General features: G+C 46.3%; 4 protein-coding genes across 6 annotated transcripts; all 4 read right to left on the bottom strand.

Annotated features, from left to right (window-relative positions):
* Positions 1–19,247: 19,247 nt before the first annotated feature.
* Positions 19,248–26,600, bottom strand: LOC119401654 (mucin-5AC-like). Its single transcript, XM_037668566.2, has 3 exons — positions 26,445–26,600; positions 24,983–25,307; positions 19,248–22,833 (listed from the first exon to the last, which is right to left on the bottom strand). The coding sequence occupies exons 1-3, from the start codon at positions 26,590–26,592 to the stop codon at positions 19,659–19,661; spliced, it is 3,648 nt and encodes a 1,215-aa protein (XP_037524494.1). The 5' UTR covers positions 26,593–26,600; the 3' UTR covers positions 19,248–19,658.
* A 509-nt stretch (positions 26,601–27,109) lies between these two features.
* On the bottom strand, positions 27,110–35,455 carry LOC119401655 (apomucin-like). The gene is made up of 3 exons (XM_037668567.2): positions 35,338–35,455; positions 32,015–32,339; positions 27,110–29,452 (listed from the first exon to the last, which is right to left on the bottom strand). The coding sequence occupies exons 1-3, from the start codon at positions 35,405–35,407 to the stop codon at positions 28,285–28,287; spliced, it is 1,563 nt and encodes a 520-aa protein (XP_037524495.1). The 5' UTR covers positions 35,408–35,455; the 3' UTR covers positions 27,110–28,284.
* Positions 35,456–43,978: 8,523 nt separating this feature from the next.
* On the bottom strand, positions 43,979–52,117 carry LOC119401651 (mucin-19-like). Its single transcript, XM_037668562.1, has 3 exons — positions 52,017–52,117; positions 48,492–48,808; positions 43,979–46,461 (listed from the first exon to the last, which is right to left on the bottom strand). The coding sequence occupies exons 2-3, from the start codon at positions 48,785–48,787 to the stop codon at positions 43,995–43,997; spliced, it is 2,763 nt and encodes a 920-aa protein (XP_037524490.1). The 5' UTR covers positions 48,788–48,808; positions 52,017–52,117; the 3' UTR covers positions 43,979–43,994.
* Positions 52,118–59,754: 7,637 nt separating this feature from the next.
* LOC119401652 (zonadhesin-like) lies at positions 59,755–143,120 on the bottom strand. 3 transcript variants are annotated; one of them, XM_037668565.1, is made up of 4 exons: positions 83,035–83,182; positions 63,562–63,685; positions 63,135–63,444; positions 59,755–61,223 (listed from the first exon to the last, which is right to left on the bottom strand). In XM_037668565.1, the coding sequence occupies exons 3-4, from the start codon at positions 63,332–63,334 to the stop codon at positions 60,449–60,451; spliced, it is 975 nt and encodes a 324-aa protein (XP_037524493.1). In that variant the 5' UTR covers positions 63,335–63,444; positions 63,562–63,685; positions 83,035–83,182; the 3' UTR covers positions 59,755–60,448. The 3 variants fall into 3 exon arrangements, with proteins under 3 accessions (XP_037524493.1, XP_049274771.1, XP_037524491.1); XM_049418814.1 differs by lacking the exons at positions 63,562–63,685; positions 83,035–83,182 and adding an exon at positions 142,985–143,120; XM_037668563.1 differs by lacking the exon at positions 63,562–63,685.
* Between the last annotated feature and the right edge of the window lie 1,059 nt (positions 143,121–144,179).

Genomic DNA, 144,179 nt, shown 5'->3' with positions numbered 1-144,179 from the left:
GCGCATCGTCGCGAAGCACCTGTTCAGGTTCCTGCACCACTTCAGGCGTTCGCACCTTCAAGTGAACCTCGACGTGTGAGTTACGCCGACGCTTTGAGACGCACCGTCCCGTCGTCGGTGACACCACCTCCGGTGAGCGGCTTCCAGCACGCCAGTTATGCCGACACATTCGGACACATCTCACCCGCAACAGTGCCGCTATCGGCAGCAACCCCGTATGCCACACTTCAGTCTGCACAGGCGGTTCCTTATTTTGAGGACACTCGGCCCGCAGCGCGTAAATCCGACATTTGGCGCATGCCGGACCGACGACCGCTCTGCTACCACTGTGGTGAGGCGGGTCACGTGTACCGAGAGTGCCAGTACCGGCGACTTGGCCTTCAGGGTTTTCCTGCCAATTCACCCCGTCCCCGGTTCGGACAGCGACCACCCGAAATTGAAGATTTTATCGCTCGGCAGCGTCTACCACTCAGGCGTCAGTCGCGTTCACCATCACCACGGTCGCCATCCTATTCGGGCAACAGGAGTCGGATGCCGCAAGGACGATCTCCGAGCCCTCACCTGGAAAACTGACGCCAGCGACCTTTCGAGGCGAGGCCGCTGATTATCGACGTGATGAAGACCTCGACCTCCAATCGACGAGACATCGGACCGATGGAAATTCGACGACGCATGTATCCCAGCCTGGCGACATTTCAGTGGACATACCTGTGCTTATCGACGGTCGGAATGTAACTGCTCTAGTAGATACTGGCGCTGACTACTCGATTATTAGCGGAAAATTGGCCAGCCTACTGAAGAAAGTTATCATGCCTTAGACAGGGTCCCACGTACGCACTGCTGGAGGACATGTTGTCACGCCGCTTGGTGTGTGCACTGCGAGGCTACAAATACGAAGTTCCACGTTTTTGGTCAGCTCCCTCGTGCTACGCGAATGCTCCCGCGAATTAATTCTCGGAATGGACTTTCTTCGGGAATACGGTGCCATAATCGACCTACGCAGACGCTGCATTTCCTTTTCTACAGTCAACGCTACGTCAAAGGACACCTGCCGCCGTACAGCCGCCCTTCGTGTTTCCGACGACAGTGTGACAATACCACCTCGTGCAAGTATCATGATTCAGGTGTCTTCCGAAGGAACAAGTGATGGTGAAACACTGGCAGAGTGCAACGTCTCCCTGTTGCTGGCGCTTGGAATTTCTGTGGCACGAGGCATCGTTGACATTAGGAACGGTCAAGCCGAGGTCATGATCACGAATTTCACAAATGAGCATCGTCACCTGTTCCGTGGCACTGCCGTCGCCTACGCTGAAGCCTTGAAGGACGTCATTGAGTGTTTTACGTGTGAAGACAGTAGCCGCGATGGACAAGCCGTAACAGATGTTGACATCAACAACGCACTGTCAGAAGAGCACAAGAAGGCCTTGCGAGAGCTGTTACTTGAATTCAGGACGTGCTTTGCTCAATCGTCTAAAGTGAGTCAGACGCCAATCACGCAGCACAGGATAATCACTTACGATGACGCAAGACCTATCCACCAACAGCCATACCGTGTCTCGCAGAAAGAACGCGCAGCCATTAAGGAGCAAGTCAAGGAAATGATCGAAGATGGCGTTATCCAGCCTTCGAACAGTCCGTGGTCATCACCCGTCGTCCTGGTCAAGAAGAAGGATGGTACGCTTCGCTTCTGTGTCGATTACAGAAAGCTCAACAACGTCACAAAAAAAGACGTTTATCCGCTGCCGCGTATTGATGACTCTCTTGACCGGCTACGGCGAGCGAAGTATTTTTCTTCCCTTGATTTGAAGAGTGGCTATTGGCAAATCGAGGTTGATGAACGCGACCGTGAAAAAACAGCCTTTGTCACGCCGGATGGCCTCTATGAATTTCGAGTGCTCCCGTTTGGTCTCTGCTCTGCGCCAGCTACCTTCCAAAGCATTATGGACACTGTGTTAGCCGACTTAAAGTGGCAAAGCTGCCTTGTCTACTTAGATGACGTGGTCGTATTTTCAGCCAGCTTCTCCGAACATCTGAAGCGACTACGACAAGTACTCGAGGCAATCCGGTCGGCTAACCTTACGTTAAAGCCACAGAAATGCCACTTTGGCTACGAAGAACTGAAGTTCCTTGGGCATCTTGTGAGCGCGGAAGGCGTTCGTCCTGACCCCGAGAAAACCACCGCTGTAGCAGCCTTCCCGACTCCTGCCGATAAGAAAAGTGTTCGGCGGTTCCTTGGGCTATGTGCATACTACCGGCGCTTTATAGGCAATTTTTCGAAAATTGCCGAACCACTTACTCGACTCACTAGAGCCGACACACCATTCGTTTGGAGCTCTGAACAAGAAACTGCATTCACCGAGCTTCGCCATCGCCTGGCATCACCTCCTGTTCTTGGGCACTTCGACGAGGAAGCCGAAACAGAAATTCACACCGACGCCAGTAACATCGGTCTGGGCGCGGTACTCGTGCAGCGGCAGGAGGGAGTTGAAAGAGTCATCGCTTACGCAAGTCGCACCCTATCACGCCCGGAGTCCAACTACAGTACCACGGAGAAGGAGTGCCTTGCCGTCGTATGGGCACTTGCTAAATTTCGACCGTACCTCAATGGCCGCCCATTCAAGATAGTGACGGATCATCACTCGCTGTGCTGGCTCGCGAACTTACGAGACCCTTCCGGACGACTAGCACGGTGGAGCTTACGTCTGCAGGAGTACGACGTCACTATCGTGTATAAGTCAGGTCACGCACACGAAGATGCAGACACGTTATCACGCGCGCCAGTTGAACCTCCCGCTCAACACCTCGAAGATGACTGCCCTTTTCTTGGAGCCGTAAGCATAACAGACTTAGCTACACGGCAGCGAGCAGACGCTGGATTGCGACCTATAATGGAACATCTAGAAGGCCGCAACGTATCTCTGCCCCCGAATATCGCCCTCGGATTGTCATCCTTTTGTTTGCGACAGGGCGTGTTGTACAAGAAGAACGCTGCTGCCAGCAACAAAACTTATCTATTGGTCGTTCCAGCAGGGCTTCGTGACGAAATTCTATTTGCCTGTCACGACGAACCTTCATCTGGCCACCTGGGCATCACCCGAACCCTCGCTAGGGTACGCAAGTCATACTACTGGCCGAAACTTGCCGCTTGCGTTAAACAATACGTTCAAGCCTGCCGCGAATGCCAGCGCCGAAAGTCCCCATCTGTTAAGCCTGCGGGGTTACTTAACCCTATCCAGCCACCCAGAACACCCTTCGATCAAGTCGGCATGGACCTCCTGGGCCCGTTTCCCTTGTCGTCTTCGGGAAACAAGTGGATAATCGTCGCTACAGATTATTTAACCCGCTACGCTGAAACGAAGGCTCTTCCCAAAGGCACAGCTTCCGAAATCGCTCAGTTTTTCACAGAGAGCTTTGTACTACGCCACGGCGCTCCATCCTGCGTTATCACAGACCGAGGAACGGCGTTTACGGCAAGGCTCCTTGAGCAGGTTTTTCAGCTAAGTTGCACCACGCATCGCAAGACAACAGCCTATCACCCACAGACAAACGAATTGACCGAAAGGCTGAACAAAACGATAACTGATATGCTGTCTATGTACACAGACGTACAGCACAAGACGTGGGATGAGGTGCTGCCTTACGTAACATTCGCGTACAATACCGCTACGCAAGAGACCACACGCTTCACGCCGTTTCGTCTGCTATACGGTCGTGATGTTCAGACGATGTTGGATGCAATGCTCCCCTGCGACATTGACAACATCGACAATCTTGACGAAGATGCTGAGTGTTTTGTGCAACGAGCCGAGGAAGCACGCCAACTGGCCCGCGTGAACATCAAGAAACAACAGGACGTCGACACACGGCGCTACAACCTCCGCCACAGACAAGTCGATTACCAACCGGGTGACCAAGTGTTGGTATGGACCCCCGTGCGCCGCAAAGGTCTTTCTGAAAAGCTTCTCAGTCGGTATTTCGGCCCTTACAAAGTGCTACGACGAGTGAGCGACGTCAACTACGAAGTCCTTCCGGACGGAAGCCAATCACCACGACGCCGACAGCCACGACCCGAGATTGTGCACGTGGTGCGGTTAAAACCATACTACACATTGTGACATTGATGACATTAGGTTTTCGTTTATGTTTACCGTGAATGCTTCGTTGAGCATCGAGGCGATGCTCCTGCGGGAGGAGGGGCAATGCCACGCGCTTAATATGCCAGCGAGAAAGAGGCAGACGAAGACGCAGTAGCTCTCGCGCCAGTGCCTTTGTTTTGGCTGTGCTGTGCCGACCCCGTTCGGGACTTGGGGCCTTGTATCGCCGCCTTGTGCACGTCGCCTTTGTATTAAACGTGACAATATAAATAGCTCGCCGTTAGTATACTGAACCACCAGTGGCACGTGGCCGAATTGTTTAGAGCGGCGCGCTTCGGAACCAGGGGTCGCAGGGTCATATGCCGGTGGCGCGCTTCGAAAATGTTTTCATCTGATTTATTTTTCTTTGGGAGTTTTATTTATATCTACATATATATGTACATATTCGGGACATGACGGTGACGACGACGGCAAAAACCCGCCGAAAAGTGTTCATATAAGTGGTATCGCAATAACACTTTATTATCGCATTATTTATGTGAACAACTTGCGGTTTCGGTTTTCTGTCGCAAGTTGGACTGCGACGTCACTATCTAGGACGATTGGTCACGTGACCACACAATGCCATGGTGCACGCACTGCTACATGATCTGCTGTCACACACACATGAAGGATGCTTCAACGGTCGAGCTCGCTTGACGATGCGATGCGCTTTTCAGAACACCAGCCGGCTTGGCTAGTTCGGCAGAGAAAAACTAGCGAAGGCGGGTTCGCAGCCGATGCTCGCTAGGCTTGCCCGCTGCAGCGGTGCCTGGTGTGACCTTTCACCGCGCGTCATTCAAATGATGCATGACGGCACTACAACTTTCGTCATAGTTCCTACGCACTGACGTCGCTGTCAGTCTCGCTAGTGATGGATCTCGATCGCAAGAACGAGTATTGAGGCAGTATTTGAAAGCGACCTAAAATATGTTTTCAGAGCGTGCTGTGTCCAACGCGTCGGGCTGTATCTTCTTGCGCACAGAGGAAGCCTACAGCAGGCTCTTCATAACCTCGAAATATGGTGTCTCAGTCGCTCTAAAGCAAGCGCTAGTAACTTCCACAATTTAGTGAAACTATGGCACGGGAGGTGGCCAACCATCACAACATTTGTTGAGTAGTGAATTTTATGCATCGCGGTTCCTTTATCGCTCCTATTTAAACCTATTGTCATCGCATATGTATGCGCACATGTGTTTTTTTCACGATTCCTATCCTTCGCATTATTACGTGTTGTACCTGTCAAAAGTCAGCGCTCTTTCTCTCTTCCGCTGTGGCCGCCACTTTATTAACTGATAGCAGCGTTATTAATATATAAAACTTCAAGAAGCCTCCAACACCTCATATAGTTTGCTTTTCGCAATATCTCACAACGTACCTCAAATTTAGCAACACGCATCTTTTGGAGTAAGCAGGTTATTATTCGCTGAAAAAATATTAACAACATACCCGTCGTCAATAGACGTTGCAGACAATGTACGTGAGCATGCAGTGCAGTGAAATGCCACCTTTCTTGTTTTCTAGCCCAGGGCAGCTCTTTCTGCAAACAGGCAATTCAATCATAGCCTTAGTCGCTTTGGAGCCAAGCCCAACATAACTATTCTTATGAGTGTCGGACAATCAGGTCTTTGTTTACGCTTTTCATTTTATCGTTTATGGGGTAGTCATCAAACGATGATAACTGTTGGCTGCTCTGCCGCTCCAAAGCTTCGATATTTTTTTATGCGAACACTTTCCTTATTGCTTGATTTTTTTATGTTCTCTTACTATTTCTTCTCCTTTTCGCTCTCACTTACTGTGCCATTGCAAAGCACTGCAAGAGGCGCTAATACGCGAGTGTGAAACCACTGCTATACCTTAAGAAATTTCTTCTGTCACCTACAGGAAAAGCTATTCTGTTTGAGTATAATTTTTCTTTCGTGTTTTCATCGGAGCTCGTATTCCAACAAGTACCTCACTACGTTGTCACTCGGCGAGCCGATAGCTTCTTCTCATGGAAAATATAATTACTTTTCACTAGCAATAGTCCTATACTAGATCGTTAATGTCCTATAGTGCATTAGTTTTTAAGACATATTACGTGACTAGCGACACCTAGTCAAATCCTCAAGAAATAGTAACAGTAAAAAGTAACTCTAGCCTCCACACGTCATTTACTGAGTCATGACAAGACCCTGAACTTGACGAGCATTCTTCTGCAATGAACAATGCAGTTACTTGCCTAGCCTGTCTGTAAGCTTGGCCATTACGAATGTTTAGAATACCTGTTTTCAAATGTCTTGAATCAAAGCAACGAGGCATTTGGCAAAGTCATACGAAGTTTTTACAAGGACTGCATCGTGCAGACACCTTTTTAAAACTGTCATGCATTCCTGTTGTGTTCATTCTTTTCAAAACGTTCGTTTGGGACATGTACACAAAGTACTTTTTTTAGAACTAACAAATTACTAAGGAGCACATTAACAGCTTTTGCAACAGAATGTGGGTTTCTGGAACTGCGGTTTTTGTACACATCGGCGCAGCAGAGCATCCCTTTGCAAGGCGCAGACAAAGGTGCTAAAGAAAGATATTTTGGACATAGCAGATGCGTATGCTCTTCAATGTGAATTATAGAAGCGATGAAAAAACCTTAAAGCAAGTGCCCAAAATATCCTTTCCCACAAGTAAAAGGAGAGTATTGTGCAGCTGCCACATGTGGTCCTCTGGTGGACATTAAAAGAACGCATTGTAGAAAAATTTTTGTTATTGTGTATATATTATTCTTGTTTGCATCTTCTTTCCCTGTCTAAGCTGCCGCAAATCGAGATTTTGGACAAAGTATTGTCGTCTTCTGATGGCAGCAAGCACATAATATTTGCAGTACCTTATCAGATGTCGCCTACGGCATAGAATTTATCGTACCTCACAAGATATGACAAAGTAATCGGCACTTACTTGTGCAATTGAGGTCCCCACGTACGATGACAATGCAAACCGTTGCTAGGACCACCGCACTGCAGTACATGTTACCGAGAGCACGGCAGGAAGGACGAGATGACCTTTTGGTGGAGTTTGTTAGAATGCTTGCAGCCGTTACCATTGTATATACGGGTGCGCCGAAATGCGTTTCCTATTATTGTTCCAACAGTGAAATATCACTGGTTTCCCTGGCGTAGAAAGTTTTATTCTTATATATTCTTCATTTATTGTGCCCACTCTACCGGGCGCAGACAGCTCTGAGCAACACTCGAGCATGCTTTTAACGTCCATTGTTCCTGACGCTAGCGTTGCTATCACTTGCTCTGTTAGGTGTGAACGCGCCGCATAGAGCAGAAAATTATCACAGCTAAGAAAGTCGAAGAACTTTGCGTTCACAAATTAATATACATAGCCATTTAATGACAGTAACCAGTGAAAGGTTTGCTTGCGAATGCATTTTTATGGGCTGATGACGCACGTTGGTTGAGAAGCAAACATAATTTGGGCAGAAAATAGAAGATGAGTCGTAGTTGCTTCTAAGGAAATATGTGCCTAGCAAGGAAGGTAAATGACCACGTTATACTGAGTGAGCTGAAAATCCCACAATCTTAAGGGGTAGTAGTGTCCGTGATGATGAACGTGTGCCTTATTCTTGAAAAGTGCAATTTGGCTTTAAAAAATTTTGATCCGTGCGTGTATATCTGGATTTGCAAAAAAATAGCTAGTCCGAAATGTTTGTCAATAAAATGTAATAAAGAAACGAGCATTACAAAATGATTGTGTGCTGTTTGCAACGTTGTACTTGGCTGACACATCTGACGTTGAACACAAAGACCCCCCCTGTGAACATTGCCTGGACGCGGCCAGCTTTGGCAGAAGCGTCTTCTGGCATCAATTGCCGTGCAGTAAAAATGACGGAATCATTAAGAACGCAAATAATTTCTTCGACAGTGGCCTTGTCCTTTTATGTCTGTCTGTGATAGGCGCGTTAACCTTGCATATGGGCATGCCTGGTTTCGGTAGGATGATACTTCAATAGTCGTGGGCAGCAATGCCACGCAAATATACATAACGAAAATATTGACACCTTACTTGCCCTTTTTATAAGAACGTGTAAAGTTCATAAGCATGCCCAGCTGTTTGGGACAAATTATTTGCATGAGGGTGTGATTGTGCAAGACACGAATCCTAGATGTTGCCTCCCCGTCATTCCATATGTCAATTTATGTCCATGTGATTGAACTGTCTCTTTCTGTGATTCTCGTAAACATACGCATGGTAAGAAAATGGCAGATTGAATTATTACGGATAATAATGGCCTGTGACATGACCGACAGTTCTGGACGGATTGATATTTCTAAGATAGATACGGCCATCTGCGAGTAGCACATGACACCTGAATAATCAAACTCTACTGTCGTATTGTGGAGACATCAAGCACTCGGAATAATTAGTTATTTTGATATGCCCATGCTTGTAAGTTGATGGAAAAAGATAGTAGGTAGAACCGAATTTCTTTTTGCTGTATTGTGTACAATTTATACACAAAGATGGTTGTTGCAGTGTCATCGCGAAGTAGGATATAAGCAGCTGTTTTGGGAAGCTTACAGCGAAGTTAGAGCGACTGATTATTGGGGCCTTTCAGGTTCTGGTGCCGTGATGCCGATGTCCGAAGCATGCAAGGGGCACCGCAAAACTATTACAAAGTCCGGAATCCGCCGCTAATAAAAGAGCGGAGGGACACACGTATCGGCTTTCCGCGACGCATGTGCGTGCGCCTGTATCGAGGCCTGCTGCTGAGCGAAATATGAAATGCGCCACGTCACGTGAAGCCAATCGTCCCTCGCTAGTTGCGTGCAACGCGTCGCCCACGCGGTCACTGCCAAGCCGCTCGCTGTACCGTACGCGCACGTTTGCCGTGAAAGCGTCTTTCGTGCCGTTCCGCCCGATACCGTGCACTCATGTGGCGAGCAGTTTGTTGGATCAACGCGGCGACGACGGGGTTCCTGCAAGCGAAGCGCACTTCGCATTTCCGTGTCGTCGCAGTACGCTCACAACAGCGCTACACTTGCTGCTTCTTGGCGTCCACGCAGCACACTTAAAAGCGATCCCGCACGATGCGTTACCGAACAGCGGCTGTCGCCGATTAACCACAGAGAAAGGGAAACAAGACAAGATGGGACACTCAGAGACAAGCGGATCGAGCTCTCCTCGCCACAATCTCGCCGAACAGCCTTCGAGATTTTATCGTCAAATCACAGGGACCTTGATCACAAGAATATAAGAGGAGTTCAGGTGGCGCAAGTAGCGCAAAAAAAAAAGGGGCGGCCGACATAAATGCATAGCATATTCGCTTTTTTATTTGTTTCTCCCAGGTGTAAAGCGATTTTCTTACACGATAAGTTAAAAGTTCGTGAAAGAACACTACGCCACCAAGTGGCACTGGCGATACGACTGTATCGCCAGGCCAGCTATGGCGCTTATTGGAGTAGGGTCGGTCTCATGCGTGTTTCGGCGGCATCTGTTTTTGCTTATTCACTCCGAGAAGTGGTTTTGAGCGATATTTTGTGTGACAATGGCGCTTTTCAGCATGGCTGTGCGGCGTCCTCTGCCGCAGATAATAATAATAATAATACTTTATTCTGGCATGTGTACACAACAGTTACATGCCACCGAGATGAGGCAAAAGGAAACAGACGAAACTGTTTCCTGACTAGGCCTACATCCCGGCTCGTGAACAAAAAACAAAAACAAGGACAGCGGTGTGGAAAGCGAGAGACATCCAGTACAGCACAATTCACCAGCATCACTATAGGGAAGTCATGGAATTTCAAGCAATTTCGCTACAGAAGTACGAAGACCTATAAAATTCATTTCATGTTGATATGTCCATCAGAGTAAAGTTGTGAATAGATTTAATGAATGAAGAGGTGCAATAGTATCCATCATAATTCAGAATTCAAGTAGAGCTAACAATGTGCGTAGCTTAACAATTGAAACGCAGTGAAGTACTACCTGGTGAACAGAAGTATACATCGCAAGTGGCAAAATACATTGCATGCACATAAAACACACCAAAAAAAACAAAAAAAAAGAAAACAAAACAAAAACAAGCACTTCATCCTGGATCGAAGAGTAATCTTACTTTCTTTTTAAAATAATGTACAGATCTGCTTATCTGTGATAATTCTACTACAGAAGGAAAACTGTTACATATATCTACTATTTGATGGTCAAGTGATTGGGTACCATAATTTGTTCTAGATCGTGCTGAAACAAGTGACGTCCTTCGTAAGTTATATTCAATGTGACGAGTGAGGTACATATTGCTGAATGAAGCAAAATCTTGTTTTATACGATTATAAATAAGAACCATCAGTTTAAGTTTGTAGCATTCAGTGAAACACAATACACGAAAAACAGAAAATAAATTGCTATGGCTATGTCTATCTGGCCTTTTAGTTATTAGCTTCAATGCTTTTTGTTGCATGGTAATTAATTTTTGTGCATTGGTCCTATTACATGTGCCCCAAACTAAGTTGCAGTATGTGAGGTGCGAATGAACGAGAGAAAAGTATAGCTGCTTTGCCACCGAATGTGGAAGAAGATGGTTAATACGGCTTATAACACCAATGGATCGAGCCATTTTCAGTTTTACATGACTCACGTGATCAGACCAGCTCAAGTCATTGCGGAAGTGTACGCCCAGAAACTTACAGCTACTGTTACATGTTATTTCTGAATTACCAAAATAAAGTTTTGGGTTGTGGTTTATTGCTTTGTTTTTAGCACGGAATAAAATGAAATTAGTTTTTTTCACGTTTAATCTCAGCTGATTTACCTTCAACCATTCCTCTAGTTGTTCAAGCCAACTATTCGCTCTCTGCTCAAGTTCTTTTAGGTTGGGACCAGAAAAGAAGACGTTAGTGTCGTCGGCATATAGGATAATGTTCGAAGATGAAGGAATGTTTACAATATCATTTATGTACATAGTGAATAGAAGGGGTCCTAATATTGATCCCTGAGGTACTCCATATTTTATTGTTCCGTAGTTAGAGCGAGTGTCGTTATGTAGCTTTGTGTATTGTTGACGTGCAGTCAGGTAGCTTTTCATAAGGCTTTTTGCAATGCCACGAATTCCATAAATTTCTAATTTTGCTAAGAGAATGTCATGTTGAACCGAATCAAACGCTTTACTGAAGTCGAGAAATAGTCCGATAGTAAAGTGTTTCATTTCAATGTTTCGAATTAAGACATTTTTTATATAAAGCAATGCGGTTTCAGTCGATTTCCCAGGTTGAAAACCGTATTGATGATCACTTATGACATTATTTGCGGAAAGGAAGCCAAGAAACGTGTATAAATTATTTTTTCAGCAACCTTAGAAAAAATTGGCAGAACTGAAATTGGCCGGTAATTACCGAATTCTGTTTTATTTCCACCTTTAAAGACAACAGTAACACGTGCTATCTTTAATCTATCTGGGAACACGCCAGTAGCCAACATCTGATTGAATATATAGGTCAGTGGTTCTATAAGGCAACTAATGGAATTCTTAATTGGCAATGGTGAGATGTCATCATCACCAGGAGCACAAGTATTTTTTAGAGAATTAATAATGGTTGTGATTTCTGCTTCTGTTGTTGGCGTCAGAAATATCGAGTCATAGTTGGAAACCTGAATGCATGACGTAAGAGAGGTATTATTAGGCAAGGGAATTGAGCCGGCATATTTGCCAGCTTCCAGGAAGTGTTCATTGAATTTGTCGGCTAATGCAACACCGTCATAGATAATACCCTTAACCAGCATTTCGACGGGTGTTGTGTTAGCTTTGCTGCCGATGAGAGTTTTAATTCCTTCCCAGATCTGCTTAGGATTGTTACCTATGTTTGAAAACTTTTTTCTGTAAAATGACGACTTTGCTTTTTTTAGATCAGCATTTAGCACATTACGAAACTTTTTGTACTCAGCTAATATCTCAGAACTTCTCGTTTTAAGAAATTTAGCGAACATCAAGTTTTTTTCTTTTATTCTCATAAAAAGAGCCTTGTTTATCCAATCTTTACGGGCCTTTCTGTGTTTTCTAATTGCCATAACAGGAAAAGCGACATTGTAATGGTTAATAACCTTAATAATGAAATTTTCGTACGCTTCATTTGGGTCGGTTGCATTGTAAACGTCTGTCCAATCGGTTGTTTTCAGCAACTCACAGAAAACAGCGATATTATTGGAATCATTCGTTCTACGTGAATGGATAGGGGTAGTTCGTTTTTTACTTAAAGGGACAAATACAAAGAACGGCAAGTGGTCACTTAGACCAGACGAAAACACTCCGGAAAAAACCGCGTCCCGAGAAAAGTTCGTGTAGCAAAGATCTATTATTGTTGCTGTTGATTTGTTTACTCGTGTTGGGGACTCAATCGTATTTGTACAGCCATACAGTAGCATTATTTCAGTTAAGGCCGCTTGAATCGGAGATCTACCCATAACATCAATATTAAAATCACCAAGTGCAATAACACGCCATTTATTTGAATTAGCATTTTCTAAACATGTCTCAATAAACTGAAGAAAGGCTTCTGTGTTACCTTGAGGTGGGCGGTACAGCGCAATGATAAAAATGTTCCGGTGTAACAGGCTAACACATTCGAAATCTTCGAAAACGCCCGTATAATCAGTCAGGATGTGAAAAGATAAGTTTTGGCGCGTGTATATGGTCACACCCCCACCTCGTTTTTCTTTCCTGAATTGAGTGACATGTTTGTAGCCAGTGAATTGAATGACGTCTTCCTCCGAGCGGAACCACGTCTCGGTAAAAGCAAAAAAATCAAAAGTGTAGTTGATCTGCTTCATTTCTGCCTCGACTTCCTCTCCCTTGTTTCTTAAACTTTGCGCATTTAAGTGATAAAAGGACAGGCTATTGTTTGTACTGTATCCAGAAGTTTTTAACACCTCTTGGAATGAATCAGTAGAAAAATAGGCCATTTTTCACTAACTTCTTTTCTGACGAAACGCACAGTCTGTTCTAGATAATTTTGTCTAAGTCGCTTTCATTGCTGATGTTGATGGCGCGAGTACTTGGTTCCTTTCGAGCAAATATCTTCCCTTCCTTCGTCCAGACAAACCGGTAGTGTGCTTCCGCAGCTTTTGTCTTTGCGAGCCACAATAGCCTCTTGTTTTGCGCAGTTAAGTTGTCGAAAAACTTAACATCCTTTATGCATTGCTTCAGAGTGCTACGCTTCGCAATCCACAGTGCTTTTGTGGACTGTTTGCAAAACCTGATGAGCACGACCGGGGTTTTGTCTGACCTTAAGGGAATGCGATGCAGCCCATCAACATCATCCTTTGTAAGCACCGGCAAATCGAGCCTTCTTGCCAGTTCATTCACTTTTTCCATCAAATCTTCGCGTTCAGTTTCAGGCAAGCCATGTATTTCCATGTTTTGTTTTCTGCTATATTGATTTAGGGCATTCAGCTCCGTGCGCAGCTCTGCAATTGTTTGCTTGTTATTAGCTACTTCGAGCGTATCAACTGTCTTTTGTAGGGCTTCGATTTGCTTGTCATGTTTATTTGAAGCTTCTATAAGCTTATCATAAGTGTCAGACATGTGTTGCACAGATGTCTCAATGTTGCTCACTGCATCTTTAAGACTCGTTATCTCGTCGACCTTTACTGTAAGCGCAGCAAGCGCTCTGCTTATGTCCGCCAACTGCTTGCTCATAGCAATGGACACATTGCTATCCTGCTTTCGAGCAGTGGCAGCGCTTCGAGACGCTGTTAAGCGACATGTCTGACACTTCATACTCGCCCTCGCTTCAACGTCTTTGGATTTGTACGACAGCAAGGTGAGAACCATCACTTTTGTGTCCCTCGATGTACTGCGTTGTAAGGTTGTTACCCGCGCTAATGCGTAGTTAGGCTTAGAGTACGTTTGGGGTCGTAACTGCGCCGTAGCTAGGAATCGGGCGCTTCGATGTAAACCTATGAAAGGTTCGTGATGATTTTCGTATCCCCAGATGCGCATTTCTTTTGGCACTCGCGTTATCAGATGACGATAGTTCTGTGTAAACAAATGAACTAGCGTGTTGAAAACGCAACGAGCGTTTGAAACGACCAAGTGATAACGCGCGTCGATCGCGTTTTTTAAACGCCTGGCGCAAGATAACTTGTAGAAGCTCGAAGGTAAGTAACGCGTGCCTCGAAAGTTCTTCATCGGCATAATCGGAAAAGGTTTCGCCGCGAGCATTCATTTCGAATTCTTGTAAAAAGTTTTCATCTGTGATAACGTGCCGGTTGGGGCTGTACTACGTGGCATTTTATCGCGGATGCTGGAACCTAGATATGCGGGATCGGGGGTTTGAAGGCGCATAGAATAAGGTCGTGTAATGTAATGCTTTATATCATGAGAGCATGGAGCAATATTCACAATGCGATGTTCGTAAAACTAAATTGCGATTGTTGCCAATTCGACGCGTTAAACGGTTATGCCCTTTCGCGTCTCCTCGTAGTTTTCCCATACGACCCAAACGTTGACGTGACACGTTCTTGCGATTTTTGTTTTCAGCTGACGCACACCAGTGGAGCATACATGCTTACATGTACTGTACATACAATCGGCGTCAAATGAAACCCGAACAGCGTCCAGCCTTCGCATGGTATAGTGTACGCCGTCCTGTGATCACCATCGACAGGCACGCGCATCTGGCTTGACCGCACTGCGCATATGCGTGCCTGTCCATGGTGATAACTGGACGGCGCGCACTATACCATTTCGAAGGCTTGCCAGTGTTCGGGTTTCATTTGAAGCCGATAGTACAATTCCGTATATACCATGCTAATGAAACGTATATTCTGGATGGTACAATGCATAACCTGTCATTTACGTTCGCCACGTACTAATGTCATGCCATAAAAATTTTGGTATATATCCAGTTAAGAAAACGGCCGGAAGCGCACTGTGACAATGTGTCATGTAAATCATGTCGTACATGACATGCATGCCATGATATTCATGTTACCACTTCTAATTGATCTTCGTCATACAGTCGCGTCGCGCAATACTAATATTCGTGTATCAAGCTAGCCAAACGGCCGCGAGTTCACCACGAGCGTGTCATGTATATCATGTCGTTCATGACATGCGTGTCATGGTTTTCATGTTACCACCTGACATTTATGTTCGTAATTCAGTCACATCGCGCAATACCGAGTTTGGTGTACAGGTCGGTCCACTGTTAAAGGGAACAATTGCGTTCAGGGCATGTCAGGATATCGCTCTCTTGCAACAGTACAGTGGCTTAGATTTACATAAGACTACTGGTGGTTGACAGTTCCGACTCCCTTTGACAGACCAGTACCTTGAACAAACAACGTTTCCACATCCACTTGGAATGAGGGGGCCAGCAAAGTGAAGGGGGCTCATTCGAGTGTTCCCTTTAACAGTGGACCGACCTGTACATCAAGCGGGCGAAACGCCAAGAGTGCACCGTGAGCGTGGCCTGTAAATCATGACCTACGTGACATGGTTTTGATGTTGCCACCTCTAATACGTTCGTTCTACAGTACCGCAATGCCACTTTTGGTCTATATAAAACTAGCTGAACTGCCGCTAGTGCGCCATGAGCGTGGCATGTAAATCACGTCATACATGGCATGCATACCAAGATTTTCATGTTACCATCTCTCGTTTACGTTCGTCATACATTCGCGTCCCGCAATATCAATTTTGGTGTATATCAAGTGAGCGAAACGGCAGCGATCAGAAAATGAGCATGGAATGTAAATCATATCGTAAATTATACGCATATCATGATTTTCAAGTTACCATCTGTCATTAATGATTGCCGTACAGTCGCGTAGCGCAATACCAATTTTGGTGTATATTAGGCGAGTGAAATGGCCGCGAGGGCACCATGAGCGTAGCATGTAAATCATGTCGTACATGACTTGCATGTCCTGATTTTCACGTTACCACCTCTGATTTTCGTTCATCATACAGTCTCGTCCAGCAATACCAATTTTGGTGTATATCAAGCGAGCGAAATGGACGCGAGGGAACCATGAGAGTAGCATATAAATCATGTCGTACATGACTTGCATGTCATGATTTTCACGTTCCCACCTCTGATTTACGTTCATCATACAGTCTCGTCGAGCAATAACAATTTTGGTGTATATCAAGCGAGCGAAATGGCCGCAAAGGCACCACGAGCGTCGCATGTAAACCATGTCGTACTTGACATGCATATCACGATTTTCATGTTACCATGTGTCAGCTATGTTCGACATACAGAAATGTGTCGTCATACCAGTTTTGGTATGTATCCATTCATTCTAACGGCCACGAGCGCCTCGAGACCATGTAATGTAAATCATGCTGTACATGACATGCGTGTCATGATTTGCACATTAGCGCCGGTCGCTTGTGTTCATCATACATTATTGTCACACCATACCAATCTTGGTATATATCAAATTAACAAAACGGCTGCAAGAGCCCCAAGACCGTGGAATGCAAATCATGCTGCTCATGACATGCATGTCATGATTCTCATGTTATGACCTGTCATTTATGTTTGTAATAGGGTCCTGGTATGTCATACCAATTTTGGCATACATCCCATTAACAAAGCGGCCAGGAGAGCTCAAAGTCGTAGGCGCATAGATAGATAGATAGATAGATAGATAGATAGATAGATAGATAGATAGATAGATAGATAGATAGATAGATAGATAGATAGATAGATAGATAGATAGATAGGGCCGTAGTCGCATAACTTCGCTGAGAAATCCTTCGCATTTAAAAGAAATAAAATAATACACAAACGGCATAGAAACTGACAGAAGAGAGGTAAAGAAAGAAAGAGAAAATAAACAGAAACACAGAAGATCACCCAGCTCCGCTCTACTTTCAGGCTTGGCACCATTAGTGCGAAGCTGCGTAAAATTATTTTCGTATATGAATAAAATATTCATATAACAAATAAAGAGCCTTGTACGAAATCGATTACCCGTGAAAAAAAGGTGACGTCGCTACTGAGAGCATGCATCCGTTACTTGCGAAGCGCGGCAGTTGGGGAGAGCTCACCACTCTTCCAAGGAGATCCCATAGTGCTGGAAAGCGTCTCCATTTTTTTTCTAAACACATATTCGTACCACAGATGCAGCTGTAAGGAGGAACACATGATACGTGACTGTGCTAGCTCAGGGGCCATTTCGCGTATACATTAAACATTCAAAGTGGTTCATTAGTCTCATACGCCGGTATCCGTGACTTCATGGCTAAAGCCTGTAGGCGGGGTATGGATACGAGAAATTAATAATTTGTAGTAGCGTAGCAGTCATAGCTCATCTTAGCATAGCTCTTATAAAGTACCACATAGGGAGTACTAATGGGAAGCTTAAAGCGAAATAGCAGTGAGATTTTAACTGCTGCCTTGAAGGAATCCCTTGTGGAGCAATCATGTTGGCGTAATGATTCGTCTCTTGCGAGACGAGAATGGGTAGAAGAATGAGTCGTACAAATTAAATGCCACGCGCACTAACTTTTCGTCACTCTTATCATATTCGCAAAATAATTATCATTTAAATTTCCCTTGTGAAGTTGGCATGCGCATTTCCAAAAGGCTCCCAATAACAGGTAACATTCCCTGGGTTGAAATTGTTACAGGCCAGAAAATAAATGCGAGACCATTGCTTTGTCCCTTCTTTCCCTTCGCGTACTTAGAGATGGTGGGAAAATAAGTGCTATTACTTTTGTCGCAGGGCTTGTCAGAAATGCTTGGACATGTGCATCGGCAACTTTCAGCGCTTGCCACGCACACGCCATGCGCGAATAATAGCCACAATAATTGTTTTTCACTCTAGTTTATTAACCCTGTTGTGACAGTGCGCGTACCGTCAGTGCGTGTGTGTGAGGGCATCCCGATGCGGGTGAAAGTGCACGCGTGTGTGACTGGACAGACGTCATCATTATCGCGATTACTGCCCTTATAAAAAACAGCCAAGTTATGTTCACAGTGACTCTTTCTTTCGACCTGTTTCTGTTAATAAACCCTTGTTACTCTGCAAGCCTAGGGGTAACGCCATGTCTTCTGAGGTCACAACAAACCCCATCTCCGCCCTCTGACGCTCTGATCGAAGAAAGTCGCTAATTTCCGGAAGGCTAAAGAACCGTAGCGGTGCGTACGTAACTTTTTGTGGGCCTTGAAGCGATCTCGACGAGACACGAAAAACACTTTTTGAAAGCGTAAATGTCTTTTAAAACACCGTTTTGCAAAGTGTGTCAGCTGAGCAACATCTATATTGCAGCGATCTTGGCTGCCACGCGATTTTCAGGCATTATTCGCGTAAGTCCGCTGTATTGTTTCATAACGATACTCTATGCACACGCGCACCGAACTGTGCACACCATGTATTGCTACATCATAAAGAAATATGCCAAGGAATTGACATTATACGATTTACCTTTTTCGTCCAGATGGCAGTTCGCCAGAGTCACACCTGGTCGATGCACCAATAGGCACTGTACAGCCGCAGTCACGTCTGTGTAGAACGCGAAAGCAGCTGGTTTTTGCTCTTCGGGGCGACACCTTGAGGCAGTTTCGGGCTCCGACGTAGTCAGTCAGACTACTAGGCCGCGCATGCTCCACGTCAGAGCCCGAAACGGCCTCAAGGTGTTGCCCCGCAAAGCAAAAACCGGCTGCTCGCGCGCTCTACACAAACGTGACCGTGGCTGTACGTCAACGCTTTGATTTGGGCGAGTTGGTACATGCTTAGCAGGGGAAAAATATATATGTATGTACATGTCTTGTCATGTCAGCGCTCGTCCAGTCTACTGTGTTCCTGCGTCCTCGTCCTTTTTTGCACCGTTTTTCTCAGCTAAGCATGTACATCAGCATCGTCATCAGGCTAATGCATCGTAGCTCTCGTCGCTTTTACACTAAAAATAAAAATAAAAAAACGAAAGTAACATACCCATATGACACTTCGTTGAATAAATATCTGGATTTCAATGGGAACTGCAAATACTTTTATTGTGCTGCATTTGTAATGCAGCGTCCATTCCATGAAATTGTCCTATTCCCACCAATTGTTTTTTCGTTGAAACAATCGCTGAGCATATTTGTAAAAAAAGTTTTCTCAGAGAATGGCTTGAACGTCAACAAACGTTTATTGTCAAGAGTAAGTGACGATTGGGCGAACTGGGACGAGGTTCACTCTGAAAAACTGCGCCCCAGTTGGACGCGGTTGAGTCAAGCGTATGTCCATATATATGTGTATGTACATGTCTTGTTTCTGTGGCGCAAATTTCCTGTACGTTATTATTAATAAAATAATTCGTCTGGAAGAATGACATTGCGCGGCATTGGTATTACGCGCAATTTAAAAACAGTAGCGCGAATTAAACGAACTAATGGGGTATTTACGAAATAACACAATTTATTTTTCTGTGCTTAGGACATTTCAGGGTGTTCCAACACCATGTCCGATGGCACAATCTGAAGGGCTTCGCTAGTTGTTTTTTTATCAGTGTGCCCAGAGTAACTCTAGGATGGCCTAAAATTATCAAGAAAGGGAGGGAGCTGAAGCTCTTGCTTCATTATCGCCCGTGAAAGGTTGTGTTGCTATGTCTGTGCTCGTCCCTCGAGGGCCAAGTGAAATTCCTGTCGGGCTGTTCGTTCCTGAGGCAGTGAGTGCACTTAATATAGCAGCGGCGCCAACGGGCAAAGTATCGCTTGGACTACCTGAATAAATATAATGGGCTTCTCTTGTATTAGCGCCTCCTGAGAAAGGCCCTGCAGCAGTACTCGGGGAGGTATGTAGTAAACTCAATATATTTCCAAGTCCACCTGCTTCTACATGAGCAGATGGAATTGTATTCCCGATAGCAGCACCCCCGATGGACCCAGAAATGCTTCCGGCAGCTCGTGTCGGGGTACCTTCCGTGCCTTCAGTTAGATCCGATAGAGAGCTTGCGGCACCAGTTGCCGGCATAGTTCTGGCATTCATCACTGCGCCACCTTCGCCTGTACTTACACCCCCTGCGGCGAGGCTACCTATGCTTGAGATTGCGCCTGCAGACTCAGTAACACTTGGTACAACTGTTGAAACGGGGATTACCCCAGTTGCAGTAGTGGGCGAGGCCTGCTCTGGATTACTCTGTGTAGTTACAACGCCCCTTCCACTTTCTGGACCAACTCGTAACGCGGCAGATAACAATGATAGTAATGTAGCTTCCCCATTTGAAGGCTGTGAAGCGTTTTCCGAAACAATTGCAGGGGAGCCTTCCGTCCTCGTTCCTGTGGCATGTGAGAGATGCGTTGCGCCAGAAGGTGTGCCGGAGACGATAGCACTTCTTCCTCCTGTATCCAACAGGTAGGAAGTATGTGTATCTAAAGGTGCCTCACGCCTTGTTGACGCAGAAATACTTGGGGGCACATTTCCTAAGGAACCTGCACCATTTGTTCGGGTCTCATGTAAAAGTGGGGTTGCGGACACAGGGGGGTAGATATTTCTTGGATTGTATACTGTGGCACTGCTGCCTATTACTGTAGCAGCACCGCTGCTCAGACTTCCGGTGGGTACTCCCATACTCATCCTGTTATGGTCTTCAGTAACATGAGACAGTGTGGTGGGAGACAGGGTTATAGTACCAGAGGTAGGACTTCCTCTACTCACCATTGAAGCAGTTGCTTCAGGAACAATGCCTGTAGTGCCGCTTGATGCTGTAACAGGCCGTACGGCACCATATGTTCCTACTGTGGCGGCAGACCCACCATGTGCCATAGTACCACTTGACAGCGAACCCTCTCTGGGCGCTTCTGTCGCTGTAAAGTTTGTTCGCCCTGAACTGAAATGTGGCCCTAAATCATTAGTGCTGCGTCTGGAATCAGTCAGGCTTGGCACTACGGCAGCTGGTAGCGGCACCACGGCAACTGGGCCACCAATACCGGAAGGCGTGCCCATAAGTGTCGCCCCGCCATTTGAGAAGGCGCCATTTGAGTTCGCGTCTGTACTAACAGAGAGGTCTGCACTACCAGCTCGGCGCCTACTAACTCTTCCAGATTGAACGACACTCCGGCCTATATCTAGTGAGCCAGGGTGCAGTGTGTCATTTGTAGATGCTCCAACTCTAGCCTCACTGACTCCTATGGAACCGTTTATGCCTGCAATCCCTGTGCTCCTTGGGGTGCCCACAGGAACATTTCTTCCGGCACCTGTCGAGAGTATAATCCTAGTCCCGACTCCTGCTCCGCCTCTTCTACTTGTACGGCCTGCACCTAATATTACAGGATGGGTGCGTTCGCTTGGGTTAGCCATGGTAAGACCTGGATAACCACCTGAAGAAGTGGCTTCCAGACCTGTTAGCACAACATTCGTAAAATGTCGAGCACCTGGCTGGGTAGTGCCCGTGGGAACATCTGCATTAACAGATGTGTGAGTCCTTAAAGTTTCAGATTCAGTGACATTTCCTGCTGTTACTCCAGGGCCTCGTCGCAGTGCATTCACTGAGTGTGCCCCTACAGTAGCCTCGTCGCCTCCTAAGGAAACACTTGTGACAGTTACCCCAGTGTTGCCTGTGCTACTAACATGAATGTTTCCTACAGCAGATTCAGTGACACGGCCGGCTATATTTGCTGAACCTTGGCGTGGTGTGCCAGTTGCAGGTGCCCCGAGACTAACCCCGCTGACTCTTGCAGAACCATTTGTGACTGCAGCCCCTGTGCTGCCTAACCTACCAGTATGAATGCTCCCTCTAGTGGCGCCTGGGCGCAGTAAACCTGTAGAGGATGCCCCGACATTTGTCTCAACGACTCCTGAGGAACCATTCGTGAGTGCCAAAGCAGTGTTGCTGGAGCTAACATGAATATTTCCTCTAGCAGATTCAACAACATCGCCGGCTATACTTGCTGATCCTCGAAGCAGTGTGTCATTTGAGGGTGCCCCGAAAGTAGCCTCGCCGACTCCTACTGCCCCATGTGGACCTGAGGGACTACTTGTGACTGTAAACCCAGGGCTCGCTGAGCTACCAACATGAGCATGTGTTCCATGGGCTACAGTTACATTCCCAGCTGTTGTTGAGTGACTTTGGTGCAGTGTACTGGTTGAAGGTGGCCCAATAATCACCTCGCCAAACCCTGAAGAGCCACCTGTGACTGCAATCCTAGTGTTTCTTGATGTACCTTCAGGAATGATTCCTGCTGTACCTAATGAGTGCCGAACACGAGTATCGGCTCCTGCGCTGCCTGTTCGGCCTCCATCTGATACCATAGATCCTGCGCCTTCGCTCGTAGTAACTGTTGTGTGACCTGCATTAACGCTTAATGAAGTACCCTGCAGGTGTGTGGGCATAACATTTGTGGGTACCATGGCAACTGTGGAACCGTGGGCCGCAGGTTCTGGCTGTGGTGAGACACTGTTTGGCTCATTAATGGTTGTACGGGATCCCTGCCTGCTGCCAGTGTACTCGGTCGCGTTAGGCTTAAACAGTTGCGTCGTGCGAGTATTCCAGGAACACACTGCCTGGAGCACGCAAGTCTTTCTTCCATTTCGCTCGAGTTCAAGGTAGCCCTTCTTGCATATACAGGCTCCTCTTTCGCAATTAACACGGCACTTCTTCGGTGGTTTTCTACCGCATTTGGGCAGGCATGTGGAAACGCAGGCCTGGTAGCTTGAATTGGATGGGCATCTCGGGAGACATTTGTAGGCCTTCATACACCTCCTTGGGTTTCTAGGGTGCCTGCATAAAGATGCCGCACATACATTAAAGATATCAGCACTGCACTTCTTGAATGTGAGCTCTCTGATCACACTCTTGTCAGAGCATCTATGCAAATTTCTTGCTGAAAAATGCAAGCTGAAACACTTGTGCATCGCTAAGAAGATTACTCACGCACGTATGCCTCAAATATTCATCAGTCAGAAGCACATCTGATTCTAAGAATTATGATGTTTGCATTTTATAGGATTGCTTTAAGAGCGTGCGCTGGTATTGTCTTATATTTATCCACAACAAACAAAACAGAATACGCGAAGGAACGCCATGATTAAGCCGAGACGTCATGCAGTTACAATGCGAAGTGAAAACATAAAAAAGAAGCGTGTACTTCATCAAGTCAAATCAGAAACAAATGCCAGCGTTGCACGTGAATTTAATTGTCCAAATAGGCATTATAATCGTACCGCACCACCTATTTTTATTAAACGCGACCCAACAAAATTTTTGAAAAAAATTTGAGTCCTATAAAGAAACAAGTTTCAGAGATTCCCGCTTGCGCTTTTATAAACAATAAGAAACATAAATGACATGGCTAAAATATTTCGTCCATTATTTTTAACAAGCTAACCTTTATCAGCAGTTCATAGGAGTATTATTGTCTCAGCTCATGGTGCGGCAAACCTGAATTTTTTTTTATGCTGCAGCGCCCTCAGTATTAGCTAATACGAAAACTGACCCTTGTAGACCTGATAGTATATTAAGTGTCTTTCTTCAGCGACATGCCGAGCTTTAAACAAAATACATAGTGGACATGCTTCAAGCTTTTTAATATGATCAAATTTGTGAAAAGACTGGAAAACGTCCTATTTTTAGAAAATATAATAATCTGACTTCAAAAAATTATTTCTCACCTCGATAATGTCAACTTGGTGTAAAAAAATTGAGCATATGTCACAAGCAAATCACTGGGTTTTTTGATTAGAACCAAAATTTAAACGACACTGAACATTCCTTCAGGAAGAGATACTCCACAATACCACAGCTGCAGCCAAAGTCAGTAACGCGTTTGCTTGTTGTATTGATGATAACAACCAGATTGAGTCCATTTTACAGATTTTAGTGAAATATGCTATGAGGTGCTTCATGATAAACTAATGAAAACTCTGGGAAAATAGAACACCCCGGAACTACTTGTTTCGCTAACTGAATGCTCAACCATGTGGGCAACAACAGCTTTTTCACTGCTGTATTACCTCTGTTGCTTGTAAAGGATGTTTCATGTTGTTAATGAAAATGCTTACATACGACTACTTGCAGACAATTGCACTTCGTGTAATGATATCACCTGTACACTCGACTCCATATAACACCGTAGCTCAGGTGAAGATTAAGATGAGGATTTGATGTGGTAAAACATCCAACAGAAAATTTAGCTGGAGCCAACGTTTCGACAAGTGGACTTGTTTTTGGCAAGGCAGCAGCTGCCCTTCCGAAGAAAAGTCTACTTGTGGAAACGTTTGTTCCAGCGACACTGCCTGTTGCCAGAGCAGGGGACTAGAATGACACCAATAAATGTTTCCATCGGTATAATAGGTGTAGGATTGACTTTAAACAAAGAAATATTATGGCAGCTTCACATTAGTGGTGCCAAGCCTCAAGGAAAAGCAGAAATGGGTGGACTTCCTTGTTTCTCTTTACTTTTAACACAAATTGTTTTATGCCGGGGTCTACCACGAGTTTCATGACGTATTTCCGTCACGGAAGTACGTCAGCAAAGTGAACACCATCAGATGGCAAAAAATTTGTAAGAAAAAGTCCCGTTGACGGTAGTCGAACCCATCACATCTCGGGATACTGCGACGTGCCGGTGCACTTGCTTGCCATCGCATTGAAGGTCACCCACGCTTCTTGCCCCCTTGTCACCCCCCGCCGCCCTGCGTCTGCGTATCTTTCAGCACATTCAGTGGTACACAAGGGGATGCAATAAACTGCTTTAATGAAGTAATTCGATGATTATATGAAAAAGTGTTGCGAACCCCTTTATGTTAGTGTATGTCGATATTTAAGTAAGCGCAACACATGAAACTTGTGGCACTGAAGTGAGTAGATGTTTATGCATCTCCTAATGAAGATCGCTTTCCATAAGTATAAATTGGAACTATGCACTCACACAACCCAACCTGGAGGACAGACACATCCGGCAGTACACGGTACGTTGCACGATGTCCTAAATGGCTTGTTGCAGGTTGCTGGACATCCTGGTGCACACGCGCGATAATCTCTCTGCCATTTGAACTTGCAAGGTATACACTTTAGTCTGGGGACGCACTCGCCCCATGAATTGCGTAAGTAGCGTCGCTTGCAAACACAGCTTCGCAGTTTCCACAGCTCCCAAGGGGGAGTGAACAAGGGTCGGCAGAAGCGGTCGCGCCGAGGACTCCCGTGCACAGGCCTTTCTAAGGGTCCACATTGTGCAGGCCCGCAAACTTCTTTATCTGCGTTGTGAAGAAGACTCTTATTAAACACAGAAATGTAGAAGGAAGTAAAAAAATCTGAGAATACCAATGTGTTGTACTACTCATGTCAAGATAAGTCTAAATTGCGCTGATAAGGCTTGCAGATGCAATGGCCTATGTCATTACGGCGATAAGCCTGCTTTAATTCGCTTTATTTCTTCGGAATATTTCATTTTCTTTTTAATAATCTCATAACTATCTTCGTCACAGTGCCGCGGTAGTCCTCATACAGTCTCTCATGTGAGTCACGCATTTGGAGTCCGGTCTACACGGGACATCGCCGTGGAGAGTGAATGATGCAATGTGGCGATGTACGCCCCTCTTATCTAGGACATTAAAACATGATATCATTTGAAAAATGCAATATATACAAGTCTGATTGAATCAATGAAGGGAGAGCACGTGTTTTAATTGTCGTAACTTCGGGCTCCACTGGAAAAGCAGCTGCACTTTGCGGTTCTGCGTCGTCAGTGGGTGGCATGGGTATCTTTTGTCAAGAAGAAATACTTTAAACGGGGTGAAGTTAAAGCAGTTGGTGGTGGTGTATCTAGTAGTACAATGCCCGGCAGCGTTCTCGCCAAACTTTACTTCAGAAAAATAAATGTGGTGCTCATGCGCTTTCGCGAAAATTGTTTACCTAAGCAAACAGTATTCGTGCACAGAGGCATTTCTATATATCAACGCAGCAACTGCATATACTGCACAATGCTCTGCAGGGAACTAAAACACACATAAAAAAGAAAGATGTGTCGCATAGAGACTTGCTAGACGCCTGACAGAAGCACAGCTGTAGCTGAGGCATTGGGAGCTTAACGATTGTTTTAGTTGACAGAACGCAGATGTAAAAAGAGATGTAGCTGCCAGCTGCAACATTGATTGAGTGAACCTGTAGAGATCACATAGCTCTGTCGTCCACCATATTTGCATATTTGTACCTTTTTCTCATTTCGAACAGGCTCAGTGAATACCGTGGTAGAGGTATGTGCTGAAATCCGGTGTTAACTTCGTACGATGCCCTCGCCATCAGCTTCACAGTAGTTTTATGGACAGCGTCATTGTTTATTATCTTTTAACGCGGTGTCTTTCAGAAACAACAATTAACAAAATTGTACTTACTGCCACACCTGCGGCCTCCGTTTACCGCCACGATGCAAATCATGGCCACGGTCACCACAATGTGCTGCATGCTCTTCTTTGCAGTGCACAAAATAGTGCAAGCGCAGCTCTCGCCAGAATTTTCAGAAGACCTCGCAGCCGTTAGCATTACCTTTGCAGGTGTGTCCGCAGACGCTGTTCATTGTTCCAGCACTGAAGTGTCGCTCGCATGCAAGGCATTGAACGCCTTGTCTGGATAGTTTTTCAAACGTATTCAGATGCATTTATTCCAGTAAATTTGCTACAAGCATGCTTGCTTAGCAGAAATGTGATCGAACGATTGACATCTGTCCTTCATAACAGCGCTGTGTTACATACATATTACCATTAAAGATGTAATCAACGTAGTCACTCCAAGTCAAAATCTAAACTTTAAATTTAGGCGCGCTACGTGCCTAAGAACATATTTAAATGTACTCGGATGAAACGCCGACGTATCATAACCTGCCGGCTGCAGATGAACGAGGCAAAAGTAACGGTGGTAAGTAACGCAGCACAATAAAATGTAATAAAGTGTGCGAGATTACGTACACAGTTAAAAACTCATAAACGTCAGTTGTTTTGCATAGCCACTGAAGAAGTAGGAGGCTACTGATTCGGTATCATTAAAATTCATATTGTTTAGAAGTTGAGTTCGTATGTGTATCCTGCAATGCCCTATCGGGGCAATAAGGTATAACTTCCAAGCAGCATTTCCCTCTAATTTTGATTCTGTTCTGTTCTTATGGCGCTACTAAAGAATTCGGCAGGGCTGAGTGACCCGCTGTCCCCTATTTATAATAATGGGCACGTAACCAGATTTCTTTATTTCATTGGTGGCATTTGAACGTAGTTACCATTGGAAGCATTCGTAGAATAACAGTAGTTGCTGCTACTATAGTCGGATTACAAGACATTCAAGACAATATTAGACGGCTTTCTTCGGCCCTTGTGTGTCCTTTGTCCTAGTAGCTTATCCTTTTCATCCACGTCACTTGCAGAAGTTAGAGGGCAAGCTATACCATTCATGCGGGACATTGACCTTACGCTAAGACATCACACCGGGAGTGCAGTATGCCTAACACCAGTGTTCAACCGTGCATTACTTGCGCAACTTGAGAAGCACAAATGCAGCGGTAGCCACCTTTTCTTTCAGAAAGCGCTGACTCCACGGGCGACAGCTTGTCGCCAGTTGTTTTATTGCGAATAAGTATACAGAATGCCAAAATGAAAACAAGATAAATAGACAATACGCTGAGTACCCATATGGTATGATAAAATTTATCAATGTAATATCTAGAAAATTTGCAACATATCTTAAAAATGAATACGAAAGCAGCTGGTCAGCAAACGAACCGCATATTTGTTATTCCAGCCCCAGGGTTCTTGGGGGCCAAGGGAACAACCTTTGCCCCTTCACTCATGCGACTTAAACTTGTGGATCAGCAGGCGTGATGAGCTTATTGCAAAAAACTGATGAGACTTTGCAAAAAAACCAGCAGATATGGTTGAACTAGCACCAAAGATCACACAAGAGAAATAAGGCTATCTGGATGATGCACCGCTGTTGTTGGAAGCACGTAACAGACCCCCTTTCGACTGCAGTTAGCAGATTGAAGTAAAAATGAAATAATTCACTTTGCGCAATAGAAAGAATGACAGACAGAACGCTTGCTTTGTATAATATGGTTTGCACATTTATGGAAAACCAGAAAGCATTATTCGGCGGTGAAATTTGGGAGCTCAAAGCTGCTGCCGTATCTTGAGAGAACTTGTTTTCCCGGATTGAATATGGCCGGGTCGCAACTCTAACCTTGTGTAACTACGTGACAGGTGTTCTCTCAATTCCACCGGTATCTACTAACATTGTGGCTCCCGTTTCTGGTGTTCTGCTTATGGAAGCTGACCATGCGGGACCGGTGAAGCCCAATATCGATGTTCTGCTTCCTAAATCATTCCCACTAGCCACTGCGGTGGCTCCTGAATCTGCATTTGTTAGGACTGCTCCGTCTGGAATTCTATAAGGATCCGCAGTAGCAATGGCTGAGTTTGTTCCGGTGACAGACGGCGCATGCATTGGGCTAACAGATGAGACCATAATAGCCGCGCCAGGTGCTGCGGCACCTCCTCCTGTCACATTTGCCGTGGGAAGTGTTGGAACTGTTGGGGCTGCACCAACATTTCGGGCTCCAATTCCAGAGGTACCAGTTGCAGCTGAAATCTCAGTGACTACTGTACCGCCTGTGGGAACGCTTACCTCCCGATTAGGAAGGGGCGGAGTAGTTAACGTGGATACTCCCATGTTACCGCTTCCTTCGGTTGTACCTGATATACCACTCACAGTACTTTCACCTTCAATACGTGCACTGCTTCCGCCGCTTGTACCTGATACGCCACTTACAGTGCCTACACCTTCTGTACCTGCAATGCTTCCTCCAGTTGAACCTGGTTCACCAATCATAGTGCCCCCATCTTGAATACCTGATCTGTTTCCTCCGCTGGTACCTGATACGCCACTCACAGTGCCTCCACCCTGAGTACCTGCGCTCACAATGCCAGCAGGCTGACTTGCAACACCACTCGAGGGCGTACCCACTGGGTGTGTTTGTGTGCCATTCGAGGAAACTGTGGCAATAGATACGGTCATATTCCCTGGTTGCCGAATGGTTCCGGCTGGCGAAGTTGTTGTGGTAGGTGACCCTCCTCCGCTACCGGAATGCAGAACGGCGCTGGGCTTAAACGAAGGCTTGCGCACAATCCAGGAGCACACTGCTTTGCGCACACACTTGGTTTTTCCATCCTGCTCGAGTTCAATATAGCCCTTCTTACAAACGCACGCTCCCCTATCACAATTAAATTCGCATTTCTCGGGCGGAACTCGACCGCACTTAGGCCGACAACTGGATACACAAGCCTGGAATTCAGAGTGGGCCGGGCACTTGGGAAGACACCTGTAGGCCTTGATGCACTTCCATGGTTTTCCCGGGTACCTGCATAAAAACAGATTTTAACACAGTCAGCGTAATACATGTGGTGTTCGTAATGATGATTACTAATAATCTATGGTGACTCACGTGCAAGTATCATGATATGATTGTTAGTCATGCCGAAGTGGGGGATTTCGGATTGATTTTGGTCTTCTGGTATTCTTCAACATCCACGTAAATATATAACATGCACCTTACATGCTAAGCCACTGCGGCCCGTCGAATGAAGTTCGAGTGGCCCTTTAAGCAATGCATCTGACAAGAAGACGAATGAAAATAAGTGCTGAAAGATAGCCTCCATTTCCGATAGTTTTTCAGTCAAAATAACAATCAATTGCGATGGAACTGACTTGTACACATGGTCATATTAAAAAGCATCAATCTATGTGAAGATGTTGATCTCCTTAATGAAAAGGAAACTACGAACGGTCGAATGGCCGTGGCTCGTGGTGCTCTAAATAGGCACCCATCTTCAATGTAACACTTATATGCAGAGACACAAGTTGACTGATATTATAGCGCATAAAACCTTGGATATACATCAGTCGTGTGGTGTTTGAAAAGACGAAAAAAATGTCACTCCAACGCCACAGACTTTTCCGTTACATTTTCCTGTCATTTTGCAATGAATTACGAAAAGATATCGCAAGAACGTTATATTTTTCGGTCCGATTGCTCTACGTTATGAGGTTATTGGTTGGCGCCGATAGGCCCTCCAGTTATCTACTTCTTATTCCACTCATTACTCAAGTAGCTGTCCTGTCACTGTTCTGAGCCAAAGGACACAGTTTCGAATGTGGCTGCTGCGGCGATGTTTCAATGGGAAGATAATACCAAAACACACTTGACGTATAATTAGTTTAAAAAATATTGGGTATTGAAGGGATTACCAATTGTTCAGCATTGCCGCTAGAGTCAACGTTTCGACAAATGAACTTGGTTTTGTCAAGGCAGCAACGTCCTAACTTAGCAGGGTGTTCGTGTATGTTTTGCTGACAGTTCCTCCCACATCAAAGAGAAGGCGTGTTCAAAGCAAGTGTTCAAAGTCTGGAAGAGAAAGACGAGACCGGAGGGGACTGTGGAGACTGTGTGGTTGTTACAAAAGACTACTACAAAAGACTGCTGCTAAGTTGTGTTACGGTTAGTCACGATACGTGCTGATGTTGACCGTTCATATAACTTTACCAGTAAATTCAGTCCCTGATGCCAAATGACCACGGCAAGTTACACGACTGAGCAGTACGTCCAAATGATAAAACTATTTTCAAAATGACTGCCGGTTAGTGCAATTGTGCTCATTGCGTCAATTTTATCATCTTTAGGAATGATGCGCATTCTTAAATGAATGGTAATGTTAACAAGGATGATTGGCGTATATGGGATGACACCAACCCACTCTAAATTCAGCAGCTGGACATGCATCCAAAATATTTCTGTTTGTTTCGAATTTTGGCCTGGCGGCGTCACTGGTCCGCACTTTATTGATGTTGGTAACCGATGATGGCAACCTTTAAATGATGGTAACCGAATTCTTCTGGCCCACGTTGAACGATATGGACGTGCAGTCGTCCTCAATATGACTTGCAACATGGGAGCGCGTGGCCTCACGAGTTTAAAGAGTGCGCATGGCTTCAACTTGCTTCATTTCTGCAAGAAAACACTATTTCCTTATTTGGGGACATCCTCCAGCGCGAAAACAGCGTTTAGTTGTAGAAATAAGGGCTATATAGCGGAAAGAATCTGCAGTCTTTAAACTCCTGAGGCTATGCGCTCCCGTGCTGCAAGTCATATTGAGCGCGACTGTACATGGCATGTGCTTCCAGCAGGGCGGCACTGCATCTCACACAGTGGACACCGCGAGGGACATTCTGCATGAATGATTTGAGGGCATGGTTCTCTCTCGCAGAGGTGACGTGAATGAGCCACCAAGATCATACCTTTTGCTTCCGCGAGACTTTTTCTTGTGCGGTTTCCAAAAGTCGGCAGGTCTATGACAATAGGTCGCAATAGAGCATTGCCCTTAAAGTCAACATAGCTCAGGCTATCGCTCAAATGCCGCCGTCATTATGGAGCATAGACATTGCAAATTGAACCAATCGGATCCGTGCTACCGCGAGAAGCCGCGGCCGACTTTTGGACAATGTTATGTTACATTGGATACATAATGGCATACATGGGCCTTTCAAATAAAAAAAAAGATTGTTAAAATCTGACAAAGCTTGTTTCATTCAATTTAAACATCGACCAGCAATTATTAAAAAAACCTATGATAGTTCGAAACTGTGAACTTGTACCTGCATAACCCAGACTTACAAAAGCGAATCACCAGGCTGATATCTAAGTCATAGGCTTAGGCAGAATTTTTTTTTCGGGGAGTGGAGGCTCCTTCGGGTCCTTCGTATAAAATGGGGGTCGGGCAGGCATATGTGGCCTAGCGTCATTTTGTGCTCTGTGTGCCATGGAAAAAAATTTGGGGGGGGGGGGAGGGTCACGGGCCGGGTGTGTCACCCCCTGGTTGGGCCACTGATGTAAGCTCGTACTAGTGAAACTCGAAGCAGTACTCACACTACCCAACCAGGTGGGCATGCACATCCAGGAGCACACGGCTTGTCGCATGACTTGCTGAAGGGCAAGTTGCAGGTGGCGGGGCACCCATCTGCGCACTCGCGATAATCTTTCTGCCATCGGAACTGGCAAGGTATGCACTTTAAGCGTGGGACACACTCCCCCCACGAGTTTCGTAGGTAACGCCGCTTGCAAACGCATCTCCGAAGTTTGCGCAGCTCCCAAGGAGGCGTGAACAGAGGTCTGCAGAAATTGTCATGTCGAGGTTGCCCAGACACGGCCACTTCCAATGGACCGCAAGCAGATGGCTTACAACCTCCGGTCTCTGCAAATGAAGTACAGGCTAGCATACCGCACACACCGTGATTTTTGTGGTGTAAGGTTCGATGGGATACCGCCTGGTCAGGTAAATGCATTGTTGATAATGAGGTCACTGACCAATGCTAAAATGAAATAAAATGATGCTTTGGGATCCCAAACGTCATTCTTTACCACGGAATGACGGTTGAGCAGAGGTTCTTTAAGTAGCGTTGAACACATGACGCAAACTTTGAGAGGACAGGTAGTATAACTTCCAAATGATCTATTGATTGTGTTACTTGTCTGAATTACTAGTGAATCAAGATTGAACCTGGTTGTCGAATTCTTCTCCATGGCCACGATTCGCGTGTTTACAGCTTATCTAGGGAGGCATCTTGTCGGCATGTTCTGCAAATGCATTTGTCATTGTGTGGGCTTTGCCCACATCATTCTTGTGCTGCTTGAGACGCCTGCAGAAATTTCCTCTTTCGCCAATATACAGGTTGTTTTTATAGAATAATAAAAGTCCTACGCGCCCACAACGTGTCGCTGACACGGTGCCTAATATCTTTTGCCCCATTGGGCACCATTCATATTTTCAAAAAAACTTACCTGATTGGCCAGTATACATATGGTGCACGACAATGCTTAGCGCTGGCGAAGCCCTGACATTCTGGGTGATGCAGCCATGAGCGCAATGGGGTCATAAAGGCAGATAACGTTAGCATTCTTGCGCAAGGCAACACCATTCTCGATGCACTAGGGAGGGAGGCCTGCTTGGTAGGGCTACTGCGCACGCGGTCACCATGACTGCATTTTTTCCGCCGGAGTGCTTTGCAGCTGAGCGGCCGCCTGCGTGGTGTACCGAGTTATTCTGTGTGCGCCTGCACATGCTCACAGCTGATACCCTCGATATCTTACGTAATTGTTTCAACGTACAGAAGGGGTCACTGCGATAGGCACGTAGGCTATGCTTCTCTGCTGAGAAATTCGGGCGAAGCTCGCACTAAAACGCGCAGTGCTTGAAACAGCAAAACGGCGCGTTTCTGAAGACTAATATCGTTGCTTCTAGGTTGTTTTTACTGCCCTAGTTAGGTGATGGAAGTTGGTTCTACGTTGATTCTCAGCTTAGAGAGGTTCGAGTTAAACCAGAGTCACAGAAACGACACGGATGTCCAAACTCCAGACACAGAATCTCGCGCAGGAAAAAAAAAATCATTCGCACCTCTTATAGATCTACTCGCACATCATCGTTGACGTAGGCCTTCATAGCTTCGGGGTGTTCTCGCAGCCACCGTTGCATTTCCCATTCCCTAGTATTCCCTCCTTGTACGTACTCGGGGACTTTGGCTCGCCGCCGTCGCTTCGCAGCCACTTGTTGGGCTAACTGTTGCCTTCTTCATTTTTAGTGGAAGTTGTGTGTAATGGGATTTACCCAATTTCTGTGGCACATACCCGTTTATGAGGATGATAGTTTTCTGAAAGGCTGCACAATGGCACATACCAGTTGGATGACGATAGTTTTCTTCTTTATTTTTTGCGCAGCAGTGGTGAGTAGTGGGATTTACACAATTTCTGTGGCGCATACCGGCTTATGATGATGAAATTTTGTTTTGTACGGGGGTGAACAATGGACAATTTTCTAAACAGCTTCGCTGTTAAAAATCTGGAGCTCCACTCGGCCTGTAGTCAGCGCGTTTCGCGAAGATTGGTATTAGGCGCTCAGCACGGTTTTGATAAGAATCGGTAAGAAATATTTGTGACAGCAAGAACACTTCACCACACGTGGTGTGCGCATAGGTCGACAATCTCACTCATGAGTCGACTCACTCAGACTCACTCAGACTAAGATCGGCCCCTGAGTCTGAGTCTGAGTGAGTCTGGGTGAGGAATATTTTGGTGAGTTTGAGTCCGAGTGAGTCCCGTTGAGGAAATTTCTCACTCATGAGTCGACTCACTCAGACTCACTCAGACTAAGATCGGCCCCTGAGTCTGAGTCTGAGTGAGTCTGGGTGAGGAATATTTTGGTGAGTTTGAGTCCGAGTGAGTCCCGTTGAGGAAATTTCTCACTCATGAGTCGACTCACTCAGACTCACTCAGACTAAGATCGGCCCCTGAGTCTGAGTCTGAGTGAGTCTGGGTGAGGAATATTTTGGTGAGTTTGAGTCCGAGTGAGTCCCGTTGAGGAAATTGGTCAGAGAGGTGGATTGGGAGGTGTGCCATGACCTCCCCCCGCAAACTCGTTTACTGAAAGTTCTTGATGAAAATATCTCGTGTGAGTCGGGTATTTCATAAAAATGTCCTTACTGGATTACTGGATTAATGATAGCTCGTATTTGAAGGTATAAGATCAAAAGGCGTATTGCAGAGCACCGATTATGTGAGATATTGGCATTAAATAGCATGGACAGCAAGTTCTAAAGAAGGTAGTTTTACGCTTACGGACTCATGAGTCGACTCACTCAGGCTCACTCAGGCTCAAGTAAAGCCGTGAGTCTGAGTCTGAGTGAGCCCGGCTGAGTAAAACGTTCATGAGTTTGAGTCCAGTGAGTCCGGTTGAGAAAAAAATTGAGTGAGTCTGAGTCCGAGTGAGTCCGGTTGAGGAAAATTTTGGTGAGTCCGAGTGAGCCCTCAGGGCAAAATATATTTGCTGAGTGAGTCTGAGTGAGCTCCAACATTTTTGCCTACCTATGGGTGTGCGTGATCATTAACGATCCACAAGCACTTCAGTCTATGCAACGGACCTAATAAGTCAAGACAGTCTGGCATAAGAAGGTCGTGCTAGTCACTAAATACTGTCCAAACATATGCAAACTACAGATGAAAACTGAAAAGGTGACTACCATTGATTTTGCTTAAGGATGATGCAATCTTTGTAACCAAGTCCTTGACTTTTTTCTTTGCGTTTAGCTTTTTGAAATACTATGTTCTCGAATTTCATGGACAGCAGTCACACAGCGCTACCAAGGGTTTCGTACAGCTAGGTTTTTTTGCAGCCTAGAGATTAGGAATAAAGAACTTACTGCTACAATTGCCGTCGCCGTTTACGGGTACAATGAAAATCGTGGCCAATACGGCTGCAATGTACTGCATGCTGTTTCTTGCAAAGCAGCAGGCAAGAACTCGAACACACCTCGTGCTCGCTTTGCCGGAAACCTTGAAGCCGTTAGTATTGTGTATGCAGGAGTGTCGAAAAAAGCTACCGATTGTTTCAACACTGAACTGCTGCTGGAATTTAGGGCATTCAAACTGTGCTTCTATAGCTTTCCAATATTCTGTTCATTTATTTTATTAGCATAACGCAAAGACTACCATATTACGTCGGCGGACATGTATTCTTCACTTGTTTGGAGATGTAATGTTTTATAGGTATACATGCAGCGTAATTTTCACCAAAAATAACCAGAAACACGGGACAAGTATCTAGTCAGAAAACAATACAACTGTGTAGAAGGCTATACTATTTGAGCGTTTTGTGCTTGTAACTGTGCCACGCGTATTGAGTTGCGCACGACAGTAAGTGACCGGACGCTGTTGTTGGTTGCTAAAAACTGCCTGCTGAATAAAACACCTCTAAAATACTGTATATGCCACAGACTGCCCGCAGCTTTTAGGCCTAGCTTCATTGAGGCCTAACGCAGGCATGTATCGACTAACTTAAATAAGGCATATGGGCGCCGCGACCTTGGGCTGTTAAGCGAATGTTTTCTTGCTGTTGTGCCTCGTGACTTGAACTGATAAGGCCAGAAAACGCCGAATATACAAACCCAACCTTGTTAATGTGTATAAGTCTATCGTTGCACTAGTCATTTTGTTTTTCAAGATAAAAAAACGGCAAGGTTAACAGCTTAACATGGCGGCACCAAAATCTATCCGTAAGATAGTCTATACCTGAAAAAATTCTGTGCAATAAGTTTCTTTCTGCATGACGTCACTGCTGAAACGTAAAAATACACTACCATTAGGCTGTCTCGTAGAGGGGACTTCCAGATTGAGCACTAGACGTGGAATAAAAAAACACAAAATGTAATATCCACTTTGTCTGCTCCTGCAGTTTGCTTATGCCTAGTACTGCTTTCCACACATTTCTGAAGCGGTAACTTCAGAAAAAAACTAATCGATGCTAAGCGTCTTGGTCGCGAAAATCTTAACGGGCCAATAGTGATTAAACTGCCCGCAGCTGCGACGTAGAATTTTTCGTGGTATCGTGTGAAGGCTTGTGAAGGTGGCATACACTTTAACTATTTGCTCATTTCGACATTACAGGTATTGAGTGAAACTAGGAAAGCCAATCAACTTAACGTAGAACATATTAAGCACTTACATATTATTCTAAATATATTACTCTCAAATGTTACTGCAAAGGTACCAATTCTTGGAAATACCCTCGGCAATACCAAAACATATTGTCGTAGCCCAAATGCTACGATTTATTTGTTCGCTTCGTACCATGAATTCGCCGAACAGATGTTACGGAAACTTGAGAGGTTGCCTGGGTTTTCGCCATTTGCGTACAATCTCGGTGTATCGTCATCATTCTAGCCACTTGCTTAGCATAAAAAATTCGATGTGTATTTTTAAGATGCAAGGTGTGCATACTGTTATTTGCGAGCTCTTTTCTTGTTACACCACACGAGGGCACTACCTATTGGACGTATATTTCGGTGGTCACGTAATATGCTATAGTTCCAAGACAGCGGAGTACCCTTCGTGCTTCCTTCCTGTTTTGTTCATTTACTGCCGAATTCTCTACCTATGCAATATTTCGTAAATGATAAATTATCTCTCAAACCAACATACGTTCGGTCAGTTGAAGAAATATCAAGTGACACAGGCTCTCTTTTAACACGAAAGTGCTTTATGCCGGGGTCCACCACGGCTCCACTGACGCATTTCCGTCACGGATATGACGTTGTAAAATGTAAAGACTATCATATGGCAAAGAAAAAACCAGAAGAAAAAGTTCCGTCACCTGGAATCGAACTTACGACCTCTCGATCCCCAGCGCGAAACAACTCCGCCACAAACGTCACGTTCTGCGTCATACTAACGGCGTGCTATTTATATCCACCATTTGCCAGTGACGGTAGTCAGAGATCAGGGTACATCAGCGTGTTTTCGTTATCACTAGCGAGATGGCGCGAAGGCCTCGAAGAGCGCGCATTAAATGTTGTCGGCCCCCGCGTTGAGATGAGCGTGTGCCTCTAGATGGCGTGGTCGCTCCTGCGCGCGCGCTTATCTTGTACGTCTTGCGCTCTCACCGCAAGTTTGCGTTCAAGTTACAGAGAGCACGAAGTTCATTTCGCTCACTGCAGCAGCCGCTTTTGCGAAAGGAGCGCGCTGCTCACAAACAAATAGGTTACAACTGTGACAGTTCGCGCTCATCCTGTGTATACTTGTGCGTTCGTTTCGTGCGTCCTCCTTTGTATTTGACCAGCGCGCTTTAACTGTCGAGCTGTGACAGTTGTTCGTTCCCGCTCATCCTGTGTATGTTCGTTCCGTGCGTCCTTTCTGCTTGAGCAACGCGTTGGAAGCTTCAAGCTGCTTGCCGTTCTTCGTGTGACATTACAACTTGTTGCTATAGCATTCATTCCTTCACCCTCGGGGCGAAACTGCACAACAAACGCTCAACTACGTCTGTGAAGACACGTTTTACTTTCGTGTTATACCGATTCCTATGACAGAGGGATCAACCATGTTTTTTTTTTCTAACCACTCGCTGTACACTGATAGTGGCAATCACAGTCGTTGGCCGTCGTAAATCTGATTGTCGGCAACACATTGTCTTTTATACGTGAATGACCGAAAATTCTAGCGTTATCGCTGCGGCTGGCGTTTCCTCGAGAATAAACTCGACTACTCATGTTGCGCGCGATATTACCACAATAGGTTAAAACATTCGAAAAGTTTCCCAAATATCGCGGCGCCGAGAGATGGTGCGTTTTCTTATGTGTGTGAAGCCCGATCCCATCAAAATAAAGAACTAAGCGCTCAGAGATATTGGCAGTCTTTCATGGAGTTCTTCCGGGAACCAGAGGGGCCTGGCCAGTACTTCGCCAAAAAGACGACAGAGCCAACATCAATGAAGACTGTGGTCCCCCTCCCCCTCAACAAACTACCTTAATCTCTATCCCTAAATTTCTGCAGCCAGGCTTAAGCCTACTTATGGCAAATATAAAGACGTATTTAAAAAAAAGAACTAAGCGCGGGTATGTATAATATAGTATAGAATATCCTACTTCTGAAGTTGTGGCTGTACAGATGAGCACAATGCTAAAACAGTGGCGTGATGTGCATTAAGAAAAGTTGAGGTTCCACAAGTTGCTTTTATATTGGAAAGGCCGCTGGTCGTTTGGAGGAAAAGCTGAGCATGGACTAAATATGCTGCAAACAAGATTAGACAGTACAAAAGCAGCGCTGAATTTGCCAGTAAATCTTGTACAATACTAACTGTGGTTGCAGTCGGCAATTTATCTCGCATTAGAGAAGTGAAGACAGCCACTTTATTGTGGGCGATTATGACAAAGGTAGGCACCGATCAGCTGATAGGAAACACTAAAATAAAACAAGTGGATCTCGGTGTTCGAGTGAGCTGCCGCATTTAGTGGGAGAGCGACAGACTGCCAAGCTGTGAAACAGGCCATGCTTTCTTGAAGCGAATATTTCGTTGTGAAAACCTGCGGATTTTCGACGTCATGGTCGCTGCTGCGGCTCTCTTGCCGAAAAGTCAAGAAAAATTCGACCTCAGTTTAGCTTTGAAGGCACTGTGGTGGCGTACCAGTCGGCTTCACAGAATAGCTGGAAAGTTACAGTACACTGTGCATCCCTTGTGTATGCGCCTCGTGACTCGGTCTTCAGGACAATCCCTGTCCATCTCCTATATCAGGATCTCCTATATCTGCAGCGGTCAGATTCCAGCTTTTGTATTTGTTTTCTGCCAGAAAATAGCAAATACAATACCCATTACAGCTGTTGATATGACTCAGAGAAAACTAATTACTGCAATGCCACTGAATATTGAGAGATTATGTGCAGAAGAATGGGATTGCAAAGTACACGTGCGTACTGTTTCCAGAAGTATTGCAAAATATGAAGGAAACTTGAATAATTTGAAGACCTCATGTACTGATTGCATGTGAACAATGACACGATTGCTATGCCAAGAATGATCCAAGGTTTGCAATGAGGTCTACTGGCATGTTTACGGCAATGGCATAATAACTAAGATTGATTGCTTCATCAAAAGATACACTGCTAAGTGATAGTGATGTCGAGTTGGTTACGATGTTGGTGGCACCAAGAGCAAGTAGACGTCATTCCTAAACGTCATTGGTATGACAAACACTGACATGGCGATGACATGCATAATGTAATTGTTGTATGACATTTTTCAACATCAGATATGTGTTTGCGTGGGAAAAGTTAAGAGTAAGTGCTACTCTGAGAGTCCGACTGCAGACTATTTGTACTGGTTATTATTAGTATGCGCGTTCATAACTAATAACAAGGAGTGAGGCAACGAGCCAAGGCTTTCAAGGTAACTCAAGTGCGAAGACGGGCCCTGCCATGGTATATAGTAAAGCGCAATCACAAACCAAAGACATTCACAGCGAAGCTTATGAGCAAATTTCCACGGCTTAGTAAGAATGGCCACTTGCAGCTGAATTCTTAAAGAATATGCTGACGAACGGCTTTACAGAGCTAAGTAAAAAAAAGTTATCCCATAAGTGGCTTTTGTGTATTCTGACATTCGCCATGAGCTGCATCAAGCCGCCGCTAGAGGAACGTTCTTAAGCGAAAGGTGAATATGGCTTTGCCTTCACGACAATACATATATGAGCCCTCTTTTCGTCATACGTTACTACGAAATGATAATTCGCCGACCCACGGAGCAGCTATCACACCTTTACGAAAACATTGGCGAAGCTTGCACTAAGCGCGCAAGGCTTGACACTGCGAAACTCGACGATTCTGAAGACTAATCTGGTTGCTTCTAGGTTCTTTCTAGCCTTTAGATAGGAGATGACGGTTGTTTCTAGGTCATTGCGAGGCTTTAGGTAAGTGACGCTGGGTTGTTTTTACGTTGATAGTGCAGAGAGGTTGGAGTCAAATCGCAGACCGTCACAGACACGACACATATATCCAAACTCCAGAGACGGAAACTCGCGCTGAATCCAAGCGTTCGCACCTCTCATAGATCTATGGGCAGGTCGTCGTTGGCGTAGGCCTTCCATCGCTTCGGGGTCTTTTCGCAGCCGCCGTTGCCTTTCCCGTTACCTAGAGTTGGGCTAGCTGTTGCCTTCTTCCTTTTTAGTGGACTAGTGGTGAGTAGCGGGGTTTAGCCAGTTCATGTGGCACATACTTGATAGGCCACACAGGATAGGCCACAAAAATTACGGCTGCCTTAAACAGCTTTGCTGTTAGAACGCGTCTAAATACTATGGATAGCCCCACCGCGGATGTCTAGTGGTTATGCCGCTGGACTGCTGACCCGAAGGTCGCGGGAATGAATCCCGGCCGCGGCGGCTGCATTTTAGATGGAGGCGAAAATGTATGAGGCCTGTGTACTGAGCTTTGGTGCACATTAAAGAACCCCAGCTGGTCGAAATTACCGGAGCCCTCCACTACGGCGTCTCTCATAATCATATCGTGGTTTTGGGACGTTAAACCTCAGATATTATGAAATACATGGGATACAGAGCCTGGGGAGCTGTACAGGACGGCAAAGCAGGCTGCACTGATTGCAAAGGCACGTTCGCAGATCTATTCGGGCCAGTGTACGGGTATTATTGCACTGATAAGAAGGCAATGGGGCATGTGTCTCTAATAAATGATGAAACCCTCGCCACTTATTTTTTAGAGCTTTGCGGCGGCTATGGTTCACGCGTTGAACGCGGTACGACAGTGACTCCTAGCAGGTCATGGATATGGATCATGGCTTGGCGAAACCTTCGCGCTGCCCTATACATATATAAACGACGTCTATCTCACTCCCTCCCGCACACACACATTGAAAATTCAAGCAGCTGCAATGACCTAACGCGTAGCGAAAACTGGTGAAATGGCGGAGTTGGGGGCATTATATTGTTATTTCATCCTTTGACATTGCTCGATAGTAGCTTGTCTTTATCTGCCTGCACAACAGCCCGGTTTTCCTATCCAAAGTCACAAAACAATTCTTGCAACACATGTAACGTACACATTGTACATATTCTGATTGAGGCGCGCACAATTAACAAAGAGGCTTGCTTGCCCGTAAAATTTCGCTGACATGTTGCCGTTTGCACATATTGCTCAACTGGAGTAATAGAAACCCTGTGAGTATCCGGAATGGGACACAGTGTGTTTTCACTTATCCCCTCTGCCTGCCCTTTCCTTTGGGCACTATCTATCTATCTATCTATCTATCTATCTATCTATCTATCTATCTATCTATCTATCTATCTATCTATCTATCTATCTATCTATCTATCTATCTATCTATCTATCTATCTATCTATCTATCTATCTATCTATCTATCTATCTATCTATCTATCTATCTATCTATCTATCTATCTATCTATCCATCCATCCATCCATCTATCTATCTATCTATCTATCTATCTATCTATCTATCTATCTATCTATCTATCTATCTATCTATCTATCTATCTATCTATCTATCTATCTATCTATCTATCTATCTATCTATCTATCTGTGGCGGGAAATAACAGCCCCGAGCAATCGTTAAAACAAAAAAGATGGCTGATACCTCCGTCATAGGAATCGGTATAACACGAAAGTGAAACGCGTCGTCACAGAAGTAGTTGTTTATAGTGCACTGGTATATGAGAGCTTGTGCAATGTCTGTCGTTTTTTGGCCGATATAGCACCGCTTGATGTGGACGGGCCCACGTTGACGCCTCGAGGCACATCTTCGTACCGACGACTAACGCCCATAATCATGATTTAACCCTTCGAAAAAGAGACAAAAGAGACAAAACCTCGCGCTAAAGCCAAGCGTTCGCACCTCTGATAGATCTACGGGCAAGTCGGCGTTGGCGTAAGCCTTCCATCGCTTCTGGGTATCCTCGCAGTGGCCGTTGCCTTTCCCGTTGCCTTGTGTTGGGCTAACTCTCGCCTTCTCCCTTTTTAGTGGACCAGTGCTGAGTAGTGGGATTCACCCAATTTCTGTGACACATGTGTTCATGATGATGAATAGTTTTCTGATTGGTCGCACAAAGTTTTTGGCACATACCCGTTCCCTAGTGTTGGAATATCTGTTGTCTTTTTTTTAGTAGACCAATGGTGAGTAGCGGGATTTACCCAATTTCTGGGGCACATGCCCGTTTAGGATGACAATAGTTTCATGAGGCGAAATACAAGCAACTATTTGCGAAAGAGCTTCGCTGTTAAAAAAAAACCTGCTTATGGCAACGTTCTTGAAACTAACTTGCTTTAAAGGGACCGACAACTACCCAGAATATGAAATGAGTTGACTCCACTGATGTAAAGATTGTCCGTAGCACTGACTCAAACCAACCCTGTTTTTTTCGTGAGAGATGGATTTATATTTTTATTTCTTAATTGAAAGTCGCGAAAAATGACCTGTGGCGCCTCTGGCGGCAAAAACATGCATGATCCGATGAAGACGGCCACGTGACCGTTGATTGCTGTACGCGGTCGACGATTTTACTGTTAGTATTGCAATATTGTACGTTTCTTTATATTAAAAGGTACTACTCCATAATAATGTACATATAGGCCTGCGTTAGTACTATGCATTAAAGTGGCGCTGCCTTCGCGTGACGTAATGATCCCATGGTCGTCAGCGCGTCTTGAGCAACTTTTCAGCGTGCTCATGCAACCGTGCACGCAGTTTCCAGGTCGCTAAGATTTTGGAGCGACATAGTTTTGCTACCTACACTTCGTCTCAGAAATGACGCGCGCTGCTACTCGGTGCGGCCGTGCGTATGCACAGTTACGTTTTCGATTACTTGGCTTGGCTCGTGTATCGAGAGAGTAACGACGCCGGGACAAGCCATCCATGACACAGGCGCAGGCAACCTTGGGCGCAGGCGCACACAACGCTGTACAAATACCGGGAAGGTGTATAAAGCCACACATCTAATTGTAACAGCTTGCTATTTTCAAAACTGGTTGGAAAGCTTAAAATATAGGTGGTTAAGCAAAGTTACAGTAACTCCTGCGAAAGCAGAACAACGACAGCTTTCACAAGGGCTAGCGGCATCGCTATCAATTCTCAGCGTTGCTGGAGCAAGCCTCCATGCGTGTTTGGAGCCTTTCAGATCGAAAAATACTGCTTTTAATATAACTACGTGCTTTTCGGATAAACCGCTGCAGCTACAAACGCTAGGAAGGGTGAGCTTCCTGTCGCGCCGTAAAAAACTGGGTCGAGAAAAATCAGTTGTCGGTCCCTTTAAATAAACGGCAAATCGATTGAAGAGCGGGAGAAAAACATTTTGCTATAATATCTTCAATATTTTTGACATATAAATGCCAAGCACCGGGAGGATTTTCAAGACGATATGTCATGCCACTCCTAGCTCTCCATGAAATTTTTATTTTGTCAATTGCTAAGTGCCACTGAAGGGAAATATTCGAAACGCTTTTTTTCCCTGTACTGACTATATGCCCAAGAGTAAAAACACATTCCTTAATACTTCAACAAAACTTTATTAACTTTCATCGCGCAGCGTCCCACGCTTGAGCAAAACCTCCACCTGCCTCTTGAGTTCCGGCTGGATTTCCCCGAGGTCAACGCCTTCGGGATACAATCTAGCGAATTCTGGGAATTTATTCAGCACAGAACTACCGGAAATGGTCGATGCGAACGACCGTGCACCCTGTAAATGCCTTCTAAAGAGCATGTTGTTGTATCCTACAGTACCGGGTAAATACGGAACTGTTGAAGGCACTCTAGAAACGCCTGATCCTGCAGCACTATGCGATGGCTTTCTTACCTCAGACATTCCGCGTGATGTGCTGCCTTGACCTGTGGTGTGTGGAGTTGACCTGGCGGTACCCACGTTGACAAGACCAGGAATATTCCCCGTCAAACCAGACAGAACGGTAACACCACCGCCTTGATATGCCATATTACTAGGTGGGCGTGGTTCCAGGGCGTTAGTCCCGGTTACGATTTCAGTGCCGTTCGCGGTTGCAGCGAAACTGTTGATTCCCGCGCTATATCTGCCAGAACGCTCTGCATCAGGTGTGTTTCTGCCTGTTTGCGCATTGATTCCTGCACCACCAAATGTGCCAGATAAGGCTACATTAGATCCTCCTCTAACGTTACCGCTTGACGGCGTTCCTGCACTAATAGAAACAAGTTCACCCCCTGAGTTTCGCGTAGTACTGGCAGGGAGGTGCGCTAAGGTGGTAGCAATAGCATTACCCCCAGTGTTAATCGCTGTAATGGGTGGAAGAGTTCCACCTTGAGTGATTGTGAGTGTACCCCATGGGCCTGTGGTGACACCAGATACAGCGGGTTGTGAATGACCTCTTGACGCGGCACTTGCCCCACCACTGTGCAAGACCAAAGATTGTGGAGTGCTTGCGGTGCCTAATATCGGACTGGAAGCTGCCAAATCAGTTGTTGGCATGGTGCTTCCTGGTGAGACATTAATGGTACCAATCCCTCCTAGCCCCGCAGAGCCAGGTGAAAGGGTAATGGTTGCATGAGTTCCGGGTTGAGTGTTCGTGAGTGTGCTCACAGGGCCTGTGCTGACACCAGTTCCGCCAACTTGTGAACCTCCACTTGAAGAGATGCTTCCTCCAGCATTGTGTATCGCCGAAGATTGTGGTACGTTGACTGTGCTTATTGTGACAGAAAAAGGAGTTGCACCACGAGAAGTTGTTAAGATGCTTCCGGCTGAGTGAACATTACTACTAATCCCTTCGAATAACACAGGACTAGGAGTAAGTGCACTGGTGGTAAGAGTTCCGCCTTGAGATGTGACTGTACTCAGGCCTGTCCTCATACCGCTTTCGGGACGTCCTGAACCACTACTCGACGCGGCGCCTGCTATACCGTTGCGCAGAGCCGAAGATGGCATGCTCACTGTGCTTGCTGGGGCAGGGAAAGAAGTTCCAGCCCATGCTGTGTGTGGGACGCGGCTGGCTGGGTTATTAGTGCTTCTTATCCCTTCGGACACTGCATGACCAGGGGAAAGTGCAACGGCAGAAATGGCTCCATGTCCCGAAGAATAGTTTCGGAGAGTAGCAGGTGTAATTGCCCCGATACCGATATTATTACCTACAAGAGAAACCGGCGAATGTATACCATTGGTACCTAATATTAGTCTGCGATATTCTGCCGGTACCGATGAAAGCCTTCCTGGAACGGTTCCTCCGCCACCGACAGATACTGATGAAACAGGCGAGGGAGTACTCACTCTACCTACTGCACTACCAATTGCACTAGATGGTGCAACGGTTTGTGGAAGTGCAGCTCCCGTGTTTGCACCGAACACGATATTCCCTGTGGAAACAAGTTGATGGCTTCCAGTTGTACATCCTCCGACACCGCCACTTGCAGGTAACGTGGCTATGGGATGGAATGCACTGCCTATGTTTTGATGGCTTGCCATATTTCCTCCAGCAGCTGACGGATGGAGGCTCGGCCTGCTTTCCACCACAGCGATTCCTGCAAAGGCAGGGGGGAGTCCGCCTACGACACCAATGCTGCCAAGTCCCGGTAGAACAGTTGACCTTGTACCTGCCCCTGCAGATCTGTTACCAGTTGGCGAGTTACCTGAGAGACCCAGCAAATGTGGCCCACTGGGCATCCCACCGACAGTACCCGGGAGCAGCATGTGGTTTCCCTGGGAGTTCGCGATACCACCTAGACGTACTGCACCATTAGTAAACTCAGTCCCCACAAGTATAAAAGGCGATTTTACATGGAGGTACCAGCCACAGTGTTCCTGGCGCACGCATATCTTTCTTTCGTATCGCACAAACTCAGAAAATCCGGTGTCACAGACACAGTCACCCCTGTAGCAAGTGGTCTTGCATTCTTTGGACGCACTCACGCCGCATTTCGGCGCGCAGCTGTTTACGCAGGGTTCGAACTTTGAGTGCGGAGGACACACTGGCTGACATTTCTTCACCTTGATGCACTTCTTCCAGTTGTCCTGGTCTCTGGAACAATTTGAAAAAAAAAATGTTAAGAAAAGCTAGACCTACTAATTCGGTGCAGAGTAATATTCTGCAATATTTTCTTGAATCCAAAATATTCAATTGCTTGAGTGGCAAAATTTGTGAAGACTTGGAAAGCCGAAAAACCCCCTTTGAGTTTTCAGTTACTTCAGCAAAAGAGATGATTTACTAATTTATTAAAGTATTCTTCAGGATGAAAGCGAGAAAAGACTGAAGCACAAGAGAAAACATGAGCGCATGAGAGCTCTTTGTAGGTGGCACGTGGCCGTTTTACGACCAAAACGGTTCACGTAATATGCTTTTGCCATCTCTACAAAGTTTTCCTCTAACGTCGGATGAACACAGACGAGCCGATGCGCTTGAACTGCAGCAAGAATATCATAGTAATATTTGCCTCACTAACAGAATCATCTGCTTTGTAGCATGTCTTTGTTGCGGTTAGGAAACTTCGCCAGTTTTAATGCGTAGTTGTATAGCAAAGACAGCTGCCATCTTACAGATGTGCAGAGGTACGGTACAGATGGAGCTACATCCTAAAATTCCATTGAATGTTGCAATGTGAGTAACGTATTTGGCAGCACATTAGAAGAAGTGGTGCCGAAAGCAGCAACTGTACTCACCACAGCCTGCGAGGCAGCTGCTTGAAATGATCACACGAGAAGGACAAATAGGCTATTTCAAAGTACGAAATTTGTCGTGCACTCCAAGTGAAATTTCATCAACTTTTCCCCTGACACTGTTGTCTCTCTTTCTTTGAGCACCCTGTTTATGAGATTAAGCCCTTATAGCAGGAATTGACAGTATATGATTAGACTGTTTCTTTTCGAGATTAATTCCGTAAAAATTTGATCTAATGATTCAGTCAATTTCGGGCACAATCATTTGCCTTCTAAGCCATTTCTAACTGACCATAGTTCACCAAGAACATCAAGAAATAATTGTCACCTGTTCATGTAGAAAGAAATCCTTCGTTCTCTGATAATTATTTGCAATGATAATTATTTACACAGACACCGAGAAAGTATAACGGCTTAAAAAAGGGATCCGAACATGTTACATCCTAGTGCCAAATGTTTATGAGCGCTGTTGAGGTGAAGGAGATGAAATGTCAAATGTAGAGTGATGTCGTGTTCTCGGAATTAAATTTATATAGGCATATAAACGATTCGTAAAGTTAAAAATCGCCGCATTTCACTTATGCAAGAGAGTATGCTATACACAAACATTTCCAGCAAAGCACTACGGAAAAGCCACAAGAGAACTTGTGAATACATCATAGAATAACCGGGCAAGATTGTTGAGTTTCACCTCAGAGGAAAATATTCACTAGGACGACCCTTTGATAAAACGGTAAGACTGAAGATTAACTCAAACAATAAACTATAGCTTCAGTCGCAAGTAACTTTATGATGGTCCCAGCCATCAAGGTTTATTTTGTTGCTTCGCGCGCTCATCGGCTGAGGCTAATGTGGTGCCCGAGCCAGCATCTGACCTGGCTCCTAAAATTTCGCATTACCTTACTGGGGTATTATTGAGACATGTTAACGCGAAGAAGGATCAGCGGTGCTACCTTCCTACCTCCTTTTATACTATCGACATTGCCACTTTTTCTGGGTTGCGCTCGGCACCCATGTCTAGAGAACAGCTTGTAGAACTCCTGCAAACGGCTCTGGAGTGTTTGCGGCTTGCGGGGAAGCCTTTTATGCATATTTGCATTTGCGTGATTTGTTTATTTTAACATTCTTGATAGAGCGCTACGCTTTGTCATATTTGTTGATGGTAAGTTATCTATTTGCCGCATTCGCAAAATATTGTGCGATGTCGCAGTATCTAATAAAAATAAAAGTTCATCTTTCATAATTGGTCATATTTGCGGGCACTGTAATATTGCCCATCCTGGCATACCTCCTCCTAAACCCTCCTTTTATAACGACTAAGCTTAATCCAAATCAGATTGTGCCAAGAGGCAGTACAAAAAATAGTGATGGCCGAACAAAGGAAGGCGAACTCACAATACCCATCCTGGCGGGCAATCGCAACCAGGAACGCATGTCTTGCTGCAGGACGCACTTATTTTCATGTCGCAAGCCGCGGGGCAGGCAGTAGCGCACAGGTTCCAGTCCTTCTGCAGGCGACACTTGCACCGTCTGCACATTTTCAGTGGTATGCAGTCTCCCCACGAGTTGCGAACGTAGCCGCGCTTGCAGACGCAGTGCCGGAGCTTCCTCATTTCCCAGACCGGCGTGTGCAGTGGTCTACAGAACTTGATCGCGTCGAGGTCGCTTGGCCACGGGCATTTCGAATTCATTACATCTGAGAGAGCCACAGTCTGCAAATTATGGAGTAGACATGCTACCGTCACTAAGAAGACCCCTGAAACGTTAACGACATAGCAGCAGGAACCCTCTGTGACCATGTCTAATGAAGAGCCTGTTTGCAATGTAGGAGTCAAATTGCGCCTGAAGATCTTGAGAAAATTCAAACAAAAAGCCCAAAGGCTGTTACCCACCGCCTCATATGAGAGTGTCATCAAAGGATACCACAAGATATAATTGGCGAATGGGCCACACAAATACCAAAAGGTTATGTAAGTAGGAGTCGACGTATAAATTTCCCGTAGATGTTCTCAGCTTTGTTTTCAGAACAGTAATAATTAGCTCTACTGGGCCCTGTTTTCAGACATGGAGTTGTATTGACCCTGTTCTGACTCAGCGTGGGATTGGCCCATGTCGGAAAATAACGAGGTTATTTGCGAAGACACATGGTGTTTTTTTTTTCAACCTGACCTACAGATACCATCAAATGTAATGTCATTTTATTGGGTGTCATTCCAGTGTACACTTCCAGGCAGCTCCCCCCCCCCACAAAAAAAAGAGAAAAAAAGAAAATCTTTCACTTTCAAAAGAAGCTGCGCTCTTCATATTGGCGCGAGTGTCTATTTTAGATTTGTTCGGGTTTGACCCGCAAACACGGTTAGCAACGCTCGACGAAGAACGCGCCGCAGTGTTTGTGATGTTTCGCGATTGTAGTAGATCATCACGGTAAGATTGCGCGCCGGATGCGCATATTCAAGATTATTCCAGAGCTTGCGCAACCACCAGTTATAGGGCTGGAAAGTTTGATTTTGATGCGTGATATATAAAAGGCGGCGCGTACCAGCGATGATCAGTTTTATCGACGGCCGATGCTCTATTCGCCGCTGTCAGCCTACAGCGTGTATTGCTTGTAGTGTGACTTTTCGTTTTCCGGGCACAGGCTCTCCGAAATAAAACGTTTAGTCTTATACGCCGACTGCTGCCTTCGTCAACGTCACGACCACGTTGCAATTTAAGCGCACGCGTGGCACATCCAAGCGAAGAGGTACCTCAGTATCCTGAGTTCTCATAACTCAACAAATATATTTCCATCCCAGCTAATACTAATCTCTTAAACACCGAACACGATAACAATTCCTCAGTGATGGTGTACAAATTGTAAATTACAAACATAAATTCCCAAACAGAAGGGCCCTTCGGATAAAGATGCAGGCGAAATTTCATTGCAGAGGAAAGCGATAGGTGGCGTGGTTGCCTCATTTCATTGTAAAACTGCACAGCCATTGTAGTCACTGCACGCGGTCTTCACGCCATCCTAGGAACAATACTAGCTTTTGTCCGCTCATCTATATGTATATACCTGGTGACCCAGCTCTCTGTCGCCAAGGTTTAAAAAACACAATATTAGAGGCAGGCGAGTGAAATGAGTTGCATATTGCTGACAGCCACCATGCGCAGTACAGAGAGATATTTGTTTTCTTTTAATTAATTTGTTAATTAAAATGATTTAACTAAATTGCTAAGTATTGACTTGATGCAAGAAATGCGACTTGCAAAGTTCGAGAGCGTCTTCAGAAACTCCCACTGCATTATTTGCGACAAACGAAGTCTCGCGTATACCAATTTTTTCCTAGCTGCAAGGAAAGCCCGCGAAATACGAAAAAACCACTTGACTAGCGCGTTCGCGCGCGGCGAAGGTGCTGCTCTCAGCTGTGGTTTGAGCGAACGAAATTAACTGTGGCCGCGAATCGCCGGCTCCGTTGCAGCGCTAGGCCGATACGTTTGCGGTGGTTTCTTTACCTGCGTCAGCCAGTTCGCGCGCGTGACGGTGCAAGTTGTAGTGAACGTGGGCCAAGGCTCCACCGTTAACTTATCGGTCTACCGCTGCAACGAAGCCGGCGAGTCGGGCCGCAGCTGATTTCGTTCGCTCAAACCACGGCTGAGAGCAGCACGTTCGCTGTGCGCGAATGCGCTGGTCACGTGCTTCTTTTCGTATTTCGCAGGCTTTCTTTGCGGCTTGAAAAAAATGGTATACCTGAGCATTTCTTTATCACACATAATGGAACGCGAAATGTTAAAGTAAGTAGCTTTTTTCTTATCTTATTCAATTGAGTAAATAAGCCTAATCACCAATTAAATATTTACAAAATAAAAAAATGTCTGTAGTAAGCAAGGTGACTGTCAGCAATTTGCAACTAATTTCACTCTCCTGCTTCTAATATCGTACTTTGCAACTCTTCGCTAAAAATAGCTGGAACACCCGGTATATCTAGCGGTCTAACTCATTTTTGTATTCAGTGTTGCCTACTCTGACATCACCTGTATGAAAGACAATACTAGAATGGCTCTTCGCATTATTTCGTCGAGACAGTGTAGTATCTCTTTGTTTTTTTTTTTATCGCGAATCGGTAAGAACAATATATTCAGACCTAGGGGCGTACAAAAGTAAACGGAAAGAGCGCACCGCGTCACTGACAAATAAAATTTCTACCATCATACAGTAGCGAACAATATGCATGACATACTCAAGTATCTGATTGTTTACTGATTTGTGGTCCTTTTCTGGCTATTCCTGATGTGGATATGCGCTTTTGAATATTTCTTACATTGTCGCAAATTTGTCCATCGGTCAATTCCATTTCCAATTCCAATTTGTCCATCGGTCAAATCCATCGGTCAAAACAGAGAAAGAAAAACTAATGGGATAGGATGGAAAGCTTTCGAAGTAAGAGCAGCCAGCTTAGCGTAGGAATAAAGAAGCAAGCTTATTCTTCCGTTAAAATTTGTCTAGCTGTACCATATGACACCTGAATTCACGTTAAGCATCACTGCCATCCAAACTCAGTTGCTGCACACTGCGACTAACCCATCGATATCAGATACCTACCCGATTATGATTTGCCTGCAATTTTCGCATAATACTTCCATTGTCCGAATTTCGTTCGCGAATAGTAGTAGCTGCAGCTGTAGTAACATGTTATGCCTACATCAAAACGAAAAGTAAGCCAGTCACCTGTCCCAAATGTTCATGCGTTATCAAGCTGAGAATTGTCATGGTTTTGCCGGCTGTGAACATATGACGTCCTGTACTGTTATTCTTCGGATCTTTCATATTCCAAGATCAGAACATGGTGCTACAACTTGCATCGCAATAATGATGCTTGCAATATTTGATTTTGAATTGGGAATACTAGGGACTATCTATCAAAAAGCGCTACTCACTTGTACAGTTAAAGTGACCGCTTACCACGACAGCAATAGTGAAGCCTAGAAAAAGCGCAACACAGTGCATTCTACTGCCCATATCAGTGCATATAAAATTATGCTCACTGCTATCTGTTACGTTTGCAAGAGGTTTCTTTTTTTTCACCTTTGAGCAATGTACACCTGTGTGTCAATCAGGTGTAGCCATTGTTGTAACTAGGATGTGTCACGTGGTTCTGTAAGCTGAAAGACAATGAATACAACAGAATAAGTATTGTGTAATAAAATGCTTTTAAACGAGCTATAATTGTACTACTGATCGTCGTTTTTGCGACTTTGTTCAGTGGTGCCAGATTTTATCAAAGAAGCAAATTTCAGCTATTTCAGCCGAGGAATACAGACCTTTTATTAATCAAGTGTAGTTGCATGGCGCCAAACATGCAGTCTGACAGATGCAGGTTCTGTGCAGCATATCAATAAAAGCTTAGAGACGCTGGAGCTTCGCCTTCAAGAGGAAAATGCGACAGAGGAATTGAGCCTCGTTCACAAGCCTTCTGAATCGCGAGACAGGCTTCTCTTTTCCATGGGCTCTTCAGCCGTTCCGCGAGGAAAGGAACGTCTGTACGCGTAACATTGCCCATTTTAAACTATCTCAGAATGCCCCCTGCAAGGAAACTTGCGAAGTGTCCACTGCGCCATAATACATCATTTTGCGAATTAGAGAAGTACCCACTACACGTCCGAACGGCGATGCGAGCAACTACTCAGCTGCACATATTGTTGATGTTGTTGCTTATGATAATGATTAGTTATGCCAAAACACTTTGTACTCCGTGGGCATTTAAACGACGCACTCGTTGCCCGCTTCACGAGGTGTGGCGCCTAGTGCGATTCTAAGCGTCTGCCACGCAATATTGCATTTGTTAATGCTACACCTATCACAATAACACATGCTACTCTTCTCGCAATGTTTTTTAAACAGCGGCGCTGTTTAAGCCCACCATTACTCCGTGCACACCGAACAGAAAATTATCTTAGTGAACCGGCACACGCCCTCTTCCTCCTGTCCTTCCTTTTCTTCATCGTCCGGCGTGCGATGCGTTAACTCTGATCGCAGAGAGAAAGAGTACAGAAAGAGATAAAGAGAGAGACAAACAAAGAGATAGAAAGAGAAATAGAGGAATTCTTTGTGAAAAAAGGTTTCTTGGTGAGGCGGAATTCGAACCCGCGTACCGGCGATTCGAAGGCGAGCGTCGTAACGTCCCGTCTAAGCAAGCACGCGTGCAGGGCATAGCTTGTACGGTATAGTCAAGCAAAGGGGGTAGGATAAGAACGTAATTGGGAGGAGGAGGACAAGGAGGAGGGGAGAGAGTAAAGCATAGCATAGAAAGAGAAAGCTAGAAATAGAGCGAGAGAAGGGGGAAAAAAGACAGAAAGAGAAATAAATAGATACAGAAAGAAAGAAATACGAATGTTCAGACAAAAGAAATAGAAACAAAGAGAGATGAGGGAACAAGAAAGAAAGAGAGGAAGAAAGAAAGAGCAAAATAAAGAGAAACAACGATATCGCCCAGCTCCGCACTTCCTTCAGCCTTGGCACCACTAATGCGAAGCTACCTTAATTTTTTCGAGACAGTTTTAACACGACAGCGTTAAGAGCTCGTTTCGTAAAAATTGCGGTGTCGGCGTCGGCGGTGGTGTCGTTGGTTGTGAACGAAAAATCGCTGTCGTCTATCATCAAGAATTCGAGATAGATGCAAATAAGTAAGTAATAAAAAGTCTTCGGTCCGAGTAAGAATCAAACTCAGGCCTTCTCCGTGGCAAGCAGCTCTTAGACCAGAGCCGCGCCCGTGCTCGAATCTGCTTCGTAAAAACAAAAACGCTATGAGAATGTCATTTAGTGGGAGGAGTCTCGTTAACACATGTAATATTCCGTGGTAGAATCGTTCAATAATCACACCAGGCGTCGAAACATGTCAATTGCGCAACGACTGAGTATTTTAAAGCTCGCCACCCCTTATAACGTGTGCAGATGCTCAGGTGCGCGTGGCAGCTTACGGACGCGTAGTGAATACTTCGCAAATCTGTAAAAGGAAAAGCTATGACGTAGTGGGCATTGCAGTAGGCAATTTAGAATAGTTTGAAATGACCAGCGTTACACGCACAAACGTTCCTTTTCTTGCGGCACGGTTGAAGGCAATGCGCAGGGGGGCCGATTACGCTACCGCGTTCTACTCTTTAAGCGAAGCTCAAGCGTCCTCCATGTTTTTTTTCGAGGCAGTTTCATGAAGTGACGAAGCTATTTGGTAGAGTACGTGCTTGCCACGCAGAAGGCCTGGATTTTATTCTGGCTCGGGCCCCTAATTTTAAATGCGAAGCATTTCTTAGCGAACTTCTGCGACTTTCAGCATATCTATCTATCTATCTATCTATCTATCTATCTATCTATCTATCTATCTATCTATCTATCTATCTATCTATCTATCTATCTATCTATCTATCTATCTATCTGGCCGCCTACGACTTTGTGCTCTCCTGGTCACTTGGTTCATCGAATGTGCACCAAAATTGGCATGGCGTAACATTACTGTATGACGAACATAAATGACAAGTCATAACATGAAAATCATGACACGCATGTCATGTACAGCATGATTTACATGCTACGCTCATGGTGCGCTGGCGGCCGTTTCGCTAGTTTGATATACACCAAAATTGGTATCTTGCGACGTGACTGTGTGACGAACATAAATAACACGAGTTAACATGAAAATCATGACACGCATGTCATGAACAGCATGACTTACGAGTCACGCTCATGGTGCGCTGGCGGCCGTTTCGCTAGCTTTATATACACCAAAATTGGTATCTTGCGACGTGACCGTGTAACGAACATAAATAACACGAGATAACATGAAAATCATGACACGCATGTCATGTACAGCATGACTTACGTGCCACGCTCATGGAGCGCTGGCGGCAGTTTCGTTAGCTTGATATACACCAAAATTGGTATCTTGTGACGTGACTGTGTAATGAACATAAATAACACGAGTTAACGTGAAAATCATGACACGCATGTCATGTACAGCATGACTTACGTGCCACGCTCATGGAGCGCTGGCGGCAGTCTCGCTAGCTTGATCTACCCCGAAATTAGTATTCCGCGACGTGACTGTGTGACGAACATAAAAACTCGAGTTAACATGAAAATCATGACACGCATGTCATGTACAGCGTGACTTCCGTGCCACGCTCATGGAGCGCTGGCGGCCGTTTCGATAGTTTGATATACCACGAAATTGGTATTGCGCGACGTGACTGTGTGACGAACATAAAAACACGAGTTAACATGAAAATCATGACACGCATGTCATGTACAGCATGACTTACGTGCCACGCTCATGGGGCGCTGGCGGCCGTTTCGCTAGATTTATATACACCAAAATTGGTATCTTGTGACGTGACTCTGTAACGAACATAAATAACACGAGATAACATGAAATCATGACACGCATGTCATGTACAGCATGACTTACGTGCCACGCTCATGGGGCGCTGGAGGCGGTTTCGCTAGCTTGACCTACCCCGAAATTGGTATTGCGCGACGTGACTGTGTAACGAACATAAATAACACGAATTAACATGAAAATCATGACACGCATGTCATGTACAGCATGACTTACGTGCCACGCTCATGAGGCGCTGGCGGCGGTTTCGCTAGATTTATATACACCAAAATTGGTATCTTGCGACGTGACCGTGTGAGGAACATAAATAACACGACTTAACATGAAAGTCATGACACGCATGTCATGTACAGCATGACCTACGTGCCACGCTTATGGAGCGCTGGCGGCAGTTTCGCTAGCTTGATCGACAGCGAAGTTGGTATTGCGCGACGTTACTGTTTGACGAACATAAATAATAGGAGTTAACATGAAAACCATGACACGTATTTTCCTGAATGACATACAAGACGATGTATGCAGCTCTTTGCTGGCTGCTTCGCATTACATCGATTCCCACAATGCGTGGGATCTGCCGGCTTTTTTATTATTTGCACGCATCGAGATTTTTCACTCATAAAGAACGACGCGGACACCGACGCAATTTCTGCGGAGCGAGCTCATTAAAGTTATCGCGTAAAAACGTTGTACGCCCAAGTGTCCGCTTCATCTTCATTATTCTGTCCCAAATCGCACACACACGTTGTGCAGAACGATGGCTGCTCACAGGGCTGCTGATGCACTCGCCAAAAACAGGTTGAAAGCGAAAGCCACCCGACGCCATTATTTTATCTAATCATCACCATTCTTCTCGTAATCATCGTCAACCTAATTGTTATGAGCTAGACAGCTCACGTCAGCAGCCGCGCACTTTGTTGATGCTGTGGCAACTGCTGCTTATGATGATGAAACTGTAGCTCAGGCCTTCGTAATAGGTTGGCAGCTTCCAACCACAAAGTCGTTGCGCAAGATGACGTGCTGCGATGCTTGGTTCGACTCTGCCACGTAATGTTAACCCACATTACGTGACTTCTTTCCCGCATGCAATTGTACAGAGTGTTTTTCTAAAACGGTTTCGAGCACTGGCGTGGCTTTGCGGTAGACTACGACAATGCCGCTTAGAAAACCTGGGTTCGATTCTGACTCGAACACTTTTTGTATCCGAGTTGTTGAGGCCACGTGGCGTTTTATTTTATGGCTGCCATCTGATAACGCGCTGAAGGCTTTTGCCTTAAAAGTTCTATGTTCAACTGTACTCTTCCCCTTTGTTAGCTTGCCTGAAATTGTGCATACACGCGCAGTGGTGCTTTAGGCAACTTCGACTTCAATTATTGTATTTTTATTACGCATCTTTCTTGGTAGCCTCATAAACGGGACAATTTTGCTCAGGAGGAGGAGATGATAACGTGATAATTGGGCGTCGTAACAGCCACGAAAAAGGTGCCTTGAATGGCTAACTTGTAACTGCGTAAAATGCGCCTAACTTTCATTCCGTACCCAGCAGATACCCCTGTTGTCACTGTTAGAAGTAGCTCTAAAGCTTAGTAGGAACTCAGCAAGAGAAACATACATGATAATTTAAATCTAAACTAGATGGCTATATATTTGGTGGTACTGTTCAGTACTTAAAAAAACGAAGACTAGAGGAAGAGAAGTATCTCGTTGTTGAAAACCATATATAGGATATACCCTGCGTGATTTTTTCCACGTAGTACAAGGTGGCGGCAACGTTTTCTAAAACTTCTTAAATGCTTAATCTTGGACCTAGGTTGTTCATGAACATTACGAATCCCAGGGTGTAGGGCTTAATTTCCTAAACATCAGCGTGTGTTTGTTCAGGAGGTGCCGCTAATGCATTGTTTTACTACGAAAGCTCTTCTGAGATCACAACAACGGCTGCCGTAGTTGTCCGCCACCGCCGCCGCCGGTGTCCGTAACTACTATCGCGGGAAATAGAAAAAAAAAACGAATCAGAAGAAATATCCACTATGGAACGGGGTTCGAACCTGGGTCCTTTGCGTGGGAGCCCAGTAGTCTTTCTCAGAGCGATGTCGGTGCTTGAGACTGCTTTGCTAAAAGACCCTATACGGGCTTCATGTCGGGAAGCAACCACAGTAACATATGTAATATGGCGTGATAGAAGAGTAAAATAACAACCTTGCGTAACATATTGCGAATTGCGGAACGAGTGGGTTGTTGAATGCTTCCAACCCATTACAAAGGGCTTTGCCCTGATTCCTCATCGTCATCAGTCACAGCAGGAACAAGGTGCAAATAATACCTTACAGGTGTTTAGCGGGTACCACGGCTCTCCGTAGAATGAGGAAAAATGGCATAGTGGCTGCTTCCCTACTTCACAAAACTTATGATGATTTATAGCGTAGTGGGTTCCCCGCCAGTGCTCTTCTATTGGTTGCCAAGCAACTCCATAAGGCCCTCATGATGCATTTTCTTAGGGTCTCAAAGTTATTTCCTTCTCTCTCACGTTATTTCGTTATTTCACTCTCACGGAGAGTGAAATAACGACCGGACGTCACACAACGCGAGTTACTTAACTAGTGGGTCGTTTTAAGCTTCCAACCTATTACCGAGGATTCAGCCATAATTTTTCATCGTCATCAGCCGTCGTATCGACAAAATGCACGCAATGCCTTACAGATGTGTAGCTGGTACGTCCCGTCTCCGCAGAATGATGATTAATGGCGTAGTGGGTACTTGCCTACGTCACAAAAATTATGACTTGTGGAGTAGTGGGTACCTTGCCAGTGTACTTGTATTAGTAGCCTCAAGAAATTTTACAACGGGTTCTAGAAATGCCGCTCTTCCAGCTTTCGCTCTGACTGTGCTACGCATTCCGCACAGGCCTGGCATTTTTTTTTATTTCGCGATAATTTCTAAAACCTCCTTAGCTCACAATTTTTGCATTCAAGTGGTAAATGTCAAATATTCAGTTGTTTTTGGTCAGTAGGTTCTCAAACCTTAGATCCCAAGAAACAATGGGCCATTTAGTGCAGCCAATTATTCACATGATTAAGTTTGTGTATAAGCTTGTAGATCAAGCAGGAACCTAGAAAAACAAGCACAATTGATATTAAAAAATTACACCATCTCCCGTAAAGGGGACGATGAGGCGATACGAAGCCGGAGCAGTTGCACGATCGCGTTCCGTTGGCGTTCGTTGGGTATGCTACCGACCTCGCGTCGTGAAACGCGAAGAGGGACGCTACGCGCGTCGTATCTTCCATCTAGCCTGGCCGTTAATTCTCACAGGGCGAGCGGGGAACGCGGTCGACAGGCGGGCAGAAGGGGGCAGCGTAGGAGAGGAGAGAGAAGGGGAGGGGACGCGCATGCGCTCGAGCTCATCGCGGCGTTGCGCAGGAGAGAATTTCGGCATGTCTAGCCCGCGTTTCAGAGGAAGAGGGGTAAGGGAAAGTGGAGAGGGGAAGTGGAGAGGGAAAGTGGAGAGGGTGAGTGGAGAGGAGGTGTGTGGAGAGGGTATGCGCATGCGCAGTAAGAGTGGTCACGCCGCACACCCCCGGATTGAGCTCGGCCTTAAGATACTTCGCATCTAAAAGATCTTGAGCACTAGTAGACAGGCACTTCGCTTTTGCGATTATACTAGAGTGGGTGTGAAAGTATTCAAAATCGATTTTGTAGAAACCCGCAAGCTTCTTTTGCCTTATGCCCTTGAAGTAAGCTGGTTTTTTCATATGCTGTATCTGTGTGCTTGGACTTGCTAAGTTGGCTTTGCTTAGAGATTTTTGCTAGTATTCTCGTTCACAGACACCACAGAAGCCACCCTGAAAATACATTTTCCCGTTTTTTGTGGACTATGATAGGTAATTATTCTATCGCAATATATTTGTCCTGAGATGTTGTTTATTTGGAGCTTCTTGCTACATATTGGCGGATCATAATTGTCTTTTACCTGGTTTCCTGAACTTTGACATTTATATTAGTGTGCCTTGAGAATACAGCATTTTATTATAGTTTCTATTGTCGTATGACGGTTTATTAACAAAGTACTCACGACTTGTGCAGTTGAAGTAGCGCCGGTCCAACAGGAATGCAGATCACGCGCACAGCAACAGCCGACCGAGCGTGGCTTCTTCCTCCTCTTCACTATACTATTAATGAAAGGTTATACCTTTTTAACTTGAGCATCCTAGAGCGTTCGCTCGCACCCTTATATTTTTGCTGTGAAAGCCTCAACGAGTAGATGTGCATAAACCAGACAAAAGTGCTTGAGGAATTTGCAGCATGAGATATGCTTTATTTCTTTATTAAAAACGAAGGCGAACAAGTTATAGCGTTCAAAGCACATTGTATTCACTTTTTTCATGACCTATTTGTATGGTACGCACCTGCTACACGAGTTTCAAGCACAGTACCTGAGGTGCAACCTCCTCTATCCATTCTTGTTGTATTTACGCTCGCTGAAGGTGGAAGCCTTCCTGAGATGGCCTCTTCATCTGCAGAGCCAATAAGACAGCACGAAATGCCTCCTTCTATTGTGAAATTGTTGCTGCAACTGACTTGACCAGTAGATGGAGAGAAATCAACGTGTTTTTCATAAATTCACCCTCTATTTTCATGGTGACCTTGTAAGGGCACAGCTGGTGAAGATGCTGCCAAATTACCTCCTGAATACGCTGCGGAATTGGCCGAGGTTGTATTGCCTGTAGGTACACCAAGGCCACGATGACCTGTAACACCAGAAGTGAATAAACCGTCGGATGACACACCGCTTGCTATTCCCCTATGCCCCGCTATATTTGACGAGCCTCCATCTTTGCTGCGTACGCCAGTGCCAGTCGTGTTCTCTCCTCCTGCTGTAATATTTGTAACTTGAACGGCTGTGCCTCTTCTGGCATTGTCTCCAGATACTGCACATCCTGTAGGGTTTCTAGCAATTGGTGCGCTAGTTACAGTGGTTGAAGGTTAGATTGTAGGGCCTGTGGGTACAGCAGTAGCATCAGTAGCAGCAGCAGAAGTAGCAGTAGCGGCAGCAGTAGCAGCAGCAGTAGCAGCTGTAGCAGCAGCAGTAGCTGCAATAGGAGCAGTAGCAGGGGGTACATCGCCGGACGACACTGCTGTCGCTGGACGTTCTTCGAAACCGCCTCGGTTGCCAGATGCGTTCGCGCTAATTTCTGCGGAAACGGGCAAACTACCTGCCGTTGGATGCATTACACCGCGTATTGTGCTATGCAGTTCAGATGTGCTGCCTGCGTTCACTGTGGCACCTGACAAAATGGTTGCCCCTGTAGTATGCGGGTGCACACCTACAGCACTTGTTGCGACATTGACCCCGCTAAGTCCTGTGCTACCAGTAATCATTGTAGCAGCTGCACCTGTGGGCCTGCTTAGCCTACGTGTTTCCGCATTTGTAAGTGAAAGTGTGGACTGTGGACGAACAGTGGTAGTATTAGTTATGGGAGGGTTTGCTCCAGTTTCATTTAGCACAAATAGCGGCCTCTCGTTAAGGTGCTGAGAGCATTGGTCGTTGCGAAGACATGACTGCTTTCCGTCCTTAACGTATGCGGTAAAGCCTTTATCGCATACGCAGCTGCCCCTGTGACACTGAGTGATGCACTCGCGCAGTTTTTTGCCGCACTTGGGCTCACAACTCGAAAAGCAGGCATGAAACGTCGAGTTCGGTGGACACTGCGGAAGACACATGGCGGCCTTGACGCATTTTCTCCAGTCTTTTGGATGTCTGCGAAGAAAGCAGTAAAGAACTTAAAATCAGTAACCAAAACGTGCTAACTATTTGCAACACTCTTTATGCCGAACGGCCTATTACGTGGATGAACACAACATATCTGCAAGGGACTGATACGGTACCTCGGGTGAAGAAAAATGAAAGAAAATGTTACTTATGTTTAACAAGTGTGCTCACAGTAGTCTTGCGGCTAGCGGCCTGAAAAATAGCGTCACAATGATCGCATTAAGGCGAAAACCTTGTATGCGCATGAATCGAAATATCCGGCGTAGTAGGCGTGGAAACCACTGATGAAAAAAAAAAAACTAAGCCATCGCGTAAAGCCACTGTCGGCAAAAAGCAATCAAGTGAAAGCTTCGCGTGGTTTGAGTGGCACGAATCAAGAAAGTGAATAGAATGGTCTGGTATTTGGCTACGTGGGAACGCCGTCGCCACTCATCTTGTTCCTCTCGTCTAAATGAAGCAACTGCGACGGCACCCTGTAGCGTCACTGTGAGGTCGCAAATCAACAAAATTTGTGAAGTCATCCTGGGGCCATCAATGGCGTCATGATTGATGGCATGCAAGGGCGGATGTATTTGGGTAACAGGTTGTACGTCTTTCGCTAGTCGCGTACATGTGCTGCTCACGTAAAGGTTCGCCTGCAACAATGTTACCAATACACATGTATTACGGCTTAAACATTACTAGCATGGGGCAGGGATTAAAATTCATCCAAGAAAGATTATTAATGGTGCTCAAAATTTCCTAGCTTAGCTTTTTAGGAGGTGTCCACAAGCCTGAATTCATGAAGAAACCTAAGGTTATAGTTTGTAACGTTGAGTTATATTGCCTACTTATTTCTTACGTTTTATTACACCCACTATTACGCTCCTGGTATCACTATATATAATAAAAATTTCTCGTATTTTACGGGCTAAACCACGATATGATTGAGCCACACCATGATTTTATGGATATATGCCACGCCACGCCACGCCACGCCACGCCATGACTTTAACTTATGATTATGAGTTAAAAACAGGCGCTTTTGTTTATATTCATGTCCTGACGCTTTCTTCCTGAGCAATGCATTCGTGACTATATTGCGCTATTTTCATGGACTGTTATCAAATCTACGGCGTTTTAGGCTTAGCAGGCGTGGATAAACAAACAAGTGATCTCGCGAATAACGACATAATGTACCTGACGCTTTGTCTCCCATCATGAGGTGGCACAAAGCGATGGCTCATTTCACCAGTTCTTTGTTGCGGTCAGCGCTGTGGGTAAGTAAAAAGGGCAAGTTCGGATCCATGCGGACGCTCGCGTCGGCATGGGCGCTGCCATGTTGATTTGTAACCAGAGTTATCGGTGGTTACTGATACAACAATTAAAAAAGTGACGTAAATGCGTTTTAGAATAAATATATCACGTAGTAATGCGAAGTAACATGTACTTAGGAAGCGCATTTCTCACTAACCTATGAAATACTACAAGGCAATTATATATGAAAGTGTGTTTTGCTGCGCATGCACGTAGCTTGCTTATAGCTTTGGTGGTGCTGAACGGTGATAGCAAGATTGAGTATAAATCTAAGGACACGAGTGTCTAGCATTTCCCCTCCGTTAAAATGCGGCCACCGTGACCTGGAATCGAACCCGCGCCCTCAACCATAGCAGCGCCCAACGGTGGCTAAGCCACAACGGCGAGTCGCCTTACCTCTGAAATGAGCCACTTGGTGCTACAAATGATGGGAACTTATCAGTTCCCGTAATTCCATACAATATCAGACAGGTAATAACAAACATATGTGATATATTTTCACAGTAGTGCGTATGTTAATGGGAAGTTTTTAGCATGAAGGTTTCGCGGCTCATTTCCTTGCTTCTTTAATGCATATTTAAATTTATTGAAAGTGAGACTCACAGCACCCATCCTGGAGGGCAGTCGCAACCCGGTGAACACGGTTTCGTGCACCTTTCTATTGCTTTAGTGCAAGTTACTGGGCAGGGTGACGAGCACAGGTGCCACTCCTTCTGCTGGCGGCACCGGCAGCGTCTACAGTCTTTCCTGGGAACGCATTCATCCCATGAATTGCGCACGTAGCCACGTTTGCAAATGCACATCCGGAGCTTGCTCCACACCTCATGAGGTGTGTACCAAGGCCTGCAAAATCTGTCTCGCCGAGGTCGTCCTTTGACTGGGTCTTCATTAGGACGGCATTTCGGAGAACAACCTGCGCATTGCGCATGACAGAATTGATAGAAAATTAGAAGTGGAGTGAGAAGTGGAAATGTTTTCAGGCGCGTTACTGTTCTCGAAGAAAGAAAAAAGAAACCACATGACCTCTTACACTTTCGCCTAAGACGACTGCAAGGCGAAAGCCAGCCTTCATCAGTGGATGCTGTGACCCTGGCCTCGCCCCTCTCCCCTCAGTCTCCGGAACATTTTGTGCACCTAATGTAGTGTTGCACTGCCTGCAGAACCGGAGGCATTGCAAGATTTCTGCAGATCACCTTGTTTCGCACTGCCTCCGGTGCTGAACAGTTTGACCAAGCGTCGATGTGAATTGATAACGTCACAATAGCGTAACAAAATTTTCCGATCAGGGACGTGAAGTTGACCTTACATAAAGACGTCATCAAGCCCCATTCTCTGATCACGTGTCTTTTCATAACGTGACTGATCACGTGACTTGAATCGTTGGCCGGCCGCCGGTCACTTTTCATCTTTCATGAGCTATCTAAGGCCTTATCCTTAATAATGAAAGTTCTCTGAGTTAACGATTATCGAATAACGCTTTAGACCGACATTTAGGTTAAACGCGCAAGTCACGGCCCCAATAAATTTTTGTTTCTCTGGTTCGGCTCTGCATTATCAGGCGCCACTACCGGAGTTGCCAATCACGTATATCTTTCCGGCAATCTCTGTAAACAGGGTGTCGTTGCTGGAGGCGACTTTTCGACAAGTGGACTTGTCCACTTCTCGAAACGTCGGCTCGAGCACCCAGCTCCTGTTTACGAATTTTTTTGTCTTAAACTTCCATCTTTCCCTTCCTGCCGTTTTTTTGGATTTCCGGCAAACGGTGCCTCGCGAAGGAACGTTTAACGTTCGCCGAGTTAGTGAATAGCTGGTGAATGCGCCAGAAATATTTCGGTAATGCAACTCGCGAACGATGCGATGTATACAAACAACCTAAAATGCTCTAGTCATTACTACTGTCAGGAAAGGTTGGCTATCGGCGATTAGTACGCTCTAATATTTTAACATGTGGAGTGCTCTAAACGTTGCTCATTCTGTTAAATGGTTTCTATACTGTGACAGCTTCTCCCATGCATCGGAAATATCGCTACTATTTACGTAATTCCTCTTTCTTCAGTTATGAAAATCATATTGTGTAGAGCTTATGAAAATACGAGAATAATTGTAAACCCTTACTACGCACATTTGTTGCCTTACTACGCGCAATTCCAGTAGCATACATACCACAACATTGTAGAGTACAACGCTATCGAACTAGAATTCACTGCTATAAAAATAAAGGCCTGGACAAATAAGGCAACTGAAGCGGAACCAAAGTGGTCAAGGGAGTTCAAATCTTCGTTTTACAAAGAGCTTGTTCTAAACTGCTGCAGAAATTGGATGTCATTTCAACATGTATTTTGAGAATACTTTTGGACGGGACCACACCTGCATTTGAACAATGTAGTTCAGAACCTCGTATGCATATGCTTGGCTGTCGCCGCGTAAACCTAATGTGTCATCTGAACAATCCACGAAACTTGAATTGTTCGCAGTGTTGCATTAGTACACTGCGTTGCTTTAGCCTGTGCTAGATATTGTCTTTCTGCAGGGATGCAGCGTGCTGGACAAAAGAATCGCCGTAGGATTATGGTCTGCGCACTTTTTAAAAGAAGAGAAACAGACAAGATAACTGTACACGACACATCACAGAGACGCATTACGTAGGCACATTACGTAGGCACCTTACGTAGGTACATCACATGGGCACATTATGTATACAGATTAGTAGAAAGATTACGCCGACTCATTACGTAGGCAGATCGGTTTAGTGATTGTACAGAGGCATTTCTAGAGATCTGTGTATAGGCGTCGTCTTCTTCAGGTGCACTGGAGACTTTGCAAAATATTACACAATGTCTTTTTTTGCTCGTCTTTCATTTACAGCGATGACGAAACAATTTACAACGATGACGAAAGCAACCACAGACGTCTAAACTCTTTTGGGTTCAGTATTTACGTGACAGCTGATCGGTGTGTGCAGGATGTTGTTGCCTCTGATAATTTTTTGCGCCTGGCAACGAAATAATTGTGCCCGAGGACAACAACGCTGCATATGATGTATTCTATGCTGTTGTACACGTGAAAATTTGAAGTGAAAATAAAGTAATAACTTACTGCATGGAAATCCGTTTGGGACGTTTACGAAAGCACTCATAACGTTATTCCTAAGCTGTGGGGTATTCTATTCACTGTTTTAGTCTGCTTTCCCACCACGCTATCGTACGAACATTTAGATAGGCGTATTAGAATTGTTTGAAACGTCCTCGGCATGGAAAGCTTTGAAAGCGTTGTTGCGCTTTTTGCGCACAACTAGTCTCATAGACAGACTTTAAGCAGTGTCGTTTCGCGTATTATTGTTCTTGTGTTTTCTTTTTTTGTAACATCTCTTTTCATAATCTTTCACTCCCCCTTCCCCTTTCCCCAGCAGAGGGTAGCCAGCCGGTCTGAGAACTGGCTAACCTCCCTGTCTTTCCGTTTTATTCTCCTCCTCCTACAAGTGTATGTACGTGCTCCAATTTGTGAGGATACCAGAGAATAAATTTATGAATTCGCAGCATTGCTTATGGAATTTTCGGCTGTGCTGTCAGCAATGCCAGACAGGATAACCAACGTTGCGGTGATAAGGGTCTTGCTGGTTGTATGAAATGGACGTAAAAGTAACATTGGCCGAGAGAATGCAGACGGTTCACTAATTGCAAACTAGGTCAAAACATGTAATGTTACACTGCATGTCATCCTGCAACGTGTGTGTCACCTAACGCCGCGCTGGCGCGAATGTGTGACGTGCCAGGACTCACGCAATCAAATGGGACTGATGTTCCTAGGCATTATACGGAATATGTCGGCAGTGAAACTGTACCTTTCATGCAGCCGCTGAAAAGAGGTAATGAGTGGAAGGAACAATACTTTATTACAGCATCGCTCGCAAGACTAAGCTGCAGAAGTTGCAACACTCAAACTCTCTTAACAGTAAAACGAGAGTGCTTCAGTGTGTGAGGATACTGCAGAATAAGCTTGCAAATTCACAGCCTTGCTTATGTGATTCGCTGCTGAGCATTCGACAATATAACCCAGGCAAATGAACACTGCCGTGGCAAGGGTCTTGATGTTTTTGTATGACAAGGATTTTAAAAAGAGAGTGCTTCAGTGTGTGAGGATACTGCAGAATAAGTTTGCAAATTCACAGCCTTGCTTATGTGATTCGTTGCTCAGCTTTCGACAATAGAAGCTAGGAAAATGAAGATTGCCATGGCAAGCGTCTTGATGTTTTTGTATGACAAGGACTTTAAAAGCAACGCTAGCAGAGGTCACCTCGGTCGATGAGATATAAATGGGAATTGCCTTAGCAACAATACGTCTTCACACCAGTGTTTCTTTCGCAGCAGATGTCAACGTTCTGTAGAGCTGTTCCAGTTTTATATTATCGAGAAATACACCCTTGTACAAACTTACATGTACGAGCATGCACCAGGATTGCGGAAAAAGTTGTTGCGCAGTACCTCCTACTCTTTCTGGGTGCAGTTAAAGAACAGAGTAGCATGCTATATCTGGCACGGAATGTTCAACTACGAAATGCCGAAACGCTTTTCATGACGATGCCAGCCCTTGCTCTGGCCTTCTTTTATGCCGTAGCATGCCTTTTAACTTGGACAGCATATCGCACATCTCGTGCATACTCAATCATGAATTATGTTCTGCTTCCTTGAACGTTTAGAGGGACTTGCTAGAATAATAAATATTGCATCACTTAGAGTTTTACAGCCAACACCACCACATGTCATTTGTTATGTACCATGTAGACAGCTGCATATGATTTTCTGGACTGTTTAGGGGCATTTTGCACTTGATTCAATTAAATTTGCCTAACAGCCAAGCCTTCGTGCAGTCATAGTGTCAAGAGGGTCGACAATATTCTGAATTGTTTTTCTATGAGCGTGAGGAAAATAAATGTGAGAATTAGACTTATTGCCCCGCCGCGGTGGTCTAGTGGTTACGGCGCTCGACTGCTGACCCGAAGGTCGCGGGATCGAATCCCGGCCGCGGCGGCTGCATTTTCGATGGAGGCGAAAATGTTTAAGGCTCGTGTACTTAGATTTAGGCGCACGTTAAAGAACCCCAGGTGGTCGAAATTTCCGGAGCCCTCCACTACAGCGTCTCTCATAGTCATATCGTGGTTTTGGGACGTTAAACCCCAGATATTAATATTAGAATTAGACTGAATGGCAAGTTTAATTTTTCACTATGGGTGTCATTACATTACTGCGTAACAATAAAATCCTAAATAACCCGTCACGATGGTCTAGTGGTTACGACGCTCGACTGATGACCCGAAGGTCGCGGAATAGAAGATCCTGGCTGCCACGGCCGCATTTTCAATGGAGGTGAAAATGCTTGAGGCCCAGGTACTTTTATTTAGGTGCTCGTTAATGAACCCCAGGTGTTCGAAATTTCTGGAATCCTCCACTACGACATCCCTCATTATCATATCATGGTTTTGGGACGTTAAGCTCGAAGAATTATTAATAATAAAATCGTAAATACTTGTTCCCACTACCATGAGATTGAAAGTGGCTTGTCTAGTGCTGAGTATATTTTGAAGATTTTCAATGAATACCAATAGCATATTTGGCCGACTTAGTTAAATGAGCAATAAAAGAGGCAACGCATCCCGTAAAAGTACGCAACGAAAACTTTCCTTAAGCTGTATCTTCTTTCCCGGCTTTACGATACCACCCGTTGTGAGAACAGGCACAAGTAAAAAAAAAAGTCGGATGTTGTTTTCAAACGCTACAATTTCATCAATTACTGGCTGGAAAACAAAACTGTCAGGTGCCTCGGACCACTTCAACATGGACATTGCCTGAACATTTCACCTCTCTGCGTAGCATACCTTACTGCGGGATCATGTAAAGTTATGATTAGCAAAAGCGTTGACATCGAAAAAGCTCCACTACTGTAAAATTAGACACTGATGGGAAAGAACACATTATTAGAATCACGAATAAACACATTTCCACGAATACCAGATTAATTTCTCCCTTTTTACAGTGTCACTTGAACGATAGAAGCATAAACTGGAGTTAAATCATTTGGGACAGCTCAGTTTGCGAAATGGATGTGAAACAATATCAGTACAAAGAAAAGCGACGTGAAGGAACACAAAGCTTTCTTTTTCTAAGCACAACGAATATTTTATCTAAACTTCACAGAGCGGCTATTGAAGAAAAAACTTTCATGGTAAAGTGTCCCTAAGTTCTTACTCGAACTGTTTAATATTTGCCTTTGAAGCAAGGTAATGCTTATACGAGATACTGAACAGCTTTACACTGCTTCTGCGTAAAGCACAAGCTTGCGATACAGTTGTTAATTTCTTTAAATTCAAAGAAGAATAATTGTTGCAATAGTAACACAAACACGAAAAAGAAAGCGAAACACTTACTAGTGCAGTTCTGTCGCCCACTTACCACCGTGACAAAACTAATAGCCAAAACCGCAGCAAACAAGCGCATCCTACTCGCTGCGGCGAAGTTTCAAGAAGAGGAATAACGCACGTGCGTTTTAGATTTATATGAAAGTGTAGACAGCAAAGCGTTTGTGATCCCGTACTTTCTTTTGATAAACCTCGCCATTGTTAACATGCGAAATTGCCATTTCTTTGGTTGCGCCGACGAAACAGCTTTTGCATGCGAACAGTCTGAAATTAATTCCGATTCACTAAAATACAATAAAACGAAGAAGCAGATATAATGCCTCGAAGAAATCAGAGTATTCTATGAATCGTGGAAACTCACGGAATTGAGTGGGAGCAATTTCGCATGCCTGTATCTCTTTCGAAATACATGACGTTCCTCTACGCGCCTTCTAGCGCGTAAGCCTTGTATTGATCACCCCGAACAATTATTCGCGGCCATTTTTTCTTAGCCTCCCCGATTGCCAAACGTCGTCGAAGTCTTTTGTGGGTGATGGTGTAGTAGCTTTCGATTTGAAGCTGCTCACCGCATTCCAGTAATACGTGATGCTTTGACGCAATAGGAAAGGACTATTTGTTGCGTGCACGTAAAAAGCAAGGGAAGTTTGCACTAAGAGTTGAGCAAAGCTTGACATAGCGAAGCAGGTTGATTCCCAGCTCGTCGTGCTGCAGCACAGGAATCAGAACGCCGGCGTCGATAGAATCGAGCGTGCTTGGCCGAAGAAGCGGCAGCCAAGAGACGGTGACGGGCGGACCCGGAATGCGCGCAAGGCTTGCCACTCTCAATATGTTGAAATCGCTGTCCCTGAGCCATAGTCGAAGAAACTGTGGCAGTTTCTATGGCGATGGCTCGGTGGCGGCTGCTCCTCGGCTTGGCTGTTTTCAACACAGGAAGAGCGCAGCTCCGGTGGTTGCTATGACAACCACGCAGCAGTCTTTTTTTTTTTGTTAACGGATGTCTTGCTGCCAGCTTTAACATCTTCGCTGTTTATATAAATTTTACCAAAGAAGAAATGCCCGGCCCCTTATTTCTTTGACAGATGCGTTAAAGGCAATAGCTACTTTACTTTCCCTCTTGATCAAATTTTTGAAATGGCCAATCATATTTTATGGAGGCATATGTATATAGCGAATATTTCGCAAAATGTTACGTAGGTTTTTGTTCCCATGCAATTCTTCGTAGAATTTTATCCCCATATTTTACACAACATCGAACGACACGACCATCCTACATACAGGGTGCGTCTTTTGTTTGGCTTCATAGCGTACAGTTCTTGCTGCTCTGCACGAAAGGTGAGGACTCCGTCGCAATCAATGTTTTAATCAGTTTTCATCATACCCACCTAAGAAAAGAAAGCGAAACGCAAGGGAAAAGGCATTGAGAAAAGAGCTCTAGTTGGGCCGACCTCTCCATCATTATTTTCCTATTGTCTCATGGAGAATCGCTAGGACATGTGGTGTGACATCGAGAAGCCACAAAAGCAGACTCCCAGTAATTAATTGCTAGAGTGTTCTGGTGGATCCACTAATGGGACTTCGAAAAATTCTACAGCGCGGGTGTCTCTACCCAAGAACGTCGCCCATGCTTCCTTGATCATGGACTTCACGACACGACCGCTGCTGCAGCTATCCACCAAACCATCCGCGGGCGGCGCTCGCGCCTCTTCTGTGGTTCCAGGATACGACCTGACAGGAACCATGCTACCACCTTCGTCTGATAATGCGCACGGGCACCAGTCGTCTGGGAATGTCGCATCGTGACACCAGGGTTTCGCCGCGCAGGCGGCCAGCGGAAAAGCGAGAAATAAAAGTAGTATAATAACAGCCAGCTCAACGATCGGGCGTTGTCTCTTGTCTCTCTGCGTTACAGTAGTTATATTATGTGCATTTCAAAATGGGACAATCTGTGGCACTCCCTTTCTTCTCACGCTTTTGCTAATGATGACAAAGGCCAAGAACGGGATTTTAATTTCTCATAGCTGACACCGTCGTTGCATGCAAAAGCAGTTCATTAACGGCATTTTGAGACTGCAGGTATTTGCGCTTTACGTATCATCGCGTACCAGATAGGTAAACTGCGCCTGCCTCGGTAGGAATGGAGCATTAAAGAGATGCTGAAGTGGTTTTACAATTCGGTAAAACTTTCTTGTTAACAAGGACCAGCATTATTGTCGATGATGGCGTAAATTTTTTCGCTGTTGTGGCAGCAGGAGCTTTAAAATACGCGAAAGAAAAGTTCGTCTTGCTCCCCCCAAGCAAGCGCGCCAAAAGTGTGGGCGTGGAAATGAACTAACCGGAACTACGCCATAGTCGGTAGTTTTGGCCACGGTGGTAGAATACAAGGAGGTTGTAGAATAACAGGTGGCCCGACGTGTGTGCCTGACGTGCCGCTCCGCCAATGCGCCGCGCGTGTCACGGAGGTGCTCGAGTTGCCGCCGCTTTTCCTCAAGGGGGGCAGCAGACATACTGTGGGCCGATATCTCCGCCCCGGCGCATTTGAAAGCATGTGGCCAGCGTGCGTCGCGACCATTTAAACTACAATTTACATCCTTTAGCTTTTGAGAAAGAGATCCGCAGTGCATTTATTACACCAGAGAGGCCTCGAGCAACACTGAAGAGTTGCCGTCGCTTAGAACGGACGCGCCACTAATGGAAGCATGCAACGCAACCAGCGTTGCAGCGGCGTCTCTTCCTTTCTCCTTGGTCATCTTCGATAAATGCGGAGGCGTCCGTTGGCGCAAGCGTCCGCAGAGCAAGAGCGTCCCTATGCAACGCAACCAGCGTCGCAAGGTCGCAATCAGCCTTCGAGTCATGATCACGGCCAGATCACGGTGGTCGTGATAAGGTGATCCCACGGCTTGAGATCCGCTCTGATGCGTCGCGTTTGTTGCGCTCTGTCAAACCAACGCACGCGACCGCATTGGTGTCTGCGCTCACTTTGTAAACTGGAAGCACGGCTGAAACCAAACAGCGGCTCCATCTGTGCCGTTGATGCGGCGGCCACCATGGCACGAATCTGCTTCGCTCCAAATTGCAAATCTGGCTACAAAACGTGCAAAGAAAACCTGTGTCTTTTCTCCGCGCCGAAAGACGAAAAGTGACTGCTGTTGTGGAGAAATGCAATTCCACGGAAAGACCGCCAACTACAGTCCGCCGACATACATACGATAACGGGAAAACCAAATGCTTTTTTTTTTACTCTGTACACTCGCCGGTAGAAATTTTCACGTTTTCAAAAAGAAAAAAATATGCGCGCGTCTCTTGCAATCGGTACCCTTTGACAGTCATATCGGGACTACCCACGCGAATTAAAAAATTTTAAGCTTCATAAGGCCTGGTACTCTTACTTTTGCGGTCGAAGCTGGCAGACAGCCACTACAAGCTAGTAAAAGCACAAACAACCGTTTAAAGCCACAAAATTAGCTAGAGAAACCGGTTTTTACAGCAAAGCGAAAGCTTGTTCGTCTTTCGGCCCAAACACTCGTCGCGAACCTAGCGGCGGCCGCGAGCAACTGGAGCAGTACGGCGATGCGCTCGCGGCGCTCGATGGGCCGCCTGTTTTATTCTACCATCGTGGTTTTGGCGGAGCCGTGGCCTGCGTGACTACTTCTGGCTGCGCGCGTTGGTGGAACTGATCGCGAAGGCCATGCTTTTGCAGAGCTGATGGCGCCGATGACGCGGCACAACGCAGTTGGCGCCACTGCCTTCGCTCAGCAGTTCAAGAAGCCCTACGGCTGCAGCTGCTGTTTTTTTTTTTTTTTTTTTGTCAAGAAATGCCATTTGCGTTCACTTCTGTGAACTCTTACATTGGTTTTCGAATTCATCGAGGATCAAACTGTGATTACGCATTCCAAAGTCAGCTTTTTAAAAAAGTGCTTCAGCTTCCCTTTAAAGCAGTATTTAAAGCAAAACCGAAGGAGTGTTAGAGCGATGCTAATGTTTTTTTTTTAAGCGCATGCTCTAGATGCCACATCAAACGTGAAAATTTACTGGCGTTGGAGTCCGGCGGCGTCAGCGAACACGAGTGATGCAAAAAACCATAACGTGACGACGTCTCCATATCACGTCATAGGATGTCTCTATGATGTCACTGAGACGTTACACAATATGTCGTCACAGGATGACGTCATCACATGGCATCATCATTTGGTCAAAGGTGGGCCAATCACGCAGGTAATGCGAAATGAGGTGAGGTGCCTCCGATCCTGGAGGCAGTGCAAAAGCACGTTGGTTGCGGAAAGCTTTCAGTTGGAGGGGGGACAGGATCAATGCATCGACTGAGAAGAAAAAGAAGATGGCTTTCGTTTTAGGTGAATGCACAAGGGACCCCGTAATTTTTGGCGCATGTGACACCGCAGACTTAATAGTTTAAATTAATATTGAAGTTCACAACACTTTGGCGGCAGATTGCCTGTACCTGTGGAAAACATTACCGCGACTTGCAATAAAGTATCGCCCAACAAAACTAGGACTTTGTTGATTCGATCAAGTTAAGTATTTCGTTTCACATTTGTACCTGTTTATTTAAATATTTTATTTATCAACGTCATACTCACAGCGGCTTGTGGCATTTCAGTGGGGAAGGGGGAGAGAAAAAAAAGACTTGGAGGACACTTTCGCGGCACGCAGTAGGCCGCACCTCTTCTTTTATTCGAGCTGTGGTCGAGCTGTGGTCGAGCTGTGGCTGTTGTTTGTTCGCGGTCGTCTTGTGTGTGTTCTTTCCGTGAGATTTCTGCGCTTGAGCGGCGCGCTACAAGATCGAGCTGCTTGCCGTTCTTCTTGTGACACTCTAATATGTTGCTTTCGCATTCACTGCTTAGGCCTTGTGGCGAAACTGACATTTTCTATGCTAGGCGCAACATTAATTAGAACTGAAAGACACCAAACAAACGAAAGTATACGGGATGTTATCTGTAGTAATTATGATGGATGGAAATGAACTTTTTTACGTCCTGTACAGGGTGTTTCTACCTGCCTGGCTAATCACATGTCGTTACCGGGAGGTCAAGCCTCCTAGCCCTGTCATGGGCATACTGGACAGAGAGGACTTGGGAGATATGCGCCTGTGAGTTGATGATACCTGCAAACCGTTCCCGGGAAATGTTAGGACCAAGGGACCCACACTCCCAGAGCATGTGCTCAAAGGTGCATATTTCTTTCTTTCATGCACTGCGAATAGCATCCATCTCTTCTATGTCATACCATTCTTTTGTCTGTGCCGATGAGCAATAAATTTGAGTCTGTAGTTGTCTAAGTGTGACCGCTTGTACTCTATGAAGTCTAATGTCAGGTGGTGCAAACTCTCTCCCTCGCAGGTAGTAATGTTTATTTATTTCATTGTATGTCGTGGGCGTATCCCTTGCCCCAAATTTACACACCGGGCCGCTTTTACATATTGCTTTGATTGACATATCGCTTTGACATATCGCCGCTGCTGGATTTCTGTAGTTATGATGTAAATGTGAAGAATAAAGTGGACGAAAAGATAACTTGCTGTCGTAAGGGACCAAACCTCCGACTTTTTAGTCATCCAAAAATGCTCGCACGTGTGTTTTGTAAATTCGAAAATCGCAGGTTCAGTCCATGCAGGTGGCAAATCATCTTTTCATCCACTTTGCATTCTTCACATCTACCTCATAATTACTACAAATAATTTCCCCTACACATAAATGTATATATCATATACAAAACATTTGCAGCGGCTTTGCTTGGCTATGCCAGGATATACGTAGCGTTAGCAAAGGTTCAGGTGATTATACTTAGCTTTCAAGAGTCTCTAGGATTATTAGGATTATTAGCCTTCTTCTGTTCATTCTTCGTACGCAGAACCGCTAATTGCCAGGCAACAACTTCGCGATCCGAAGAGATAAGTTTCTCGGCTCTCCTGCGCCTTTGGGCAGCATTCGCGCTATCCTTCTCGGTGGCATCACCCACCTGCAAACGCCAGTCAGAGACGCTATCAAGCAGCCCCAGCGCAGTGTCAGACGGCGACTGCACAGCGAAGGCGAATAGCTGCGCGCTCGCCGGCGCCACTGTGTCTATGGCTACGACGTCACTTCTCTCGAATGCGGCGCAGACCAGCAGCGGCGAGCCGTGCGCGGCGGTGTCGGAGAGCGCGTGAGATGCCAGCTCCGGTGACCCAGCTGTGTGACATCCCTGATCCTCGCGCATGTGCAGCACGGCTCATGACCCTCCACGCGAAATTGGCTCCGGCTAGGCAAGTGTAGCTAACGCTACAAAAGCTCAATATTGTAGCAGGAAAGTGTAATACACTAATCAATTAAATCATGCTTATATGAACAATAATGAACAATAAAAAATTACAAGCACACAAGCATACGTACAGCAGTGATCACAAGGAGCAGCACGAGTTATTAGTAACTCTAATGCAGCCATAGTTATTTTCACTGCGCAAAAAATGTCATTAGACGATGCAGTTACGACAGATTCATCTAATCGATTTCAGCCACATATTTCTCTAGGAAAAAAAAAAAGACAAGCTAAAGCAGTGTGTTTTGCAGTGGAATTCCAACACCTTATACTCGTGCTCTACTCTATAGAAGTAGTAAGGAGCTTTCATGTACATATGCCTGTCAGTGCCAGCTTTTGGATCATAGATACTGTGAAGAAAATTCAAGGAAAGTCTGCGTCGTCGACGATTTAGTGTATCCCATTGCAACGATTCTTTCACGCGTGTAGACTGAACTTTTTGTCATAATGTCCACAAAAAAATCGAAAGGCTAAATTCTGCACCCTTTCCAGCTTTTCTCTGTCGCGTACTGTTGAGGGGCCCCAAAGAACGCACATAGTGAAGAACAGAACGCACGTCTGTTTTATAAAGCAATTCTTTATTTGTCATATGAAAGTTCGCGTTACGCCGAAGGAACCCTAACGTGTTCCCTGCCTTGCCTGTCTAGTCAACATGTCCCTGCCAACATAAGTTAGACGAAAAGCAAACTCCTAAGTAATTGTATTCAGTAACCTTACTTATAATGCTATTGTTAATAGTGTACGAGGTTTGAGACTGTAGGTTTTTACGAATGAACTTCATGTAAACTCTCTTCCTCAAGTTCAACTGCATGCGCCATTGTGTGTGTACACCACACACTAATTTGGCTCAATGTCTGTGAATGAAAACTTTGTCCATAGAATCCCCAATTTCCCTACACACAACACAGTCGTCCGCAAACAACCGTATGTGAGACGCTGTACCTTCAGTTATGTCATTGATATATATCGAAATAAATGAGGTCCAACACCGACCCTTGGGGGACGCTCGATCTAACTTGCTATGAACATGAAAGGGCACCATTAACAACTACAAACTGCTGGCGTACTTTCAAATAATGGGCGACCTATATGAGAACCTGGAAATTAATGACGTACATGGTCCTTTTCTCAAGAAGTAAACGGATTGGGACAGTATGAAAGGCCTTCTTGAGGTCTAAAAAAATACAATCAATTGTTTTTCTTTTGTCTAAGGCGTGTTTTATGTCATGCGCAAATTCGGTAAATTGAGTAGTGCAAGAAAAAACGTTGTGAAACCCTCGTTGGTGTGGCATAAATACTGAGTATTATTCATGTGCTCAACTATAGCGGTATATGTTATATGTTCGAGAATTTTACAGTACACTACTCAGTGATATTTGTCGGTAATTATAGACGTAGCTCCGTGGGCCAGACTTATGTATTAGAACCATCATTGGTTTCTTCCAGTCTAAGGGAAGGCTTGCATCAAGAAGTGATTTATCGAAAAACACTTTTCAGTACAGTAATGCGATAGTGTTGAAGTACTGGGCTAGTGACGTTCATTCATTCAAGGTTACAATGCAAATTTGCTGTCATGAATGGTAAGGAGAGGCACAGGAAATTTCTGACAGAGAGTATATTTTGTTTTATTTGTTTACTGAAGGCGTCGTTCCTAAAACAGAAATACTCGCACCCTCCATAACACTTGCAGTATTTGGATTGTTTTCCCCTATATCTATGTTTGGAGAAGGGACACTTGGTTGCGGAAAAGCTGATGAAAATGCGCTGCGTGATCTTAGTAAACCAGAAGTGCTTTCTGCTGCATTAGGTCTGTGTACAGCTGAGAGAACGAATGGATAAAAGTTGTAGAGGATTTCATCATATTTTGCCCTGCCAATATTTGTCGCATTTACTCCATGTCCCCCGGCGTCCCCTGCCAGAGCAGTGGCTCCTGCAGCCCCGGTGTGCACACCGGTAGCAGTCGGAGCAATATGAACGCTTCCGGCGGGTAGCAAACCGGTTCTGTATATCGCGGAATTCTGCCTTCTATCAGCCGCAGTAGATGGCAAAACTGTGACACCACGGGTCGTTCCCGTAAGGGTACCCAGACGTGTAAAGATGCCAGCTAAACCATTGTTCGCCGCTCCTATACTAAGGCCAGCCCCAGAAATACCTGTGGTTTCAGACGTGTGTGTAGTAAGCGTGTTGGTTGTACCGCGGGTTCCAACAATCGATATCGCATTATTAGAACTTGCAGCACCTGTAGGGCCTACGAAGCTGCCTATTCCGTTTCCAACTGCAACAGTTGAGGCCGAGACACGCGTGATACTTCCTGCGATAGGTCTGGTGTGATCTCCGGGCATATCTAACCCGTCTCTTAATGTGGAAACGTACGCCCACCGATGTCCCGAGCTAGCAGATATATGCCGCCTATCTGCACCATTGAAGCCATTATCAGCTCCAGCTTCGGGGATGGCAACCAAAGAGGCATCCCCACAATGTCCTATGGCTCCGCCCGCAGCACGATGTCCTCTCGTCGAAAATAAAATAGCACCACCCCTGTCTGCACCGCTACTTTCTGTAGTGATAACGGTGCTAGACCCAGGAGATATAGAAACAGTTAGTGCTTCCGGTGTGCTCACAACGCCATTGTGCACATGCGAACCCCTGCCGTAAGTTGAAACCGGCGTTCCTGATGCTGTCCGAACATTCGCCCCATTTCCTCCGGTACTGATCGTTGGAAGTGCGTGTGTATTGAGACCTCCAGCAACTCCCAACCTGCCGTTTCCTACAGCCTGCCGTTTCCTACCTACAGCAGTCTCGCGAACGCTTCCAACATAGAAACGACCTCCTGCACTTAGCCCCGTACCTACTTCACTGGTGGCTGCACGAAGATGCGGTGGCAGAACTGAGGTGCTAGAACCAACGGCAACACCTGGAGCTCCAGCAGGAGGAGCTGGTATTATAGCTGTTCCATGCTCGTTGGTATAGATGCCGTCAGGTAGCGTAGAAAATGAAGCACGCCTGTAACTTTCACTGGACAAAGATCCGTGGGTACCTGATATGCCTGATGTGATCCGACCGACGTCTGCTGCAGGTGAAGACAGAAGAGTTGTTACGCTTGCTCCTCCGGGACTTATAATAGACGTCCCAGGTCCTGTAACAACATTAGCGTGTGAAGGTGTTGTTGCCCCTGCGGCATGAACGCCGCCTGCGGAGAAAGTTGGAAATGTACTTGTTCCGTTTAGGAGAGTACCACCACCGCTAAATACTGCCGAAATGACCGTAGGAACACTTCCCGCGCCTCCGCCAATTCCGGCATGACCTACAGAAACAGGCACAGCTGCATTTGATATGTCTGACATAGTTTCGTGCCTTACTCCAGCAGTTGACAGTGAACCAGCGGCACCTCTAGTGGTACTCATGATACCGTTCACTCTATTTCCTAGGGTAACTTCTGGAATTGAACCTCCAACACCCGTATTGGCCAAGCCAGGACCAGCAAAAACAGACCCTGGGGTATTTGCGATGGTTCCTCCGGTCGCACTCCGTTCTCCTGCAATGATTGGTAGCACACCAGGGGTAACCGGGGCGCCTCCACTTGCAACAATCGCCCCATCTGGTATATTAATAGTTGTGCGCGGACCGGCTACGCCCATGCCAGCAACACCATTTCTTGCAGAAAAAGGCACTGCGGCGCCTGTTATACCTGCTCTGAGAGCACCCACTCCTAGTGCAGCAGATGACATTAAACTCGGGGTAGCTTCAGCCCCTCTACCAGCACCCACCACCCGAGCTCCTATATCAAGTCCTGTGGGTACACCTGTTGCCGAGAAACTGCCATGACTTATGGTGGATCCCACGGAAACTGATGGGAATGCATTACTTACAGCTGGCATACCAGTACCCATGGTATGCCCCACGGATACCACTGTGGGTGTACCTGAAGTTCGAGTATCGGTCATAGCATGCTTTGTTGAGACTGACGGGAGCGTACTTCCTAATCCTGCTCCGATTCCGCCAAGTCCGGTGGCAGCAGATGAGAGCAGACCCGCTGCGCCAATACCCGTACTGATGCCGCCAATACCAGTACCAATACCTGGGAAAGTGTCTCCGGAGCGTGTTGCCGCACTAGGCGGACCTGTCGCCCCATTACCAGTTGGCGCGGCGCCGACAAAATGCGTTCCTTCAGCACCACTTCTCGCACCTACCACCCCAGCTTCTATATCAAGACCAGTGCGTACGCCTGTTGCCGAGAAACTGCCATGACGTATGGTGGATCCCGTGGAAACTGATGGGAATGCATTACTTACAGCTGGCAGACCAGAACCCGTGGTATGCCCCATGGAGACGACTGCGGGTGTACTTGATGTTCCAGTATTGGTCATACCATGCCTTGTTGAGACTGACGGGAGCGTACTTCCTAATCCTGCTCCGATTCCGCCATGTCCGGCGGCAGTATATGACACCAGACCCGCTGCGCCAATGCCCGTACTAATACCGCCACTACCGGCACCAATACCTACAGATGTGGCTCCGGAGCCTGTTGCTACACCAGGCGGACCCATCGCTACATTGCCAGTTGGCGCTGCGGCGACAAAATATGTTCCTTCGCTGCTATTTGCATGTCCAGTGGCACCCGGTAAAACTATATATATACACCACCAGGGCCCGATGATACACCACCTAAGTTGTTCGGCACGTTTTCCCCGCCAGCAAAAGCTGTCCTGTTCAGTGCGAAGTGAGCTGTGCGAAGGTACCATTCACACTTCTCCTGGCGCACACAGATTATTACCCCATTTTGCACGAGTGCAGCAAAGCCCTTATTGCAGACGCAGGCACCCCGGTGGCAGTGCGTGAAGCAGTGCTTCGGTGCCGTAATGCCACAAACTGGTTCGCAGGTGGAGACGCAGGGCTGGAATTCGGAGTGTGGTTGGCATAGCGGTGGACTTGTCTCAGCCTTGATGCAGTTCTTCCAGCTGCTGGGATCGCTGTAGCATGATACGAAAGTGTAAAACAGTTAGGCGGCATTTATGTATCACACATCGATGAGAAATTATTGATGTGCAGGACATGACTTACAGAAAGTTGCAAATGGTCAGTCAGAAAGTTTGGAAAATGTTTCCAAAGGCTACCTTTTTCGATTACAATAGCGGAATAAACTAATGTACACAGCCACATAAGTTCATGTCAAAGGGGCGGACACAATGGACACGCTCAATTTCTTCCACTAAAGAAGCATGTGATACACTGGGTAGGCACGAAAATGGCAGTTATAGCAAGATTGCAATCGAAAGCTTCACAATTTGGCAACGACATCACAGTCGGACGTATCACAGTACCTACTGATTCTTAGACATGTATGTGCAGCTGACCAATAGGAACGTGTGACTGTTTTAAAGCAAAAAAGAAAGCCCGTTTCTTCGAGGTAACCCAACCTACAAAGTGACGGATACGATGAGTAGGTGTTTACGCAGGCAGAGTTATCGTCGTTAAAGCGAAAGCCTTATATGCTTCATCAAACGGTAAAAGTGGTACCGCCGGCGTCGTCGTATCCTGAACACTAATGGTACCGAAGGATTGTCATCGTCATCAATATCAGCCACGATATCAATAACGACGTGACTTCTTTCTGCAGTTTAATTTGATGTACTTCCTACCTTACTAATGATATTATTAAGGTCAGGTTCATACTTCTTGGCTTCAAGCATATCTTCCATATTGTTTCTGAAGTCGGGTATTTCCTTTCCGTTTGCCCAGCATTATGACGCAAGTGACATAAGTAAAACATTGCAAATTTGTACTAACGCAACCCAGCCGGGGGGGGGGGGGGGGGGGGGGCAGTCGCATCCAGGAGTGCACATCGTGCGGCAAAAGAAGCGTATCGCTTTGTTCCCTGTGACAGGACAGCTTGATGAGCACAGGTGCCAGTCCTTCTGTAATCGAGACTTGCAGTGCAAGCAGTTTTCCTTGGGAACGCACTCCTCCCATGAGTTTCGAACGAAGTGTTGCTTGCAGACGCATTGGCGAGGCCGCTTCAACACGGAGAGGGGTGTGTACATAGGCTTGCAGAACTCATCTTGTCGAGCGTCGGCCCCCACGAAAACTTCGTTTTCGCCGCATTTCACAGTTCCGCAATCCGCGATTTCAATAACAAACAATGTTTAAATAAATGAGGCGCCAGTGAAGAAGGCCACGCCGTGGCCGTCATATTACCCTGCATTTTTCTTGAAGCAGCGTGTGGATTGTCCATTATGGTTAGTCACACACACAAAAAAGTAGACTATATGAATTGATATTTTAATTCCTGATTTTAATTGGGAACCGCAAGTTCTTAGCACCTCCCACCTACAGCAACCGCCATAGTAGCATGCTCTTTTTGACGAATGTAGACAGTACGCCAACATATGCTCCAATGTATGCTGCATGGCAACAAATGCTCTCTCTCTCGCTCTCTCTCTCTCTCTCTCTCTCTCTCTCTATATATATATATATATATATATATATATATATATATATATATGTATATATATATATATATATATATATATATATATATATATATATATATATATATATAGTGAAGTAGGCCCTCACGCGTCCCGTGATTCAAGCGAGTGCCTCTCTGTTCTTCCTTAACCAGCGCGTCCGCGTTAGCTTAAAGCTATATAACGGCGCATCTCCAACTCACAATACGGCCCCTAGACTTGTCTCTGTGCAATCTGTTATGCTCAATGGCACAAAAAGAGCGACACCATTGAGTTCGATCCGCAATTATTCTCTCACGCAGTAAGCAACAGCGCAAAATGCTGAGACTCGCATGAAAATAAGAAAATACTGCATGGCTCCCTTGGCGCTTTCTATGCTTCCGAACAATGGGGCGTAGGCAGATCCTCACTGAGTGCTTCGCATGACACTGTTTTCCACCATACGTGAAACCTGCCGCGAGTTGTTTTGCTACCGCATTCTCTTCTTGCAGTACACAAAACACGACCTATGAAGTCGTCTCTTATTACCCGAGGCAGCCATTTCACTGAGCGTTAGTTCATCTCGTTATTCAACCTCCATCCAGAGTGCTTTTGTTACAGAGTGCTTTTGTTAGACGTAGCTTTTGTATGACGGTTTATGTATGGTTTTGTATGTTAGACGTAATTATTATTAACACTCAGCATCCTGCCCCCGGCAGGTGGCCGAAATACTTCGCCGCAGCTGAAATGACACTGAAGCGAATCATTAACTAAACTCGTGAAATAGGTTTCAAGTATATAAGTTAAGGGCCGTTAGTTATATTGGAAAGTTGTAATGCGCGTCAATTTATAGGATACCCAGTTTTTAACTAAAAAATTTACACGAGTTTGAGCTATTCATAACCGAAGACTCATCGCGATATCAAAACCGCGTGTTCCTGGCGCGCCGCAACCGCGACCTCTCTGTTACGTCACATCAGAATTTCCTGTCACAAGGAAGCGAGAAAATTTCAATGAAGGCGCTTCCCAGCCGCCGTATTTTTTGATAAAAACAGCAAGTCATCTCACTTGCCCTAGCACATCGCTCTAGGTTTGCGTTCGATGCTTGGTGTTTATCTCTTTCTTTCGAGCTGTGCGCAAGCAAACAGCCATATCGACCTTTTAAATAGGTTTCCCAGCTTGTTACGGAATCTATATTTCTAATTCGGTTTCTTTAAGTCTTCTTGTTTGCTGACCTCTAAGCACGTTGATAGGAGTAGAATTCTCATTATTATGCAGTCGATATTTGCTTCTTGGTTAGTGGTTTAACGTTATATTATTAGAAAGCGGTACTCACTTGTACAGTTAAAGGAACCACTTTCGACCACAGAAACCGTGAAGACTACAAGAAACGCAACACAGTGCATCCTACTGTCCATATGCCTGCAAAAAAAAAACTGGACTTCCAGCTATGTCCTGCGTATGCAAACTTTTTGTTCTTTTCATTCTTGGCCACACTACACCTGCGTCTCGATCAGCTCTGAGCATTGTTATAACTGGGATTGGTTATTTGGCCCCGTATTCAGGAAGACAATGGACGGAACGAAATAAGTACTGTGTAAGAAGGGGCATTTAAACGTGCAGTGGTTGCACTGCTCGAGACAGCTTTGCAGCAGAAAGTGCTCCATATTGCATAAAAAAGTTACTTGTGCAGGCCGAATTAATAACAAGATAGATTATTTAATTAGAAACCAAATATATGATGAAAGAACCTGGAAGCTTGATATGAGAGCTCCAGGTTATGTACAAGATATAAATGACAAGTTGCTTGTCCGAGTACACTCTTCCCCTCCACTAACCTTTCTGAAATACTTCATACACACCGCACAATATGAGTGGTGCTGTTGGCAGCTGGAACTTCGATAATTCTAGTTTTATCAACAGTCCTTTTTTTGAACAGCTCAAGAAATGTGGGAAAGTTGCGCCCATGTCGAGCAGGCGGGAAACACTTACCTTAAGCAGTTCATTGTCGAGAACGCACCACACTAGTTTTTCGCCGAAGCTATTCCGCCAGCGTTAACCTTGGCAGAGCTTGAAGCCCGAAATCACGCAACAACCCGTTTTCTAGGTTTGTGCCGCGATAAGCAGAGCTATCGCACTAGAAGGTGCTCACAAAATCGAGACTGGTCATCCCGTGCGTGTGTGTGCGAGCCGATGGCCGGACAGCGTGCAGTAATACACGTTCACCGAACACTGTACGCTCACTGTTTAATCTGTGGCCATGCTACTATCTGGACGACTCGCTGCTTGTGGATATATATATACATATATATAAACCCGCCTCTCTCAAGGGATATGTTGGAAACCGTTTGTAATACATTACCAGAGTTGCCATCAGTGTGCGCCTCCTTGCTCAGTCTCACTGGACAACTGCAATTATGTATCGTACGTATTATCTCCAAAATCATGCACCATAATTAGCTGGTGTGCCACTTTCGCAGCCAGAGCCACAGCAAAACAATCATTCCGGGAGACAACGTCCTATGTTAACGCGAGAGCTCTAAAGAGCTCGTTTCGAAAAAAATCCGGTGTCGGCGTCATTGGTTGTGAGCGAAAAATCAGCGTTGTCCGTGACCGAGAAATCGAGATAGATGAAACTAAAATTTATAACAAAAATATTTTGGTCCGAGTGAGAATCGAACCAACACCTTCTGCGTTGCAACCAGGTGCTCTACCACACAGCTACGCCATTGCTTGAAACAGCTTTAAAAAACACTATATGAATGTCATGTAGTTGGAGAAGTCTCCTTAACTCATGTAATATTGCGTAGCAGAAGCGTAGAATCGCATCAGTTAATAAAACATGTGAATTGCGCAAAGCGTGGGTGTTTTAAACGTCTACCTAGTACACTGCGCTCAGACATATTGATTCATCATCAGCAACAAAAGCATCAACAAAGTGGACAGTTGCGTAGGTCTGCGTGTCGCCTTAGGGACGCGTAGTGGGCCCTTCGGTGTATCGCAATGGGAAGTATTATGGCGTAGTGGGCACTTCGCAACTGTACTTGCAGTAGGCATTCTAGGATAGATTGAAACGGCGAATATTACTTACACAGACGTTCGTTTACTTGCGGCACGGTTGAGGCATCTACCAAGAACCGAAGCCAGGCTAGCAATTGAGAAGTCGAAGCTCAAGCGTCCTCGAAGTTCTTTTTAACAATCCCTGAAAGTCCACTTGAACGTCCAATACAGACCGCGTATTAGTGTGCAATGTAAGACAGAAGCTAACTTATCCATACTAAGATAAGAATGCATTTCTAAGATATGAATACTCGAGCACGTGAGTTTGCTTCATGCGAAGACCAAGGGATATATATTTGACGTTCAATCAGATACAGTCTTCGATATCTTCGATCCGTGCTCGATACAATCTCAAAATATGCTGTTATCAGTGCACTAATAGCGTGCATAAAAATGGCCGTGCAAGTAGCAATGCCTACAATATTGCACGCCTCCCTGCTCTCACTTCAGCTGTCTGTGTGGTTGAGCACAAGGACAGCTGGAGCTTAAGCACGTGTGTCTAAAGCACGAGTAGCGACTACCCCGGACTTGAATTTCACTCGACTGTAGCTCTTATGCCCAGCACGAGGTAGCAAGACGGCATGCTGTCTATAGTGACTTGCATGCGTCGCTTTGTATTAAAGCCTTAATAGAAAAATCTTTTGAATGCAAATGTTGGTTTTGTGTTCGGTCCGCATGACTATATTCTGTGCCATAGGCACAGCAGCAAACGCTCTCATAGGACTACTACAGAAGTGCCAAGGTGAAAGGCAACCAGACTAAGGAATCGAACGTCTTCTTGTGCGGTCCCTTTCTCTCTCTCTCTCTCTTGAAGGCCTATCAGCACCATGGCTTTTAAGTCACAAGACTTGGTGGCGTCTGTGGTTGCTGCATTAGTAAAGGCATTGTGTTTTTCTTAGTAACATTTTGACGCCTTCGTGACGGCTGGCACTGCTCACTGTTTGGCGCTTACCTTTCCTGAACTAACCATGGTTCAATCAAAACTCCTGTAATCCTCCATGAAGATGTCACTCACAACTTGTTATGGACCGCTTTTCGTCGAAACCTTTCCGACCATTTGAACTGCTACTGTGTAAAGCACTGGAAATTTTAATTATTCATATTAGTAGCAGTGATATAATAACAGCACTTCATTTGACGCAAAGGGCACATTTGAGTACAGGTGAGACATGACGCAACTTTTATAACACAACCCTCCCCGCTCACCACCTTATGCTAAATAGTTGATGCATTTTTTCTCGCGAACATGTATGTTGGGACTGCCTTCCAGCTGACAATGTAGATACGAAATATAGCAGCCTTTACAATGACAATTTCGATAACATTGTATAAGCAGAAACTTTCAAAAATCTCTATTCTCTGTACCAGCTCTTGTATAACACTCCCCTCTATAACGCCTGTGGCTCTGAGGGCATGGCAGAAACATAATAGGCGTAGCTTCTCATTACGTACAGGACAAGCACAGTTCAAAAGAAATGAAAGGCGCAGTCTTATCACGTACGCGGATGGCTTTGTACCTTATAACCAATTTGATATCAAACGCATTGAAATATCCTTCTCCCTCTGATCTTCATCACGGGGTATGTGCAAAACAGCGGCCCGCAGTTACTGCTTTGTTACTCTCTAATTGAAAATCTTTTTTCTTTCCGTCAAAAAATAGACTTTTCGAGGAAATCAGTTGGGTACTATAAGGTCACAATAATTGCTAATTGGTCCGTTGCAGTCGCAAGTTACTTGCTGGGTTTCGATCTCTAGCATTAAAATTGTTTCCTATTGCTGCATCTGTAGAGCGACCAGAAGATTCAACTTCAGAGGCCGTTGATGCTCCACGGACAAGGTCATGCCCTTCCGTAGCAAACGAGAGAGCATTACCTCCACCAGAACTGACACCGAAACTTTCGCCGGTGATTACAATTCCAGGCCCACCAGACCCTCTGGCAACAGACGTCAGCGCTTCATCGGTACCAGCAGTGCCCCCGAGGCCATGCAATCCATGAATGCCAGTTAAGCCTGGCCTACCTGATATGGCAACGCCCACACCATTTACCACGTTATTAGATGTTCTGGAGGGGTAAGAATTAAATATTGTGGGAACATTTACGCCATTACTTTCGGCGCCAGTCCTGATCACTGCTCCATTGGTCGTAAATGCAGATGGCAGGCTACCTCCTGTACTTATCGTACCAGGTCTTGCGAAATCACGTGAAGAGCTTGTAGCGCCAATCCCTACACCCACACCTTCAATTCCTGCCGAAAGAGGTGGCGACGTGCCGGGTACACTTGCGCCCGCATTGATACCTGCGGGTAATGTAGAAATACCAGATAGTCTACTAGAACCGTCTGTAGTGTCCCTGAAAATGCTTACAGACGTAGAAGTGAGATGACCTGCTGCGCTTGTTCCGGTTCGGCTGAATCCTGGGGATGATAATGATAATGAACCTGTGGTACCTACCCTACCCGCACCCAAGTTAACCGTCTCATATCCTGTAGATGCACTCCGATGTAACCCCGCTGCTCCTAAGCTGGCACGAGCTCCATCGAGTTCTGCAGAGAAATGTGGGCCTGCACTTGTTCCTCCCATACCTCCGCGAGCGGTACCCGGTCCATATATTACGGCATGTCGTACAGTTACTCTATCTGTAGCGGCCATGCCTGAATCACCGGGAAATGCTGCCGGTACGCCTACTGTTGCCGCTCCTATTCCTCCAGCTTCCGTTCCTGATGAGAGCAGTCCCACGGTTCCTGTAGCGTCTCTGCTAATATTGGCCACCCCATGGTCGGTATGAACAATATATCCACGTGGTGCTTCCAAAGTGACAGGCAAACCTCCAGTTCCTAAGGAATAGGGAGACATAGCCCTCGCTCCACTCGGTATAGCAGCAATACTGCCGGGTACACCAGAAGGCGCTGGTAATTCACCTGAAGTAGAAGCGGGTGTCCTTGCCAGGCTTGCCGTTACCGCTCTCATTCTTTCTGCAGCCGATAATAAGGCGTTTAAGGCGACATCTGTACCGACGCCCAAAGAGCTCGCCCCAGAGTTTAGGCGGCCGGCTCCGTGAGTACCTGGTAGGGGCACCACCAGATTCACTAGGAAGTGACGTGTGTACACCTGTTCCTCCAACGCCAGCCGTAATACTCTCCAGTCCAACAGGCCGTGCTGTGAACGGCCTTTCCGTGCCTATACCAATGCCACCATGGCGTATAGACGCAGAAGGCAGCGTGTTCAGTAAGTGTCCTTCGATTCCAGTACGCCCTGTTCCAGCCGATAAACCAGCAGTACCAACCGTGCGAGACCCACTCCTGAGTGCCCCAGGTTCCAAACCGTCACCTGGGTGGGTACCCGCTGCTCCCAAAGCAGCATTTATTGTGCTGGTGCCTGCGTAATTATGTGCGAGTGCACTCACTCCATTTATGCCAGATGCGCTCAAGCCTGGAAAGAGAACTGTAAGAGCACCTGGTGCTCCCATATTAACCCTGCCAGTTGCTCCCGTAGGACACGCGAGCGTACTTCCTCCTAAGCTTGATCTAACTGCACCAGCTGCTGCTACAGCAGGTGGTGGCAGGCCTAACCCTGCACCCATGCTGCCTCTCCCTGATGCACTGCCTAAAGATGTGGGCCCGGCGTTTATTTCAGTGTGAATCAGGCCAATTCCAGAATCACCATGGGAGGTTGTACGGGTGGAAAGAGCTACATCACCGCTGAGGACGGGCTCTGATCGACCACGCGAAACAGTGCCATCAGGGGTTGTCACAAAGCCAACGAGATTATTGGCCACTCCGTTCGTGCTTGCCCCTCCACTTACGGCTGTCCTGTTGAGTATGGAAAAAGATGCTGTGCGAAGGTACCAGAGGCACTTTTCTTGGTGCACGCAAATCATACCACCATTTAGCACAAATGCCGCGAAGCCCTTATTGCAGACGCAGGCGCCCCGATGGCAGTGTGTGAAGCAAGGCCTCAGTGGTGTAAAGCCACAAACTGGTTCACACGTGGACACACAGGGCTCGAACCTTGAGTTTGGTGGACATATCGGAGGATATTTTACGGCCTGGATGCAATTCTTCCAGTTCCTTGGATCTCTGCAAGAAATACCGCACATGTTAGATAGTTCCGGCTGTATTCAATGGGGACACAAATAAAGTTTATGAGATATTTCGGATGTCTAGAAGTGTGGAAAGAGAAATCGCAAGAATTTCAGTCGGAAGCTACTTATAGCCGAGACTTCACTGCGAAAGCCTTTTGGATTACTAACGTGAGCACTTGTACCTGTTATTCATTGTAAGCTCTGCATGAATTGTTTGTAACGTACTCTCTATTTCTCGTCTTTCTATTCCCCTTCCCCGATCCCCCAGTGTAGGGTAGCCAACCGGAAGTGTTTCTGGTTAACCTCCCTGCCTCTTCTTTTTCTGTTTCCTTCCTTCCTACTAAACTATTTCTTTTGTTACTGCGGCAGATGGTACGCTTATCCCCTATAGCCCTGTAAGCTACCAATCCCAAACTGCTTCCATCAACGGTGACAATTGAAATATATGCGATTGCATGACCATCATTAGGCAAAAAACAGCGCACACTTTACAAGGAAAGAGAGAAGCAACACCAGGCACGGGCGCTGTTAAGGTGCTGTATCAGATGGTGTATCAAGCGCTTTATCAGAAGCTGTACCGAGGCTTTCTGGCAGCGCCACTTTGAAGAAACGGGGCCATTATTTCCTTACAACGCTAAACGGATGTTTTTCTGGTCGGAAAAAGGAATGCCCGGGATATTACCCTTTGATAAGGAATTAGAAGGACAGATGGCTCTGTGCCTAGATGTGTGTGCCTTTATTTTCGTGCTGCATTTTCGGCTAGCTTCCAAATTTCTTGCTGAGACAGAATTAGAAGGAAATCTCATCTCGTTTAGCAACTAGGCAGAAGAATTGATGCCTGGGCAAGTTGGAATCGGTTATGCATGTTCGAAAGGGGCGGCGGAAAAGCAAGGGACAAAGGAAAGATTACACACCACAGAGCGCCTTCTCACAACTAACTTTATTAGAAAGAACATACACTATTTAAACGTTCACCAAGTACCACGTGCTCTTACATCATTGATAGCCGCCGAAAGGATACAGACATGTGTTGCTGTAAAGATTAGAAACGGTTACGAAACGATGATTACATGTACACTTTTTTTCCTTTATGTGATGAAACGATTGAGGAAACAAATTTCATCGTCATGCAGTGCGATTGATGGCAAGCTACTAGAGAAATTGTTGAGGCTCATCACATTAACAAAAAAGGCAATCTATGTGTGAGCATGCCATCAACTGCACTCCGATGCAGTTGATGGCATGCACAACAATCGCACTGCATGACGATGAAATTTGTTTCCTCAATTGCTTCATCACATAAAGGAAAAAGAAAGTGTACATGTAATCATCGTTTCGTAACCGTTTCTAATCTTTACAGCAACACATGTCTATGTATCCTGTTGGCTATCAATGATGTAAGAGCACGTGGTACTTGGTGAAGGTTTAAATAGTGTATGTTCTTTCTATTAAAGTTGGTTGTGAGAAGGCGCTCTGTGGTGTGTAATCTTTCTTTTGTCCCTTGTTTATGCGCCGCCCGTTTCGAACAAGCAACTAGGCACTGTTTAACGAAATCAATAAAATATTAGCTTCTATAGAGCGAGAAAAACGTGCAATATAAATAAATTCCCTGCAAAGTGTTATGTTCCATGGTCGTGTGGCAAGGCTTGAGGATGCTCAAAAAGCGAAATTTGCAGATGTGCAAAGGATAACACTGAACAGGCACTGCAAGAGTGCGCCTCTCTAACTCTCTAAAGGACCCCTCATCACCCCGCGTCCAAAGACGAGGGAATGGTTTCCTCTTTGCCTTCGCTACCCTTCCTACAGGCCATATCTTCCCCTCGCCACTTATTTGTTAAAAGCACGTGTACCATGTCAGCACTAAGCGTTGACCTATCAAGATTTTGCGCTTTTCGGCTACATGCTGTTATCTCTGTTTGCGCAGTCGCAAACACAGAAAATGAAGTGAAATCAATTGATCGCGCACGATAATCATGCGAGGCAAGGAATAACGCATGGGCGGCTGCATGACAAAGCCGTGCAGGAGACAAATCACATCCGATATTTTGCGTATATGAACCAATCGAGAGTATGTACTATATAGACGTCACGGGAATCACTGTTATGCCTCACGAAGTGCGCCAGAAAGAACGAAGGCAGGAGAGAATGTCGCACTGGTTATTTTGTATTTTCCGAGGCTGGTGAAGGGCCCTTTAAGGGTTATAATTATTTCAAAGATTTTACGCACAAAACACATTAAGCAGGCATACAGCACATGCTTGATAGACCCTCTTAAGAAAGGCAGTAAAATGTTACTTACTGGAGCATTTACTACCCGCATTTCCACTTTGCTAGGAGTCGTTAACGTTTTACTACCGTATCAGTATATGGCAGGTAGTTGACGTTGTCATTACTGCTCAGCGTGTCAAGGTTAGCAAAGCTCACTACTTCAGTACGTGAAGGCTAAGTAAAGATTACTACCTCTTCTGGCCATAGTATATTATGCTATAGTTATGAGTATTACGGCAGATTAAGGCAAACTATAAACTTCTCCCTTCTTTCCTTGGTTCCTTATTTATTTTTATACCTACATTGATAATGAAATAATAAAATTGTTGTAATGTTTATGGTACGGAGAATTCTTTACAAACTTGTTAATGCGACTTACAAACTTGTTAATGTAAGGCATACTTGTTAATGGGAATCAGTTTCTGTTTTTGTCCCTAACAAATTTGAAAGACGCAACTGAACGAAAAATAGAAGTCTACTCACACAACCCAACCCGGAGCGTAATCGCAGCCAGGTGTGCACATTGTGCGGCAAAATAATCTTATTGGTTTATTTCCTGTGACAGGGCAGCTCGACGAGCACGTGTGCCAGTCTTTTTGCAAACGAGATTTGCAGCGTTGACAGCTTCTCCGATCGACGCACTCTCCCCACGAATTGCGAACGAAGTGGGGCTTGCAGACGCATTTGCGTAGTTCTGTCACTACCAAAGATGGCGTGTACAAGGGTCTGCAGAATAGGTCGTGCCGTGGGTTGCCATTCACAGGAACTTCATTTGGGCCGCATTTTGGAGTTTCACAATCTGCAAGTGCAGAATATAAGACAAAAATTTGAGCCTTGATCGTAAGCAGTTCTTTCTCCAGTACTAAGAAGAACACTAAGAAAACACACATTATAGCGGTAGTACCTTCTAGCTACCTAAATTTAGGCCGAAATTACACCTGCAGGTTTGTTATTTAAAATCGGCTGCGAGTAGGCTAACTACCTCAAAGAGTGTAATAATTTGTTAGGTTCTCGTAAGGAAAGAACCGGCCGCGATCTTTCTCGGGGCGAGCGCGTGAGCGGGCAACGCGGTGTAACAGCCAGGCGAGCCAGGCGCGTGTCGCAGAGCTATATTAGATGTGAAGCATCTTATAGCGGAGTTCAATCCGGTGGTGGTGGTGGTAGTGGTGGTGGTGTGCGGCGTGACCACCCTTACTGCGCATGCGCAAACCTTCTCCACTTCCCCTCTCCACTCCCTCTCTCCCCTTTACCTCTGCACATCACTTCTCCCCTTCCCTTTCCCCCTTCCACCCCCTTCTCTCCCTTTCCCATCCCCCTGAACACTTCCCCTCTCCACTCCTCCTCTACCCCCTCCCCTTTCTCCCTCCCCTTTCCCCTCCCCCTCTCTGTTCCCCCTTTTCCACTTCCCCTCTCCCCTTTCCCCTCACCACTCCACCTCTGAAACGCGGGCTCTACATGCCGAAACACTGTTTCGCATCGCCTCATGATCCCCTTTAGCGGGAGATGTTTGGTTTAGATTAGCGTGATGCTATGAGCGAGGCCGACGCTTTTACTATGGTGTACTAGAATGGAGTGGCGTGCCTATAGTGTACTTAGTACACTATAGGCGTGCCGTCTTCGCAGCAAACCAATGGGAGAACGGGGGTCACATTTGCGGTGACGCCACCAGTAGGGCGCCACAATCGAACGGTGTGCCCAGCACGCGAAAGTTAAATCGAAATTGCGAGAATTTCTGCCGTTCTTGAGTCATATGGTCACGTAACACGATTGAAACTATGTATATTTGCAAGATTTAAACACTTAAACACATTTGGTTGCATTATTGCAATAAATAAAGATACTTCTGCGTCGTCTGAGCTTGCACAATTCCTATCACAGCTATCACAGTAATTTGAAGTTATGCGTCGAAACACACGAGGAGGTCCGGAAGGCTAACAGTAATAGCATCAGGTGAGTTGCACGACCACCTGTCACCTGCATCAACCAGGAGAGCAGTAGCAAGGTTTTGGACAGAAAAAATACAACGCTAAATGACGAATGCTGCTCTATTTCTTCAGAGGTTTTACTCCTCAAAGGGGCGCCAAAGCGCAGGAATGCAGCTAAATGCACCACGTTGTATTTCGGGTTTTGGATTTATTTCATGTGAATAAGTCCGTAATTCCAATCGGTCAGCAAAAACTTGAATGCATCAGGCTTCCTCAAACACTGAGTCTGCCACGCACACGAAAAAATTCGCTAACGCGTCATGAAAAACAGAAGGAAACAATCAACAAGTTTCCCACGTGCGCACACAACCGGCGCGGCAACTACAACTACCAATCTCGGAGGCTTTGTATCTCAGCTTACCATAAATTACTTCAGGGGGCGGCGTCAGGTGGCGACACAGTAGTACGGTGTGTTCTGGCACCGCAGGCTGTCATCGCTAGAAGAGCCACGTTTCCGGCGCCAGACGGCACACCACCCCATTCCAGCACACCATACTTTTACAACGGTTGGGCTAAGATCGCCGCCTCGCGGCGTGTTTAGGCATTGGCAAAATTGAAAACGCGCCGAATGGGGCGGACGTGTAACGCGTTGCAGGTGTTAATCGCGGAGGCCACAGTAATGACGATTTATTTTACTTTACCGCTCCCAGAGGGCCACACCACCCTGCCGACCGGGAGATTGGTAGATATAAAAGGCGCCTTTGTAAAGCCTCTAGTCTGTGACCGTGGAGCAGTGGATAGCGTGCCCGGCATATGTTGGTGCGGACCGAGCGGTCATGGGTTCGCTGCCCATTGGCGGAACTTTTTTTCTTTGCCATCTGATCGTGGAAATTTTACAGCGAAAGCTGTTATGAGATCATTTCAGCGGCAGTTTTTGGCGCCGTAGTTGTCCGCCGCCGCCGCCGCTGCTGCCGCCGCCGCCACCGCCGCTGGTTTCCGTAACCACTGTGGCAACACACTGCGCACAAACTGGCGCAGCCTCCGCCTCGTCACTATCTATCCCGGCGTGACACGGCTGCATGCTACACCACGCCTCTGATAAGGGACAGCGCCACCGCAACGTCACCGGAGGGTTACGTCACCGACGGTGGCTATAAAACCAAGCTGCCAAGCTCGGAAATGCCCCTTCCTTCCTTCGCTACCCGACTGAGCGCAGCGTCGGTATGCTCACCCCGCTGCTGCTTCACTAATAAACAGTTGTTACGTTTATGTTGGGATGCGTCCTTCTATCGACACGGCATCCCACATCTGGTGACCCGGAAAACGAACGCACCGCACCGCCATGGCCGACCCGGAAGCGCTTGCCGCTCTTCGCCAACACGTTCAAGAACTTCAACATCAACTGCAGGCCCTGCAGCAGCAACATCCCGGCAACGTCTCCGCACCCCTGGCCGTACCTGTTGGCGCCGCTGAGGATGTCAGAGCCCCTGCAGAAGGCACCCCGCACGCTGCCTCATACGACACTTGGCTTGTCGCTGTCAAGCTTCCACCGTTTTGGGCGGACTCGCCCGAGGTCTGGTTCGCCCAGGTCGAGGCCCAGTTCTCCCTGGCGGGCATCACGCAAGAACGGACCCGCTACAATTACGTCGTCGCCCACCTGGACGCGCGTTATGCCAGCGAGGTCCGGGATATACTGGCCAACCCACCAACGGCCAGCCTCTACGAACACCTGAAGACCACACTCATCCGCCGCCTGTCGCTCTCGGAAGAACAGAAGGTGCGACAACTTCAGTCCGCAGAGCTTGCCGAACGCAAACCTTCGCAGCTCCTGCGCCGCATGCGTGCGCTCGCGGGCAACCTGCAAGTCCAGGATTCTTTCCTGCGAGCGCTTTGGCTCCAACGACTCCCGCCGTACGTCCAGGCAATTCTGCAGGCTCAGGTTAGGCTACCCCTCGACGAACATGCGGAGATCGCTGATCGCGTCGTCGAGGTCTCCTTGCCGCAGCTGTCGCCCACCACCCAGGCTGTCGCCGCATCGCTGAACACCGCGGAGCTTGCACGCCGTATCGACGACATCGATCGACAGCTCACCTCCATTCAACAACGCCTGGGTGAACGTCTTCCGATGCACCAGCGCCACCACTCGCAAAGCCGCGACCTTAACATCACTTCGTCGCGGCAACCCGATAATGGCCCGTGTTACTACCACCAACGTTTCGGGGACAGAGCCCGGCAATGTCGACCACCGTGTTGCGCTGGGCATGCGGAAAACGCCAACGGCAGCTCGTAGAGACGGCCGCAAGCTGCCAACCCGGAGGCCGTCGCATCTTCGTCACCGACCAAATCACGAAGCAGCGGTTCCTTGTCGACAGCGGCTCTGACATTTGCTGCTACCCGCGATCCCATCTTCAAGGTCCTCGTCCGCCTACGTCTTTCGAGCTCAGTGCGGCAAACCGCTCCACAATCAAGACGTACGGCTCGCTCCGCCTGTACATCCAGCTCAGAAACTTACGCCGTGACCTTTGCTGGAATTTTGTCATCGCCGACGTCGCCGAGCCAATCATCGGCTCAGACTTTCTGGCCCACTACAACCTCCTTCCAGACTGCCGCAACGACCTCCTCATCGACGCCACAACGGGACATTCTACACCAGGCCAGCGAACGACCGCCCAACAGCCAAGCATCAAGGTACTCAGTGTTGACAATCATTCGCCGTACCACGCCATCCTAGCCGAATTTCCCGGATTGACGCGCCCCAGCGGACTGCCACGCAAAGTGCAGCACACCACCGTGCACTACATCCGCACCACATCAGGCCCTCCGGTTTTCTGCCGCGCCCGTCGCCTTGCCCCGGACCGCATGCGCATAGCCAAAGCAGAGTTCGAGGCCATGCTCCGCGAAGGAATAGCCCGCCGCTCCGACAGTCCATGGGCCTCGCCACTCCACCTTGTTCCGAAGAAGACCGAAGGCTGGCGGCCCTGTGGGGACTACCGTGCCCTCAACGCGCGCACCATCCCGGACAGGCATCCCGTCCACCACATACAGGACTTCGCCCATCGCATTTATGGCTGCCACGTGTTCTCCGTGCTAGACTTGGTGAAGGCGTACACACAGATACCCGTCAATCCGGATGACGTCCCGAAAACGGCAATCATCACTCATTTTGGCTTGTTCGAGTTTCCCTTCATGAGCTTCGGCCTGAGGAACGCTGGACAAACCTTTCAGCGCTTCATCGACGAAGTCGTCCGCGGCCTCGACTTCTGCTTCGTGTACCTTGACGACATACTGGTATTTTCCCGCGACGCCGAAGAACACCACAGGCACCTTCGTCTGCTGTTGCAACGCCTCGATGACCACGGTCTACTCGTCAATATCCAAAAAAGCGCGCTAGGCGCTTCCGTCGTCCGCTTCCTCGGCCACGAAGTTTCATATGAGGGAACTCGGCTCTTGCCCCAACGCATCTCGGACCTGCAATGTTACCCTCAACCCACCACCGCTAAAGACCTTCGCCGTTTCCTTGGCATGCTGAAATTGTACAGGCGTTTCTTGCCACATGCAGCCGACTACCACGCTTCCCTCCATGATGCTTTGGCTGGCCTACGAGGGAACCAACCCGTCACGTGGACACCGACGTTAGCGAAAGCTTTCGAAGATTGCAAAGCCGCCCTCTGCACCGCCACGCTTCTCACCCATCCGGCGCCAGACGCTCCCTTGGGACTCTTCACGGACGAATCTAGCTTAGCCATCGGCGCCGCCCTCATGCAACGTGTGGACAACACCTGGCATCCCTTGGCGTTCTTCTCCAAGAAGCTCGAAGCTCGGAAAACGACCCCTTCAACCGCCAGTTCCACTGACGAAACCACGACCACCGCCCCGACAAGTTTGCCAGCCTACTACAGAGAACTTCTGGCGATATACGAAGCAGTGCAACACTTTCGCCATATCCTCGAAGCGCAGAACTGCACCATCTATACCGACAACAAGCCTCTTACCTACTCCTTCTCTCAACGTCGCGACAAACTCCCGCCTGTACAGCAGAACCAACTCTCGCTCATTTCACAGTTCACCACCGACATCCAACATGTCAGCGGGAAAGACAACGTGGTCGCCGACGCGCTTTCAGGTGTAGCAGCCATCAGCTCTGTGCAGATAACAGCGGACATCCTCGCCGAGGCTCAGACTACAGACGCCGAACTGCAGCAACTTCTCAAGGGCAGGTCCTCACTTCAGCTGCAACAAGTCCCCATCCCAGGGTCGACAACCACAATCTGTTGCGACATGTCGACAGGACGAAGCAGGCCCTATGTGCCCCTTCATCGCCGTGGTCTTTTCAACCAGCTCCACAACCTCAGCCATCCCGTCATACGCGCCTCGACACGCCTCGTGGCTGACCGCTACGTCTGGCCCTCTATGCAGCGGGATTGTCGCACCTGGGCGCGCTCCTGCATTCAATGCCAACGCGCTAAAGTAACCAGGCACGTCACGTCACCACTCGGAACATTTCCTGGGCCCTCTGGTCGGTTTGAGCACGTCCACCTCGACATCATAGGACCCTTTTCTCCGGCTGGACCCTATCGCTACTGCCTCACCGCCATCGATCGGTATACTCGATGGCCCGAGGCATGGCCCCTCGAGGGAATCACCGCGGAAGACGTCGCCTCGGCCTTCTTCACCGGCTAGATTGCCCGTTTCGGTTCCCCCCGCCGCGTAACCACTGACCAAGGACGACAGTTCGAGTCGCACCTTTTCAGGCTCCTCGGGCTGACCATCGGTTTCGAGCGCTTGAGGACCACCAGTTACCACCCCTGCGCCAACGGAATGATCGAGCGGTTCCACCGACAATTCAAAGCAGCCATTATGTGCCACCCGGACTCAACCTGGCTCGAGGCCATCCCAGCCGTCATCCTCGGCATTCGCGCCACCTTCAAACCGGACATCCAGGCTACACCAGCAGAACTCGTCTACGGGGAACCACTCCGTCTCCCAGGGGAATTTCTCGCTGCACTGCCATCCAGCACTACGACGTCAGATCCCTCCGACTTCGTCGCCCGGCTCCGACGCACCATCACCGCCTTACGCCCGTCACCTGCAGCCCACCACTGCAAGCCTACACCTTTCGTCTTCAAGGAGCTAGCATCGTGCACGCACGCTTTCCTCCGCGACGACACCGTCCGCAGGCCTTTCCAGCCACCCTGCAGTGGACCCTACCTGGTCGTCCATCGCGACGACAAAAACTTCACTCTGCGCCTGAACGGGAACGACGTCCGCGTCTCGATTGACCGGCTCAAGCCCGCATACATCGCTGCGAACGATCCGGGCAGCGCCACTCCACCCACAGGCGTCTATCCACAGCCGCCGACGTCGCAGCCCGCTCCGGTCACGACACGCTCTGGACGTCTGGTACGCCTCCCACATTTCTACAGACCCTGAGGGCTCTGCACTCCGCGGGGGGGTGATGTGGCAACACACTGCGCACAAACTGGCGCAGCCTCCGCCTCGTCACTATCTAGCCCGGCGTGACACGGCTGCATGCTACACCACGCCTCTGATAAGGGACAGCGCCACCGCAACGTCACCGGAGGGTTACGTCACCGACGGTGGCTATAAAACCAAGCTGTCAAGCTCGGAAGTGCCCCTTCCTTCCTTCGCTACCCGACTGAGGGCAGCGTCGGTATGCTCACCCCGCTGCTGCTTCACTAATAAACAGTTGTTACGTTTATGTTGGGATGCGTCCTTCTATCGACACGGCATCCCACACCACTATCGCTCGAAATAAGAAAAAAAACTAAATAAGAAAAAAATTCCAGCATGGAACGAGGTTCGAACCTGGGCCCTCTGCGTGGGAGCCCAGTATTCAACCTCTGAGCCATGCCGGTGCTTGACACTGCTTTGCAAAAAGACCCTATACAGGCTTCATACCGGGAAGGAACCTCATTAACATGTGCAATATAGCGTGGTAGAAGAGTAAAATAAGCACCAAGCATCGCACAACGCGAATTCTGTAACCAGGCGTCACACAATGCGAATTGCGCAACGAGTAGGTTGTTGAATGCTTCCAACCCATTACAAAGGGATCCGCCATAAATCTTCATCGTCATCAGGTACAGCATCAACAAAGTGCGCATAATGCCTTACATGCGTTTAGCAGGTACCACGGCTCTCCGTAGAATGACAGAAAATGGCATAGTGCCTGCTTCCCTACTTCTCAAAAATAACGATGATTGATAGCGCAGTGGGTTCCTCGCAAGCGCACTTGTATTGGTTGCCAAGGAAGCCCATAAGCGCATGATCCATTTCCTCGGGATCTCAATAAAGTTCTTCCCCCCCCCCTTCTCTCTTCCAAGTCAACGTATGTTATACAGCATGGCGGGAGAGGGAAATAGCGACCGGGCATCACCTAATGCAAATTGCATAACTGGTGGGCCGTTTGAACCTTCCAACCCATTACAAAGGAATGAGCCATAATTCTTCATTGTCATCAGTCGTCGCGTCAACAAAGTGCACATAATGCCTTACCACGTGTAGCTGGTGTATCGCTTCTCCGCAGAATGACGAATAATGGCTTAGTAGGTGCTTCCCAACTTCACAAAAATTGTGATTTATGGCGTAGTGGGTACCTTACTAGTGTGCTTGTATTAGTAGCCCCAAGAGAGCCTACAAAGGGCTCTAGAAACGCCGCTCTTCCAGCTTTCGCTGTGACTGTGCTGCGGTTTCAGTGCAGGCCTGGCGTTTTTTTCCGACGCCATATCCGTGACGGAAATACGTCACTGAAGTCTTGGTGGACCCCGGCATAAAACACTTTCGTGTTAAAAAAGTAATTGAAAGGAAGAAATATTCTTGGCAAGGCGAAAATCGAACCCATGCACCCACGATCCGAAGCCGAAGACGAGTGGTTAAGTCGGTTATCCAGGTACGCTGGCAGAGCACAGCGTAGCCTTGTATAGCAAGAGGATGGGAAAAAGAAGAGATGGTAAGAAGGCGAGAAAAGAAAAGGGGATGTTGTAAAGTATAGCTTAGCAAGAAGGAAAAAGAGAGAGATAGGTAGAAAGAAATACTGAAAGACAAAGAAGGAGAGAAAGAGAGCTAATGAAAGAAAGAGAAAGCCAGAGAGAAACATAGAAAGAATGAGGAGACAAGTGAAAGCTAATGCGAAAGAAAGGGAAGAAATTGAAAGAAAGAAAGAGCAAGAGGGAGAAAGTAGATAGAGAAAGAGAAATAAAGAAATACAAATAACGGAGGCAAAGAAAGAGAAGAAACAGAGCGATGAGAGAAGAATAAAGAAAGAGAAAGAAAGAAGGAGAATAATAAAGCGAAACAAAGTAGGCCGACCAGCTCCGCACTTCCTTCGGGCTTGGTACCACAAGCGTGAAGCTGCCTTAAGTGTTTTACTGTCACGCCCAACACGCCAATTTGTGAGGCGGTACAAGCTTCGCTTGAATAAACGAAGGGATCGTAGACTGAAAGGAGAGCATGAATGTCACATATACCATATGAAATTCATGGTGGGGTAAAAACCGCGAAAACTAGCTATAATATGTCGACAAACATACATAAAAAAGCAGCTTCAGCAACCGTTTCACATTCTAACACCGATAAGCCAAGTTGGAATGTCGGGCACAGAACTAAGTGATCCTGTGATGAATTATGGCTATCTTGAGATAGTGTTCCTTTGTATGCTTTTCACGAAGCTGGGCATGAGAACTTACGACAATTCTTCAGAGCGCTGGTGCGCTATGCCGGAAGGGCCATGTTTAAGGAAACTCAGATTCTTTCTGATCGCTCTGGCAATGCACCAAGGTGAAATAACTAAATGTATCACGATCATTTTGTTACATCGGCACGCGTCAAGTTTCATTCGTTCATCTAAATGCACTTTAGGGTGTTGATCGTCACAAAGGCATTACTTTATCAGCGCTTGACGAAGGGGATTACGTTGTTAAACCGTGGGTAACTTTTCTCATTTGCTTATCTTTCCATTTGCATTATCGGCGGAATCAAATTTATATGTGATACAGCCATTTTCATGCGTTTTTAATAATTCCACTTGAAGAGCGCGGAAGTAGCACATTGAATGTGGTTTAGGAATGTTGGCAATTATTTACATTTTTCTTGAACTTCAAGGGACTGCCACAATCGTGTCATCACCTGGCTAACATAGCGGAAGAATGTGAAAGTATAGAAACCTTTTGGTTCTGAGTGCTAAAAAGATCAAACTCATGCATATCCCGTTTTACTCAGGCTGGCTATTACGTTTTAGAGTCAATACTCATCACACGCGCCACAAAAAAGTGCGCACATTTCCGATGATGATGCTGAGATAGCTTCCGGCAACGTCTACAATTTGGTGTATGTTGCGATTGTAAAAAAAAAAATTATTCATTCGCTCTTTGCATGCCTTTTTGCGGCATCTATTATGCAGTCCTCTGGTTTGGACATGTACATGGTATAGATTTTACATATAGCTTAGAAAAAAGGTTAAGTCTGCGGAGCTACGGTATGAAGGTAAGTAGCACTGACGGTGGATATTGGCAGTTTTTGAGAATGAAGAAGAAATCTGCATACCGCACTGCAACGAATTGGAAGTCTGTATTTTTATCGCATTTGTGATTGCATGTATCGTCGTAACTATTTGCGCTAGATTATGTGCCCGAAACTACTATAAGTGCAGCAGCTCTGTATTTGTTTAAGCTCAAGAAACACTGTAAAATATTTCATTTGCAATGAGCTACTGGAAACGGCTTAAAGCAGGGCGCAACAGAGCTTAATGCCCGTACCAACATAAAAAAAAGAGCGTGACGTTATTTGATTAGCATTTAAGAAATAAATCTTAACCTACAACCCCAATAAAAATATGCAATACGCCAGCCCTTTAGTTCACCTTAAAACCAATTTATGTTTCATTTATTTCTTTATGTAAAAGCTGTTTTCTATAGTCACTAGTGCATTCCATTCAGGAACATTCTACAGAAGCTGCACGCCAAACTAGCCGATCGAATCCCCTTAGAGCAATTTTGCACCAATAGAGAGAGAGAGAGAGAGAAAGGTTAAGTGAAAGGCAGGGAGGTTAACTGGAAGTTTTTCAGTGTGCCACCCTGCACTGCGGAAGGGGTAAGTGGGATAGAAAGGTAAGGAAGAAAAAACGCCAGGCCTGCGCGGAAAGCGCAGCACAGTCACAGCGAAAGCTCGAAGAGCTGCCTTTCTAGAGCCCGTTATAAACTCTCTTGTGGCTACTGATACAAGTACACTAGGAACGTACCCACTACGCCAGAAATCATAATGTTTGTGAAGTTGGGCAGCACCCACCACGACATTACTCGTCATTCTGCGGAGAAGCGAGGTACCATCTGTAAGGCATTATGTGCACTTCGTTGATCCGACGGTTGATGAAGATGAAGAATTATGGCTGATCACTTTGTAATGGGTTGGAATCTTTAAAGTACCCACTAGTGACGTAATTCGCATTGTGTGACGCCCGGTCGCTATTTCATTCTCCCACCACGCTTTATAACATGCGCTAACGTTAGAAAGAGATAGAGAGTGGGAATTAACCTTATTCAGACCCTAAGCATATAGATCATGGGAGCCATATGGGCTTCCTTGGCAACCCACAGGAGTGCACTTGCGATGAACCTACTACGCTATAAATCATAATTTTTAGGAAGTAGGGAAGCGGCCACTATGCAATTGTTCTTCATTCTGTGCAGAACCGTGGTACCTGCTAAACACCTGTAAGGAATTATGTGCGCTTTGTTGATGCTGTGGGTGATGACGATGACGAATTATGACAGAGCCCTTTGTAATGGGTTTTAAGCATTCAACAACCCACTCGCGTCGCAATTCGCATTGTGTGACGCCGGCTTACAGAATTCGGGTTGTGCGACACTTGGTTGCTATTTTACTCTGCTACCACGCTACATTACATATGTTAATGTGGTTCCTTCCCAACATGAAGCCTGTATAGGGTCATTTTGCAAAGCAGTTTCAAGCACCGGCATGGCTCTGAGGTTGAATACTGGGCTCACACGCAGAGCGCCCATTTTCGAACCTCGTTCCATCCTGTAAATTTTTTCTTGTTTAGTTTTTTCCTTATTTCGAGCGATAGTGGCTACGGACACCAGCGGCGGCGGCGGCGGCGGCGGCGGATAACTACGGCGCCAAAAACGGTCCTTGTTGTGATCTCATAACAGCTTTCTCTGCAAAAAAGAGTAAAAAATGAAGAAGAATAAACGCACACATACTCAAGCACGGGAACATCATAGTCGTTTAGCGAGGTTGGTTGAGCGGAGAAACTTCAGCAGCGCCTCCGTCGCTTTCTGGTGGGAAGCTACAACGTTCCGGCACTCGAAAATTGATTGTTCAGAAAGCGGCTGGTCATCGAGGCGTGCGTTGCTGAGAGCTGTTGTCTTTGGGAGCTATAGTAAGGACAATGACACAAGACGTGCGCAATGGTTTCCTCGCTGCCACAGTGAGCACATGCAGTACTGCATGCCATTCCGATTCGGTAAGCAAAGCTGTTCGTGAAAGACACTTCAAGCCACAGGCGGCGCGAATAAAGTTCAGGCAAGTAATGGCCGTCGTGTGTGCAACAGTTAAAGGTAGATTCATTGTAATAAAAAAATTACAACATAGCATCTTTTGTTATTGATGACTTGGAGCATACTGGCCGATTATATTGTTATATGTTCCATGGTTAAATATAAATCATACATATTTTGCTGCTATATGCTGTTAAAAGCTGATAAAAACCAACAAGAACCACAAGAAATATACCATAAAAAAATTGTCAAAAAATATCTTCCGCTTATTGTCTTTATGAAACATGGTTCCATATACTCTAACCTAAGTGAGCAAGGAATGAAGGAGTGCTTCATTAATGTCACCATGGGCAGAATTTGTAGCGATGCGAAAAATACGAGTCTGGCCGGTTTTAGAAGGTCTGCCGGTTGTTATTGCAGAGGCAAAGCTGATGCTAATTTGCAAACCGATTTGTAAACCGATTTGTGACGAAATAACTATGCCCTTGGTTCTTTAAAGTGTAAGTCGAGGTCTTCAGGCAGACTGGTCGCCTAGTGTCACCACTTATTTGCGCTCATTGGACCTTCTCATTTGCCTAATTTGCACCGCTCATTTGCGAAACAGTGTGTAAACATTCTTAACACTCTACTCGTCGTTTTACAGACGAACAATTTCATGGGTTGCATTTAAAGGTGCTGCATCTAGGTTGGTCGAAATCTAAAATTACGTACACCACATTCACTCTACCTTTTAAGAAGCTAGCTTTGCAACATTTCCTCTGCATGCAAGTGCGATGTGAATTTTTATACCATGATGCACAAAGTAAAATTGAAGATTGATGAAAATTTATTGTGCAAGCTCTGAATAGTGATGACTCGAACATGAAAATATTTTATATGATTTAAGTGGCTTTTTTACGAACGGATATCCGCTTGAAAAAAAATCAAGCCTCCGGATCCGTAGAGAAAGAGTTTATTTACAAAAAACCACAGCCCGACTTCATTCGTTGCGGCAGTAGCGCGTGATTCGAAGGCACGAGTGATCCTTGTGACTTCTACGATCTTTTTCCAACAAACTGCCTCGCGCGTAGAAGTTCACAAAAAAGTTTGATTCCAATGGGTGCAGGTGTTGAACGGCCCGTTTAACGATGGTTCTCCACGGTTGTCTATGGAGCTCGGTTGTCTATGGATACGAACAATGTTTCAAAGCGGTTGGCGCATGTAGAAAAATGAGGTTGGCCTGCTTAATTCTGTCGTACGACGGCGCTAAGTTTGGGGTTTGCATTGTTTTCAGCTCCTAAAGGTGTATCTCGGACCAACGCCCCTAAGAAGGTATGATGCGCCGGCTTTTATTCCTTCTACATTTTAGGCTACCTGGGACGCACTTTTCTGCTTCGTGTTTGAGGCCTGTTGTTCGGCATACGGTATGGTGGTCATTCATGCTCTTCATAAGCAAGACATTTGTGTCCTGTCCGCCAGACAAGGAAGGATTCGCGGACGCATGCTCCTCTTGTCAAATAGTGAGATGGGCTCTGCCTTCCAGGGTTCTGCTTCAACATTACTGTGGAAAAATCGAACATGCCGAGTGTGTCGTCTAGGCGAGAGGTCGTCTGTAGGGTGAAACGTTTCGTAACGGCCCTTTGCTGAATTAATTCCTTAGCGCTTACCGGACTAGACGAGAATACGTCGGTGTCAGGATGCCGTACCAGTCCCAGGCCTTTTGGTACTCCTTTCACTTGTTTGAGGTACAACTCCAGATGTTGCGTAGGCTGCATGCCAAGAACGCGTGGATTGCTCGAGGCCCGCTTGTGTCACTTCGTTGAGGCATTTAATAATATGTCAGTAGTCTCCGAGCATAGCTTCGACGCATCTTCGACTGAAGTCGCTTCCGGGTTTTCGTTCTGTGTCTTCTTCTGTTCTTCGGATTTCATTCCCGCGAATTCTAAGTCACAGTAGTTCTCTGCAGTGGTCTTATTGTCCGTCACTGTCGCTTTCAGTACAATCGCCTCGCTGCACTGCGTGGCTGTAGCGCAACAGGTTGCCAGTCATGTAGCGTCCAGCCTAAGTTGGTCTCGACGGCTTTGACTCCGTTGCCCAAATTATGCACTTTTCCCGTAGCAAATCACCAGTGCAAGTCACGAAGTACAAATCACCAGTACAAGTACAAGCCGACCAAGACGTCGACAGCATTTGGGCTATCAGCTTGATCGATGTCGGAGAACTAATATCCTTTAAGTTAGAGCTTGTCGATGAAATCTCTACTAGATCGAGGGATGGATTGGTGACTGATCGCCATGACGAGAGCTTCGATGCAGTCACTTGCAACCACGCAGTGAACTCAAAGTGATGAGCACGTGCTGGACGGTGTTCTCGTCACTTTGTCCTCCAGAATGCCCTACTGCAAGGCTTTCGTGATCGAGTACTCGACAATGCAATTTCTCAGCCAATCGCTTAGTCATGAAACTTCGATGACTGCCTCCACAGAATAAAACTCGAACTACAACTTTACTTTCTTGGCCGGCCGCCCGCGCAATATCTCTTTGAAGGTATACACGCCGTCTGGCATCGCCAGTACTAATCACAACGAGTTACATCGGTTTCGGTAACGTCTGCGGAACGGTAGCCGGGGTTAAAAAATTTTAGTACTGTGGAATGGTGTTACGTACGTATCACGCCAGTGCCTTGCGTTACGTGGCGTCGCTTGTCAAGATAGGGCTTTTAGTGCATGGTAATACCCGCGTACGCAGCGAACGTGAAGCGTGTTGCGTAATCTGGTAGATCAAAATAGACGCACGTGCCGCTGACAGCCAGTTTGAGCTAATCCAAGTGTGATAGCCGCATTATGGCCAGAATTCTAGCCACAGTAAGGCGTAAGTACGGTACCGTAGCTGTAGCTACTCCAAACGGACGGTGAACGCACGTGTGAGTATGACTACCACACGCTCGCGCTTTTTATCTGTCGTGCTGTAAGTGCAGCGACCTATCCTCGACAATGGTGAAATCAAGTATTCTGCCTTATGTCCAACAGTTTGCATGACATAAAGGCGCCCAGGTTGCGTCCCGAAGAAACGCGATCAACGAGAGTGGCACTCTTACGTACGCAGGCACGGATCAAATGCGTGCGTACGTAGCGGTCACGCACGTATTGCGAAACGTACGCGTTCCGGTCTGCGCATGCGCACTACGCAATACGTGGCGCCCTTACGCACGCAACGCCGCCACGTGCGATACGTACGTAGCACTAAAACTCCCTATTAGAATCGCACGTTGTTTCCGCATGGCGCCGATTGCACTTAGTAAATTTAACCTTTCCCGTGCCATATTTTGCTACATGATGTTGCAAGGTACAGCGGAAGCAGCGAATGGTACATAGTAGGCATTTCTTTTTTTCCTGGAGTGGAATTGGAGGGACACTGCTCTCTATAATGGATGATTCACTCAGAGAAAAAGCAGGTGTTCTTCTGTGGAACTGCTTTCGCGGATAAAGTCAAACACTTCTGGTTGAACTTTGATGGCGCGATGTGGATGTCCCGTTACTGCGAAGATCTTTAACTTCGCACTCCGACGCGTCCTCTCTTGCGGAAACGTGCAGAACTGTGCGCTGTCAAAACTCTATTTCCGTTTGAATAAAAGGCAGCCATGACTGAATGCTCGACTTCTGTCCCTGGCTGTGCTGTGCGTTGGCCTGTGCTTCCACCTCTTTGTTCCCCTCTTTTTCACTATGTTCCCATCTCTGTACCCCTCTTTGCTGTGTACAATGGCGTGCGATGGTCTTGATGAAGTCTAGGACTATGTCGTGAGGAAATTACTTCAGGAGGATTGGCTAGGGCATTCCAGAATAAATGTCTTGCGATAGTCCGAGAGTCTTGAGGGCACACGTCTGGGACTGCACCATGCCAGTTGGTTAAACTGTTCCCAAAATGCGGTCTACAACGACGGTTGGTCATCGAGCTTCATGAGGTCGATTTTCGAAAGCTGGACGGCGGGCTGGTGCGTGCGTGCACGGGTTCGGTTGCTGTTGCCGGTAGTGCACGGTTCTGGGCTCCTGAAAGTGTCGTAGCTTATACTTGCCTTTTAGTCGCCGTGCCTCGATCGTTATTTTTCACAGGCCTCTCAAACTCTGCCTCCGCTTCCATGGTTCACAGCACGGGGACGACGCCGGAGACAGTTGCTCTCAAGTGGGTATGAAATCGGTTGTGGCGCTCTTTGAGGATGCAAGGCTGCTCTTCCATCACACTGTCTCGAGTAAGCGTTGCTTCGATATCGTTGAGAAATCTGAGCGTTGCTTCAATCTCGTTGAGAAGGCTCGTTAATTGCAATCTCTCGGCTTTGCGCTTCAGCTTGAGAGCTTCTATGTTTTGACTCCGCGTTGAGCAGCTGTAGGTCCGTACGTTGAATACCTTGACAGGAAGGTGATTATCTTGGGGCCGTTGGTGTGGTTCACAGTTCCAATGAGTTTTGGCGCCACTTCAAGGAAGTTAAGCCTCATTATGCGCCAAAAAAGACTTTATTTACAATAAACCGCCACCCGACAGCGTGGGTTGCTGCAATGGCACGTGATTCAATGGCACGAGTGATCTTCTGTCTGCTCTTCGTCAATACTTTAACACGAAAGTGTTTTATTCCGGGGTCCACCACGACTTTCATGACGTATATCCGTCACGGAAATACGTCAGCAAAATGAACGCCGTCAGATGGCAAAGAAAAAAACTATGAGAAAGTTCCGTTGACAGGAGTCGAACCCATAACCTGCCGGTCCGCGCCGATGGCTGGCGGGCGTTGAGCCCGCTGAGCTACCGCCAAACACAGAACGGAGGCTACATGAACGCGCTTTTTATCTTTCACACTTTCCTCTCACAGTGGTCTGGGATGGATGGATGGATGGATGGATGGATGGATCCTATGAGCGCCCCTTTTATAACGGGGGGGGGGGTAACATCCTTGCCACCAGGCTATACGAGGCCCGGAAAAAAATTGGCCGCGTATCTGCGTGCTTCGCTGCAAATGTCGTCTAAAGACGATAGAAGAGGCGCTGCGTGAGATATGGACGCCATCTGGCAATACGTCGGGAAACACGAGTGCTGTGTTGCGGGCTGGTAGTCCCGGCGCAGCGGCAGGCGAAGACCGGCGGTGACCAACGCGACCGGTGGGGACGCCGGCCAGCCCGAACACGCTGTTTGGCGCGATGCGCCGAAGGAGAAGAAACGTCCGCACTCAACGAGTACTCTCCACAAACTCTCTTACTTACACGTCGCCTGGGTAAAACAGGAATGCCAGAGCGGCGCCCCCTGTCATTCGTACAATGCAATACTGAACCGAAACCGAAACACAACATGAGCTTGTGCAGAGGGCACGGAGGAAGACAAGTTTCAGCGCAGTCGCATTTTCAGCGCACCTTAAGAAACTAGGGTTGTAACATTGTAGGGCGAGTAGGGCCAGAAGGACCGTCACGACGAAAACCTGCCTCCTCAGTCGTATTCGCCTGTAACGTTGGTGTGGCTTCGCGTTCCCTCCTCCGCTCCTGGCCTTTCCACAAAGCTACTGCCTAAGTACGAAGGCCCCTACCGCGTCCTACGTCAAGCATCCCCAGTTAACTATATGATTGAGCCTGTTCAATCATCTACGGACCGCCGTCGTCGCGGCCGCGAGACTGTTCACGTCGATTGACTGAAGCCGCATTATGACCCACCAGTTGTACCTGTTCCTTAGGTCGCCAGGAGGCCAGGATGGCTCCTTTTCTGCGGGGGAGTGATTTGTAACATGGTAGGGCGCAGACAAGAACGCCTGCGAAAGAAGACGACGAAGACAGTTGTTGTTGGCGCTCGCGCTTGCTCGGCTTGGACCGCTGATCGCTTCAGCTGTGGCAATCTTTTAATAAACGCGTTACTGTCTCAACGTTAAACGCATACCATCAATGTCTTTAAAATTGCGTATCTATGTATTTTCTGTTAAAGGAACACACCGCCTAATACTTACCTAGTGATGTTGCGCCTCAGATATGCGTAATGTTTGCTTTTTGATGAACAATGTACACAAGTATGAACCTATTCAGCCGTTCACGATGGCTGGCCCTTGGGCAAGTGGTTCAACTTTGGCCGAGTGGCTGAATCGAGGGACGTGCCGACAAACAGAAAGACAGGAAAAAGGACATACAGAAAGACAGACCAAAATTTCTGCGTTTAAGTTCCCCAAGAAAGACTATCGTCTTTAAAATTACACCATCTCCCACTAAAGGCAGCGCATGGGTCGACTTAAAGTTCCGCTATTGCTGAGAGAGTGTAAGGGGGAGAGCCACAGCGTCTGACCCAGCCCCTTACACAGACCCGAGCGCGCAAGCGCGTGCCAGCGCGTTCTGACTAGCATACAACGCGTTGGTTCATCGCGCGTCTGCAGAATCTCATTCCCCGACGCCATCACATGATTGCTGAGAGAGTGTGAGGGGGAGAGGCCACAGCGTGTTACCTAGCCCCTTACACAGGCCCGAACGTGCTAGCGCGTGCCAGCACACGTGGTTGCCGAGCGGACGGTCGCCAAGAGACGAACACAGCCCCCAAGCAAAAGTTGTTTCCCATCTCAAAAACGCGCCGTTGCTGCGACCATTACATTCGGCGCGTTTCCAATACAACTGTAATTTCGTCAACGCTTTAACACGCCGCGAGGTGGTGACTTTAGCCCAAGCCTCACTAATAGCATCCAGACATGTCGAAAAATAGCGCTCCAACACTCGCCTAGCTGCCGCACCGCGTTCCCCGCTCGCCCTGTGAAAATTAACGGCCAGGCTAGAGGGAATGCTCGACGGGCGTAGCGTTTGTCTTCGCGTTTAACGACGCTTCGAAGGAGTGCATATCGAGTAACGGGGTTTATTATGTGCTTGTTGATGCCATATTTGCGCGGAATTCACCATATGCGGTGCCCACGTAAATGTTAAGAACTTGAGCTACCGCAAGGGTTAAATCATGGTCATGGGCATTAGTTGTCACTACGGAGATGTGCCACTAGGCGTCAACGTGCGTGCGCCCATGTCAAGCGGTATAGAGTGCATCATAGAAATTGGTATAACATGAAAGTGAAAGGCGTCGCCACAGTGTCACTTTCGTGTTATATTGGTTCCTATGATGGAGGGACCAGCTATCTTTTTCAACACCCCTACTGCGTTTATTTAAATTGTCACCCCTGATTTCTGCTGCAAATCTTTCACATATCGAAGGTACAGATCGTCACAAAGCAGCACTGACGGCCACTGAGATATACCATCTATGTCTCGGCCAAATCAGTGACGTCTATTGTAGCATGGTAAACTAGCAACGACATTAAGAAGGTTACTTACTTACCTGCTTTTGGAGTAGCAAGTTCAACAGGAAATTTTTAAGGGTACGGAAGTTTTCTATAATTACAGCTTTATTTTAATCAGTTACTTCAATAAAGAGCATGAAGTCACTTTTCTCGAAGGTCCCGTTTCCACATAATCGGAAAGCAAGGAGGATCTGTTCTTTCACAGTGAGCGAATTCTTTGTCATCAGTTGTGTTTTGGCTGCACTGCGGGCAGTCTATGTGGAAAACTTCGCGCAGAGCGGTGGTGACTCGTTGGCCACGACTATAAGACTTCACCCTAGTCACTCATGTTGGTCGTTGGCCTGGTCACATGCTGCACTTGCCTCGGAATTCGGTCTGCACACATCTTAAAGAGCACGCTGCAGAGCTTCCTGTTTCTTCAGCTTTCGCCACGCGTGGGATGTCGTGAGCTGAGGCAGCGCATATTTTTGACGTTAGCGTCGCCTTACCGTCGGTACGCTGCCTAGCCAGCTTTTACTAGCGCATAGGACATACGATGCGCGGGGCGATGTTATTGATTTGGAATTCATTCATGACGGCGACGGGAAAAGCACACCAAGAGTGTCGATGTAATTAATTGCTATCGCAACAGACAAATTATGACAGACTCGCACTTCTGGTGCCAAGTCTGAAGAAAGAACGGAATTCGGTGGCCTTCCTTGTTTCTCTTTATTTTTTATTTCTTCTGTTTCTCTCTCTCTCTCTCTCGGCTTCTTGTACCTGCTTTGTACCTATTCCTTTTCATTTCTGGCTTCTATTTCTTTCTCTTTTTCGCTATTTCTCTCTTTATTCATCTTTCTTCCCTTCTTTTCTCTTTCTCTCTGCTTCTTTCTCTCTCTTTCATCGTTTCTCTTTATTTCATCATTTCTGTATTGCTCTCCGTTCTTTTTCTATCTCCTTTGCGTGCCTGTTTCTTTCTATCTCTTTCTCTCTCTCTCTCTGTCTATGTCTTTCTGTTCGTTTCTTATCGTTCTTTCTCTCTGTTTATTTCTCTCTCTTTCTATGTTATGTCTTTCTCTGTCTTCATTCCCTTTTTTCTCTCTATTTTTAGTTTTCTCTTCCGTTTGGTGGCCTTTTTTCTCTCTCTTTCACCTGATTCATCTGTTTTTGTTTCACCTGTCTTTCACCTTTCACCTGTTTCACCTGTTTTAGTAGGGGGCGCGAGCAGAGGCTCGCACCTAGAGTCACTGGAAAATCAGAGTACCGCAAAGGTAGACTGCACGCGGGCAACATTGGGTGGCGGCGGCCATGTCCCTTCCAGACCGTCCGGCGCGTTGCTAGCGTGTGTTGAGAAGTGACCGATCTTTTAGCCTCAGTGCCGTGTTACGCTGGCATTATGTGTGTGTGTTTCTTCAAGAGGATATTAGAAGTGATTTCGAGTCATCGACAAGTATGGATCGACTGCGCGGTTAGCGGTGTAACTAATGAAACGTACGGCGAATGTTGCCATGTGCTCGCGAACTCTCTTCATGGCTTCATCGGTCTCGTTTCGTGTCACGCCCGGGCGTGCTCGCTAGGTCCGGATCTGTAAACATAGCTGCATTAGCGCAGTGACATCGTGCGAGATGCCATTTTCTTCGACATTTGGTGAATCTTGACTGCGCTAGCTTTGCAGTCGGTGTTCATGTTCACTGCACTCGAGAACGTTATCGAACATCGAGAACATTCAGCATTGCGTCCTTCGACTGATCGCTGACGCATACCTACTTGCGCACCGTGCTTGCTGTTCAACTGGTTGACATGTGTAATAGAAGTTGTGTGTGTACGATAATTGGAAGTTGTGCGCGACGTCTTGATTCGGAACGCCAGCAGCCGAACGCACGGGCGAATCGGCGTGCGGTAGGTAAGGTGCATCTTATCTTACGATACGTAGAAAATAGGCCATCAAAAATTATTGACATCACTACTTGTTTCATTTCCTATTTCTTGTCTCCTTAATATTCCCAACGTTGCAATAAATTTGCTAATATTTTGCTGTGTTCTGACAAACAGTTCTTTTTTTGGCGTTGCCAGCGCGTAAACAGCTGGGGTTCGGTTTCTGCACTGCTGCACTTTTTTTTCATAATGCACTCTTATTAAAACTTCCTCGGCACGGTGCATTATATTCTGTTGATCACAAATAGCACATCCCGGAATTTTTAAGCGCATGCTACTGCAACAGAGTATGTATATAGACCTAGGGCTCGCATAAAATCGACTCCCTCAATGCGTACGGATCTGCTTTTTTTTTGCTGTGACCATTGCTCACCAACTATACAGTATTTCAAGGGTACGCTCGGTGCAACGCAGCATTAGCAGCATTTTTTTACAACAAATGTAAAAATGCGCTTGATAACATTGCCTTATACCAAGTTTATCAACAGAGTTCCACGCTTCTGTTTTGTGCAATGCCAAAGATCATGCCACAGTTGCCTTCAAGGTATACCAGTAAACAGTTATTTTAATAAATCTTCGATTTCGCTCTCGTGCATGACACGCTTATAACTTGGATAGCATGCGTAATCTGTTCAAGACATCGAGATATGAACAGCCGAGCAAATAGAAAGGTATGTAGTTTTCAATATCGCTGACCATAGCGAACCGAAAAGGTGAAGTATCCTGTCGCATAAGATCTTTTCCAGCAAAGTTAGTGTAGTTCACTGCAGGAAGGAGTGTTATTCGAGGGGGGCGAATTCGTTCAGGGCAACTATGCAGCCACGTAGAACGGCGCTCTTTGACGTTAATTTTTCCCACACGGCAAATGAGATTCCCAGGGTAGCTCACCAGTAACGTTCGATTGATGGAGCTACTCTCTTCTGGCATCTGCATGCAGTGGCGTAGCCAGGGGGTGTTACTAGTAGAGTTCCCCCCCCCCCTCCCGAAAAAGATATCTGCTTACGCACCTGTCTGCATGACGCGTTTAAAAAAGCGACGAAGTACTTCTGGGGACCGTGCTACTGCTAAATGTCCGGCCACGCTCTGCATTAAACGCGCCTGCACCCAAAGCGCTTGGAAGGGATATGGCGGCGAGAGGTCACGTGATGCGAGTAAGCCAATCGCGTCGGCGGCGGCGCGCGGAAAACAGATGCGATACTCTGAAATTTTTCCAGTGACTACTCGCACCAGCTGTACTTGGTAGTGGGGCTTGTCCAATCCCAGTGACGCATACACACCTGTCGTTTTCTCCGCATACCAAAGCTTCTGCGGCCGGCTTAAACAGATCCGCTATTAAAAACTGTGCATGGTGAAGGTCAGTTGACAGTCAAAGCTAGGTGTGGTTGTTTGTGTGCCCTTTTATATCCCCGTCTTTCACGCTGTTCCCCTACAATGTGCTCAGCCACCTAGCCGACAAGCTCACCCTAAAAGTTCACCCGCTCGCCGCGGTGGTGTAGCGGTTACGGTGCTTGGCTGCTGACACGAAGGTCGCGGGTTCGGTCCCATCCGTGGCGGTCGCGTTTCGATGGTGGCGAAATGGTGAAGCCCTGTGTAAAGTGTGACATGAGGGCACGTTAAACAAATATCAGGTGGTCAGAATTATCGGAGCCCTTCACTACAGCGTGAATAATAATCACATCGTGGTCTTGGCATGTAAAACCCTCAATATTGATATTATTAATATTGCGGTAGCAATTATGTAGGCAGTCTCGACGCGTTTTGCCGTCGCCGTCATGTCCTTCTCGTATGAAGTTCAACTTGATAAGATTCCCGCGCGCATTGTATGTTCTACCGCGGGTAAAAGCGCGCGAGCGGGAGTGACAAACGTGGCCGAAGCAGAGATCAAACGAGCCGGCCCATTTCCGTCGCTCGGGGGGTGCATGCGATAACATCACCCACCTCGGGAGGCCTGCCGTCGAAGCAGACAGGAAAAGCCCCGCCCGTATTTAACGAGCATGCAAAAACACGAGATGGGGGGTGGGAGGGTGTTGTCGCACAAGCAGCCACTTTGAACTTTGAATCTCAGGGTGCAGTTGCCATCGCTGGCGCGCACTATATCTCGAAAGCTACTACTGCGGGCGGCTCGTATACCCTTCTACGTGCTGCGCTCTCAACGCGAAGTGACTATGCGGACAGAGCCTCTCTCCCTGGAGCGACCGTATCCTCTTACACCAGCGTTTGTTAGTTTCGGGATATCGGATACAGAACTGTTAACTGCCAGCCTCACTTCGTGTAACACTACAATTTGTTGCTATTGCATTCATTGCTTCGCCCTTGCGGTGAAACTGTGACTTTTTTATTAGAAGTTAACCCTTAAACAAATTGTTCACCTAGTCAAGGTACAGCATTCCTCTTCCGTTGCACCATGCGCATCTTATCATACTTATTTTTTTTTTATTTCAATATTAATGCAAGAATTGACAGAGTTATGCCAGAGTGGGAAGGAATATAGAAACGTAGAAATTGGTGAAATACATAAGATCCAAGAATGAAAAAGGAGAACTCAGAAAATAAAATATTAAATAAATCAAAGCCACTTCCACTCTAAGTGAAAGCTGTACAAACTGCGAAGCATTGATTCGCCTGTGTCCCTTGTGCTTCTGTGGTACTGATCTCCTATTTTCTTTTGTGTTACTTGCTTGTGTTTATCTGCTCTTTTCTGCTTGTTCCTGTTCTTTTCTAGTGAAAACCTTATTTGTTTTGTGAATGCCTATATTCTGTTGTATGGTCTCTTGTCTACTGTTTTATTGCGATAGCAATGATATGAAAAATCGGCTGGTTGTCGCCGTCATGTGCCATAGATGTTTACGTCTTATGTATATATATATATATATATATATATATATATATATATATATATATATATATATACATATATATATATAAGCCACAAAGACACATAATTCAGATAAATTTGTTCCGAAGCGTGGATTCGAACGTGCGACCCTGCGCTCCGCAATGCACGGCGTTAAAGACTCGGCCACGGATAATACGTCTTTCAGCACAGTAACAACGAGCTATTTATAGACACCATTTACCGCTGGCGGTACGAGGAGCTCGGAAGCGCTTCAGCGTGTTCTCTGCATTACCAGCGACATCGCGCAAAGGGCGCCCCTTAAAGGTAGTCGCCCCACTCTTGGCGATGCGTGTTCCTGCTACCTCTACTAGTGTACATTGCCCTACTGGGCGTGGCCGCCCGTGCGCGCGCGCTTATGTCGTGATGGGGGCGGTTCTTACGAGTTGCGCTTTCACCGCATAGTTAAAGTTACAGAGCGCACGAAGGTCACTTCGCTCGCTACAGCGGCCCCATTTGCAACAGAGAAGTGCCAGTTGTACCACTTGTTAGTTCGCACGCGTTTTTTCTGTAAATGTGCGTTCGTATCGTGCGTCCTTCTTGATGTTTGATCAGCACGCTATTAGTGTCGAGCTGTGACAGTCGTTAGTTTGTGCTCGAGCGGTGCGCTGAAAGTTTCGAGCTGCTTGCCGTTCTTCGCATTACATTCTAATTTGTTGGTATCGCATTCATTGTTTCGCCGTTGCGGCGAAGCTGTAACTTTTTACTGCTGTTTGCTGATCCGAGCGCGGTGTGTCTAACATCCGACATTGGCGTTATGCCTCCGCTTCTATTTTCCGTAGATGTTTGTCTAACTCTCGACGCTGACGTTTCGCTGTCGCTTCTCTCACTCGTAGAGAAGTCGAGTTTACAAGTAGAACTATCCCTTCGGCGTCCACGGGCAAGCAAGTGCTGGCGTTTTCAAAGTGCAGCCTGGTCAGCTTGTGTGTATCAAACGTCTGACTTGCGTGACGCCAACACGTAGCATCTGACGACGACATAATAAGAATGCAATAATAGTTGTTGGTGTTTAACGTCCCCAAACCATGATATGATTATGAGAGACGCGATAGTGGAGGGCTCAGGAAATTTCGAGCACCTGGGTTTCCGTAACATGCACCTAAATATAAGTAGACGGGCCTCAAGCATTTTTGCCTCCATCGAAAATACGGCCGCCGCAGCCAGGATACGATCCCACGACATGCGGGTCAGCAGTCAAGCACCATAGCCACTGGACCCCCGTGTCGGGTGTGATAGCCACTGGGCAATCCATTAAACTGCTCCGCGGTTAAAAGCTTCCCAAACTAGGTGCAAAAGCCACATTCATATCTGTTACCTTAATCTGAACAGCGAAGCCCATGAAGATCGCTGTAATCTGTCTGTCGGAAAGAGAAATCGTCACCATCATGGACCTGCACGCGCTATCTACATTCACTGCTTCATCATCAGCGAGTGAACGATTACGGAGAGAAAGAAAGTGATATAACGAAAAAGAAAGAGAAACATTCTGGCAAAAACATTCTCACGAGGTGGGATTCGAACCCGCGTACCCCAGATCCGAAGGCGAGCGTCCTAACCATTCGGCTATCCAGGCACGCTGGCAGAGAATAGCTTAATGAAATATATGTGGCGCAACTGAAAACAGGGAAGATAAACTAGAGAAGGCATGACACGGCGCCTCTCTTCTCGCTTTTTTTACCTTGTTTTCGGTTGCGCCCCAGTATATGTCATTAAGCTATGCACCAATTCTCCCAACATTAGACTCTCCAAAAGCAGAGCATAGCATAGCATTTTGTAGTATAGTGTAGCAAGGGGTTGGGAAAGGTAAGTGAGCGTGAGGAGGAGAGATGTGATGGTGGCGAGGACGGAAACGAGCAGGGGAGAGAGCGAATCACATCACAGAAAATAAACAAAGAAATCCAGAAAGAGAAAGAAAGACAGAAAGAAAGGATGAAGCAAAAAGTGAAGAAATAGCATGACAGATAGACAGAGAAAAGAATAGAAAGAAGGAGGAAGCACGCGAAAAATAGAGAGAGAGAGGAAGAAAGAGAGAAATACCTACATAGATACAAACACAGAAAAAAGACATACAACGAACAGAGAGAAGAGAGAAAAAGAAAGAGAAAATATGAAAACATTACACCATCTCCCACTCAAGGGAACCATGAGAGGATGCGAAGCAGCATTGGGGGCGCACATCGTTTCCGTTACGTTCAATCGGCGTTTCCGTTAGTGTGTGAGGTTTGTACATAGTGTTTGTGTTATCATTACGGTGTGTTTGTGCGTTGCTTTCCGTTATCGCCGAGTGAACGAGTGGCGCCGACGTTGACGTTACAACTCATCTGAACGGGAGCGAAGCGAGAATGACGGAAGCCGACCGAGCGCACGCGCGTATATACACATGAAATGGGGGAGGGAGAGGAGAGAGTGGGTTATAGGCTGTATTTGGCTGCGGTGCGGCTGCATCACGTGGGAGGAGAGGCTGCGCCGCGGCTATAGCGCGGGGGAGGCGAGGAGAGAAGGCGACCGAACACCGGCGTAAATGAGGAGAGCGGGAGAGAGAGTAGGCGAATGCGCAGTGGAGCGTGGACGCCACCACCGCGACCGGACACCGAGCAAAAGCTGCTTCGCATATAAAATTAAGCAAAACAGGACAAGCGAGGACTGCATAGGTGCCTATTAGCTCTGCTGTAGCTTTAGCATTGGGACTACAGTGCACGCTACGATAATTTTTTGGTCTCTTTCCTTTACGTTCTTTATTATGTTGCCTTCTTTGCATTAATTGGTAAAAAGTATGAGGCGATAAAAATAGAAATGTTTACAATACGAAGATGTACCACTTCTCGAAACTTGATTTAACTTAGTTTGACTGAAGTTTTAATTTCAGAAACACAAAAACCAACGTTTCCAAAGCGAGCCTCTGCCGTTGCTACCAAGGTTGAAGCTCGCTACTTCAACCTCCTGCCGACGTGCTACGTGCCCGGGCATCTCAATTTCTTCTTCTTGATTTCAACTATGATATCCTTAACCCCAGTTTGTTCCCTGACCCACTCTGCTCTCTTTCTTTATCTTAAGGTCACACATATCACTTTCCTTTCGATCGCTCACTGCGTCGTCCTCAATTTAAGTTGAACCCTCTTTGTAAGTCTCCAGGTTTCTGCTCCGTAGGTAAGTACCGGTAAGATGCAGCTGTAATATGCCTTCCTCTTGAGGGATAGTGGTAGAGTACCAATCATGATTTCATAATGCTTGCCGAATGAGCCCCATCCCATCCTTTTTTTTCTAGTTATTTCACTCTCATGGTTCGGCTCTGCGGTTACTACTTGTCCTAAGTAGACGTACTCCTTTACAACTTCCAGTGTCTCGCCATCTATCGCAAAGTGCTGTTCTCTGCCAAGACTGTTCCACATTACTTTAGTTTTATGCATATTAATTTTCAGACTTACTCTTCTACTTTCCGTATCCAGTTCAGTAATCATGAGCTCTAATTCATCTCCCGCGTTACTCATCAATGCAATGTCATGAGCGAATCGCAGGTTACTGAGATACTCTCCATTAACTCTTATCCCTAATTCTTCCCAATCTAGGGCCCTGAAAGCCTCCTGTAAACACGCGGTGAATAGAATGGGAGAAATTGTGTCTCCCTGCTGTACGCCCTCCTTTATTGGGATTCTGTCGCTTTCTTTATGGAGGATTGTAGTGGCTTTGGATCCGCTGTACATTTCTTCCATTTTCTTTATATAGGCTTCGTCGATGTCCTGATTCCGCAGTGCCTTCATGACTGCTGATGTCTCCACTGAATCAAATGCCTTCTCGTAATCTATGAAGGCTATGTATAGGGGTTGGTTGTACTCCGCGCATTTCTCTATCACCAGATGGATAGTATGAATATGGTTTATTGTTGAGAAGCCTGTACGAAATTCGGCCTGGTCCTTTGGTTGATTCAACTCTAATGTCGTAAGAATTATGTTAGCAATTCCTTTTGTAAATAGCTTGTAGACAACGAACAGTAAGCTGATGGGCCTGTTATTTTTCAGGTCCTTGACATCCCCTTTCTTATGGATCAAGATGATGTTGGCATTCTTCCAAGATACTGGAATCCTCCCCGTCGAGAGACACTTCGTATACAGGGTGGCCAGTTTTTCTAACATAATCTCTCCACCGTCTTTCAACAGGTCTGATGTTACCTGATCCTCAGCAGTGGATTCGCCTCTTCGCATTCCCTTTAGGAATTTCTTTATTTCTCCTGTCAATAGTGGTGGGATGTCAGATTCCTCTGGGCTGTTACTGCTTCTTACGTTATCATCCTGACTGTCTCGGCTGCTGTACAGACATCTGTAGAACTCTTCCGCTACCTCAACTACTCTACCCATATTGGTTGTGACCTTGCCTTCCGCGTCCCTTAATGCATACATCTGATTTTTGCCCATGCACAGTTTTGTCTTCATAGCTTTGAGGCTTCTTGCGTTCCTAGACCATGCTCAATTCTCTCCATATTATACTTTCTTATGTCGGCTACTTTACGCCTATTGATTAACTTCGAAAGCTCCGCCAGCTCTATTTTGTCTGTTGCATTTGAGGCTTTCATGGCTTGACGTTTCTTAATGAGGTTTTTCGTCTCTTGGGATAGCTTACCAGTGTCCTGTCTAACGACTGTACCCCTGACTTCCACTGCACACTCCTTAATGATACTAGTCAGATTATCATTCATTGCGTCAACGCTAAGGTCGGTTTCCTCGGTTTAAGCCACGTACCTATTCTGAATTCCTGTACTCTCCCTCTCAGAGCTAGTTCATTAATCGGCTTCTTGCGTATCAGTTTCTGCCGTTCCTTCCTCAAGTCTAGTTGAATTCTACATCTTACCATTCTATGGTCACTGCATGGGATCTTGTTAACTACTTCCACATCCTGCACAATTCCTGGGTAGACAAACATTATGAAGTCTATTTCAGTTTAAGTTTCGCCATTAGGACATCTCCACGTCCACTTACGAGTACCCCGTTTTGTGTAGAAGGTACAAAAGATCCGTAAATTATTGCGTTCTGCGAACTCTACTAGTAACTCCCCTTTGGCGTTTCTAGAGCCGATGCCATATTCCCCAACTGCATGATCTCCAGCCTGCTTCTTGCCTACCTTTGCATTAAAGTCGCCCATCAGTACAGTATACTGTGTCTGTACCTTACTCATTGCTGATTCTACGTCTTCGTAGAAGCGTTCAACCAGTTGATCATCATGGCTGGATGTAGACGCGTAGCCTGTACCACCTTCATCTTGTACCTCTTATTAACCTAATTACGATGCATATCACCCTCTCATTAATCCGATAGTATTCCTCTATATTGCCAGCTACATCTTTATGAATAAGGAACCCCACCCCTAGTTCTCTTCTGTCAGCTAAGCCACGATAGCATAGGACGTGTCCGTTCTTCAGCACTGTAGAAGCCTCATGTGGCCTCCTAACCTCACTGAGCCCTATTACATCCCATTTAACACCCTCTAATTTCTCGAATAGTACAGCTGGACTCACCTCACTAGATAAAGTTCTAGCGTTATACGTAGCCAAGTTCAGATTCTAATGGCGGTCTGTCCGGACCCAGAAATTCTTAGCACCCTCTGCTGCGTCGCAGGTCTGACGACCGCCTTGGTCGGTTGCTTCGCAGCCGCTGGGGATTGACTGCCGAGGTAATTGGTGTATTCATGTGGGAGGTAGTGGCCAAGTACTACACCAGGCTGGTCAATCCTCTCTGGTGATCCTCCTCTCCTCCTCTGGCAGGATAACCGGTGGTCATTGAGGGTAACTGACTAGATTCCAAGAGATGGCAAACGCGTGAGGGGGAGAAAGAAAATCAGGTGGGTAGATGAGATTAAGAAGTTTGTAGGGATGACGTGGCAGCAGAAAGCACAGGACCGGGTTGATTGGCTGAACATCGGAGAGGCCTTTGCCTTGCAGTGGGCGTAGACAGGCTGATGATGAGCCTCAGGGAAGGCTCTTGCCTCAGCATTGGAAGCCCACTGCTCCCTAAGAAAACGATATCTCGAAGATGCCACACACAATAACAGAGCCACGACAGACAGAGCCTCTGTCACGCGACCCAATAATGCAGATGCGGGGTCGGCGAGCCACGCTACCATCAAAGTGGACGAGGGGAAATGTCTTCGGATGCGGATGCAATTTGGTGACCTCCTGCGGCAGTGCTGGCAGCATCCCTTCGCTTGCGCGTTGCCGTAGTTGAGGCAATGAATCGACATTGTACATTTTGCTGGTAGCGGGGCTGACAAAAGAATTGACGGCATAGACAAAGTAGAGCTGAAGCGATGATATATTTATGGCTCGCAATAATGTGAATTTTGCGCATTAAAATACATCGGACGAAATGACCCGCTACGCCTTGACTCTGGTATTGTTGCAAGTCAGCTGGATAGCTGACTCGAGCTTGACGTGTTCAACATCGCGGACGTGTTCAACATCGAGCTTTACGTGTTCATGTTTACGTGTGCGACTGGATACCAGATTTGTTCATTTAATTTGTACGCGAGTGTTTTCTCTGCAAACACACGTTTCTTTGCTCTTGGCCAACACGAACCACCCCGCGATGATTTGTTACCTTTCTCCTTCACCGCTTTTCCTCTATGTGGCGTTGCTTCGGGCGGACACACACCATGACGCCGATTTCACGCATGGTGCATGAAGGCTCGCGCGTAAAATACAGCACGTTTGACAATTACTCAACTCCCACGGGACCTGCCCTGTACAGCCTTCTGACAGTTAAAGCTGCTTTTGCATTTCTGGATTATCTCCCTTTGTAACCTGAAGTCCAATAATGTTGAGCTGAAGGAAATTGAACTGCTCGGTTTAACTTTCACAGGCCAGTGTGATTCTTTTCTACTCTAATTGTACTGCTTCTTTTTTATACATTTCTAGCAATAGGTCAGCAGCATAGTCCTTTATCCTGCAATGAACGTTTATTGAATGTTTGAAATTGTGAAGTGATAAATCAACTGTTGAAATAATTCGGAAGGAGCCACGTTTAGGATAAAAGTACCATGTAACGTCGCTTGATCTAGTGGAACTCAAGCTAAGATGCATTTATAGCTTTTAATAGTGTGAATTTTGCGCGTTAAAATACACTAAAACATGTATTCTATTTGCGTAATTCCATTTTAAAGAAGACAATATGAAAGGGCAACGTAACTCAAAATTTTACTTTCTTAATTTGAGACTTGACCATGGCTAGGTTTTAAAGAGTTTGCAGCGAAAGTACGTAACTGCCGACAGAAAAGCGACAGAAAGGAGAAATGACAGGAACAGGGACGCTTTGCTGTGTTCACTGTGTCGCTTTTCTTTCGGCAGTTGTGCTGCAACCTCTTTATAGTGTACGCTCGTGAGCAAAAGTACACGGACCACGGGAGCGCGTGCCGAAATTATCGTCTGGGTCGTCTAGTATTGAGCTGTATGCTGTCGAAAGCATCGCTCTAAAGTCCCTGAAAAATATAAAGTAGCGCCAACTGCGTCCCTTCGCCTCTGCCTCCTCTCCTAGCAGCTGCAGTAGCGCCTCTAGGGTGTCCTCCGGGAAGCTACTGATTTTACCCGATATAGTGAAAACCTCTTCTTTCTGCTGTCGTACCGGTGGTTGGTGCCACTGGTACAGCAGGTCGGCATCCTGAAGCATCCAGAACCACCGCACGAACTGACTCAAGCGTTGTCGACCACGTACCGTTCACCGATCAAATAAAGAACCCAGACGAGGACAAACAAGATGGCACTCGGACAACCTTCTAAAAAGCTAGTGCGCCAATCAAGCGATTTCTGAGCGCCGCCGAGTTTGCAGTGGCGCTGCCATCAGGAGCGAGCACTTTTGCGTACTAAAAGGTTATGTACCGTACAATTTTATGCTGTCGGACACCATGAGAAGACGCCACTTGCTTTGTTATACATTACCTTGCCGTATTTATTGCTATTAGGAGCTGGCTCGCCAGGTTCTTATGCTAGGGCGAATTTCCACGCCGTAACCTGCATTCATCCATTCAAAGCGTCGTGGAACGCGAAAAGGAACGCGCGTCGTGTCTTCCCTCTGACCTGGCCGTTAATTCTCACAAGGCGAGCGGGGAACGCGGTCGACAGCCAAGCGAGCGTCGGACAGCTATTTTTAGGGCCACTTTGTCGTGCGCGTCTCAAGGGCAGTTTTCAAATTGAAAGAAGATTAGGAGCGTTGCGTCTGCAAGTGTCAACAATGGAGGATCAGAGGCTCTTAGATGTTTCTTGTATATATACTTCATCAATATGTATATAATTGTAAATTGTCTAATAGTTCATCAAAATTGTAAATTAATCAAACCTTGTGTATATATGTATATATAACAACGTGTGTCACGTCTTCATACGTTCTTAGAGGACTTGTACGGAACATTCACGGATTTTCCCGATCTTCGCCGAGCCAGCTGCTCAATCATCATTCACTTTGTGGTTATGACGCGATTTTTTTTTTCATACCCTTTATTTCGCGGACTTTTCCAACTGCGTCACTTAGAACTTCAGCGCCCTCGGGTGCTCTAGCGGAAGAATTGCACAAGCCTCTCTTTCCTGCCAAGAGCCATGCTCTGCGAGCTTCGCAGCTCGACTAACTCCAACTGCAATCTACAAAGCGCACGAGTGAGGAGGTGCCTGTACACTGACACGAATGGCGCTACTTTACAGCGCTCTGGCTTGTAGCGCCACCGACATCGACGGGGTTGCACGGTGAAGAAAGAAGTAGTGCGCCTCGATGTGTGCGCCCTCCTTAGGGTGTTTGCATTCTTTGAAGGGCCGATGCCGCCACGACGCCATCTTTTGCCCCGCGTCTCGTGCCTCTCAACGCAGCCGCCGTAGAGCGGTGAGACGCCGGTAACACGCCGTGGGCTCAAATATGGCAGCCGCGCCGCTGTAGACGCCGCAGATGTCGTCACCCTAAGCGGCGAAAACGCGTATCAAGGCATCATCAAGGCAGGTTCGTGCGGCCATGACGACGAGGATGTGCATCATCTGTTGCTCGACTGTCCCAAGCACGACACACATAGACAGCGACTCGAGCAGGAACTTCACACGCTGGAGTCTGAGCGAACGTTTTCCTTAGCGAAAATACTAGGCCCATGGTCGACTAGGATAAACCGTAAATCAATGAAAGTGCTCCAGCGTTTTTTTGAAGACACTAATATTTGCGATGGCTACTGAGTTCTTGAACTTGTAGGACTGTATATACGTATGTATGTATGTATATATATATATATATATATATATATATATATATATATATATATATATATATATATATATATATAAATATATATATTTTTTTATTATTTATTTTGTTATCCTAACAACTATGTGGAAAGGGGTAGCCGTCACTAAGCAATGGTTACAACAACTCCTTCATTTATTTTCTACTTCAATAAAAAAAAGGCAGCCAAGGAAGGAGAAGTCGGGAGTGACCTCGAGCGGCGTGGCAGCAAGGCTGGCGCGAGGGGTGCGGAAAAATAAAGCCGTGGGAGTGGTTCTCCAGCAGCTTGTTCACAACTCACGGCAACCCTTAGCCTTTTTCTCCAAGACACTCAGCCCAACACAAGCTCGTTACAGCGGCTTCGGTAGAGAGTTACTTGTAATTTACCTCGCCATCCAACACTTTCGCCATATGGTCGAAGGTGGATCACTTACAATTTTCACGGACCACAAGCCGTTGACATATGCGCTTTGCAGAGAGTCGTCGGCGCACACGCCACGAGAAATCCGCCATCTCTTGTTCATGTCGGAATTCTCCACCGACATCCCACACGTCAGCGGCGACCAGAACATGCCTGCTGACACTCTCAGCCGGGTGGACGCCGTGGCATCACCTGCAACTCCTGCGCCACACGATGTGCAGACGCTCACATCACACCAAGCTAATGATCCCTAGCTCATACAACTGCGCTCATCTAAAACAACACTGCGAATGAACGATATCCTGTTTAATGGCCTCAACCTCGTCTGTGGCACTTTACAGGCACACCCAGACCCTTTGTCCCTAGTACTTTACGCAAGCAGCTTTTCCACACGCTGCACCAGCTCGCTTACCCCGGCGTTCGTGCCTCGCAACGCCTTGTTTCATCGTGCTACGTATGGCCCCGGATGAACGTAGATGTAGGCGACTGAGTACGTGCACAGGTATCCTGTTCCCCCAACACGCCAGTTCCTCCAGCCTGACCATCGTTTTGACATTGTTCACCTTGACATCGTCGGATCAGTACCACCATGTGATGGATTCCGCTACCTGCTCACAGCTGTCCACATGTTTACTCGATGGCCAGACGAGACTCCGCTTCCAGACAGCTCTGCTGCAACGGCCGCGGCAGCATTTGTCACGACATGGGCTGCCCGCTTCGGATGCCCTACCAAGATCGTGACTGACAGAGGACAGCAATTCGAGTCTGCCATCTTTCACGAACTCCTGCGCTTGCTTGGCACACATCGTCTTCGCACAGCCGCCTACAATCCCCAGACCAATGGCCTCGTGGGAGGCTTCCATCGAAAGTTCAAGGCAGCACTGATTGCGAATGGACGCCATCGCAATGGTTTCAACGTCTGGCACTTGTACTTCTGGGTATCCTTCTGGGCACACCGTACATTACATCTGACCTGACCAATGGAACCCACGTTTTTGTGCGCTTTCGATCTATTCGGCCTGCTCTCCACCCACACTACCTCGGGCCCTTACCGGTACTGAAGAAACGCGAGTCGACATATGTCGTGGATGTTTACGGCAAACCTGACACAATCGCACTGGAGCGCCTGAAGTCAGCCTACTGTGAGACGACTCCCACAGTCGCATGGCTCAGTCCAGTTCCATTTCCGTCGTTTCCAGCTCCGTTTCCGTCGGTGTGGACACTACTTCAATCCGCAGAGTTTCCTGGCAGTGCTGATCTCGTTCGCAGACCGTGCTGCTCTCTAGGGGCAGGAGCTATGTAGCGCCACCGACATCGACGGGATTGCACGGTGAAGGAAGAAAAGGTCGGGCGTGACCTCGAGCGGTGCGGCAGCAAGGATGGCCCGAGGAACGCGGAAACATAAAGACAAAGTTAGTTGTGTTTAAGCTTCGGCGCTAGAACTACGTGTCGAGTCGTTTTCTTATGTGTGCTCTACAGGCTAATGCGCGGCCAGACCACTGCTCTCGACGCGAACATTCCCTACACCCACGCTGTACAGTCGCATATACCCGGACGTCTACACACCACAGTGCAAAGCTTGCGGGATGGCTCGCGCCAACCTCGACCACATTATCTGGGCATGTCCCGCAGCGACACACACCACCAAACACAGCAAGAGCCCTAAACTTAAGATTACCACGCCCGAGCAGTGGGAGGCTATGCTGCTCAGCGCGTGCCCGGATGACCAACTCTGGGCAGTCCGGCTGGCCGAAGACGACTCCAAGACCCAAGGTCTGGCCGCCGCCTGAGGAAGGGGGGCTCCGGTAGGGCTAGTCTCCCGGCCCCCGCCTCCCTTGACCCCAGCAAGGACAAAAATAAAGTTATGTCTCTCTCTTCTCTCGCCACTAGGCGGCGCAGGCGACAATTGTGCCACGCGCTTACATGGTCCGTGGACCTTCGCTCACAGGTGTGCTTTTAGCGAACTCGCCCACGTCGCCTGTATTTTTCTGCCACGAATAGAATAGGACTGTTCGGATGCAACTGTGCGGGGCAGATCGCACCAACTCAGAACGGCTACTGCGGCAGACACATGAATACACAAGCGGTGCAGATTGGGTCTCTTGGATTGATGGTCACTCGTGGAGGCTGCATTTAAAACGTTTTCTCGGACCAGGCACGAAAAATACTTTAGCTGGGATCTCGCCGTGAGGTAGGTAAATTCCTGATTTATGGTATGATTGCGTCGTTTAGTAACGACTACATAAATTGGACGCAGCAGCAAATCTAAAATAGCTGCCATCTATAAGGAGAGCCTCAACGGACTTGTTTTCAGTTGATCAGTGGTATTTATTTTCCAAATGAACTTGGAAACCAGCACCCACACATTGTAAAACCAATGAATAACAGAAAAAAAACGCGCACGGACGCTAACCAACACGAAAGAAAACTCACGGGCGCAGCGGCGTCCGCAATACTCTCGTGAATTGTATAGGCGGCATGTACGTATTTGAAATCCGACATATGTGCAACGTCTGACTGGACTTGCGGTAAGTCCGGCATCATTTGTATATAGCTGTTTTGTTTTAATAATTTTTATATATAGTCATTCTAGTGTGTACAACTACCACATGAAAATAATAGAATTCCAGACCATCTTGTACTTTGACACATTGCTATTGCGTTTTATTTATGCTGTTTGTATTAATGATGCGGTGCAACTTCAGTAGTTGGCAAAGGTTCACCAGTGTCCACACCTTCAGTATGCGTGATGCTCAAATTAGTTGAACCCGTAGCAGCTGTCGGACCACTCGGTAATCCCGCAGATGAGGTACTAATACTTCGAAGCGCTGGGATAGGCGGTACGCCATAAGAAATATCACCAGAATTTGCATTACCAGGCTGATGTATGAAGACTGTATGATGACCTCCATTGCCAAGCCCTCGAGTAACAAGTGGGGCTGATGCTATCCCAGAGCTTTCGGATCCCCCCGCTCTCACTGATGTTGTACCTCCCCTATACATTGTGAGACCAGGCATGCTTGTGGCACCAGTAACGGCAGTGTTAAGTGCATTAACGAGGGAAGTTGTAGCAGTGTGTGCGGCGCCAGCTACATTCGTTGTTTCTGGAGATGTTCCGGCTGCAGCACCGCCAAGCATATTACCAGCAGGAGGAACTGCAACTACGGGACCGACACCCGTTTCGGACCCACTTCTACCAACTCCGGCAGCACCTGCGACTGCAGTAAGGGCTGTACCTGGCGGTGTCACTCCAATAACTACACCACCGTTTCCAGTCCCAACATGGGATATTGCACCCAAAGGGCCTGTATTGACAGAGCCGCTACTTGAACCAGCCGTACTACGTCCTGTGTTACCAGTTGTAACAGTCGTACCGGGAGATGACACAACAGCAACGCCACTAGGTACTGGAGCTACAGTGATGCGTACACTACCTAGACCTGCGCTCCCATTATTACCACCAACACCAATGAGGCCTGCTCCTGTTGCACTGCCGGGTGATATTTCTCCGTTGCCCTCTCCGTTAGTTATAGAAATTACCGCACCGTTTGCTTCATTTCCATGTGAATGTGTACTTCCAGCAACCATGGAACCACTGGAGCCACCTGAATTAGCCGAAATGCTCGAGTGTGTATTTCCAGTTCGTGAAGTGCCACTTGAGGAGCTCGTAGTTAAGGATGAAGATTCAATGTTTACGGCGCCATTCCCTCCTGCATTTACACCAGTGCCAGTTAAAGTTGTGCTGGTGCCTCCTGCTGGTAATGCTACGCTCACAGTTGCAGGATGCCCCATTAAACCACTCGAGGATACAACTTCTCTGGTGGTTGTCGTGGTAGTTGTGGAAGGTCCTGCAGTAGCGGTCAAGCTTCCACTTCCTCCATTACGATTAGCGCCCTCCCCATTAGTTCCAACAGTAATAGCAGAATTGGAAACGCCCGAGAAGCCATGACCATGTCCACCAGATCCTGCGTTACCGGAAGGCTGGCTTTCATCTCTACCTGATGTACCACGCGACGAACTATGTCCGCCATTGATTACACTACCAGTACTTCCCGCATTATGTGTAGCAGCACCGATGCCCCCTGCAAGCGGACCAATGCCCCCTGCAAGCGAACCACCAGCATTACCATTTTCCATAGTGTTACCCGAGCTTGTTGTGCTGGTGGTACTCAGCATAGCAGTATTTGTTGGTGTGCCCGCAACGCTACGACTGAAACTGTTTCCACCAGCTCCCATAATAACTGACGGCATTCCGGCGTTGCCCAAACTGAGTCTGGCGCCACCAGCACCTACTCCGGCACCTACGGATGCACCTTCCGAAGAAACAGCACCTCCGGAAACTCTCCCACCGCCATTTATTGATTCACTACCCCTAACAACGCTTACACCAGAACCAGTAACGCTGTCATTACCAGCTAAATGTACACCCCTTGATATAGGACCGACACCAGGCCCATTAAGTCCTGCAACGCCATTTAGGGACGTACCCCTCATGTTAACACCAGCACTCGACCCTACAAGTCCCGCACTGTTAGTTAGCGACGTATCTCCCGCGCTAAGACCGCCGCTGGACCCACCAACTACCCCGCCGGTACTTAATGCTGCACTTCCCAAATTACCACGAATACCAGATCCGTGAAACACCGAACCACCGCCTAAAGATGCACCTCCAGCGTTCAAACCACCTGTTTCAAACCAACTGTTTGAGCCCGGGGCTCCACTTGGGAAAAGGGATGTCTCTCCCACTCGCGCACCGCTATGGGCACCGCCAGCTGTATTCATACTAGTTAAGAAAGCACTGCCGCCATTTATACCCGCATTTCCAGGATGAAGTCCTATAACGCTAGGTAAAAAGGCTCCCCATGGACCTATTATCCAGCCGCCTGGATGTATTGCACCTCCAGGCAAGCCCGCTCCAGCACCGTTAGAACCTGTCCTAATGAGTACCAATAAATTACGATAGTGCCATTCGCACTTTTCCTGACGTACGCACAATCTCCCCTCGTATCCCCAAAACTCTGCAAAGCCCTCGTCACAGACACACGCGCCTCTGTGGCAACTGCTGACACAAGTCTTGGGTGCGATGATTCCGCATCTCGGTAAGCAGTTAGAAACGCAGGGTTGGAATGTGGAGTGCGGTGGGCACACCGGAGGAAACTTTTTCGCCTTGACACACCTTTTCCAATTCCGTGAGTCCCTGCAAAATCAACAAAGCACATAGACAAGCGTGAGAATTTCTTAGGCATTTATACTAATGTGACACAATCACTATATGACATAATTTAGGGTGTCGGGGCAACTCCAATAATAGCTAAAGAGGTCTTAACAGTATACAGCTCAAAATTATTCTAGTTGACAAAGACAACATATAAAATAGCGACCACGCACCAACGGATACGCAGGATGGCAAACACAGAATGCATAGAACTGTCCTCAAGCCCTGTTTGCACGCCTTGAGGACAGGCCCTTGTCGGAACAGTCTCGCAATGCTGACCCAAATAGTCGTCTCGTGGGAAGTCTAGCAAGGTTGTATTAAATTATGGCAGAAGTTGGGGTCTGTTCAATTGAATATGTTTTGTCCGTTCTTCACCTTAATCTTTTTTAATGTGGGAGTGCTTGTGTGTGTTTGCGCACGCCGCCTTCTTCTCTCCGCTCTTCTTTCCATCTTTTTGCCCCTGTCCCCCTAGTGCAGAGCAGCCAGCCGCCTTGCCTTCCTCATATATATATATATATATATATATATATATATATATATATATATATATGAAGTGGATCTTCCGTGAGAAAAATAACAACGGAAGTGTTCATTTCAACAGTTTCGGATAGAGTTTGGCCTTCATCAGGAATTCCTGATGACGGCCAGACGCTGGCCGCAACTGCTGAGATAAACACTTCCGTTGTTACTGTTCTCACGGAGGATCCACTTCACTGTGTGCAACGCTACGGCCAGTTTCGCCACCATGCCTGCTATATATATATATATATATATATATATATGAATAGAAAAAAGACACACGTGTAAAAACAGAATGGTCAGAGTAACCTTATTCTGGCGCAGGCCGGTCCCGCGGCCAGAACGTCAAGAAACCATTTTGTTTTTCGACGTGTGTCTTCTCTTTTATTCCTATTGTTTACTGGCGTCCAAGGCGGTATATATATATATATATATAGACATATATCTATATCTATCTATATATATATATATATATATATTATATATATATTTATATATATATATATATATATATATATATATATATATATATATATATATATATATATATATATATATATATATATATATATATATATATATATATATATATAAGGAGTTCCTTCGTTCAGCTTGCAAACGTCAGCAAAAAAACTGTGCCAAACGAACGAACGCCATTCTCTTTATATTCCACCAGGGTCTGCGTGACCGTGATTCCTTTGCATATATATATATATATATATATATATATATATATATATATATATATATATATATATATATATATATATATATATATATATATATCTGTGTGTGTGCGTGTTTTTGCTACAGGTAAACATATGCTGTGCCTGAAAACAATGCACAACCGAAGTTGGCGTTAAAGGGGTCTAGGCACTCACTGGGACACTAAAAAATTGTGCGCAGTTGACAAAGAGCACGAGTTGCTTTCAAGTAATGCGCATCGCCCGCACTGTTAGTATCGGAGTCATAAAGATTTCGCTTCTAATCCAGCACTGTAGATGCTCAAAGCAGATCTATCATACCATTCCAGGCGGGTTCGCTGTCAGAAACGTAGTATTGTGGCTTTATATTATTGCTTGCTGTAATCAATCCACGCCACGCTGTTTCCTTTTCTCTTACGCTACCCTTTGAGCTTACCGATCAGAGTGAGGTACTCCACTTGTCGTCGGCGCTCTCCTTCCCCTTATATCCTTACATACATGATATACTGGGATAACCACTTTATCGCCGACCACATCATAAAGGCCTCATGGACATTGTTATATGTAGTATTATAACACGTTCCTTCGTTGAATGCACCACCACGACTCAATAATAAATGACCCCGCCTCCCTTGACGGAAGCTTCCGCGGCGTTCCATTGCTGCTTCAATCTAACGTTTAGGAGAGCATTTCCTGTAAATAAAAGCATAGGCTTGTCATCAGCTCCATTGAGTCGATGTAGAGCTGAGAGTCAATGATCGCATGAAAATATTCAGCTAAGACGAGGTCGTCTTGGCCGTAAACTCTAGTGTAACATATTTTAAACCCAGACAACAGCGTCAAAGCCGGGCTACCACTACAAAAATATCAGCTGCCTTCGCGCTTGTCAACAAAGATGAAGAACTAGATATTCAACTCACACGACCCAACCTGGCGGGCAGTCGCATCCCGGAACGCACATCTTGCTGCAGAAAGGTAATCTCATATCGGACGTCACAGGGCACGCTGAAGAGCACATGTGCCAGTCTTTTTGAAGACGGCACTTGCAGCGTCTGCAGAGCTTCCTTGGCACGCACTCGTCCCAGGAGTTCCGCACATAAGTGGGCTTGCACACGCATTTACGGTGTTGTTTGAACACGTCGCGCGGAGTATAGGCTGGCCTGCAGAACTTGTCTCGCCGAGGGTGTCCTCGCACGGGGACTTCATTTTCTCCGCATATTGGGGTGTGGCACCCTTCAATGCAATACACGTAAATTTTAGTATGAATGGTGCCGCACTACCTAGTAATTGCAATTTCATATTACAGCTTTTAGATATTATTTACGAAGTTTCCCGGAAGTGAATCTACACCATTTTAATATTTTTTTTTTCTTGATCTGAAATGTTAACACGGTTACAATGCATTACATTCATGGTAAGCCAGTTTTCTTCCCTCTTATTTATATTCTGATCCCCATCTTTTCGATGTGTTGATTGCCATTGTTTTTGACAGACGAAGTGACTGGTTGGACTACCTGAAGATACTACTACCATGTTCTTACGGAAACATTGACTTGGGTCTTATGCTAAACTGGCATCATTATCTATCAGGTTACGTGATCTTGCTACCTCGTTGCTGTCATACTTTTCTGTTTTAGTCATCTTCTCACTTGTGATGTGTTTATCCACAATTTCTTGATAGTTGTTTTCAAACCTCTGTCGGGGTTGGTGTACCCTACCAACCACCGCAAATGTCACCACTGCACCAATCATCCCCCTCTCCTTTAAAACACAAACCTTTAAAACACAAACACAGCAGCGGTAGCTCAGTGGTTAGAGGGCTCGGTTACTGACCCTACAGACCGGGGTTGATCGCTGCCGGGGCGATCTCATTTCCATGAAGCCGAAATGGTAAGGACCTTTGTACTATGCGATATTGGCGCAGGTTAAAGCACCCCAGGTGGGTGCGGATCCTTAGCCCTCCACTGCGGCACCTCTCATAGCCTGAGTCGGTTTGGGAAGTTAAGCCCCATTAAATGGCCAACCGACCTGAACACACAACCCTACTGCGTCAAGTGGCGGCCACAGTTGCTTGGTAGCTGTTAAACAGAAAGAGGTGCCTTTGTGGTTGCCAAAAGTTTGACAGCTACGATTAAGCGAAACGTCTACCTCCCCTTCAACCCTTTCGATGCCAATAACCCCCCCCCCCCCCGCTTGCTTTATTGTCTCACTGTTTCCTCTTTCCATTTCACTCACCAAATTCGACACGCAATCCCCTCCGTTTCCCCAACTCCCGTTTTCGCGCTTTCCCTTTCCTCCCCTTTCATTCGGGTTGGAGGAGTGTACGATACATACACATGCACGCGCTAAAGTAGGCAGTTGCAGCCTTGAAGAAGACAAGACCTCTTGTCGAAACGTCGGCTCCAGCGACACGCCATGTTCAAACATATTTCATGTCTGTAGTACATCTAATGTCTGTAGTGCGTTCAACAGGGCAGGTGTACTCCAAATAAATAAAATATATGTTTTATATGCTGCCACTTTTACATAAGTCCTTACATGCTTTAATTTTCTTTTTTTAAACAAAGGACACGGCCCGCATTTCTGAACTAGGTATTAACGTGTTCCGCTCAAAAGCCATCCTGTAATCGCATAGCCCAAAGATATTTTGCCGGTGGATTAGCTTTTTATCTTCTTCTCTTGATCAATAATCACATCTCACTCATATAATCGTTTTGTAAATGACGAGGGGAGATAACACTAATCATAAGAGAGGTGCGCTTGTAAATAGGCTGAAGAAAGCATTCAGGTAAAAATCAAGGTTTAAGAGAAAAACAGCAAGCATAACAGTCACTGCAATGTGATGTCATAAGTTGCGCAGGAAGTTTTCTTGTTATAAGAAGCAGGCAGAAAAAAAGCTTCGTTATTGTTGTATGATGCATCAAACCAGAACCTTCTATATTTCAGGAACACCATCACGCATTCTGTCTTCTACCTGCGGTGGAACTAAAACATGTGCCAAGACAAGGACCGTTATCGAGGGCATGGTTGTGTCTAAGTGATGTAACAACTACGATAAAATATCGACGATAAAATGCTTCCAAACCATTACAACGTCCTCAGCCATAATTCTTCATCGTCATCAGGCACATCATCAACAAAGTGCACATAATGCCTTACAGGTGTTTAGCGGGTACCACAGTTCTCCGCAGAATGACGAAAAATGGCATAGTGGCTGCTTCACTACTTCACAAAAATAATGATTTATAGCCTAGTGGGTTCCTCGCAAGTGCACTTCTATTGGTTGCCGAGAGAGCCCATAAGGCCCCCATGATCCAGTTCCTCAGGGTCTCAAAACGTTCTCCCCCTCTCTCTTTCTCACGTTAACGCACGTTATTAACATGGTGGGAGAGTGAAATAACGACCGGGCGTCACACAATGCGAATTGCGGAACTAGTGGGTCGTTTAAAGCTTCCAGCCCATTACAAAGGCCTCAGCCATAATTCTTAATCGTCGTCAGCCGTCGCATCCACAGAGTACACATAATGCCTTACAGATGTGTTGCTGGTACCTCGCCTCTCCGCAGAATGACGAATAATAACGTAGTGGGTGCTTCCCAACTTCACCAAATTATGATTGATGACGCAGTGGGTACCTTGCTTGTGTACTTGTATTAGTAACCCCAAAAGAGCTTACAACGGGCACTAGAAATGCCGCTCTTTCCCCTTTCACTGTGCCTCTGCTGCGCATTGCTCGCAGGCCTGGCGTTTTTTTTTTCTGGACGACGTTCTTGCTGAATTTCAAGGTCGCTCGCTTCCATTGTCTAGCACGAAAATTTTGCCCTTGGTGAATATAACTGCAGCTGTTTGGGAATATAAGCGGCGGATTTTTTTCTTTGTTTTTGGCAATCGGCGCCCGGGAAAGTTGGACATATGAAAACAATATATTAGAAAATAAATCGAAGAAGGCATACAGCGGCTGTACAGGTTGCTGTATAAATGTTTCAGCTGTGTTCGCGTAGCTGCTGCTGCTGCTGCTGCTGCTAAAAAGAAATCGAATGCCGTGAGACAATCCGCTTTACATTGTCATATTTCCGCCTCAATATTTCCGCTTTAAAAGAAATAAGACTCAAAGGCTGAATTTACAATGTTACTTGCTTTGAGAAAGTGTCCTTTCTTCACTGGTTGGCAGCCATGCTAACTATAGGCTCACTGTCGCCACTGAAGTGCGTATGCAGGGTTACCTTGCATGAAACGTGCTACTTTTTACATTCTTCGTTACATACGCCCACGTGGTGCACGCCCAATGTGCGCTGGTTACGACTATTATTATGTTTTTCATAGCCTGTACAGTCAGCGATTATATTCTCCCTCTCGGACTTGCTAGAAAGCAATAACACAAGTACACAAGGACAAATGAACACAGTAGACGCTAAAAGCGTTATGCTGTGGCCGAACAGTTGACGCGGCTCTAAGTTGTCTACTGTGCTTTTTTTTGTCCCTGTGTCATGGCGCTCTTATTCCTAACCAGTGCGACAATGAACCAACTAGCCCCAACCCACTGCTGCTTGAGCGAAGATCTGTCCATCTGTTGTAAGAGCGGACCTGTTAAAGCTGGCAGTGATACATCCGTTAACATGAAACTTCTGCTGCGCCATACCTGTACAAAAATATCCAAGCCGCCGCACCGCTGAGGATCAACCGCCGCCGAGCCGTCGCCATAGCAACCGCCAAAGTTTCTTACACCGTGGCTAAGGGACAGCAATTTCAACACATTCAGAGTGGCAAGCTTTGCGCGTATTTCGAATCCGCGGTCCCCAGCCACAGTGGTCTAGTGGTTATGGCGCTCGAGTGCTGACCCGAAGGTCGCGGGACCGAATCCCGGCCGCGGAGGTTCCATTTTCGATGGAGGCGAAAATGCTTCAGGCCCGTGTACTTAGATTAAGGTGCATGTTAAGGAACCCCAGGTGTTCGAAATTTCCACTATGGCGTCTTTCGTAATCATATCGTGGTTTTGGGAGGCTAAACCTCAGATATTAATATTATTAATCCACCCGTCGCCGCCTCTTCATTGCCGCTTATTCAACCAAGCACGCTGGATCCAATCGTCGCCGGCATTGTGATTCCCGTGCTGCAGCACGACGAACGGAGAATCAATAAGCTTCGCTCTGCCAAGCTGTGCGCAACTTGGTGGAAACATTCCGCATTTTATTTTCTAGGTTGTTTTTCAAAGCGCATCGTTCATCACATTAGTTTCACATTACTTCGAAGCATTCTAATGCATCAACTATTCAGAGTTGCTATTTCCTATGACCAGGTGATTCAAATTTATTCGCGTGATCTACGTTGTATAGTTGTACGTCTACTCGAATAAAGCAAGCATCTTTATACATGCTGTCCCGGGAGCTGTGGCATTGAGCATCTGCTTGGTGGGCACGCCTAATCGGCGATTTAGAATTTCGCTATAGCGATAATCGTCCAGCTCGTGAGACCAATCCAAGTACTCGTTCGGCGATACGTTAAAGGCATGCCCGCACATGCGACCAAGCACCGCTTTATAGTGGAAAGGTGACGCCCTCAAAATTCTCGACGTATACTCACTAAACAATTTCACGCCCGACGCATGGACCTCGCCAGCAACACACGAGTTGGGGTCTCGTGATACAACAATTCATTCATTGCATCGCAACACAAAATTTTCCCAGAATTTCCGCCACATTTTGTCATGCTTGAATTTTGGCTGCTGCCCTGCTCGCCTCTAACGATTTGTAACATACACTTCTTCGTACGCGGCAAATCACATGCAAGAAATTACATGCGAACTCATAATTTCGTGAATTCCATTAATAATGTGCACTCGATATGTTGCTCGGGTGAATAAAAGTTACAGTTGGCACTGCCCTATGTGGCCTTTATTCCTTACTTTCGACAAAAACAACTGTTTTGTTCAAATTTTAATTCTTAATGACAACACAGATAACCATATTTCTTATCATCTTTCATATTCTCTCTATTTATCAGGAAGCTATGATATTACTAAAAAAAGGTAACTAATTGTTGCGCTATAAATATACTCTCTTGCATTGAGCCTCAGTTCATTTCACACTGTCTACGCCTGGTTTTTATGCCGCCTTATTCAAATCCTACTGATTTCAATCACGAGAATTGTTGCGACACCATAGTTATTTATTAGTTTGTATTGGAAGAAATAGTGTCAAACTAAAATGATTGCTTGAAAAATAAGACGACTTCGGTGCTGCCTGAAAGTGGTAACATTTCCCAGAATCATATTAGAGAATTTCCACATTATGGGGATGTCTATTGTTACTTTTCTCTCGGACCTACTCTAGCATTCGGTTTGTCGTGGACAGTTAATTTCGTTGACTTTAAAATGCGCAATCTTGCTCTGCTCATGCCAACTGAATATTTGTAGGCTTTGTTTCAGGGAAGAAAAGAAGGCTGTTTATAATAAGCATCACATGATATCTGTATTTAAATTTAAAGATTCGACAGATATCTGTCTGGCTGGGGAGAAGATATTGGGAAGCTGATATAACGCTTACAACAAGCTAGAAGATATTAGGAAGCTGCTATAAGAGTCACCCCCTGAGGAAGGGACCGAATCGGTCCCGAAACGTCTGACTCTCTTCAAACCGTGGCTGTTGCGATTTCAGCTTCCTAATGATATCGGTATGCATTAAATGCTTATCTAAGGAAGTTCGAACACCTCTGCCTGCTTAGTTATGCAAAGCTGTGGAAAGCGCAAGAGCACCACTTCCGCGATTTTCGAGCTTTCAAAAATAGATGCCGTTTTGCTTCCGCAAATCGATGTTTTTTTTTTTTTTAAGTAGCATTACCAAGTGCATCAGACACTGACCTATAATCGGCAAGCACATCATTGAGGTTTAAGACTGCAGCGTCATCAGCAATACACGAACATTTGAAATGATTTAGAAAAGTGCACATACCGGGGCATGTACTGTTCCCTCTTACCACCGCGATGCAAAGGGCTGCTAGAGCAAGCGTTATTTGGTGCATTTTGCGTGGTACGTCGCTGTACAACGAATCCCAAGATCAACTATGCCGCATATTGGCGCGCAAGGTTGTCTTGCGAGAAAGGTTGCAGTCTCTGCATGTGTACCTTGATATCGGACAGGAAACCCATTGTTCGATATAAAGAAAGCTTCACTGCTGCCTTTACTGAGGACAAGGTGAAATTCGCTTGCGCAGTTTTCAAAACTACAAGCCATCTGCTTCACAACAATGATTGGAAACATGCTGTGTGAACAAAAGGGTATCAGTACGGCATTTTATTCGCTTCGCCTGCCTAGATGCGTTTGTAGCGACCGATAATATATATGCAAATGCACGATACACTTTCAGGGAAACGACGACTATATACTACTTTCTCAGATTTCTTTTCTGACGTAAATACGGCATGTTCTTTGCGCCAATCAGCCACATGCATGTAATGAGAGGACCCCCAGGAAATTGGAGATCATAATGGAACTGCTGAAAAAATTATTGTTTAGTTGGTAGGTTGGCTGCAGTGATGGTTTTAACATCCCAAAGTGACTCAGCATATGACAGACAACCTAGTGGATGGCTCCAGATAACTTTGCTTATCTGGGTTTTCTAACACGCACTGAAATCATACGGTACACACGGGCCACTAGCATTTCGTCTCCATCGAAAGGCGACCACCCCGGTGGGTATCGAACCCGTGTCTTGATGAGCAGTCTACCATCGCAACCCCTTAGCCATCGACTGACGGCCACTATGGAACTGAATTGGCGCCATCACGAGAGAATGGCAACGTTACGACAATGATCAGAATAGAACTGTGGCCCTCGGATGTGAACCATTGCTCGGTGACGACAGCATGGTAAGAACTGCACGAATAAGATGCAATTGTAACGGTGACATTAAAACCTCTGGTTTACGAGGACAACATGGCGGTGAATGCAAGAGAACGAGAGTGTCATTATGACTCATTATGACTGAGTTACAACGATGGCGTGATAACGACGAATGAACCACCAGATGATGAATGCGTTATGAGGAAGTTATGCAGGTGAATAGCTGAAGATAAGAGCACAATGTTTAAAGCGGAATGCTGACAAGGACATGGTGATGAAAAATATGGCGATTACGTCATAATGACAATCCCTTTCACAAACCTTAGAACCAAGGCCAAAACAAACATTCACGGACGATTACGATACTGCCTAATGCGAATTCTGAGCGCATCTTTATGTTGAGGCGACGCCGACTGTGTTTGAAGTTTTGGCTATCCACAGTTGCAGCAATGTAACATTCGTTACATATTGCCTCAGAAATTTCCAACGTTCGAGTGCTACGCACACCACTCTGTGCACTGCAGGCGTCGCGAGCCAAGCGAAACGCCGACAGCCCCGTTACGACAAGCAAGACCAGCCGCAGTACACGTGCGTGTGCACGAGCTCCGACCGATGGCCAGCGCGCGTGGCGGAGGAAAGAAGGGAGGTTATAAAGGCCAGCGGCTCGGGATATCGACAGACTCCACGTTCGCTCTCTTTCGTTCTCGTTCGCTCTATTGGTTACGCTGATGTCAAAGGCGACGCCGCTCAACGCAGTAATGGGTGCTTAAGAGCTGCGCTGTAAAAATTATGGTACAGTAACGGTTTATTCAGAACTACCGCGTGAGTACGAATACAGGACAGCGTCGCAGTATATACAATATTGTAGCGAAACAATATCCACGGGCGATGATGAACGACAGAACAATAACGCGTATCTTGAAGTGATATGAAGGAACGGAATCACATAATGACGTGTTTAAGTACTAGCACACATGCGTGCTTAGGTATATCACCTGCTACGGAAGGCCGCATCACTTTGTACACTATCGGCTAGTGGCCAGTACGGTACACGGAGCATGTCTGTTGCGGGCCGCTTGCCGACATGAATCACATATCAAGCAACCGCCAACCCACGGCAGCTGGGTGAGAGCAGCAAGAAATGTAATACCCTCTTAAACATCAAAAGTTCGGAATATTATCCAAGGCCACTGATGGCACGATGACCTTGTTTGCGCGAACAGATAATGCTGCGATTCTCGTTCTCATATATTTTTTACTGTTTCTTATACTAAATCGATGTCGACTCTGTAATGTACCTGAGGCGAGCCTTTGTTGCTCGCACTGCACATGTCTTCCTGTGTTTCTCATTGTCTCCGTAGGCGACGCACTAAATCTGAAAGCAGTACGGCTTTCGTATACACGTGCTTATTGCAAGAATTTCATGGCGAAGGTAAAAAAATCCGGTACTGCAAAATATCGCTTCTAATCGAGCGCAATATACAATTAGTTTCTCACTGACTTCCCGAGAGAACAATTTGGTTCGTGGATCATTGAAGTGCGAAATTTAAAACTTTTTATCGCACAGCGCGATAATATCAGTATATTATAAAACGTTGCAGTTTTGTTCTGTAATACGGCCATCCTAAGAAAAACGGGAGCATTTTAAATAATTTCAGTAATTTGCCGCGTTGGAATGCGACCACACTTGCAGCACCCATGCATCGCATGTTCAGGATGCTCTCAATGTCTTGCCTTGCGTTAGATGTCTTCCATCAACGCACGATTTAGAGCTTCTATCGAGGTCATATGAACATTATTCCACAACATCTTGAAGTTCAGTCAGTGTTAGAGGTTTATGGACAGCGTGACCCAAGAAAAAGCAGGATATTTCGCTGCTTTGGCAGGTAGCCTTGAATTTAGATTTTCCGCCTGTTCTCATACGCGAACATGTGCTGCGCAGTTCGATCATATACGGTCACAAATTGCTGTGAAATGGAAAGATTTCTCAGGTCGATTGGTCTCTAAGCGTTTGACGCCAGGTGGTCATAAAGAAAACGCTGGTTGAAATCTTACGTGGTTGAGCGTACACAAGTGACGATTATTATGACCAAGGATAATTCTCATATGTCTTCGCCTATGTAGCCACTTAATGGAGCCTTAGATGCAGCGGTCCTGCTTGTTGTTTTCTAGGTTCAGTGTTTACGGTATTCTATTGCTAAGCTTAAATTTCTTCCAGCTTTTGTAAACGCATTTCTGTATGGAAACTGAAAGTAACAACACCATTTTGCGCTTCATTCTGACGTCACATAATTCGGATAATCTCCCGTAATTGCGTGTTTCTTTTGAACGTCAGTCAATATAATATAGACAATGTCAGCTGCTAAAATAAACAAAAATACCCCCAGTTTGAAATTTGTTTACCTAACCCCGCTTTTTAAAGCACTGGTATGCCTGCGTGTCTTTGTAAATTAAGAGGTTTAGCTTATCTTTGCTTAGTATACCAGAAGCGCTTCCATGTATCATTCACGAGGTGTCATGTCAACTATGGCATCCGCGCTTACCATCAAGAGGAGGTCACGACTGCGATTCCCAGCTTCGGCGGCTGCATTTTGATTGCGGTGAATTGTAAAGCATCTCACATTTTTTATTCAACTTTCTCATTAACAGCCCCATACTGTCCAAGGTAATACGGAGGCTCGTACAATGGTTAGCGTCATAACGGTAAGACATCTTGTATATGTCCGAATCGCCTAAATAAATTGAATGTTAACATTTGCCTCGTTGTGTGTTTCAATATTGCACATGCTCATCAACAACCGGTCTATGTGGTTGCAGCGCCACGCAACAAATGTTTAATTGATTCGTGCTCGCAAAGTTAACACGTCTCTATAAGTTACCCCCCTTAGACCATCGATTAGGCATCGCGCGAGGGGCCAGCCCATAGCCCCATGCAGGTTCTTGCTGCGCCATTTACGCATATGCGGGTAAGCTGCTCCACGAATGCTTCCATGCAACACCTATTTTGCATATCATTATGCGGGCGCAACCTGTGAATATTTTGCATTTTAGGTACAAGCCGCTGCACATGGCTGTGCGTTGTCTTCATTTCTTTGTCTACCCACCTAACTCGCTCATCGATAAAGCACCTCGCTGCTTTTGCGTGCGTTTGTTGCTTTCGTGCCAAGTCTCATGTAATCTTTTGTTACCCTAGTGGAAGGAGCACGCACGAATTTCAGAGCGCTGGCAAGAAATCACTGACAGAACGAGATGACATCACGATATTGTATTCGCTCGAATCTGCTCTGTGGCGCTAACAAAATATCGGATGCACGTTATGTTGGTAATACTCAGATTAAAAATTGTAACTGCAAAAAAAAATGTTCGCTGACGTGTTTCAACGCCATGCTTACACGAGACTGTACTTACTGTTGCATCCATGCCCGGACACTGCAACAACGTAGACCGCGGCCAGCGCAATCTTCATGCAGTACATTCTGCTTCCAATCTGAAGTGTCAAACGACGTTACAGGGTAGTTTGCTTACATTAGTGAATATGGTTATAGTCGTATATACCTTCCACGTGTTAAACAATGTAGGGTAGGTATTGTTTAACAATGTGTGGCAGATATTATGCATCTCCTCGTTTTGCCACCTGCTGAATAGTGAAGTTGTCTGTATACTAGATATAGGAAAGGTAACGTTTATTTAAGTTTCCCCTACATAAATGCGCACCGACATAAAGACATTCTGTTTTTCTATGAGCGAAGAGCCGTTTGGCTTTCCCTTTATCGGCTCGTTTATTTTTTCGCAAACTAAACATATGAGAACCTAATTTATCACCAATGCGACCAAGGTCCTCGGAAGAAGAAATGTCCTCCTATAAACCATTTTTGGCTTTTCTAATATTATCCTTAGTATCCACACTTACAAAAGTTGGCTCCTACAAGGCTTTGTTTGACTCATAAAAACAACGTTTGTTTTTATATTTTCTTTTTCGATATTCCCCACTGCTCACATGTACTCGAAGGAACCAGAGTACGAGCTACTATTGTAGCTCATGAATGTGTGACGTATCATTTGTTACGAAAGATACAAGATCGCAGTGATTGTAAGACACAAAACGATTTTCTAAAATGATTTTTGTGGTTCGTTCTTGCATATTTTAGCCAGTTACGTCATAGTAATCTTGGGAAACTTTCAGACAGTGACCGCTGGTAAATACGCACTCGTTTGCATCCACGTAGGCATAAGCTTAGGCAAACGTTCCTCATCGCATCCATTTAATTTGCTTGAATCCCTGCAAATTGAAAAAAAAGTTGACGAGGATGCCGTATGCATTCCACAAAATCTCCTTGCCTATCAAAAAGAAAGCATGCCAAATAAAAGTTTGGCAGATCACATGCCCTGTGGGGATCGGTTTCATGCGAAGCAGTCAGCGAGTAGTTCTATGCGGCATTCTTTGGCTTTGAGCCAAGCATTACGAAGTGGATCGACGGGTTTTGTTAAGTGTAGTAGTTTTGTGCACATTGCGAGCTTACCAGGTGCGTCGTCAACACTGGCTTTTAAAGGCAAAATTATGGTCTGACGTAACGTCGGCCCTGGGTAGTTGAAACAAGAGCCA

Source organism: Rhipicephalus sanguineus, chromosome 8, assembly GCF_013339695.2.
Source record: "Rhipicephalus sanguineus isolate Rsan-2018 chromosome 8, BIME_Rsan_1.4, whole genome shotgun sequence".
Taxonomy (NCBI): domain Eukaryota; kingdom Metazoa; phylum Arthropoda; class Arachnida; order Ixodida; family Ixodidae; genus Rhipicephalus; species Rhipicephalus sanguineus.
Note: the sequence above shows the minus strand (reverse complement) of the source record. Positions and strands in the feature narration are given on the sequence as shown.

What these genes read in the sequence shown, in the direction of transcription:
- LOC119401655 (XM_037668567.2), bottom strand. Translation starts at nt 35,407, where the DNA reads ATGCAGTACATTGCAGCCGTATTGGCCACGATTTTCATTGTACCCGTA. An exon ending in CGGCGACGGCAATTGTAGCA is followed by an intron (nt 32,340 to 35,337) that starts GTAAGTTCTTTA and finishes CTTCATTTGCAG; the next exon opens with AGACCGGAGGTTGTAAGCCA. An exon ending in TGCCCACCTGGTTGGGTAGT is followed by an intron (nt 29,453 to 32,014) that starts GTGAGTACTGCT and finishes GTTTTTATGCAG; the next exon opens with GTACCCGGGAAAACCATGGA.
- LOC119401654 (XM_037668566.2), bottom strand. Translation starts at nt 26,592, where the DNA reads ATGCTAACGGCTGCGAGGTCTTCTGAAAATTCTGGCGAGAGCTGCGCT. An exon ending in CGGAGGCCGCAGGTGTGGCA is followed by an intron (nt 25,308 to 26,444) that starts GTAAGTACAATT and finishes TTCACAACGCAG; the next exon opens with ATAAAGAAGTTTGCGGGCCT. An exon ending in TGTCCTCCAGGTTGGGTTGT is followed by an intron (nt 22,834 to 24,982) that starts GTGAGTGCATAG and finishes ATCTTTATGCAG; the next exon opens with GCACCCTAGAAACCCAAGGA.
- LOC119401651 (XM_037668562.1), bottom strand. Translation starts at nt 48,787, where the DNA reads ATGAATTCGAAATGCCCGTGGCCAAGCGACCTCGACGCGATCAAGTTC. An exon ending in TGCCCGCCAGGATGGGTATT is followed by an intron (nt 46,462 to 48,491) that starts GTGAGTTCGCCT and finishes AAATTGTTCCAG; the next exon opens with AGACCAGGACAACTGGAAGA.
- LOC119401652 (XM_037668563.1), bottom strand. Translation starts at nt 83,116, where the DNA reads ATGGACAGTAGGATGCACTGTGTTGCGTTTCTTGTAGTCTTCACGGTT. An exon ending in TGGTTCCTTTAACTGTACAA is followed by an intron (nt 63,445 to 83,034) that starts GTGAGTACCGCT and finishes CGCAATGCGCAG; the next exon opens with GTTGTTCTCCGAAATGCCGT. An exon ending in TGCCCTCCAGGATGGGTGCT is followed by an intron (nt 61,224 to 63,134) that starts GTGAGTCTCACT and finishes CTTTCTTCGCAG; the next exon opens with ACATCCAAAAGACTGGAGAA.